At 40.3% G+C, this 144,179-nt stretch overlaps 1 protein-coding gene across 2 annotated transcripts; it reads left to right on the top strand.

Moving 5' to 3' along the window:
* The first annotated feature begins 47,751 nt into the window (after positions 1 to 47,751).
* On the top strand, positions 47,752 to 137,439 carry SLC24A4 (solute carrier family 24 member 4). Of its 2 annotated transcripts, XM_082762486.1 has the most exons (17): positions 47,752 to 47,991; positions 50,143 to 50,253; positions 101,155 to 101,231; positions 102,340 to 102,414; positions 104,465 to 104,549; positions 106,539 to 106,642; positions 107,425 to 107,499; positions 109,191 to 109,216; positions 109,679 to 109,732; positions 110,731 to 110,873; positions 115,755 to 115,924; positions 118,061 to 118,205; positions 128,257 to 128,423; positions 130,648 to 130,762; positions 132,863 to 132,975; positions 133,642 to 133,707; positions 135,430 to 137,439. In XM_082762486.1, the coding sequence occupies exons 1-17, from the start codon at positions 47,844 to 47,846 to the stop codon at positions 135,580 to 135,582; spliced, it is 1,827 nt and encodes a 608-aa protein (XP_082618612.1). In that variant the 5' UTR covers positions 47,752 to 47,843; the 3' UTR covers positions 135,583 to 137,439. The 2 variants fall into 2 exon arrangements, with proteins under 2 accessions (XP_082618612.1, XP_082618611.1); XM_082762485.1 differs by lacking the exon at positions 135,430 to 137,439 and having other exon boundaries at positions 133,642 to 134,162.
* The last annotated feature ends 6,740 nt before the right edge of the window (positions 137,440 to 144,179 follow it).

Below are 144,179 nucleotides of genomic sequence, written 5' to 3'. Positions count from 1 at the left end.
ACACATGACAATTGCCAATTGGTTTCACTCCATCCAAATATTTGCTCAGCAAAGTGGTAATATGAGTTCTCTGCAAAAGGTGTATCCTTGATATCAAAACCAATTTATGCTTAATTTGGCTCCGCTGTTGCCATATTTGGTTACTTCCAACATGCAGAAGGGCAAGAAAACATGCTGTAGAAGTGGAAGGGGTATGTGTGTCTGTTCCTTGGTTCTCACCTCTTCCTTGGCTGAGTAGGAAGGAGGCATGGTGGTCCCGAAACAGGGCTCTCCTCCTGTTTCCTCACTTGCTCTGTGACCTTAGGAGAGTCTCTTACCAATTTGTGCCTGTATGTGTAAACTGGGAATAGGTGCTTTATCTTCTTTATGCAAAATATTTTGAGATCTGTAGATGAAAAGTACACAAATTAATATTCTTACTGTTATGGCTTAAGATGGGGATTTCAAATGAGAAGAGCGAGGTTCTGTTCTTCCTCTGCCACCTGTGTTCATGACCTTGGATAACCACTTGTAGCAAAGGAGAAATAAGGGGTAAGACCTTCCTTGTTCTTGAGGGAATGACTCGAGGCCCTGCAGGCTTCCTGTAGGTCATCTGGGACAAGTTGACCTGTCCCTTCACAGTTATTCACCACGAAGGACCTGGGCTCTCCTCCCTGCTGCCTCCAGCAGGTGACTAGGACCTCACTTTCCTTATGAATGTGTGGAAACTCCATCGCTATTCCCTCCCTTGTGGCCTGGCTTTAACCTCTCTATATTTTCTTGTTACTCTGAAGGAGCTAGGATGTTCCCTGTACCTTCTTCCCATGCACTGGTATGGGTTTCCCAGGGCTGTTTTCACCCCTCTAAGTGCATGGCATCACTACTCCTTCCCCCTCTGTCTGTTCTAGACCTGGGTGATGGGAGCCATCCCAAGCCCCTCTGCCTCGCTGTGTCTCCTGTGCACCAGGGCTCTTTCTTCAGAAAACTTGCACTGCTGCAGATGAGTCCCTTGAGATTTTCCTGGAGCCTTTATCCCAACTCATTATGTACAAAAACCACCCTGAGCAGAAGAGGGACCTAGTATCCAGACAATTGCTGAAGCTGATTGCAACATCTGCTAGAGCCTCATTAGTACCTTAGCTTTTGGATGTAGTAGAAGGATAGATTTGCTAGCTTCATATGCTTCCAGCGAAAGCTGCTTTAGGCTTACACATGTAGCCAAGAACCTGAAGGAGGATATAACATGGCAGGCCTACGTGTTAAAGTTTTACATAATGTTTAATAAGAAAACCAGCTGTCATTTGCTTTCAGTCTGACTGGATCTTCAGCAGTTTCCAGTACTTATGGCAAACTTCTTTGCTGCTGGAGTTGCCAAAGGTGTTAAAACCTCATGCACAGCATAATGTTTGGGAATGTGTGATCTTCTGAAAAGTGTGCAGGAATTTCCAGCTTCCGCTCTTTCTTTTTAGATCCTGCTAATATAATCTACATAAATACGCAGACATGCACATTTTCACGCCTTAAGCTTCCTTCTACTTCTCTGTGTTAGCCTCCTCCTCTCCTCTTTAATAGATATTTTAAAAGAGTTTTAAGGCAACTCTTTGCCGTTGGCAGATTCTCATCAGCAGCCTCCACTCGATACAGTTTTATCTGCCTGATTGTTTTTTGTTTTTATTTTAAACTCTCTTCCACCTTGTTCCCTTCACTAGAAAAGGAGAGAAGAGGAAGGATGGCTACAGCTGTGTTCACAGCACAGGTCTCCCAGGGGACTTCTCTTGTGCTTGTGGAAATCAGTTCCTGGAATCTTTTTTTTTTTTTTTTTTTTTTTTTTTTTTTTTTTTTGCCATCACTGTCACCAAGTCCAGAAACTGGTCTATGAACTTGCTGACTCTGCTCCTGTGAGCTCTGGGTGATCTGATATTTATCACAGGGGCTCGCAGTCTCGCCTTTGAAATGTATCATACTGAAGAGCCGTCAAAATGTTTATCAGTAATAGCGGTAACTGAGAAGTGTGTAGTCTTGGGGCTACAACGGTAATTGCAATACTTCTGCTTTGCCAAGTCTGTCCCGAGTGTGTGTCCCCTCTGACATGTGAGCAATTGCTTTCAAACACACAGATTGTCAGATTTTTGTTGCTCTGATTTTTTCTTTACTATTTTTTTTTTCTGTTTTGCAGTGATGGGTGGTATGTCACAGCTCACAAGTCACAGGATGGCCTCTTGATTCTCACATGATAAAGTAAAGGAAATCACTTTTCGTGCCCCAAAGCCCTGCTGGTCTTTGCTTGCTAGGTAACTTTTTTTCAGTTGTGTTCTGAGTGGCTGTAAGGAGCTTTGTAGGCCATGTCGCAGCTGTGCCTCAACATCTTTAACTGGAACCTCAACACCCTGAATACTCTTTGATCTTTGCTGGTTATTTCCGTTTGACATGTTGCTGCTGTGAGTTGGGAACTGCTGAGTTTCATCCCACTGTCACTATTGACTGGATTTGATAACACTTTTCACTTTGATACAGCACCTTCCCAATGCTAAGCTAGGTAATTCTGCTAGTTGTGCAGAATTCAGTATATAAGAATTAAGTGAAAGCACATTCAAAGACAGTTATATTCTAAGTGGCAGAAAAGGATGCTTTTGTTTTCTCTCCACTCTTTGTTTTATTGCGGCTTTCTCCATCAAAAATGCAGATTTTGGAAAGTGAGGGTGATAAAATCTTGTGGAAACACTGGTCAGTGGTATGTTCTGGGATAAGCTTTACTTTTGGACCTTGTGTAATGAGCTCTGTGGGGAAGGTAGTACTAAATGTCACTGTTTTAGAGCTTTATCTTTCCTCAATATCTCTGTCTGGAGGGGACTCTCCACTATCATGAATCTAATTCATGCTGCTTGCAACAGGAACAGACGGCTACCCTGCATGTCTTTCAGCAGCAGCTCTGCTCCTGAGGGACAGGGCATGCCTTGTAGGATTGATCTTGCTTAAGTTTTTAAGACCCAGGTCACGAGCAACCTTTTTACCTCTCCCCTGGTGCCACTGAGAAAGCCATCACTTTTTCTCTCCCAGTTTGGTATCAGATGGAAGAGGCTTTACTAAAGAGAGAGCAAAGAAGGGCATGCCACTGGGGACCTGACCTCAGTCAGGATGTGATATTGTAGATGATGCTGAAAGAGAGCCTGACCACTTGAAATATCATGAGATCTGTGTGATGGTTCATAAGCGATCGGCTCATTCATCTGTGTGAAATGTAGGTAAAAAGGTCACGTTGCATTTGATTGTATCACTCTTCTACACACACAGTATAGTTTTCCAAACCACGTAAGTTGCTCTGATTAAGTTTTGTCATACGAATAATATTTAGCACCATTGGCGCTTTTTAACTTTCTGCATGTTTTAAACTACTGCAAATTTTGAAATCCTGTCTATTTCATGGAGTTTCACCATTTGAATCCTTGGTTAAAAAATAGATTTTCCTTATACTTACACTTTTGAGAGATGAAGCTGTGCCAGTATGCCTTCACAGATCCTGAAAAAGGTAATTACAGAAATGGAAGTTGCATGTATGCACCAGGAACCTGGGGAGCTGTGGTGTTTTTAGCTGCAAATAGATACACAGCCTAGGAAAGTTTAGTGTGGTGACCCTTGCTAACAAAGGCATGTAGCACATTTCGACCATAGTGAGTGCTTTTCTTTCCTTTCTCATTATAATTGCTATTTTCAGTATTATTTTTTGTCACATCTTCTCAGATGAAACCCCCACTTAGTTTCTTGCTGGTCTCTACTCTCCACAAGTTTATGTGACAATCTTAGTTGGAGAAAGAGAGGCTGCAGTGGAGATAACAGGACCAGAATGCTGCTGGGTAAGTGCCAACTTAGACACGGTGAGAATCTCTCTCCCTTTGTGAAAAATGCTAATTAAAAATAAAATTTATAAAGATTTCTTTTTTTGTTGTTGTTTGTTTCATTCTTCTGGATTTTGTTTTTATTTTTTTATTTATTTTATTCTTTTTTTTTTTTTTTTACTTTAGCCAAGTTTATCTAGATTTTGTCTTTCCAAGGAAAAAAAATATTTCAAAAGAGATGAGATTTACCCAGAGAAGTATTTGGCTGAAGCATACTGTCTAAAAAGTTTTGAAGGAAAAGTTATGGTCAGCTTCAGCCCTTATACTCATAAAGCAGCTGGTCTGAGCCCTAATATCGACTGGATGCAGACTGCAGCAAAAAGCCTTCTTCCAACATTTCTGAAGGCTGCTGGCCTTTCACACAGTATTTTTGTCTTGGTAGTTTCTAGTGTTCGGCAGCTTTGCACGTTACTGAAGCACCTCTCCTTTGCTGTACATCACTAGTGGCATGAGTGCTGTATCTGTAAAGGTAAGGAAACAATCTGCCTCGGAGGATGAAAACCCAAGGCCCAGACATCAGCTGAGGCTGAGTATTACTTGATGAAGGACTCTAGCATGCATTAATGTGGCCCACTACAGCTTTTGTGAATCTCAGAGTGTTGAAGTTCTGGTAAGTGTGAGAGCAGCCTCAGTGCTGCTCTGACTTGACCTGGCTCATGACTGCTCTCAGAAGCATGCTTACGCTGGTTAGATCTTCCCCAAGGGCCCTTCTGCAAGCATTTTTTCCCCGCAGGGCTTGTAACCCGGGCATTAACAGCGTTAAGAGTTTATCTCACTTCTCAACGTTACCTGGAGATTTTTCCATGCAGAGACAATGTGTACCTGCTTCTTGGCAGAGGTTTATGGCTTCCTTGTGTTGGTTGAGATGTGCACAGGTACTACTTTGAGAGTCAGGATCCAGTCTAGAGGATCTGGTAAGAGAGCCATGAGGCCAGCTTCTCTCTGTAGTAAGGAATTTATATTAATGTTTTTGTTTTCATCAAATATATGACTTAGAGTGAAAGGCCACACTTAGCTCATGGTCTCTAGAAACACAATCCAGTCTTTGTTAAGTTGTGAGGTCACTGGTGAGGAAGGTCTTGCATCGCTGATTTCAGACAAGGACAATTTCTGCAGCTGATCTTTGAATAGGTGAGCAGATCCTTTGCCAGGCACCCTACACCACATTTCTGAATATTCAGGAACAAATTTAGTAGCTTGATATTTTTCCTAGCAAATGATGAATTATTTATGATAATTAAAGCAACTGTTTTAGTCCTCTTCCCCCATCATCTTGTTCTAAATCATTTCATTAATCCATCACATCTGCTGAGAGCATTAAAAAGTGAAAAAGGAAAATCTAAAACTCCATTGCACCCAAAACTCTGTTCTACCTTGCTGATTGTTCCCTCAGCCATTAGCTGCTTGGTGCCCCATTTCAGCAGAGAGGGCCTCTGAAAAGATTTCTGTTGTTTTCCAGAAATCTTTCAGTAAGAACAACATCAAAAAGATGACAGGGAACATCCACATATATTATGCACTGTTAATAGCTGTACCCTCTGTTGGCCTTTTTAAAAGCGGCACCAGGTGAAGAAATCTGTGACGACCTGCAACAGAGCAACCTACTTAGCTCTGCTTTGAGGTAGGCCTGTTCTTAAGTAAAGGCCTGCTCAAAACTTTTTACAAACTCTATTCAGCAACTTCTTTTTTTATATCACAGAGAAAGCGTTGGGTTTTGCAAATGTTCTGCTTGCCCGCAATTGCTTTTCAGATTATGGAAAATGGGGCTGTGTGAGAAACTCTTTTGCTGTTCTCTGGTTGCTTTTCACGTTTTGTCTGGACAAAATGTGTTTCCTTTGTAGGACCATATGTGCCAGCACATTCATGTCTGGCATGTTCCTGGCTCTGCATCATTCAGCTAAGAACCATCTCAGAAAAACAACCTGAAAAAATCATTTTAGATGCAAAATCAACCCTTTAGTTCTAGATAAGTCCTTTTCCACTGTAGGTAACTAACCTAATAGAGGTTTTAGGTGGATATAACAAAGGTGGGCCTCATTCCTTCCTTTAACAGTAGAAGCCAGGAGTGGCAGAGCTTCTACCTTGTTTGACTCAGTTACATGTCTGAAGTGGGATGGGTTGAATTCAGGTTACTGCACCGTTAGTGCATCTATACCGGAGTTAAAAACAGCATCACAGAGCACAGGACCCACTTCATAAGCTGGAGGCTGCTCTTGTTATTCACAGTAGGGTTTGCAGCCTTATTTCCTGTCATCTCTCCAAGTTCCTTCTGAAAGCAGAACTAATGTCTTCCGGGCAAGCTTCTGCCTTGTGCTTATTGCCCTCTCCATGCTCTGTGGACTCCAGTGAACTGATTGCCCCATCTCCAACTGATGAAGATTTCCTATTACCCTAATTTTGCCGATAGGAAATTAAGGGAGGGAGAAATTAAGGGCAAAAATACCCGTGAGCTTTGGGGCTCTTTGGGTAGCAAGGTTATCTACACTTTTAGGGTTAGTCCATCTTTTGCTGATACACATGCAGTCTGTTTCAGGGAAAGTGTTTGAGTATGAGGCTCTGTGTCCAAATAGCTAAATAAAACAGCATTCAGTAGTGACCTTAAGCACTGGATAGTAATTATCCATATCACAATTCCTCCCTGCCATGGTTGGGCTATGCCAGCTGGCAGCCTGTGTGACTAAGGGAAGATGATTCCCCCGAGACCATCCATAGCAGGCAGGATGGAAGATGCTGCACAGCATCTGGCTCCCTCCTCAGCCCTCTGATGTGCTCCAGCAAGCCTTGCTTCCTCAAACTCTCCTTTATGCTCTTATACCATGCTGCATGGCACACATTTCACACACATTTGCTCTAAAATTATCGCTCTGCTGATGGGGTGTATTTAAATCCCACAGTTCCAGACATTTTGAATTAAACACTATTCCCTGTCCCAATAATGTAAAACCACAAAACATCGACTTGGCCCCAGAGGAGATGCAAGGCCAAGTCAGTGCAGTATGGATGTGATCCTCTCTAGGTCTCCCGGCCTCAGTCTTGGTCCTGCTACTGTTGAGCACTACGGATGTAGGCAGAGAGGGGGTTTGTAGCCAGGTACCTCTGATGGGAAGCGGCAGGTGATGGAGCTGCAGACTGGGTCTTGTGTCCGACCTGGAGTTGAGAGAGCTCCTGGTGGTTAGGACAAATGGGGAAGAGCCTCCTGGAGCACAGAGGCACTGGCAAAACGCTCTTCTTTGGGCCAAGAGAAAAGCAGTTTTGTGATTTAGGCTAGCAGATGGTGTAGCCAAGAGGTAACATCCCAAAGGGAAAGCTGGAGCAGCCATTGCCTGTTGGGATGAGATCTGCACTGCTGGTCCACGTCTGCAGTCTAACAAGAGTTGCGTGATTCATACGCTCTATTTTAGGTGTCTAAAAGATGTTTAGAGCTTAGTGAAGCAAAGCACATGCTACACAAAGTAGGTAGATAGCTACACTGAAATATACGGCTTTCCTCTTTGTGCCAAGCTTTCTGGGGAATGTTGACAGCCTGAGCCTGTTTTGACCTTTTTTTTTTTTTTTTTTTTAATTGTATTTGGTGCAAAAATTAAATGCAGCAGAAGTTATTTCTGATAATTATGTTTGATAATTTTCCTTCATGCAAGTCTGCAAGGCTTCTTCCTCACAGAAACAAGAGATGGGAAGTACTTACTGCTCTGTAAATTCAGTGGTTTGTGCTTCTCACAACTGCAGTTACACACTAGCAACAAGTTGCTACTGTTTTCTGTTGTTATTTTTGGAACCTAAACATAAATGGTGCAATACATGTAGAAGAGAAAAATTAGCCTACTACTTCAGATTTGCAATGTTTTGAAACCAGTTCCTGAAGCCAGTAGCTCATGTGCTGGGCCCTGGCAATACCAGCAGGAACCGGGTACGTGTGCCTGCCTGCCTTGTGGGGAGCTAGCAGCAAATCTCAGCTGACAGGTCTTGCAAATAAGCCAGGCACAACATCTGTACCTCACAACCTGTACCAGCCCCAGCGCGTCCATTTCATGTGACACACCAGAAGGCATAAATCTGACATTTTTAGTAGTAAGCCATTAGCCCTAGGCTCTAATATTTGAAAATAATGGAGACTCTTGTCAACTAATGAATGCAAATTTGGGCCCTGTCAGCAGATCACTGAATGCTAATTCTTTATTCATGGCTTTACCCCTGCAGTGCTGGGCAGCACTGAAGATCCATCTGTAACTGATTTAACCTTTGTGACTCCGTTTCCTTGTCTGCAAAATGGCACTGTGGGTGATAACATTTGCAGAGAAGATTGACTGATGGGAAGAACCAGATCACAGCTGGGGGAACGTGTGTTTGCCCACACAGTGGGCAACCCTTTTCTTGTTCTTGTTTTGTAATGGCCTGTTTGTCCTTTCTTTTACATTTCACACTGGGTTCCTCCAAAGGAAACTAAATGGGAAGGGCCATAAGAGACAGCCTTGTACTCATGTGTTGAGTATCATCTGTCAGCTGACTCTAAAAGGGTTTTCACTCAGCCCAGTGATAGGGTCAGCAAAACTCATCAGATGTGCCTTGCTCTCTTCATTGATGCAGCAGTTCATTCCCTCTGAATGTGGCCCATAATGTCAAAGCAAAAGCCATTGCCATTATTTTGCTTGTTTCATGAAATCTGAATGAGAATAATGTTTGTGACTTTCATTCAGAATCTGAATTCTGCTAGGTTCGCTCAACTGTTTCATCAGCATTGCTCAAATATTTTTGCAACTTCCTACTGAACCTCAAGACTATAATGAAACCTGAAACAGTAATTTATTTGCAAGCCTTCCACACAATTCAGAAAATTATCTCCTCTTCAGAAATGCATCCTTCAGGAGCACGGAAAGTAATAGCTTTCCATCTCACTTGCAAAGAAGAATTAAATTTCATTTTTAGTTAGAATTTTACATATTCACATCCCTCTTCTTAAGGGAACTCAATTTGCTAATAACTACAAAGCTTTTCAAGCCCCAGAAAGAAGGCAGAAAAGGCCGTAACAAGCAGACCTTTCCATAGGACATCATGGTTAGCTACATAACATAGACACTGCCCAGACTTTGTGCCTCACCTACAAGAACCCCCTACCCTGCTAGGCTAGCAAACAGCAGTGTCTGGCATTGTATATTGTTTGTATTTATACAAACGTCCACTAACAACTAAGCACTGCATCTACAGAACAATAGAGGGCCAAGACCCCGAGAGCAGCGAGGCAGAATTTTGGTGCCCAGCCCCAAGCCCAGCAGGAGTGGGGTGCGTCTCTCTTTCCTCTCCTTGCTAAGTTCATTCTTAACCTTGGAGGTTTCTGTTACTAAGGTGTTCTGCAGAAGCCTTTAAAAATTATTTTTGCTAGGGAAGGCTGTACTGGGGTGGAGTTAATTTTCTTCATGACAGCCCATACAGATTGCTCAGAGGATTGGTCTGGTGGTGTATTGGGTGTAAGTGGCAAGGGTTTTGTACTGTGGGGGCTTCAGAGGTGGCTCCATGAGCAGATGTCTGGGTTTCTGCCATGCTGGACACAAACTGTTCCAACTGGCTCCACACTGGGCCCACTGTATGACACAGGTGAGACCTCAGCCAAGCTGGTCACCAGTCTGTAAGAACTTATTTAAGAAGGGGCAGAAAATGCCACAGAAAGGGGTAGAGGACAAAAAGAATGAGAACCTGCAGAGGGGACACTAAGATGGCGTGGAGGTGCTTCTGGTGCCAAAGCAGATCTCAACAGATCTGGCAGGGGAAAAGTGGGAGAAAGAAAGAACAGCAGAGAGAAATCTCCAGGAGTGCTCTGGGTGAGGACAAGAGACTGGAGTGCAGCAGAGAAATTAAGATTGGGAGAGTGAGCAGAAAAGGTGCTAGCCTAATGTCTGCCTCCTTGTTTCTTACTACCTGAATCAGTAATTAAATATCTATTTTAATTGCCAACATATGAAGTTAATTTTTCCCAAGTCAAATTTATTTTGCCCATCACAGTGACTGATAAGTGATCCCCCGTCTTTATCTCATCCCATGATCTTTATTGTTCTTGGGTTTTTACTTCTGTTTTTCTCTCTTGATGTTCTCCCTCTTCCTTCTGGGGGATGAGGAGAGAGTTGAGTGAGCAGCTGGGTGGGAGTTTGACTGTTGGCCAAGGCTAACCCACCAGCGGCAGCATCCTTGGAGCACATCCAAAATACAACTACAGAACAGTTTTCTGCCAAAATTTCTCCTCTTGTGGCTGGAGTGTTTGCCTGTAGCATACACTCAGTGCCCTCCTCTGCTTAAACAGAACCAAATTCTTACCTCTCTGTATTGGCTGTCTGCTGCTTTGACTTTCTGCCTTGCCTTGGAGCAGGGATCAGGATCTGGGACATCCCCTCATCCACCTGTGCAATGAGTCTGCTCAGCAAGCCAAAGAGTTGTATTCCCTTTTTCTCTCATGGGCTGTTCAAGTGAGTCTTTGGTTCAAGGGCTAATAAGGCAGGGAAATTATTTGGCAAAAAAAGTATTCTGTTTTCTAGGGACTAGAATTTCCTCAAGTGTCTTTGGCATGTAGCAAAGCTACAGACCTCAAAGAGATCATGCGGGCTTGCATCACTGAGATCAAGTCCTCACTCCAAATCAGCCAAAAGTGGTGATATGAAATTGTCTAACCACTTAGAGGGATCTGTTTCTTTCTGGCCTTAAACAGCAAATCTCAGAAATGGGCTCACAGATGACATTTTAGACCAAACGTAACTGCATATTCTTCTTCACATTCCTTGTTGGCTAGGTTCAGACAGCTCTTTGCCTTGATTTGCCCATTTCCAGCAAAGTCAGCTCCACTTTCTACTGCTCAGTGGCATTATCTGGGGAGCCTCCAACACCCTACCCATGACTGTGAGGTCTGTCTGGTGCTGACTAATTGACTAATCTGTTCCCCTTTGGATTTAGCCCTTCAGTCCAAGTATCAAATTTGACTTCCTTGTGATTGACCCTAGGCTTAAAAGCAGGTCTCTAGAAAGATGAAACGTGCATGTGTTGTATCCTTTAACTTTGCATGTTACACTGGGACAGGTTGGAGACTGCAGCCTCTGAGTTAACCGATCTGAGACAAACTTTTGCAGAGACGTAACTGCATCTTCAGAGTTCCTTACAGGGTCTTTTTTCTGTACTAATCTCAACACAATCTTTTACAAAAGTCAGAAGTTTGTGTTCCTCTTAATCCTAACAAGACACTGCTATTCATGACGCATTTCAATACTCTGGTCGCTATCTGAACAATTGTCTCCTCATGGAGAAAGGCAGATCTTTCTTGTATGACCAGCAGTCCTGGAAAATAAAGCAGACAAGGTCCACTAATAAACTACTTTTGCCATAGCTAGACTAGGAAATACCTCTACTTAATTAGCTTGATGGATTATAAAATTTACTCAAAATCACCCATAGAGGTGCACTTGGGTTCACGAAAAGGCTCTGTGTGTGTGGAAGATTTAAACTGAATCAGTTCCTCCTGCAGAGAAAACAGATGTAGTTGTTTTCTTCTCTGGGCAAACAAACCTGGCTGTAGCCTTATGAGGATATAAATCACTGTGAAGACTTTCTGGGAAACTCAGCAGTGTAGGCTGATATGGTATCAGCTTTGTGTCTACTTGATCAGCTGTGAAGACAAGCCTGGTGAGGATGTGGTCTTGTGCAACCTGAGACTTTGTCTGTTATTTTTAGGGGGCTGATTTTTTGACTTCTTCATGTCTTCATTCCAAGTTCCTAAGTCGAGTTTAGTTGTTGACTGTAGACCATTAGTTGAAGTAGTAAGGGTCTGTTTTCTATGTGTTTCCTCTGAGTCATGGGGAATTGGACAATAAAGCAGCAAGCACTGGAAGAAATAACCAGAGTTTCAGCCTCATCAGATTAATTTTTGAAGTTGTCTTTTTAGAAGTTATCAAATATTCAGATACTAACAAAACCAATAAAATATATTTTAAACTATTGAGTTTTCTGTTCTTTCAACAGTAACAGCTCTCTGTACAGGTACAAACAAAGAGAGAGATTGGATGAAAACCAGTGCAAACAAGAAAATTAAATTTCAGCCACTGGTGATTGATCAGATGAGCATGAACAGTTGGTCCATCTCTGCTATTATTCTTTCTCAATAATAATACATCTGGCTGACATATTTGTTCTCAGGTTTTCTGTATGGCTTGAGTCCTGTCTCTGGGAATGTGCAGTGCTGAGCAATGCAGCTGATTATCATTTTTTATTTTTTTTTCTAATGAAAAAAAAGGACATCCTAAGCTGTCCTGATAGTGTATGTACATGTTCTGTTGTCCTCTTACCTGACTCTGATCAGGCTACGTAAGGATCAACAAATACACCTGTTCTCGGCCTTTGGCCCAAACCTGTGTTCTGCTCTCTTTAATTTGGATATTTGGGAGAAACACAAAATCTCTGTGACATTAACTTGGTGAGTACTTTTAAGTTGAATTATTTTGAAAGGCAGAAGTAGGCTGGAACTGAAACCTCATGACTGAAATGCTATTTTCCTGGGTTGCGCCTTGCCTAAGGGTAACTTGGACCCACTGCATTTTCAGCTGATACTCAGAGAGTCAGAATTACAGCTGTGTTTCAGAAACGCAGATCCAACATCACTGCTGGTAAGATTTCTCTTCTGTCTTCTTCATCTTGGTTGGTTGAGAACTTCTGTTATTGCCCTGCATATGTCAGATGATAATAAAAAAACATAATTCTCTGCCACATCCACATGAAGCATGTGGAGGATGTTTACTGCCCTTGGGCTGCAACAGTAATTATGTATCATATGGCAAAGAAAGAACCCTCTGGAGACAGGAATTTCCTCTAAAATATGAAGCCTCTGGCAATGCATGTCACCTTCTAACCATGTGCTAATCACATATGTATATATGAACTTCTGCCACATCCAAATTTTATTTGGATATTTAAAAGATTGTATTAAAGCTTGTTCTGATTTAAGTATTAGTTCTTAGATGTTATTTCTGGCAGTCAGTGCTACAATTCTCACCAAACAAGGAAATGTTTTTGACCCAAAGTACAGATGGGGAAACTGCGGCAAAGAGTTCCTGTGTGGCTGCCAGTGGGAGGACTTGGTACATAAGAGGCAGCAAAAGGCCATGCAGATGAATGGCTGTGCAGGAACTGTCTACCCAAGCAGAGCTAATAGGTTTTTACCTGAGGTGTGGGGGAATCGCTGGTGCTTATATGGCTTGCAAAAGAGGAAACCAGGAGCTCTTGTTCTCTGCTCTGTTGCTCTACCTTGTAAACACAGCTTGAGGACCTGGATAGTGCAGAGCCAGGGTGATTTAAATTCATTATTTAAATAGATACACCAACTATATTATTGAATATCAATGAACTGTTTGTGTATGAACTTCCATTTGAAACATTACCCGTAATCAAATACCAGGAGAAAAGGAACCTTTGTGTTTTCATTGAGCTCCATTGTTTCATTTTATCTCACAGTAACTAACAGTTTCCCCATCTTATTTCCTTTGTATTGAGCCTAAGATCAAAACAATAACTCTGTTATAAAAAAGCAATGAATTGTAATCAATTTAATAAACAGCAAAGGAAGTGCTTTGACTAAATGAGAAGCTTTTAGCCACATCTCTGGCTACTCGCCTGTGCATGCTGGCTCTGCTCTGTGCTGCATGTCTCAGCTCCCCTTGGTCTCTCTGCCCTGCTCCGTCCCTGGGCAGTGCAGGGCCTGTCTCACTGTTCTGCCAGTAACTGCTGCTTTTCCCACTCTAGGAGTGTCAGCAGCTTTAGTCTATTCAGCTCACACGAGAAAGGCCTAAATAAATACACCTTTGAGACTTTCCTGGAGCTGAGGGTAAACACCAGAAAAGCAGAGTTTTATTCACTCTTAATCTAAGCAGAACTTATCTAGTTCTTGGTACCCAGCATGGAACATTTCAGTTTATGACTTTTTTCACTTACCACTGCCTGCTCCAAAAGCAAGCAGTAAGTTGGTGCCTGTGCTCGGGCCATTTACTTCCTGGGGCTTTCACATACCAGGGCCACATTTCTGGAATTCCTCCTATAAAGCTCCAGTTATCTGCAAGCTTCTGATGTTAACTATGTAGCAGGCATCAAATTTTACTTTTTGCAGACCAGTTAGGACAATAGAATCAGAAAATCCTGAGCTGGAAGAGATCCGCAAGGATAATAGAATCCAACTTCTGGCTTTATGCAGGACCACCCAAAAAACAGACCCTATGTCTGAGAGTGTTGTTCAAATGCTTCTTGAACTCCAGCAGTCTCAGTGCCATGACCACTGACTGCCCTGAGCAGCCTGTCTGTCCTGGTTTCAGTTAGAACAGAATTAATTTTCTTCCTGGTAGCTGGTGGAATGCTGTGTTTTGGCTTAGGATAAGAAGAGTGCTGATAACACCCCGATGTTTTAGTTGTTGCAGAGCAGTGCTTATACCAAGCCAAGGACATCTCAGCCTTTTGCTCTGTCCTGCCAACAGGCAGGCTGGGGGTGCAGTAAGAGCTGGGAGGGGACAGACCCAGGACAGGTGACCCAAACTAGCCAAAGGGGTATTCCATACCATCTGACGTCATGCTAAACAATACATAGGGGTGGCTAGCCGGGGGGAGGGGGCCGGACTGCTCGGGGTTAGGCTGGGCATCGGTCAGCGGGTGGTGAGCAATTGCATTGTGCATCACTTGGTTGTACATATTATTATTATTTTCCTGTTATCACCATTGTATCATTCTTATTATTATTGTTATTATTATTTTGTTTTTATTATTTTCCTGTCTTATTAAACCGTCTTTATCTCAACTCACGGGCTTCACTTTCCATTTCTCTCCCCCGTCCCAGAGAGGGAGGGGGAAGGGTGAGCAAACGGCTGCATGGTGTTTAGCTGCCGGCCGGGTTAAACCACGACAGTCATTTTGGCGCCCAACGTGGGGCTTCTTCAGCACGACCCACCTCCTCCTCTGATGATATCCCAAAGTATTTGCCTTCTGGCCAGTCCATAATCACTTCCAATATTCCTGGGCGACTGGGGTTTCCTATTCGAGCCCGCTGAGTAATCAGTGCAACCCACTTGCTCCATGTAGCATCAGTTGCATGATGCGTAGAAGAGACCCTTCCCTTGAACATCCAGCCTAGTACCGGCAATCGGGGTGCTAGGAGGAGCTGCGCTTCAGTACCGACCACCTCCGAAGCAGATCGAACTCCTTCATATACTGCCAATATCTCCTTTTCAGTTGGAGTATAGCGGGCCTCAGATCCTCTGTATCCCCGACTCCAAAACCCCAGGGGCCGACCTCAAGTTTCCCCAGGTTCTTTCTGCCAGAGGCTCCAGGTGGGGCCGTTCTCCCCGGCTGCAGTGTAGAGCACATTCTTTACATCTGGTCCTGTTCGAACTGGCCCAAGGGCTACTGCATGGACTATTTCCTGCTTGATTTGTTCAAAGGCTTGTCGTTGTTCAGGGCCCCATTCAATCTCATTCTTCTTACGGGTTACTTGGTAGAGCGGGTTTACAATCAGACTGTAATTTGGGATGTGCAATCTCCAAAACCCCACAACACCTAGGAAAGTCTGTGTTTCTTTTTTGTTAGTTGGTGGAGACATAGCTGTTATTTTGTTGATCACATCCATTGGGATTTGACGACGTCCATCTTGCCATTTTATTCCTAAAAACTGGATCTCTCGTGCAGGTCCTTTGACTTTATTTTGTTTTATGGCGAAACCGGCTTTCAGAAGGATTTGGACTATTTTCTTTCTTTCGAAAACTTCCTCTATTGTGTCACCCCACACAATAATGTCATCGATGTACTGCAGGTGTTCAGGAGCTTTCCCCTGCTCTAACGCAGACTGGATCAGCCCATGGCAAATGGTAGGGCTGTGTTTCCACCCCTGGGGCAGCCGATTCCAAGTATATTGGACTCCCCTCCAAGTGAAGGCAAATTGTGGCCTGCACTCTGCTGCTAGAGGGATGGAGAAAAATGCATTAGCGATATCAATTGTGGCGTACCACTTGGCTGCCTTCGATTCAAGTTCGTACTGGAGTTCCAGCATGTCCGGCACTGCAGCACTCAGTGGTGGCGTCACTTCGTTCAGGCCACGATAGTCCACTGTTAGTCTCCACTTGCCATTAGACTTTCGCACTGGCCATATGGGACTATTGAAAGGTGAATGAGTCTTGCTGATCACTCCTTGGCTCTCCAATTGACGAATTAGCTTATGGATGGGAAACAGGGAGTCTCGGTTAGTGCGATATTGCCACCGGTGCACAGTTGTGGTAGCGATTGGCACTCGCTGTTCTTCGACCCTCAGCAACCCCACAACAGAGGGGTCCTCTGAGAGACCAGGCAAGGTAGATAATTGTTTAATGCCCTCTGTCTCTAAGGCAGCTATACCAAAAGCCCACCGGAACCCTTTTGGGTCCTTGCAATATCCTCTTCTAAGATAGTCTATGCCAAGGATACATGGAGCATCCGAGCCAGTCACAATGCGGTGCTTTTCCCACTCATTCCCAGTCAGACTCACTTCAGCCTCCAATACAGTCAACTGCTGAGATCCCCCTGTCACTCCACAAATACAGATGGGCTCTGGTCCTTTGTAGTTCGATGGCATTATAGTACATTGTGCACCGGTGTCTACTAAAGCCTTATACTTCTGTGTGTCTGACGTGCTAAACAATATATAGGGGTGGCTAGCCGGGGGGAGGGGGCCGGACTGCTCGGGGTTAGGCTGGGCATCGGTCAGCGGGTGGTGAGCAATTGCATTGTGCATCACTTGTTTGTACATATTATTATTACTTTCCTATTATCACCATTGTATCATTCTTATTATTATTGTTATTATTATTTTGTTATTATTATTTTCCTGTCTTATTAAACCGTCTTTATCTCAACTCACGGGCTTCACTTTCCATTTCTCTCCCCCGTCCCAGAGAGGGAGGGGGGAGGGTGAGCGAACGGCTGCGTGGTGTTTAGCTGCCGGCCGGGTTAAACCACGACACTGTCCCAGTGCCCAAGCACCCTCTGGGTGCAGAACCTTTCCCTAACCCCCAGCCTGACCCTCCCCTGTCTCAGCTCCATGCCGTTCCCTCAGGTCCTGTCACTGTCCCCAGAGAGCAGAGCTCAGCGCCTGCCCCTCCGCTCCCCTCGTGAGGGAGCTGCAGGCTGCCATGAGGCCTGCTCTGCTCGGGGCTGAACAAACCAAGGGACCTCAGCTGCTTCTCATAAGTCTTGCCCTTCAGACCTTTCACTATCTCAGTTGCCCTCCTTTGGACATACTCTCATAGTTTTACGTCCTTCTTATACAGTAGTGCCCAGAACTGCACACAGTGCTCAAGGCAAGGTCGCACCGGAGCAGAGCAGGACAATCCTTTCCCTTAACTGGCTAGCAATGCCAAGCTTGATGCACTCCAGGGTACTTTTGGCCCTTTTGGCTGCCGAGGCACAGTATTGACTCATATTTATTTTGCTGTTGACCAAAACACCCTAGATCCCTTTCCATGGGGCTGCTCTCCAGCCTCTCCTCCTCCAGTCTGTACGTATACCCAGGGCTGGCCTGTCCCAGGTGCAGAGTCTGACACTTGCTCTTGTTGAACTTCATATGGTATATGATTGCCCAGTCCTCTAATTTGTCAAGATCTTTTTGCAAGGCATCTCTACCCTTGAGGGAGTCAACAGCTCCTCCCAATTTAGTGCTATCCACAACCCTACTCAGTATGCATTCAAGTCCTGCATCCAAGTAATTTATGAACACATTAAAGAGAACTGGCCCTAAAATGGAGTCTTAGGGAACCACACTAGTTACTAGTAACTGGACAAGATATTGCTCTTGGGGAGGAGGCTGCTGTGAGCAAGGCAGACTGCAATTCACCAACTGCTGAAATTATGCTGCTGATTTGGAACGCCCAGTAGGCAATGACTGGCAATTGTGTCAGCATTGCCTTCAAGATAGGACACAGCCAGTGCTGACTGGTTCTGCCTATTCACTTCTAAAAGCTATTTCTGATAGGTACAAGGCTGCAAGGAGGACCAGCACAGAAAAAGAGGGAAGAATAAAATAAATATGCAAGACAAATGCTTAGCTGTACAGAAACTTCCCTTGGAATTGGTGGTGCTGTCTGGTTTCCTCCTCTTCCTTTACCTGCCCTCAGCTTTTGTTAGGGGAGCAGAAGGGATGTACTGTGTGTCCTGCCTGTGCTCTGTTCTTTCCATTCCCTGAGGCAGTTCACAGTGCTGGATATACAGGAAAGTAGGAAGATCAGTTAAGTCTCACTGTGGGCATTCTTTTGATATCCCATGGGCAAGAAGAACTGTGCCACGGAAGGACAGGCACACGGGCAGAGTGGAACCATATTGCTGAGGTTTTCCTCTCAGGTTGTTCAAAGAGATGTAGGTCTTCAGTTTTGGTGCAGGTGTCTTTAGCAGCAATTTATGGTTAGGGCAGGAAGGCAAAAAAGTAGGTAGAAGATGTATGAAACATCTCAGCCTCCTAAGAGGAAACACGTATGACCATTATGACCATTCTGTTGTGATACTGCTGTTTGCTGGGCTGAAGCTGCTTGTCCCAGAGGTCTGTGCTTTATGCAGAACACCTTCACAAAGCTACAGGTAGATGTGCTCTTTGCCATAGCCAATGCAAAATGCTGTACCAGTGTATATATCCTGGTTACACAGGTAAAAATATATGTTCAAATGATGAGCATTTTTATTTCACAGCTTCAGAATCCCTGACAGAAGGCTGCCCTCAAAATTTATTCAGGACTCAAATCTGACTATCTATGGACCTCAACACTGTTTTTAGCAGTGAGTAAATGTGATGTTTTTACCTTTCTGGGCAGCTAAACTCCACCACAACTGCTCTCTTACTCCCCCTCCTCAGAAGGAGGGGGGGGGAGCTCTTTTTATGAAGACGTCTGTCCTCCCAAACAACCACTAAATGCAGCGAGGCCCTGCTTCCCAGGAAGTGGCCGAACATCACTTGTTGCTGGGAAATAAAGAATAGATATATTTTTTTTCTCTGTGCTTCCAGGCAGCCTTTTTTTTTTTTTTTTTTTCCCTCTTCCTCTTCCCTTTAATTAAATTATCCTCATCTCAACCTGTGAGCCTTTTTTTTTTTTTTTTTCTTTCCAGCATACTTTCTTCTTCCCCTTTTCTTCTCAGCAGTTGTGGTGGAGCTTAGGTGCCCAGCAAGGTAAAACCACCATAGTAAAAAAAAAATAAAAAAGGAAAGGAACTTTTCAGTTTGGCCTCTTTTAAATTAGAACCATATTTATCAGGCCTCAGATATCTTTGGTATGAAAGCATGATTTTTACAGTTTTAAAATGATGAACTCTGACAAAAACATGGTAGAAAATGTCCTTATTACATATTCTCACACAATCTCAGGAGGACACTTGAGAATGATTATAATGATCTATGGAGCTTGTACTCAAAGGCAATAAATTATTTTGGTTCTTGAGCAGAGAGCAGCCAACATTGCATCCTCAAAGGAGGCCAAAGAAGTGTTTTAAATGCTGTCAGTGGTAGTTTTTAATCCACTCAGGACTTTGTTAGTGCTTGCATATTTTGTTAGATATCTAAATATTACAGTGATGAGCAGCAAGATAAAAACACAAAACAAGGTAGTAGTAATAGCTACTGCTGTAATAGATGTAGTTGGGTCAAGGACAGACTAAGTCCATTTACTAGAGGTAAATTGGTAGAGTTTACACTCACCTGGACTTATTTGATCTAACAGACTTCTGTGGTGAGCTGCCACTAAGGCTCTCAGAAAGTAACTGTAGAGGTAGAAGCCCCATCTGCTTTGTGTTACAAGTAGGCATTTCAGAAAAGCTTATTGTTATCTGCATATGTTTCCATTGCACAAACACGTCTCAGACGCACACAAGAAGCAAATGCCTTGTAAAGGGAGATTTTTTTCATTACATAGAAATCAGTTTTCAAAAAAGTATATAAATAACCAACAGAATATATTGAAGGGATAGGTAGTAATTATCCTATTCCTACCTCTTGGTTTTCATGCTGCAGTCTTCAAACCAGTTCTTAAATAAGAAGTATCTATTACCCCCAAGGTGAATTGGAAGTAGTCATGCTTTAAAGCTGCCTAATTACATATTTAACTGTGAGGCTGGAACCTTTCTGTCTCTTGAATGATAAACCTGCCTAAAGTACATATTGACACAAGATACAGTCTCTTAAGTAAATAAAAGACAGCTTAAACATTTTCACATTGGATATTTGCCATTGAGACCAGAATAACTCACAGGGGTCTCATGGAGAACGTAGCAATTGTATGGAAGGAGGAAAAACAGGAAATGAAAGCAGGAGACCCGAATGCAGAAAAAAGAAATATCTTTGTTCAAGGGCCTGATCTAGCTATGCTTAATGAAGGAAAGTGTCTTACCAATGCTTCTGAACTGAATTAAGCTTCGAGAATATTTGAGACGGATTTTGATACTGGTGTTACAGCTTTTAATCCAAAAGGTAGGCTGGTCTGACAAGGAAGTCAGTAACAGACTGCATGGGTTCAGCAAGGGGAAGCCATGCTTGAGCAACCCAATATGATTAAATGACTGACTTGGTAGGTGAGGACTGAGAGCAATAGGTCTTGCCCACCTTGATTTCAGTAAGGCTTTTGATACTGTCTCCCGAAAGACAAAGAGAAGCTGATGATGGGCTGGATGAGTAGACAGTGAGGCAGCTTGAAAAATGACTGAATAGCCAGGCCCAGAGGGCAGTGATGAGTGGAACAGCCTGGTTGGAGGCCAGTAACTAGAGGCGTACCCCAGGGGCCAGTAGTGGGTCCAATCCTATTCAGCATCTTCGTTAATGATGTGGATGATGGGGCAGAGTTTATCCTCAGCAAGTTTGTGGATGATGCAAAGCTGGAAGGAGTGGCTGATGCACCAGAGGGTCGTGCTGTCATCTGGTGGGCACAAACTGGAACACAGGAGATTCTGTCTGAACATCAGGAAACACATTTTTGCTGTGTGGGTGGTCAAGCAGTAGAACAAGTTGCCCAGAGAAGTTGTGGAGTCTCCATAAAGATATTTAGAGATATTCAAAAGCTGACTGGACACAGCCCTGAGCAGATGGCTCTAGATGACCCTCATTGAACATGTGGGTTGGACAAGAAGACCTCTAGAGATCCCTTCCAGCCTCAACCATTCTGTGATTCTGTGACCTTTTTCTGTAAGGTGACTGTGAAGGCAGAGAATGGGCTTATAACTTGATTCAAATTTAAAATAAAACATCTGTGCTGTAGCTAACTCAATGAGAACAATTTATTGGTGTATTTTTTTTCCCCAGATCAAATAGTTTGAAGTGGGTGCATTAAAGGAATGATATACCTGAGACCTTTGGGAGTGAAGCAGCCACCCACAGGAAGAAGAATGCCTAAAATTAGATGTGGCTGATGAACACAAGCATTTTTGTGTGCCAGATTACATGTTATGTAATCATGCTCATCCTTTGCCACCCACAACTTCCCCTGGAAGCACACCTTGGCTTGGGCAACATGAGAACAGCACTGGAGATCTTGCATCCTCCTTCTTCAAAAGGAAAATGTTTAAAGGAATTCAGCAAAGGGTGAATCTCAGCTGGAGCTTGGGGAGGTCCTATGATGCAAGGTACAGCAGGGTACTGTGAGGCAGTCTTAGAGAGGGCAGAGCTGTGCACAGGCACTGAGTAGTTCTTTACAATATTACAGCTCTTCCTGACATGGCACTTGGACTGTCCTCTTCAAAGCACACTCTCCATAATTATATTTTTCACTCCAAAGCTGCATGGAGCTTTGGTATAGGAGTATAATCAATAACCTCTGTCTTTTCTGATGTTTGCTATCAGCTGTGACATGCTGTGTAATATGAAAGCTGCAAGTGCCTGCATCATTTATACTTTAGCTTGGCACTGAATAATCTGATAAATGTCTTAACTTGTTCATTTGTCTTTAGTTTGTCTAAATGCTTCAATCTAGGCTGTGAATTATTTTACTTAGAGAGCATTCCTCCTTTATAAAACAGAGCACCCTGTATGTCTTCCCTCTTAAATGTCTTTACTATGAAATGGTCACAAACACTAAAGCAAATCAGCATGACATTGTGGAAATCATCAGGTGAATACTATTATTTCAAAGTTACTTTCAGATACTTTTCCTAACAGTATCAGGGATATATTTCTTGTATTTGACAATGCACATCTTGCTGATAAGTATCTTGCTGATACTACTAATGAACGCACCCCGCATGTAAGTGACAATCAAGGAACAAAGGTCTTGGGAATGATTAACAATAAAAGCTAAAGATAACTGTTGACTTCAGATCAACCTGACCTTTACCAGAATGCGTTTGGCTACAAAGACATGAAGTAACCCCTGTAATCCTTTAAGTGAGGTTACTTCAAACATAAAGAAGCCATAAAAATAGCACTTGAAATTTAAGAGGTTTACAGTGGCCAGCTCCCTAGACTAGGTGTTCTGAAGAAACATCAAAGAAAAATATCCATTACACATGAAACCTGCTTAGGCTCTGGAGGTCATTTAACACCTATAGCACAACTTTCAAGCTGTGGAAAATGCACTTCTCTTTGCTATCTTCTACACAACTGCTTACATCTCAGTTCCGTCTCTCCCTCCCCTTCAATAAAAACAAAAGATCTTATACAACATTTAGGCAACTTTTTCTGCCTTCCTTTCTCTCCTGGGTGCTGTTGCACTCCACTGTAAATATGATCACCGCTCTGCTTTTTCACTTGAACGTTCTGCTTTAACTATGTCAAATCCTAAAGCATGTTCTATTTTGGGAGCAACCTAGCTTTTGGCATGCTTATATATCCAGTCCTCAGCAACCCGAAAGTAGAGTGATGGGTAGTGTCCAAGGCTGCAAATCAGCTTAGCTTGGTTGCAGATAGATATGAGAGAAACACGTGTCTAAAACTGCTTGTAATTTTCTCTTGCCAGGACTTCTTAGAGAGGAAAAATGAAGATCTTAACATATCCCATTGAAAATCTCTCTCATACAGGGTATCTACATCTTCTAAATATACTGTTCTGTGGCTGTTGGTGTAAAAAGAACAGGAAGAACAATTTATACCTTACTGCAATACAGCAAATTGGATTGTGGCTGCTAAGTTCAAGTGAAAGCTTCTTGTATATGAAGAGCTTACAACTATTTGGTTGGCAGAATGCCATATGATCTTATAATTAGAAGGGGACTTCTAGACAGTGACAATTCCTACTTCTCTGCTGGTTGCATGTTTGCAGGTGCAGAATCACAGAGGTACTGAAATGAATAGTAAGGGATGAACAGTGAGGAAGGAAGGCAGGGTGCCTCTGCTCGCTTGTCAGTGCTGCCACTGGCTCCGCATGTGACAGTTTTGTTATGGTAATTTCCAGTCTTATTTATTACCTTGATGTCAAAAGGCTCAGGAATGATGGACTAGGGTCCTAGTGTGGTGGGCACTCTGCAAACACAGAACAAAAGGCAATTTCTGAACCCAACCCCAAGCTTGCCAACTAGTAGTAAAATAAGATCCATCAGGATGCAGACAGCTAAGTGGGAATACAGGATGTTCAGTGGAAATGTTATGCTTAGTATCAGAGGCAGGAGGCTCCGGCTACCAACAGCCTAGCTAGCTGGTAGCATTTTGGTGATATCATGACAAAAGAGAATTTAAGCATGTCTGTGGAACTTCATAGGGCTGCTATCTTATGTGAGGAATGAGATACAGAGAGAAAATGAGTATTTGGGTTCCAAATATGTAGTTCCTGACATGTGGTCTGGTTAGAGGCATGTGTTGATCCCACTCAGAATGGGTGGGATCAGGATGAGCTAGGACAGGGTGGGAGGCTGAAGAGCTGAGGGTGAAGAGATGAGAAAGAAAACACATTCCTGTAATGCTAGAAGAGGAGAAACTGAAGCATTAAGGCAGAAGCACAGGAAAATGATTTTCTCAGAGGATTTTGAAAGACAGGTAGCTAGCAGGGATACTGGTAAATGCAACCTGCCAGGCTGAGATGTAGCTGGGGCATGGGGACAGAAGATGAGACCCAGAGTGACAGGGGGAGGAGAATGGCAGTGTTATCCCAACCAAACAGGGAGGAAGGAGATGGGTTGGGAAAGACTAGCCCTGTTGATTTCAGGTTAGTGATCCCATATATTGGTAGGTACCAGAGAGAGAGAGTTGAATTTGCACACAGACAGGCCCAGGTGGGATAGACTAATTGATCTGTCAAATATCTACACACAGACAGCAAGTGAATTGCTTTGGCTAGTAACTGATGAGATTACCTGGGAGCAAGTGTTGAAGGACAGTAGACAGTTGAAGATGAAGCCCTGAGAAGGGGGCTCAGGTGTCTGCTGCTGCAGAGGATATGAAGGAAGAATAATTAAGGAGGGAAGAGGAGAATCAGGAATCACTGAAGCAAAGCTATGACGAAAAGTGTGGTCAGCAGAAGCAGGCAGGTTGCAGTGGAGAGGACTGTCTCAGAGTAGGTCCTAAGCTGTGCTTTGAGCCAGACAGTTGGACATCCCGTCCTGCCATATTTTTACCTCAGACACCCTCTCTTTCCTACCACACTAAGTTCTGCTGGACATGTTTTTAGCAGGAGCAGACATCAGGCGAGGCCTTTTGCAGGCAGAGAGGAGGGCCTGTCCCCAAGACCTGAGCTTGGCCAGCCACAGCAGGCAGCAGAAGTTTTGTGGCAGTGATCACAACAAAGGCCTTGCACTTTTCTACCAGCACCTGCTGGAAAGAGCCAGTGGAAGAAGAGAGGGAACAGAGACAGAGAATGCCCAAAACAGAGCTGCTTCCCAGCAAGTATGCCCACAGAAAGCAGCTGTTTTGACCCGGACCAAGGAGAAAGATGAGTGGGCAGAACTATTTGTGGAGAAGTGCTCCTGAAGTGCCACAGAAGGACAACATGGGTATGGACAGAGGCTGAAAGGACAGGTTTGGGACCTTCAGTTTTAGTCCGAGTCCTGCTCCTGGTGTGGCTAGTGAGTCCTTTACCCTCCCTGCCATGCAGCTACCTGTTTAAGGTAAATGCAGCAGTAACTGGATGGCATGAGGTTTAATTAATATATCTTCAGTGCTTAGAAATCTCTGCATGATTTCTCTGTTCTCAAAGTGCAAAATATTCTTCCCACTTTTCAGAATTTATTTTGGAAACTAGAGATTTTTTTTCCACTTCCAGGCTCCTGTTGTTGTTTCAGTTCAGGTAAAAAAAGAAAAAAAAGAAAAAAGAAAAAAAAGAAATAAAACTAGCTCCATGAATTTCAAGAAACTTTGCTAGTCTAAAGGAACAGTCTGAAGACCATGAGGTTGTGGGGGGATGAAGGTCTTTTCAATTTTCTTGCTGAAAGACACCTTAATCTAGGCAAACTTCTTACATGCATTAAGCCAATAGACTTTCAGTGGTTTCCCAGGTTACAGTTCATTAGTGTCTGTATCACAGAGAACCAGGAAGCACACTAAAATAAGGACACTGCAGATTTCATTGTTGCATGGTGCTAACAGAGAACTCGCTTCTTGCACAGGCGATTAGACAGGCCATGGTACTTCAAGTATTTTTAACTTGTGATCTGATGAGAGTTTTAGAAATAGGAGAGCTGACATAAAGGATCAGATGTAATTCCACAGTTTGGAGGATAAGGTGGTGCTCTTCCAAGCTGATGGCGTCTTAACAGCCCCTGTAATATAAATGATACCCACGGAGGGGGAGGATTAGTTTATTCAACACCCTGCTGGGTTTCTCTTTCTAGAGCCTGCATGCTGACAGGTTTTCTGACAACAGAAGGGATATCTTCAGGCCTTGGGGACCTCTGGAAAACTGGTACTGTGGACATCAATCGGGCTGAAACATCTACCAAAGTGTGGTCACAGAAAATAAATGCCCTTAGTGCTCTCACCAGCCCACCCCAAGAAAATACCTCATTCAGCTACACAGCAAACTTAATATGCCATTTGAAGGTCACAGGGAGATTGGGGAGATTTTCTGCATTCTTGTGCATTCAGAGGACTCAATCCTGAAAGGTGCTTCCAGAGGGAAGCCCACGGGGTCTGCACAGGGCTCCAGAGGTCTCAGTGGCCAACTTGCAGATGCAGTGATCCTGGCACACAGGCCATCTTCCAAGGACCAGGGCCACCAGTAATCAGTCTAGGTGGCCTCTCATCTGCTACAGTCGGTGCCTGTCATACTGCCTAGTGCTGCTTCCTGGCTCCCTGTGCTCTCCTCCCTGGGTGCATCTCACCAGCTGTCTTGTTCTAGCTCCCTGGGGCATGCAATCTCGATGGTCAGTGTTTAACAGTGTCCAGCATTGTGGGAGCCTGGCTGTCAGAAGGTGTTCCTGGGCTCCAGCACAATATAACCCTACAGCAGCAGCAGTAACACAAAGAGGCAGGAGGGGACAGTGCACATTTTGTGATTGACACAGTTGCAAAAGAACTACATAGTGAATATATACTAGGTAGCATGAGACTGACTTCAAAGACATTAACTATTTTAATAATATATTATTAAAAGCTACAGGGAAAAGGTGAGCTTGGAAAATGAAAACTGGTTTCCTCAACCCCTTTCCCAACTGCTCTGCAGAGGAGGAAAAAAGACCTTGGTAGAAACTAGAGTATGTTCCTTCCCCAGTTATTTTCCTGGCTTTGCTGATGGATAGCACAGCTCACTGAAGAGGTTATTGGTACATTCAAACATCAGTTACCTAAGCCTATTATTACTAGAATCTGTGGGCTAATTAATGCTTGCATCAGAAGTTAATGAAGGACAAGAATTCTTTACCGCTGATGGTCTCAGCGAAATGACTGTCTGGAACACATGAAAAAGCTATTGTCAGTGGCAAATTACCATTACAGACGGCTACATGAATATAAATCTCTCAGAGAAGGTGACATGCTCTTTATTTTGTGGGTTTTAATCTGATAGTGTCCTTTTGGTCCATGTGCAGCATCTCCCTGATCCACCCATGTGGCTCCTTGGTGGAACCCTGCACGGTCCAATGTCTCATCATCCTGCAGTTCACGGGGAGCCCTGCATGTTTATCTGCTACCCATGATGTCTTCCTTGTCTCTTCTCAGCCCGATTTTTCTGTCGTGACTCATATTATCTCTAAGCCAAATACCCAGATGTAATGCCAGCATTTTAGGCAACATTACTGTCGCTGTGTGTTCTCAGTACAGTCACTGCCTGCCGTAAGGATTTGTGCTGCACTCGTCTCTGAAGTAGCAGTGCTGCTGTGTACCCCAGGCACAAACTACTTCTCTTTCAAAGGCAGAAAAAAAGTCACCACAGGAGGAGCGACTAACTCTGGATGAATCTAGAAGAAGTAAAATGTCCATCAGCCATTAGCACAAACAAACCCTGCCTAAAGGTTGCTTGATTTGGTTCTGGGGGCTTGAATAACTCCTTGGGAGACTTGGGATTCTTACTTAGCAAAGGGAACTTGAAGGCATTTTCACATTCCATTTTTTCAGCTGCACTGAGAGTTCTTCAGCTGTCTCAGAGGATTTGATTTGATGTGTTTTAATTTCCACATAAATTGTTCTCTCATACACCTGCTTGTGGGCTGTCTTGGTGACTGAAAGGGACATCCTCACTTTGCTCCACAGCATGTCAGCCATGCTAGGTAGGCCTCAGAGAGGTAAGCCTCTCTGAGCAGACACAGGCCGTGTGCCCTCCACCTGTGCAAGGTACTTCTGTACAGGGTTGCTAACTTGGGCTTTCATCTGGGTGGTAGCTTCATCCCTCTGATGGATGCAGGCCAGCAGGTCCTTGGACATGGACTTGAAGGTACTTTAACTCCCCTCTGGTATATCAGGCTGGATAGGAGTGTGCTTTAGAGCACAAACGTTGCTTGAATTCAGGTAAACTAAGACTAACAGGATAGGGTAATATGAGGCTGGTCAACAGTACTAATATCTTCAGATGGGATTATATTTGCTACTCAGTTTAGAAGAAATGTGCCATAGAAGCTAGATGTCACCAAAAGCTACTGCATTTTTAATTCCTTTTGTCCTCTCTAGAACATTTAGGGAATTGTTATATAAAACAGAATTTATTTTCTTCCAATAAAAAAATGTAATTTTTGCTGAGTTCCACTTGACTGTTTGATGAAATGAATTTCAAAATGGGTTGTGACTACCTGCCTGGCTGGGTATGAGCTGTTTCTCATCCCATCACGCTGTGGTTCTTCTGAGATTGCTACAATTCTCATGGAAGTCCATAAATCCTGATTTTTACCATTAGATTTCAATTAGCTTAAAGTTGTATAAACCTATCAGGGTAAAGGGAGCTCCTTGTTCAATTCTGTTTGCTCATTCTGTTTTGAGTGCATTCCTCTGGTGAAAACTTCCTTGACTTCATAATGGCCATGGTGCATCTGTACCACTGTAGAGCAGTCCATTCTTGACGTGCATTTCACAACCAAGTATTTAGTCATCCTGATACAGACAGGATAAGTGACTTGTCCAGGATCATGCAGGAAATATGGAGCTGAGCAAGGTACTAATGTGTGGTTTTCAATAGGCACTGTTCCTTACTGGAGAAGCTGCTGAAAGATTATGCATAAGAGTTTAGGGAATCCTACTTTCAGGCAGGAGTAGATAAGTGGACAGAGCAATTGGAGAAAAGACTGGCCTCCTGCATGGGCTGGGATGTCTTTCTATCTAAATACTGAACAGCACAAAAGAAAAGAAGGAAAAAAAAATACATACATATATATATCAAAGAAACCTAATTATAAAAACTCTGTAGATTTTCTACCCCTGCAGGGCTGGACTTATGGGAGGACCAGTTTAGCAACACTGCTGTGTAGATAAAATGCAAATCAGAGCAAGATCAGCCACACCATAAGCTGAAATTGTTAAAACCTGTCACATGCTTTAACAGGAGCTTCAAACCAAGACAAACCGTATAAAATCCTAGTGATGCTTTAAAAACTGTTTCATCGTTCAAAAATGTCATAAATAAAAGGTTTCTTTTTGATAAAAGATCTGGAGAAACAATAGACCGGCATATCACAAAATAGTCAGCTCTTGGATTGTCACTTCTAAAAAGGTGAATGTGTCAGAAATGATAGGGACAAGATGAATGTGCTTGACTAAGGCTGTTCAGGGAGCTCACATTAACTTTACTAAGAGCCGTAGACATGTACACGTGAGCGCATTCATCTGCAAATGCAGAGCATATGTGGTGGAGAGACTGTGGTAATTGGTTTTCTCATGAAAAACAAGCAAAATACACTAATATTTGTGCAAATGCAAAGGCAAAAGGCAAAACAAACAGAATGTGAAAGAAAACATGAAGATATGATGGAGAGTGGAAAATGCTGGTGGAAAATGTCATGTGTATTGGGCCATATGCAGTAATTATGGAGCTTATAAATTAGTAAAATGAGAAACAAAAAAGCAGTGACTCCAAAGGTGAGATTATATATAAATATATATATTATATACTATAAATATTATATATGTGTGTAATATGATATATAACACCTGCAAATTATTTGATATGATATGATACAACACAATATGATGCAATACGATTCAATATGATGGAAAGTTAATAATTTGCAAACTCCCGACTGGCCTTAAATGCAGAGGCCAGGCAGTGATACACAAGCAAAAGCAGCGGAATTTCAAAAGAGAGTTAACAACTTCTTCAAGATCAAAAAGAGAAACCAGAATTATCACCTAGCAAAAATGATTCATGTAATGGAGAGAAGAACATAGGGAGATAGATTTTGGACCACAGAGAGGATGAGTAGCTTTTACATCAAAGCCAAATAAAAGCTGTCTATTGGGAATACTCAGAAAACCAATGTGAACTCAACAGAGAGCCATAGACATCAGGTTCCGTATTGCCAGCAGAATAAAATTCCCCGTGAAGTGATGAAGGGTATCTTGCAATAGTGTGTTTCCATGTTAGATTCACACATCTAAGGACTGGGAGCAATTCTGAGCCCGTCAGCATTGCCACTAGGAACAGAAAATGGCTCTGGTGAATGCACTGGAGCTGCAACTCTGCTCCTTTTTACAATAAAGGGAGTGGGACAGACAACTGTTGTCTTATCTAGAGCAGCCTTCTAGCATGGAAAGACAGCAACTGAAGATGAACTATGCAAATAATACAGATACCACCTTCTTCTGAGGTTCCATGAGACCAGCTGGCTGAATACAAGATCTTCACAAGTACAAACGAATCTCCATACCCAGGTCATTCTTTCAGAGAATATGTACAGTCACTACAAACACAAGGCAAAAACATGAAGATGGAAGATGGTGACATATTCATTCTCTTGAGATGTGAGCACCAGCTCTTAGACCTCTGCCAAACACAGATCCTGGAGGGAGCGCCCAGCCCAGGACTGCAGAGGCAGACCCAGTGCTGGGGGTTTCCTGCAGTTTCAGGGGACACGCACACTCTTGCCACAAGTAGCTGCTCTGGAAACTACATGGCAGCAAAGCATGAAGGAGCTACTGTTCTAAACTGAGAGGAAAATGCTCACTGTTGCTAAGGGAAGTCAGGGCTTAGTTAACTCTATTACTTTCATCACAGCTGATGCATATATATGGATATGGAATATGCCTCATGATACGCATTCATGGAATGATAGCTGTAAGAGTTTATTAAGTCCTTTCATATATAACCCCTTTCATAAACATAATCTTTATGTTTTGCTTTGCTATTTACATTCCAGTAGCTGCCATTCTTGACTACAGCAGGGGGACGTGTTCCTTCCCTGGCTTTAGAGGCTGGATGCTCTCAGCAGCACAGCACACAGCTCAGTGCCAGCTGATGTAGGCTTTACCTGGTCTCTTATGCTTGTGACATTGGGCTGTCCTTCTTCCTGAAGCCACTCTTGACTTATCTTCACAAAGACAGACAAAAATTCTTTTGCATTTTGTAACTATGCTACTTTTAGGTAACAATTTAGCTCTCTCTAGGCTAATGAAGTGCCATTTGGTGTAGTGGAAAGTCCGAAGCACCACTATCATGATAACTCTGAATATTTTTGGCTACTAGCCTTGGATTCTCACTCTGAGACAAAATGTACACACATCATAAATATAACTACAATGTAATGGCAACACTTGCCTTTTGCCTCCTTGATACTGAGGAGTTTGTGACTTAAAATAGTGATGTGCTTGCAGTATGGGTAGTATTAGACAGATGGTGTGCTGTTCTCACTTTGTAAGCGTACAGCCCGTATTTCCACAGACCTACGTAGACGAGCACATATCACCTGCTGCCTGGTAGTATGTGAACACAAAAGGTTAACTTGCTAGGTGTACCCTGGTAATTAGAGAATTGTCAAGTGTTTTCTGCACTGCTGGGCTCATTGGTTCATGTAGTTAATTTCCTAGGGTTTGTTACATATATTTTTATCTCTCTCTTTCTCTTTTTTTTTTTTTTTTTTCTTTTTTTTCTTCCATTTTATAATTCTTGCTGGAATGGAGAAATATAACAGAAACTGATGTGCATGTAAAAGAGACTTCCTGCTCCCTTTCTGTTTGTACGTGCAACTTGGAAATTCTCGTTCCCCTCATGCATTGTAGTTGCTGCGTTAATTAGCAGCGTAGCCTATAAACGAGGTCCAGTTTTCAGGGGAATTGTTACATTCCCTTTGAGGTTTCTGCTAACACAGAGACTTATCTCTTAAGTGTCCTAGTTGGTTCTTTGTTACTCTATTTCATATTAAGAAGACAGTCAATTTTGTAAGTCATTCTCAATGGTGGCTGCAGTGATATCACTGTTTGGTTTAAGCACCTTTTCCCATTTAACTTTATTAGGCATGTACAACTTTCCGTCCCAACTGTGTAAGCTGTGTAACAATTGTTTTGTTCCCTTTATTTGCAGCTGTGCTTGTCAAAATGTGATTTTTATTTCTTCATTTCTTCATTTTACTTTTATTAAACTTTTGCTCTCTTAGATAAAATATGTAACAAACATTAGAGAGGTATGTAGGGAAATCTACCGTATAAACAAGCAGTTTCTTGTTCTGCAGATATGGGAAAACTCTTTACTCAGGAAATTCCTCAGATATACAAACGGGAAGAAACTCTGCAGTTTCTCTCCACATGCATTCTATTGGTTTTGCTGGGGTTTCTCCAAAAGAAAAAAATATAATACCGGGTAATTACCCAGAAATGCATTGCCAGGGCTCCATAGAAAAGTTTCTTTAATTCCCACTTCTCTAAAACACTGTTGTTAGATAAGCCTCAGGAATGCTCAGAGCACTGAGAAAACATTGAGGCACATTACATTTGATTTTGTATGTTGCCCTATGTACAAATTTATCTAATCAGATGGTGATTTCAGAAGCCCGGATCCATCACAGGTGTTAGTATCAGCTGAGGTCTGCAGATTCTTTGCTTTCATCTTTCTCAGCTTGTGTGCAGCAATTTCCAAGTTGATCCAAAGCAGCTATTCTTCCTGGGGTAACTGTAAGGAAGAGTTGGATAATGATTATTGGGCAGAATTCATATATTACTCTTGTTCTTTTTGGCACTCTCTTCTCTTTTCTACAGCTTGTTATGTTGTAAGGAAAAGATTTGATTCCTATTAAGTCAGCAAAAAGAAATCCACTGATTTCTCCAGGAGCTAATACAGGTTCTGTGCCCTATTTTAGTCATGACCTCATCAGGGTCCTGATCACAGCATTTGGTGCACTGAGCAATAAAATAGTGTTCAAATGTAACTCGCTGAAAAAGTTGCTGAACGTATGAACGAATCCTCAGTCTTATGTTCTTTGATATTTTTATAATACAGGGCTGGGCATCATTTAAAGCTTCAATGTACTGCTGGCTAGTGCTGGCTAGTGAGAGCTTTTTGTGGTTGTGTGCAAGAGGTCATGTGTATGTGATGGTATGGACCAAAGGAAAATATCATCCACGTGAATGACTCAGAGTCTTGTGTATTCTGCAGCACACAGGTCTTGTTCTCTCTGCATCTTCTGCAGGAAAATATTTTAATTCCTACTAGAATTGCTACTGTGAGGCCACTTCTGGAGAAGCAGAACAACTGATAGAGATGAAGAGGCTGATGCCTCTGCCTTGAAGCTATTCTTTGTTTTCCTTTATTGTTGCACAGCCCGTCTAGTCCAACAAAGGTAAATAAGATGTTTGAAAAGGTAAATGGTTTCTTTATACCTTTGCTTTCATAATCATAAAGGTCTCCTATACGAACTACTGAACAAAGCCCTTGCCTGTGACTAGTTTAAAGATACCTGCTATTATCTCTAATCTCTGACAAGTGGGCCTGTGGGAAAGAGTGAAAGAGAGTGATTTATGTGGTACTTCTTAAAACTGAAGGGCACTCGCTGAGTTCATCCCAGGTTGCTTCCATCAGCCTCTGTGTAATTAACCCTCATTAATATCAGTGTGAGATTGAAATAGTCCTCCCTCCCAGTATTGTTATGGTAAATAGCATTTCAGATACTCTTAATTTGGGAGAAATGTTGGAAGCAATTAAGTTTCTTAGCACTACACTACAGCAGGAACTATGGGAGACATTGCATGAACACAGACGTGCATGACTGGTCAAAAATTAGTGTTTGCCTGGGGACTGACTGTGAATATAGATGCTCTCTGTGTGAGCAGCAGGAACAAGGAGCATAATCATATAGAGAGGATGAGAAAAATGAAGAAACAGCTTGCCAGAGGGCATGAAGAGGGACACAGGGAAAGACTTTGGGGGTGGAAGGCTGGCCTGGCAGGTGAGTCAGTTGTGTAAGGAACTGGCTGCTAGTGGCTTGGGGTTCTGATGTGATCAGTGGGACAAGATTTCACACAGTTCTGTAAGTAAATCTAAAAAGCCTCAAATGTAAATGAATGGCTGTATTCCTGAGCGTGTGGAAGAAAAACAACAACAACAAAAACCAATGTACAATAGGAATAGGTAAGCTTTGTATAAATTTTAATAAAAAACTTGGTAAAATCTTTATAGTAGATTTTCCTGTGCATCAGTAATCTACAATATTTGATACATCTGAAGTTAGCAGTGGATTTGGGTCCAGAATGAACTTCTGAAATGTTTGTGAATATGTGCATTTTGCTTTTTACTGGTCAAAACTTAATACACTAAATTCTTGAAGTCAAATGACATCAGTATAGCAGACAGCAGCAAGGTTTGGTAGGATCAGGATTCAAGAGACAAATGTATTTGAATGTGGTTTGTGTACTGAAATGGAAAGTTACTGAATTAAAATGTATAATTGCAAGGGTAATAAGATGAGAAAGGCAGCTTCCAGAAATAGAAAGATACACATATATATATTTAATTTTCCAACTTTCTCTCCCTAACTGCCATTGACAAACACATCCTTGAACAAACCCATGTTTTTTCTTTTGCTTAGAGGGCAAGGTCACAAAGACCCAAAATACATTCCTCTGCAATCCAGCCCCCACCCATCCTCTCCAAACCACAAAGGCAGGTGCTCAGTGATAATTTCTCAGTGTCTATTTCTCTTTTTCAGTTATGGTGAAAATGGCGTGACTAACCATGACAAAGTAAAATACAAGAATTACTTAGTTCCTAGTGTCAATGCTTTAGTGAGAAATAGATTTCACCACTCACGGCATCAGAAATACTAACCCAGTTTCTGATACAACAACCCTTGCTGCTACAGTGCTGTGTGAGGTTAGGCTGCTCAGCAGAAGTGCATATTCTTTAGCAGTCTGTTAAACTTCAGAGACTTTAAGACTTCAGCTTTCTTCTGAGAAGACATGCAGTGGAGGGGAAAATGCCCAGATCATTCAGGAAAACAGCCTTGCCAAAATTCTCTGAGGATATGCCCTCCTAGAGAAGGTGGCTGGAGCTTCCTAGAAAGAAGTACTGGACAAGTCTGTAACCTTCCGAGCCTGGGTTCCCTAATGTCCACTGAAGGCTACACTCTAAGCCATGTGCAAATTCAGACAAAATATGAATGCTTCTTTGATAGTGATTCCAGGTATTGGGTTTCTGTGGGGCAGGAGGGAACATCCTGGGCAGGGGGATAGTACCGGCCGCTGCTCCCAGGCTCGCACTGAATCACAAGGCTGCAGAGCTCACCCAGGTGGGTTTACACAGGCTTCATGAAAAGCATATAGTGGAGTTACCACTCCCCTATTTCTCAGTTCTGGATTTCCTTCTGTGCTGTTCTTCTGCATATTCCCCTGTAAAAAGTAATAATCTTGCATATAAATTTTAAAAGTAAAGAGTATGAGATAAACATATGTCTTCAGCAGCTCTTTAGCCTTTCTGTGCAACATTTTATCAATCTCAAAACCCAGAACTGTAATTATACACCTGGAGAAAACTCTAGCCATAGTTTCAAAAAGAAAGTACTTTTGCCTGTATGGATTTTTATTGTAAATCAGATCAATTATCATTTCATAAGCAAATATGCATGGTCCTTTATAATACTTCAGCACCCAGGAAAAAATGTATGAAGCCTCACTGGGAGAAACTCCCTGTTAACTGTACAGATCTTGAAGAAAAGACTAAGAAATTAGAAAAAAAGATCATGGAGAGGCTAGATATTTATATAACAGGTACCACGACTCATTAGCTGCTCTAAATTGCCAAAAACAAGCAACCCACAAAACCAAGAAACTACTGAAGGATCAAACTTCTCCAAGTTTCAGGATTGGACCTAATCTCCAGCTATCTGGGATTAGAAGAAGCCTTCCTGCTGAAATTCAACTTCTTCAGCCTTTTTTTGCAACCTCTGGTACTACTTGGTGCTCAAAACACATGCTGGACTGGCCAGATTTTGTATTATTTTCCGCCTGCAAAGCCTCTTCCCATCTTTAATAAATTACATTCTTCAGTCCTTTGCACGGATGGATGGCCATTAATACTCTTACTAAGCCTATACACACACATATATATGTACAGTGTGCAAATTACTTTCATTTTCAAAGATATTTACTTGTCAGATCTATAGAATGATCTATTGAGACTTGATAGTGTGTTCATGTTGTAAGTAGTTCGAGAGTGAATGAAACTGCTTCAGCCTCCAGAATAAATATTGCGTATGACCTAATATCAGATAGAAATTTGATTTCACTTCCTTAACATTCCTCAGGTAGCAAAACAGATAACGCTGAGAAGTTTAAAAAGACAGTAAAGCTAGAGCTAAAATATTTTATCTCCCTCTCCTCTAAGCCTGCTCCTCAATATGGTCTGAGACTGTAAAATGTTTAAATCACTAAATAGCACTAGATTGTTAGAAGCATGATGGCACCTTAGTATCCTTGAGTTCACCAGAAAGATCACAAGCATTAATACCAGCAATTTATTTTATCAAGGCAAAGAGAACAGATTTTCAGTGTTTTGGAATCTATAGTATTTCTTATTATGGCTGATTTCTTATTATGGCTTTTTATAGCAGCCTGTAAGTAAGAAAAATAGCAGCTAGGACTGCTAGGACACTTACCTGCTTTAAGCAAGCCTTTGAGCACTGGTGAGCACACCAATACATGATGCAACCCCTTCCACAAGGTTCAGAGCCAGGGCCACTGCATCAACAAACAGAAAACTGAGTCTGGATGAGGTGTAACTGTACTCACATTCGTTGGTTCAGATACCTGTTGAAACACGGGGAAAAAAAAAAAGGATCAGACCTTGTGCGTGATTATTATTCTGAGAGTGACTTAAAGTATTTTTCTTTTTCCTGGAGGACTAGCTTGCTCAGAGACTTGATGATGAGCTGAAAGCTCTTTCTTCTCTGAGGAATTGGTCCACGGTCCATCAGAGTCAGCAAGCAGCAACTCAGAAACACAAAGAAAAGCAGAAGGGTAGAGAGATTTTTCAGATAAGAGTTGAAATGGCTATTTGTTCATGAGGGGTACTTGACGTAAAAAGTAGTGACATATGTACTTACTAGCTTTCTGCCTGCCACAAGCAGTGCAGCAGTGCAAGCCCTGAAGGCTGGGGGCTGCTGCGTTCCCACCTCACGCAAGTGGGCACGACAGGACGTCTGCCCTGGCAGCCCCAGCACTTGGCAGGGACAGGCTGTGCTAGGCACAGAGCAGGAGGAGAGCAGGAGGCAGCCTCTCTCTGGAAGCTTCTGATCTGTTCTGGGGGACAGAAACAGCAAAAACAAAACTGTGCCCTTTCACTCAGGTTTCATGGCTAAGTCACTGCCAAACCTCAGCACATTTTAAGGCTGGTTAAATCTTCCAGAATACTTGCTTTTTTTTTTTTTTTTTTTTATAATTTATTAGAGCTTGGAAAGCTAAGGTAGAAAATGCAGTTCAGTTACACAATAGCTAGCTATGTAAAATTCACCACAATGATCTATTTTCAGCTTATCAACCATCTTGATAATTTAGGCAGGAATAGTATGATAGATTTCCAACAACAAGAAAAACAAATCGCTTAAAACACAGCCTGTCTCTTCCCTTCCTTTGTACAGTCAATGCCAAGAGCATAACTAATTCTCTGAGACTCCTTCATCAGTCACAAGGCTAAATGCAACTCAATACTTTCTTTTTTAAAGGATTGTGAAACGGACGGAAGATCAGTTTTCTCCAGATAAACATTTATTTATCCAGATAAACAGCTGTACTGTTATCCTTGTTCAAAGAGATTTGATATCCATTTCTTTGGGGGTAGAACTGCATGAATTATCTTTTATCACAAGCCATCGAGTGAATATGTTTTATGATGACCATCACAGCCTGTCTGATGCCCTGATGTTCTGCCAGCCTGTTATGAAGTGGCTCCTTTGCCATCTTCCACATGTTTCCCAGACAGCTGGGTGTGGGTAGGATCAGCTCCTCAGGATTTGCTGTGTTGGTATTGAGGCCCACCAAACCTCAGTAGACAAGCACCTCCATGCTCCCTCATAGTTTACTGATGTTGTGGGCTATGTGGGCATCTCACATAATGTCTCCCTCTGCCCAGCCATGCAGGAGGAGAGCACTTTCAGCAGTGCATGGTTAAGTCATGGCTTCAGGCTGGCAGGGTCTGGCTTGCCCTCTCCCCACAGGTCTTCCTGACATGCAGGGGTGGTTGTTCACCTGCAAAAAGCAGACTTAAGGCTCTGAAGGAGAAGCTCCACCAGTAATGCTTCCATCAACTTGTGAATCCATGTGCAGAAAAAAAGCAAACACCCCACCACATTGACCCAAGGAACAAGGCTCATGAGAAAAGGAAAGTCAGAAAAAATTTGGTTGGTTGCAGGTGTGACCCCTTGAGGAGGTGCTGGGACCCCCTTCCCAAGGAGGGCAGCAGTGGAGCAGATGCTGATGGTAAGCTGGCCACCCTGGGCACCAAGAGCAAAGTGCTCAGCACTCAGTTCAAGTCAGAGCTGTCAGTTTGCTAGAGATGTGTCCTGCTGCCAGTCAGAACAACCCTTTTTTTAATCATCAAGACAACTTCCAGCTCTTGGAAGAGTTTTAGACATCTCCCGGGACCCTTCCTTGCCACAAGTTAAAGTAAGACGGGCTTGAACATGGTCTGAATGGTCATGGAGAGCAACTAAATTTCAAGTCTCTGATGTTCTATTTCTGATGCTGTTCTGAACAGAACATTTTGTGTGGCATAGCTAAGCATATTGTTTCTGTGGTCAACTTGCCAATGTGTGAAGTGAATATGCTTTTTGTTACTTTATTTTTATTTTTATTTTTTTTTAACTTTTCTTGCTTAACATGTAATTGTAACATTGGATTTTCCTTTGTTACCTTCCCTACAGACAACACGTAGTTCGGTAAAGCTGCACAACCTCACCAGAGATGGCAGAGATTATTTTATGATGTGAGCACTGGCAAAGCCAGTTATTCCTTCCCATGCTCGAGAGAGGTGATTGTGGTACTTCAGGACATAGGGTGACAGACTGACAATGGCATGCTTTTATATTTACCTGCAGGGTTGATTTAATACCCACTTCAGAGCATTAGGCATTGTGGCTTTGTGTGTTCATTTGTATAATTGGAAGGGACATGCCATATCTAGCGGCACTTTTACTTCCATTAATGCTATCTTCTTTTTCCCATAGCCTGATTAAACTTTGCGAGCACCTCAAATCACAACTCAGCGATGCTCACAGCCCGCTGCTAGCAGTAGGATGGATTTGTTTGAGGAACCTAGCGTTGCTGACCCTTTACAATACCATTTCAGTTCCCTGACCTTGCTGATAAGAGGACTAGCACCGGTGGCCATCTCCAAGGAGCGGTGCTCTCTCCTATGCCAAAAAGGACCCAACGGACTTAAAATTCCGTACACGGCGACCTTGTTTCCCCGTCACAGGCAAAAAGGTTGCCTCTTGTCACTTGTAAGGAAGCAATAAGTAAAAGCACATGCTCAGCAGCAGCACAATTAATTATACATTTTTTAATTTCAAGTTCCCCCAAAGCACGTCTCTGGATGTAATGTTGGACGACTTTCCTTCATGTTCAGCTGCCTCCTCTCTCCGCTGTTTCTATGGTAACACCTCTGAAACATTGCTCCTTTCCGAGGAGGTGAACTGCAGAGTGGCTGGAATATCCGAGTGCTTAAATATTTAAGTGAAAACAACAAAAAAAGATGGTGGGGTGAGTCAGGCGTGACAGGTAGGTGACACCCACCATCGCTGCTATTAAAGCGGATGGGGGGGTAGCGCTCCTATGCTGTACTCCTACTACAAGCCGAAAAGAGCAGCCAGCGTGGAGGGGCTGGGCTCAGCATGGGCTGTCCTGGTGCTGAGCAGCAGCTGAGCACATTTACACCCAAGGCCAGCTGAAATAGCCTGCTGCTAGCCTTTTCAAGGAACTGGGAATGGCAAGGAAGTGAATTTGCAGGAGTGTCGTATTTGGATATATTTGCCAGTGATTAACATTTCTTGTTAAAATAAGTAATAATTACTAATTGTCTCAGTATTTGAGTGTGACGTCTGTTAACATGGAAATATTGCAAAAAGCAGTCCTGCCAATGCCTGAAAATACGCCAAAGTTTGCTCTGACCGTGACTTTTCATTGACTATAACAAACATCGTTTATCTGGGTTGGAGGAGGCTGTGCTGCAGATGTTGCAACTTTGTAAGCTCAGAGGGGACTCTCGTGGAGGACGTTCTTCCCGAAGTGCTACAGCCACATCTGTCTCTCCCCTGCTACACTGACCCTTTTCAAATTCGCAGTGTAAGACGGTCTTCAAAGTGGACGTAGTGTTGCTCGTGTCCCCGTTTCAGCTTGTTTCACTCGTGCTTCCGATCTACTTTGATTGAGGTTCCTTTGTCTGGTGCCCCAGAGGGCTGTGCCTAATGCATTTGCTCAGAACCTTCTCCCCTCTCTTGTTGTACCACAGCTCTTCCTTCCTTCCTTCCCTTAAATGCCTCCTTAGACAAACACCTTTCACATCACCAGCCTTCTGAACCAGCCTTCTCTGTTCTCCCCTCTCCTGTCTGATCGTAATGGGGAGCAAATTAACCCTCCTTTCTTGTCCCTTCCACAGAAGACAACATGAAGCAGCAATGAAATAAATGACCTGAATTCCTCATACAAAACACTCCATTGAACACTGTAGCTGCTCACTTGATTCCTCTGATTGCCATTCCCTCCAGACTATCGTTTTACATGATTTTATACACTGAATTTGTCTTCCCAGGGCAAGGTTGTTTTCTTCCTACTCATCTATAAGGGAGCATGATTTCTACTAGCTTTATAGAAATAAATGGCAATAATATTCTCCCCCTTCTGACTGACAGCTACATTTCCTCTTAGCTTTAAAATAATAGATTTTCAATAGAATAAATTTTCCTTTTTGAAAATCTGTGGTCAGATGTGGGGGAAAATTCCCAGCACTCTCTGAGCTCTGCTCACTAACAGTTAAAAAAAGATGCCAGCCAAAGTAGGAGGTGTAAATTTTCTTAATGTTATTCACCATCATTTTATTTTAAAAGCTTTGATAGGCAGTCAAACAGCAGTTTCAGTATCAAAATGGAAATTAAGTTTCAGAGCAAGCCCACTCAACATTAGGGAGAGTTGCTATTGCCTCAGCAAAAGGGAGTGAACAGGCTGACCCATCAGGGTTCCTCCAAGCATATGTTCCCCAAGCCTCCAAACACAGGCAGTTCTCACCTTTTCAATATTGTGGTTTCAAGGACATCAGTTGCCAGGACATACATTCAGCACTTGCTTTTATAGAGTTAGAAGTCTGCATTTATTTATTTTACTGAGGATGCATGCCTACTTTTCTTTCCTTAATGATTTTGATGTACCAGTCTAATGAGGGAAAGGAGCTGCCCTGTTGAATCTTTCTCAGCTTCCCCAACAGGACTGGCACCAAACCTCTTCAGCCTCCAGGCTTTCAAGCACTGACATCAACTGAGGCTTTTTTGTGTGAGAATTCTCCACAGCTTCCTCCTGTGTATTCATAAGATCAGAGCAGTCTGTGGTTTGGGCTAAAAACACATAGCTGATTTTTTTTTTCTCACTGCCATGAATCAATTTTTGCTTAGTTAATGACCCTTCTCATTCTGAGGGACTAGCAAAGGGGTTGGAAACAGATCCCAGCGGGTATGAAAGCTGCCGAAAAGCAGGGTGTGGGAAGGTGTTTCCTCAGTATTTGTTTTGAATTTCACTGTATTTCGCAAGCATAGAAAAGAAATCCAGAAAGGAAACAAAAGGGGAAAGTTTTATGGAAGTGAATTTCATTTGTTTTATATGGGAGAGGAACCCAATTACGAAGAGCAAATAAAGGTGTTGTACAGTGATGGAAGAGAGTGCTGCAGCCAGCCCGCAGAGTTTGACCAGCCAGAATCACTCACGTTCAGCATGATGCCACCTAACTAGATTCCTCACAGTTACCGTCAGGCACGCTCAGATTTCCTCAGGCCTCTGGGAATAAGGTTTAGAGTCAATAATAGGCTCTAACCCACGTGTAGATTTAAGGGGAGACTTGAAGAAGAGCAAGTGCTGTTTACAGAGAGTGGAACAAATGAAAAGATTTACACAGTGCCTAGAAGGTCAAGAGGTGAGGCCCAAGGTCATGTGGAGCAAACAGGTAAAAAGAGTCAGGGAAGCAGTGAAATAGGCAGAAGAGAAAGTGACTCTGAGGGCAAAGAGGAACAGAAAATTGCTGGCAAAATGTAAAGCCAGTAAAATCAGCTGAAGCTTGGATTTAGTGGAGGTAAGCAAGCCTGAGAAACTGAGAAAGACAGAAATGGTGTGTGTGCAGGGGAGGATATGCTGTGTAACAGAGTCCCTGTAATGTAACCCCCAGTTTGATATGGCTTTATGCATGCGCATGAGTTCTCCAAATCTGGCAAGCGTTTAAGCAGATGCCTATATCCCTGAGAAATCCAGTGGGCGTTAAATGTAGATGCTGTGATGAATTTGGAGGGCTCGGATGGTATGAATTTAAGGAGAAAAATACTGTTTTTTTTTTTTTTTTTTTTTTTTTCCAACAAACCCTGCTTTTAAGCCAGATATTGATCAAAACCTTATGGGCAGAAGAGCAACAGATTGAGTCCTACCAATATGCAAATGTCCCTCATTCTCCTGCATGTAAATGCTAGGATCTGCCTTTTCCCGGGGTGTGGTGTGGCTGGCAGCAGATATCCTCACCCTGCTCATGTGCCCAGCCTCTATTGCTACACCTCTTGGCATCTTTGACAAGTTCAGTGTTGGATCTGAGGAGGCAAGCAGAGAAACAAAAATCTTTTCTACTTGTGAGACATTTTGGTGGGTTTAGAGGTATGAATAGAGCCAACACACGTAAATTAAATGTGTTAACAGCATATGTGGGACATCAAGAGTCAAGTGATCTTATTCTGTTGTAGCTTAAAGTAGATCACACTAAGAGCCTAGATCTGGCTGGTACATTTTATTCTTCTTGTATAGCAAGATTATATGTAGCCACAGGTCTCCTTCCTGGGCTTGTTTGAGGTTGTCTGTGGCAAGTAGGGTACGAGGAACTCTTGCTCATCTCACCCCTGCATGCTGTGGGAGAATCCCTTTACTGCCACTGAAACTCCCAGGTAAGGCCTGGGTAAGAATATGTCAGCTAGCTGAGTGCTGAGCGTGGGGTGTAGCCGCTGATGCTCATCAGAAATAGAAAGCAGCATTACCCGGGATTATTAAAGAAATCAGCAGTAGGAAGACTCCAAGTTATAAAATGACAAGGGAGGATTCGGGTGAGCTAGAGGAAGATGTGGTTCCTTATTACGATGTGAGACTGACTTCTTTGTAGCTTTTAAATTCCGGTTCAAGATTAAGTGATGTATAAGTGGAAGTAAAACAAAGGCCCAAGTAAAACTACAGAAATAACTCTGTATTAAGAAAAACTTCTGCTTTTGAAGCCTGCAAAAGTACAACATGGTAACACAGTGGGAACTGCGCACTGGAACAGGAAAATGGATGGGAGAGAACAATCTGAGAATGAGTAGAGAGATGTTGAGGATGTTAGCACAGGGATGAGTCCGCTGATGGGTACCACAGTTGGAGTCCCTGTCTAAATCCAGAAATGGCCCCAGCTCAGGACTTACCCATTGCAGAGACTCCCAACATTGGATCTGCTTTGAAACCTTTAGGTACGGTTCTCCAAAGCACCTTTCACCAGTGCTTAAGGAGCTAACTGGATATTCCTGCTTGATGTATGATGGCCTGAGTTAAAGTTCAACATTTAAATATGGATGTGCTAATGTTCACTTTTGTTTTGTCAAGTCATACTAGTGTGTGTTCCTTTTCTGAGGACCAGGTCCTAAACAAACACAGGATTGCTGCCTTTTTGGCAGGAGGGTGATTACTGACAGCACCAAGCTAAGGTGTTCTCAGTGTGTCCCTTGTATGAAACACCTCAAACAAACAGCACGAGCAGGACCAGTCTTCTCTCTCACCAACTCCCTTTCCTCTCAGCTTCATTTTTATGGCTTTCAGGAGATTTTCTGCCTGTTTTTGTGGGAATTATGTTGGCTTTTCTTTGATACCATCTCTTGACCTTGGGAATACTGGGATGATACTGGGATTTTGGCTGTATCGGTTGGAAAACTGGCCTTGCCCAGGCTCCTAGGGCTGGCCGGGTGCCACTCATAAATGATCACCTTGCAGTCCCCAGAGCTTCTCAGCTGGTGCAGTCTCAGCTTTTCTGTGCTGCAACAGTCTTCATGGCAAACTAATAGCATCTCAGTTTCCAGCTACCCTGCTGTGCTGCTGCTGCTTTTCCTACTCCTTTTAGGGGGTGCCATAGAGAATTCATCCAAGCGTTATACTTCTCCTTTGACTCTCAGCAGCATCAATATTTTCTCCTTAGATGAGCTGATTTCATGGATCTCCTGTGAGACACTTCCCTAATTCAAAGCCTTTTGGCTGTTACTCAGTTCGTGATACTAATTGTGCTTGAGATGAAAAACAAGCAAATTTGGCAGTGATAGCTGAAGCTAGCATTAGTCGGTGCTGTTAGCGAGATATTTTAGTGTGGGACATATATGAAAGTTAAATTATCACAATGGTAAGCGCAATGACAAGAAAGACAGTTCCTTGTGTCTGGCTTTAAGCAGATAAATGCTATTTAATATTTTCTACCTCTGTACTTTGTTTTGATTATATTTCCCAAATACCTCTAATTTCCAACATGTGATTATTTCAGGAGTATTCCTAGATCTGGTCTGGAAAATATTTTATTCCGATTATAATGGAGACAGTGAGCATCTGGAATATCACCAAACCACTCACTGGAAAGGCATCACTCAGAAAACCATGGGGGGCATCCTACTCTTTTTTTTTTTTTTTTTTTTTTTTTTTTTTTAATAGCATTAATGGAAAGATCCCACTGAATTTATAGACAATTGTTCTTGTGGCAGTAAGAGATAATGATAATTTAAGATTTAAAAAATTAATATAAATGAATGTAATGACACCTTATACACAAAACATTTTCTTTTTTGCCTCTGACATTATCACCATTCATTTGTATGTAACATGAATGTCTCAAATCAGAATAAAGCATTGGGATATCATTCCAGTAATGACCTCCATGTGCTCCAACAGACTCTCAAGGTTTGGGTCCTGCCAGCTGATGGGGGAGAGGTAACTGGATCTGAACTCTGTAGCACACGTCTATCAGACATCCTGTGCAAAGAGTTACCTGATACATTCCAGAGCAAACACCAAAATAAAAGTAATTTGGAAATTCTCTTCTTAAAGTTTAGCATTCAAGAGCAATTTTGAGGCTGCCCTGTGATCACCAGACTGATTAAAAATGCTAATCAGAAGCCTGTATGATTAGGAGATTAGTACAGTCTGAACTTTGATCTGCCTCATTTGTGTACAGAGAGAGAAGACAAAGACACACACACACACACACACAAAATTGTTTTGAGAACTGCTTTCATAGGTAGCAGGATTCCCAAAAGTCTCTTCTCCGTCTCTCTCTCTCTCTCTGTTTCTTGCTTTCAGTTCCTCACAGGGATAGCCCCAGGGTTCCTGTAGTCATTAGCTCTTACCTCCAAAACAGACAACTTTTTAACAGCCAGAAAAGTAAAAACAGCCTATGTCCAAAAAGGCAATATTATACTTGCATTCCTGTAACTGACCATGTGCTTTGATTTGACCCATGTGATTTTCATAGGACCCGATAGAATTGATGAAAATCCCTCACATGCGAAACTTAGGACCTCTAACAATATTTCAACACCATGCTCTTTGGGTCAACAAGCTATAGACAGAAATATGGAATATCTGGGTGTCACAGCCTCGCCTCCAGACCTAAATTTACATCAATTCCAAGCAAACTTATCACTGTGTGTCTTAATGTCAGTAACTCTTCAGATTGGGAATGTTGTGGCTTTGATATGGAGCAAAAGGAAATGTTCTCAGTATAAAGAGCAAGTAAGAGAAAAAAATTGTTGAGCATAAAAATCACAGGCAACCTCAGTGAGCTGTGTGAAGAGATGCAACAACCAGGACAGCCTCTCCAAAGCCCATGGCCCTGATCTGCCTTATCAGTGAAGCAGATAATAAGCTTCTGACATGTGGATACTGAAAAAACAATGATCCTCAGCAATGCCTTCCAGTGTCACCACCTTTTTATTGCTAGATATAATCCTTGTGCAGAAGACTACATGCTTGTCAGCACCTCGACTCTTATTAACCACCAAGTAAGTGGATGGCAGCCTGATGTGCACATTGCCATTTCAGGTAGAAGGGGAGGCTTTAGTACTAGAAAAGAGGTGATAAAAAGCCACACAAAGAACTACCTCTCAGGCATTATGGCATGCAGTGGCATCTAACCATGCAGTGGCATCTCTACTGACATGGCTCACCAAAAACTTCAGTGGAGCCTAGAGGGTTCTGATGAAAAAACTCTATTACAAATAATGGTCCTGAGATAGAAATCTTCAGTTGCAGACAAGGTAACCTAATTGAGAATAGCCTTTTAGGTGTTAAAGGGCCCTTATTCAGATCCCCATGGCTCTGCTGCCTAATTAGACTGTAGGTTCCTCTGGTCAGGGGTGGCTTTCATTATTCCGAGTTCAACTGTGAGATTTCCTATGTGGGCATAGAGAGAAATAACAGGACACAAGCCGACTTGTAATCTTCTCTACTGCCTTCCTCATAGCAGTGTGCTGTTACTTCTGCTCTCTCAGCAGCTGTAAAGGGAATGAAAGACAAGGAGACCGCGGCATGTCTTCGTGCCACTCTTCTAACACGCACTTGTCTTCCTCCTTCAAGGTAAATCCCTAAGTCAAAGGCCCATCAGAGCCTTGGTGCCCTTTCAGCCTGGACAGTTAAGGCTCCGATTTCTGTACCTGTGTGCACACAGGCAAGCAACAAGGCTTAGAAACTGCTGCTCTTTGATTGTCCTGCTTGAGCAATCCCTTTGCGTTGAGACAACCGGGCAGCCTTCTGCAGGACTCTGGAGCAACTTCACATCAGGTCTGCACCACAGCACCCTCAGCACTCTGTGACTGCTTCTCTGGGGCAGAAATAACTCATAAAGAGAAACAAACAAACACATTAGCAGGAGGAAGGGGAAGCGCAGAGGATTAGTGATATCCTGTGTGTCAAGGTTGGCTGTTGTAGGGTGTTTTTATTATTTTTGATTAGAACTGCATTAGAAATAACGCCAGACACGAAACGAAGCACTGAGGGAGATCCAGGAAGAAAATTGCGTGAGATCCAGGGGAAGCTCGTGAAATGCCGTGCGCTGTAAAGCAGAGGCCGCACGGGGAAGCCCGGACGGGTTCCCGGTGGAGTGCCCAGGGTGGACACCCACAGCTGTTCTGGGTGCCCTGAGGGGTGCAGAACCTGCGCTGCTCCCAGAAAGCCTCTGAGACGTTCTCGTTGGATAACGGGGACCGCTGAATTAAGGAAAATACCGAATTTTAGCCCCCCCCCCCAAAAAAAAAAAAAATAAACCCTGCTTCGGGACAGCCTGAGACCGACCTCCGCTCCGCACAGGGCTCGTTCTGCCGGCCGCCCAGGTCAGTCGGACACGGCGGGGCCGCGGGCACTGCTGCTCGCAGTCCCCCAAAGTCCCGCTCCGCCGCAGGGGGCAGGATTAATTAATTTGGCCGCTTAATTACCCCCCCGGGGACGCGCGTTGCCATGGGCGCCCGGGCAGCACCCGGAAAGTTGCCGGGGAGAGGCGGGGAGGAGAGGGGCGGGCGGGAGCTGAGGGGCCGGCTGCCCGCTGCCCGCTCCGCTCGTTTTCCGAGGGCAGCAGGGGAGAAACTTCCGAGCCGTCCGGGCGGGCAGGGGCCGCCTGGATGCCGCCTCCCCCCGGCGCCGGCAGCGGGGCGGCCGCCGCTCCGCTCCCTCCTCCCCCGGCGGCCGCGGGGCGCGGGGCTCGGCCCGGCCCCTGAGGGCGCCGCCTCGCCGCCGCCTCCCGCCTCAGCCGCCGCCGCCGCCGCCCGCCCTCCCTTCGCCACCTGCCGCTCCCTGCCTCGCCGAGGCGCCGGGCAGCGGCTTCTCCCCATCGCCGCCGCCCGCCATGGAGCCGCCCGCGGGCCGCCGGCAGCCCTGAGCCCCGCTCTGCCCCGCCGGCCCCGCGCCGCCCGCCCCGAGCCCGCATGGAGCCGCCGCTCGCCCCGCCGAAGACGGCGCTGCCCGTGCTGAGGAAAGTTCGCAGGAGGCGGGAGATGCTGCTGCAGCAGCTGGGCTTCATCTGCGCCATCCTCTTCTTCGCCTGGTGCATGTCCAGCCTGCTCTCCAGGCTGGGTGAGTGGCCCGGCAGCGGGCACCGGAGGCTCCGCGCAGGGCAGGGGGCGGCGGGGTCGGGAGTTTGCGGCCGGGGGTGCCCCGGCTGCCTCCGGAGGGAGCCTGGGGCTGATATTGGGGTCTGGGGGGGGTTTGGGGCGGCTCTGCATGGATCCCGGTCCTCCCCGGTCGCTCCTGGTCCCGCCGGCCGTGGCCACCTCGCCCCGCTGACCCCGAGCCCCCAGCAGCCGCGGCTGCCGCCTCTCCATCGCCTCTCTCCCACCCACCCCAAACCGCAGCGTGGGTTTGACCAGAAATTTGGTGTTTTAGGCAAGGAGCGGAGCCGACCTCGTGTTTTACAGAGTCCGTTGCACCTGCTGTGCGAGTGCCATGTCGGTGAAGCGATGCATTTGTCATCTGCATCGCTCCCGCTCGTGGGCTTTTGGTTTTGTTTTTCCACCTGCTGGCACGGTTTGGGCTATAAACCAGCTACTTCGGGCCCTTTTCCTGCAGCGTGCTTTGCATCCCCCAGCTGTGAAGCCTGAGGTTGCTGGGACACCTCTTGTGTCCTTAGGTAGGACCGCCAGCCTTCCTTGAGGGTTTAATCAAAATCAAATGAAGCCCAGAGCCCATCTCTGCGTTTCATACAACCATTAGGATGGGCCACCTGCTTAAATCACAGTTGAAGGTAAATTGTGACCTTTAGGAAAAAAAAATCTAGTGGAACTTCTCATATTTTGTAATGCTCTTACCCTTAAATTATTACCTGTTTGAGATGTATCTGGGATGGCAACGAGCCATCCATACAAGAATTTAATGCCTTAAACTATATTAGCATATAGCTTATCTTAAAACTTTCAGCATTTTTTAATTGAGGTTTCAGAATATACTCCTGCTTTATTTAGAACGGTTTGTCATACATGTGATTTTTTTTTCCCCCTCGCAGTGGTGATATATTTTTGTAAATATACTGGTTTGTGAAGGCAGCGAGCTGGGTTATGGTTATGTTTAGATGGTTTGAGGTTTTTGTTCCAGATAAAGGTTTTCCAGACCTTTTTTGGGCTTGGGTGAAAAATGTCATGACTAATGAAAGTTTTTAATCTCTGTGGTTATCAGCTAAATCCCTGATAACCTAATTTTTGATGGTATGCTGCATCAGGCAGTTTTTTTCTTTTCAGCCGGCTAATTTACAGTATATTGTATCCATAAACACTGACCATCTGTTCTTCATGTTCCTTAGAACTGTGACAGCAGACTATTTTAGCAAATACTCTAGCCAAACTAACTTTCCCAAGCTAGATTTTTTTGTAACAGTCACTGTAGCAAACCACAAGCATTCCATGCTGACTGAGCATAAGTTGTAAGATCAGGCATGGAAGATTTCTTGTTATTAGAATATGTTCATTTGAAATAGCTCAGGTTGAAATGGAAGTGATTTAATTAAAGAAATTTGTTCTTCCTATGATTATTATAATTGTATGCCCCGCGTTATCACAAGTGCTCCTCATGCACTGTATTCAGTAAGTGCTACTGAGACTGCTTCAGGAATATGAGTTTAGGCAAAAGCTCCCCTGACTTTTGAAGATGTTTCTCTTTCTTAAGACCTGTGGGGCTTCACAGTGCTGTTATTTTTCATCTTCCTCAACAAATTATGCAGGGATTGATGTTATCATGTACACCCAACACTGAAAAGACTGGCCCGTTAATTCAGATTAAGGCAAAATACAACTGCAACTTGTGAATATGCATTTTTATGTTTTAGAAGTCAGTGATGTAATATATGCAAGTGCAGATGACTAAGATTATTGCTCATGTCAGCATAGCTGGCCTGGTTTCATCTGTAGGATCTGTGAATGTTGAGTTTCAAGGGTACAGGTTTCAGCATTTGCTTGCTGCAGAATTATTTTTGGGTTGTGGGTCACAGACAGGTACTCTGATAGCCAGAACATGCCGATGGCTCTGATACCACACCTTCACAGGCCCTTTTACCCTCTGTAGCTAGGAGCACCTGGCATACACATGTAGGCATGTGCCGCTGTGGCACCTTCATTTTGTCACGTTCACCTTCTGATGGTCTGTCCATGGTCCTGGCCAGCCGGGCATACAGTCCAGTTAAAGTGATAAAGGAAAAGACTGGTGACAGCAGACATAACCTCTTTGTATTTAATATAGGCCAAGAATCAGCTGTTGCAGACAGACATGTATTGTCAGAGACATGGAGGAATAGAAGATTGATGGCATCACCTAATGGGACACATGAAGGAAAGAACTGTACAGAGCCAGGTAAGATGGGAAAACTTTATGACGTCTTGTAAGCTCTTGAGATGTATTGTGCGAGGCGGTCATGATGAAGCTGCAGGAAACAAAAGCGGAAACTTTAAAAAAATAATAATAAAAGCGGGAAACTTTAAAAAAATAATAAAAGCAGAACTATTCTATGTAGAGAGATTTTGTGTGTGTGTGTGCGTGCAATATAATATGATGAGTTTATCTATCAAAAGTAAGAGTCAGTATTCAGATGTATGTATGTTTTGGGGTTGTTCTCAGACTTGTGTTGACAATCTGATTTCTCAAGTTTTGTTTCTTTTGGTTATTACTCCTCTCTAGCTGATGCTGTGTATATTGCAATGGTAATGAGAGAAGCACTCTTCTTGATACTATAGGTAGTGAAACATACAGTGTTTGAGATACCACCTGAGCACAGTAATTTGTACTCATTACCTCTGTGAATTTAATCATGCTTTGCTAGTTTAGTGATAAGCTCTGTATTCAGAGTAGGAGTTCATATTTTGTGTAGGGGTATGAGGCAAGTAATATGGAAACCCTGAAACCCATTTTACTTCAAGTTATCTATTCCGGCCAGGGGATAATAATTGATTGAGAGCAGGGATAGATGACGCATTTTAATACCAATGTTAGTCCACAACACTTTCATCTTCCCATCTGTCTTTCCAGTGTATATTTCCTTTCTCTCTCTCCTTGCTTCTCTGTGGTTTGTGGTGTGTGGGAGATGAGACATTTTGCCAATGGCACTAGCCAAATTAATTTAAAGTTCAGATTTTTTTTTTCTTTTGCAATATGACTCTTTGATCAACTAGGGGATGACAGTAGAGTCTGTACCTTCTTGCAAATAGTGACAGCATGAGTTCTGGGATCCTATCAGTCCCAGGCATTGAGGAGTCTGGAGCAGCATTCCCTTCTCTCAGTTACATGTTTGTTATAATACTGAGGCAGCTATCGTATAGAGTCAGGGTTACTGCTGTGCTTATGCATTTTCTGAGAGGAATGGAAGAACATTGCGGAAAGTATGGGCATCCAAAAGCTTTAGCTCTATTGTCTTGATGTCCAAGGGCTTCTCTGTACTTCTGTTAAGAATTTGGTGAGTTAGTTTACTGATGTTTGCATCTGTAACCTTATGACATTGTTGGTATATCTGTCAAAGTTGTTCACAGATGAGAAAGAAGAGATACAAGACACTTTGGAAAGATGCAATTATTCTTGAATATTCAGTTGTTCTCTGCTATTGATGAATAGCCAGTTAATTCTATTCTTTCCCATTCCTATTACGTTTTCCTCTGCGTATGTGGATGTATCAATGTGATCATGTGTGGACACATACTTGGCGGCACACTCAAACCCAAGCCAACAAAGACCACAAAGTTATTGAAGTTGGATCAGAGAGATGACCCTCAAAGTTTTTGATGGGGATTTCCACTTGGGATGAATGAGAACTTATTTACAACGAAATGATGAAACTGTTAAGGGAAAACGTGTTTATTGCATAAATTGCAATACTGTGAGCAGTGCTGACTTCTCCAGATGTTTGAAACAAATCATAGGATCATAGAATGGCTTGAGTTGAAGGAACCTTAAAGATCATCTAGTTCCATCCCACCTGCTGCGGGCATGCCGCATCCTATGGTTCAGCTCCCTCTGGTCCTTAAAAACTCTAAGGTCAGTTTAAGAATAACTGGGTTAAATAAATCCAACTGGATCATTTGATTTGCTTTATGAAATTCAGGTAGCTGAGGTGCACTTTTCAACCACAAGAGCTGGACACATGGAAGCTGGGAGGCCCAAATATGCTTCAGACTTCTCATGTTTTTAGAAAACTATAATGAGACTTGTGTTAAATTTACAGTTTCTATTCACAGTGTTGGAATATGTCTTTCTTTTTAATAAGTGTTTCTCCAGTTAGAACACAGATTTACAGATCAGACATGTCACAGTTTTACAATTGTGGCATTTTTAGTCACTTCCTGTTATTCTGTAGCTACGTACAGCTTATCTCTCTGGATCTTCTGCAGCTGAAGGGGGGATTGTTGCAAGAGTGGCTAGATGTAAGATAGCTACAAATAAGGGGAACATCTGAAAATATCTGAAACTGATGCTTGTTGGACAAGAATGGGTTTGTAAGAACCCATGTTTGTTATTGCTCAGTAGTAACTTCTGCAGATTTTTTTTTTTTTTGGTTCCTATCTGGTAGCTGGAGATAGAGATTTGCAGTGGATGAGAAGAAGGTACAACGACCTAAAACCTATCAAAAAGGAACAAGTAGAATAGCTCTTCTCCATGATAATGCAGCTTGTGTAATCCTGTGACTACATTTGGGGAAAGTAGTCACAGGTTAAGTGACTTGGCGAAGAGACCAAGTGAAGTGAAAGGCCAAGAGGCTTGATTGAGATCACGTGGAAAATCGGTGAGAAAATGTGGGTTTTCAGTTGGGACAAGCAAACTTTCATTCATCCCAGAAAACCACCCTTCTAAATTTAATGAAAATCTCAGGAATGTGTTTAACATTTTAAATGTCTGGTTGTTTATTTTTTATTATTATTATTTTTATTTTTTTCCATCTTAAGAACATATAGTTATTAGGCATATTTGTTATATGAATATGGTGCTCTGTATGGGCTCCCTTATAGGAAGTACTTATTCTTACCCAAGCCATTTTTGTATCTGCTTTAAGCACTAGGGGCTCTACAGATGCATGTGTGTGTGTGTGGTACATAGCAGTTTCCTTGTGTTAGGTGGATGTTCCTCTATATGTGTTTAGGATACAAGAACTTCATACCTCGGGGAACGCAAGTTCTTGCTGAGAGCCTGTTAATCCTTTGTGTCATTGCAGTGCTGTTGCTGCGCTCCCTTTTTATTAGCTTCCCACACAAGTCTGCAGCTTCACTTCTCTTTTCCCAAAGGCTTTCAACAAAGTTAATTTATTTACCACTTCATCCCCTTTTCTTGCTTACATGCAAATAAAAAAAATCCCCAGTTGTCAGAAGTTGCAGCTATAGAAGTTTATAAGACCATGAAAGCCTTTCAGTTCATGACAGTGGTAAGAAATGCTCATCCTTGGTTGAATACATCTTGGGGGAAAAAAACTCCATAAGCCTGTGGTAGTAATGTTAGAAGCCCTTGGAAACTGCTGTCTGCTAGAAGCTCAGATGGCCTACGCTGTATGAGATTGTCTCATTTACAGGAGTAGATGATTTTGTGTTGTGTTCTTCTGGAAATGTTATTAATACTTCTGAGGCTATTGTATCACAATTAAAAAAAAAAACAAAAAAAAAACAACAACCTTTGAAGTCTTTGCAATGTTGCTCTAAATAAGAACTCCAGTGCTCTGACAAAGGAAAGGAAAAAATGTATTTGTGTGTGTGTCTTTGTTTGTAAAGAAGGAAGGAGGATGGGGAGAAGGTAGCAATTTATTTGTTAGCAAAATAGAACTAGAGGGGAAAGGTTTGTCTGACATTAGAAGGCTAGAGGGACTGATATTCGTGAATATCTTAAAGGGTGCTACACACTTTTTCTGATGGTAACTGTTCTGCAGTCCTAGGCAGCTAAAGATCCTACTGATCCAATAAAGGCAATGACAGAACTGTAGCTTGGCTGCAGGAAGGAGATGGAGCACTCGTGAACACCAAGCCAACCCCAGTTTTCATCCGGACTAGGACCAAAGCTAGTGTGCTATACAGCAATTTTCCATTAAAGATTCTGGCCTGAAACTCCCTGTTGGAAGCTCCTCTGCCATGAAGGGTACAGCTGGTGGTGGCCAGTGCCAGGACAGTGGGCACAAACTGGAAGGCAAAAGGCTCTGACCCTGACCCTTCAGCTGACCACTTAAAGTGATCAGAAAGGGAGAGTCGTCATTAGTGTCTTCACAGATCTCGTTAGTTTGCAACCAATTTTCTTGCCTTACCCAAGCTCCTGGTTCCATCTGCCATCAGCTCACTAGCTTGCGGTGCCATCTGCCCAGCGAGTCAGATTTCTAGCTTCCCTGCTCCTGTGGCTCGCCTCTCGTTTCACGATGTTCCCATGATCTCCGTGTCTTCCAGAACTCTGAGTAATGCTTCGAGAGCTCACCCCGTGAGCAGGGGTGACCAGGCGCTGCGGTGTTTGGAGCCACGTGGCTGTGCTGGATCATGCTAGGCTAGTAACAACTGGTCTGGGCTCCTTTCCATTGTGAATGTTTTCAAGTCATCTCTGTATACATCACAGAGAATACTTTAATGACTTGCTGTGATTTAGAAATTTCTGTTAGTCTTCTGACATTTGTCAGTGGGCTGCCTTGAAACTGGAAGAGTCTGTGGGCTTTCCTATCCAGAGGTTTGTCAGCCACGGACAGTTCATGAGCTGCATTGATTTTAAGCAACCGGGGATTTGGTTCCAGCGTGCTCCTCCTATTGTTATCGGTGGGTAATGATGAATTGTGGGCTGGGGGAAAGGCAGAGGTTAGCATTTCATTCTGAGTCATGCTGCCTTTTTACTTTAGAATTAAAAGGCACATTGTAGCAATGCTTTCTGTTCCTGCAGTGAGAGAAAAAGAATTAGTCCTCTACAACGAAATAAAGTGTGTTTCCCAGCAGCATGTGTGTAACTTGAGTTCAGAGTCAGGATCAAAAGTCATTAAGTCTGTGTATATTTTACACTGCTAGTTATTCAAACCTCGGGGACTCATGTAGAATGTGATGCATTGTAGAGAAACTCCAGAAGTCTCTACGTACCGTAGAGAATACAAGAGCCTGTTACTTTTTCTGCAAAAATCAATGATGGTGTTCTCGCTGACTAGAGGAGACAAGACTGACTCTTCCAAGTAATTTTCCAAAATGACAGAAAAAGCTACTTTGTGTACAGTCATAGTCAAGACACTATAGGAAGCATTGTTTTCCCTAATTTTTTTTTTTTTTTTTTAATAAAAAGTAGTGCTTAGTTAGATGCATCATTCTCAATGTGTGGGATTTACGTCATTTTTTTCTTAATCCTTATAGACTCCTTAGTGTGTAAGATCATAAACTCTGTGTTAAGTGTTGATCTAAACATACTTTTATTGCTGGTGGAATATGTCATTTTGTGCTATGTATTTTTTTAAACAATGTGAAATGTATATTTATTTTAAACAATTTGCTCATGATCTTCACTAGATCAAAATTCTATTTCTTAAGAGAGATAAGTGCCTTAGACCCTCATTTTAAGGTAGTATTACTAATAATTTCACTGTAACCCCTTGTTTCACGAGCAGTCTAAATTGGTAAGCTCAACGTGACCTGAAGGTTCTTTCATTCTGCATTCACACAGTGCCTAGCACAGCAAGACTACGTCTGACTAAGGTAATACAGACAATAACTGTGTTATTTGCAAATATTCCTCCCCAACCTTTCATAATCAGTCAGACTTTTTCTCTGTCCTGATGCATAGAAAATGTGCAGCTGTTGTGGTATGACAGATTCACTGATAGTGCATACATTTTGACTTAAAATATTTCTTTATTCACACATCTTATGTGAATAAAGAAAGAACAGGAAATTTATCAGCCTTAAATATTCTAGTCTTGTGTTGGTCTAAAAGAAAATGAAAATGAGGAAAGGTTTTTTTTTTTTTTAAAATCTTATTTTCTCATATGAATATGGTATTCAGATATATAGGTGCAATGTCCAGCAAATGTGTATGTACACGTGCACAGATGCATGTATTTATGCAGTGGAAGACTTACTAACCAGCTGGCATGTCACTTATTTCTGTAGCCAATTGTCGTATGCTTGTAAGGTTTCTTTGCTTTGTTTTTGTTTTGATTTAAAAAAAAAAAAAAGTTGCTAGACTCACTCTTGTCCCTGTAGATGCTGAGCAGTAAACTTTATTGATCGTGATCTCATTTGGATGGTTCCTGTTTGCAGGGGGAGATAGATGTGTGATGATTTGAAACCGTTTTAAGTGGATGTGTTGAGGGCAAATGACAAACGTGTAATGGCAAGTTTTCCATGTGTGGCTCCCAGCGTCTCCTGTTCAGAATTCACACCTACATTTAGGTTGAACTTCTCACACTCTTTGCCTGTCTTACTGATGTGAGCATTTGAAGGGCTGACAGGTGGATGTCATTTAAGTTAATTAGGATTTTAATTTTTTTTTTGTGAACCAGGTTAGGAAATATGCTTTGTTTGAAGCTGAAATTTCAAAAATAGCCAACCTTCTCTCTGAGCTGTTCATTTTATAGCAGTGTATTAATACTGACATCCAAAAGAGTTGAAAGGAATGAGACAAACATCTCTCTGTGCTTGGCTTAACCTGCCTGTGGCATCCCCTGGAGAGCTGAGAACAGAAAGCGAACTCCAGGGTAATTTATCCATTTCCCCAGGTCTAGGCGCCAAATTTGCAGGAAGTAGTTTACCACACAGTAAATAAGTGTCTGACTAAATGCCAGTTAGAGATGTAGAAAACAAGAACAAATGAAGCAAAATGAAATACGATTTAATTTATTACTGTATATTCTTAAACCCAATTAAGACATTACTTCCTATAATCTTTATTTCACTTGATTTAAACTTATTTACAGTTGGTTTTGCTCCAGTTAAAACACACTGGATTATAGTTTTTACAAGGTGTGTCTTTGCTCTGAAACATAGAAGTAGGCTTGAAGTGAAGATGGTATTTGAGTAGAAGGTTGGATTAATCTGACCTCTGATAGGTCCCTTCCAGCCTCTATTTTCCTCTGATGTGGTACATTAACCAAATGAGCTACGTTTCACTTGGAACATATTTGAAATCCTGAATTGGAGATGTCAAAGTTAACAAGACTGGTGCAACCAGGTCTTCATGGTGTTGCTGACTATCCCACCCTTATAGTGGGACTATGCGCGTGAATCTGGATTCAATTCTCACTTGTATGACCGTGCAGACAGACCTTTCTATGTGGAAATCTGCTCCATTTTCCACCCACAGAAAATCTTGCTGTTGGCATAAAAGGCATGTTTAAATTTACCCATCCTCATCTATGGCAATTTCCTTTTCACTCCTTACTTTTCACCTTACTGTCTCTGATGTCTTGCCACATACTGCAGCTGAGACAGAAAGAGCTCCTCTTGTACTTTATATCAAGCACAACTGTCACCACACCTTGCTCTAGTCTTGGAGGAGACAGGGTGGAAAGGCATTGCAAATCAATCTGTGTGAGCATTAATCCATACCCTGGGGGCTGGTCTAGGACAGTGTCTTTACGAGACACTGGATTATTTGATGTTAAAACACTGGCTTTATTACTTGCTAGTGTAATTTAATTGGCTGGAGAGAAAGAAAAGAGAATGTTTTTCATGGGAAGTTGTAAGTGGACACTAGCCATGCTTAGATGGCAGTGCTTTGTAGCCAATTTTAGGCTAGCTGACAAGTCCCATTGCAACAACTTGCTTGAATTGCTTGTAATTTTGGCAGACTTAAAGCATTTGAAGCTGATACAGTGAGTGTTTGCTTCACATGGATTGCTAGTTTAATAGGAAATGTAAAAGACAAGTGTGAGTGCTTTTGTGTGGCCAGCTTGATAAATTTTAAACAGCCTTTAAACTGTATGAAAAGCAACCAAACAAGCAACCCCATTTTCTTCCCTTCAAAGAGCCACTTGTTATGTCACTGATGCATACATAATTGTAGACTAAAACTCAAAATTACCAGCTTTGAATTTCTTCTGAGTCACTTTTGAGGCCATCTGAAGTTTCTGAAGCATCTACCTTTGAGTCTGCGTTTAGTCCCGTGAGTTGTAGAACACCATGGAGAGCAAAGATGCTGTCTCTGTGCTTTCAGCATCTCTTGGTCCATAGCTTGGACCACACCACGTGGAGGATTCAGGTGAAACTGGACAAGAACAGAACTGGGCTGTGGGGAATTAGTTTGTAGAAAGGAACTGCAGGTAGAAAACAGTCACCAGAAGTTTCAAGAAGGACAGAGAAACTTGGGCTTGAGTTGAAACTTGAGTTGAGTGTTAGGAAAACTAAGGTTATCCACAGCTGGGGACTGGAGTTGGAGGATAGGTGAAAGGGATGCAAAATCAAGAGTGGAAGGAGGCTGAATTTGGATAATGAAATCTGGGAGAATCCTGGCAATAGCAGGGCAAGGAGGCTGGCCCTGGGAACTAGTAAGTGGAGATAGTGATAAAAAGGGTAAGAGAAATAAAAGTGCAGTGAGAAGTTTGGTTTAGGCTGGGCAAGGCGTCCAGAATGAAAAGCAACAGGAGGCTCTAAAAAGAGATGGAGTTACAGAAGGGCTATGCTTTAGCCTTGTGTTTGGCACATAAAACTGGAAACATTCACAGTTTATATCTATCTATCTATCTATATATATTAATGGTTTGGGCATGCATTTTCAGAGCCTGTACTAGTGGGAGCACCTAGGTACAAAGCGATGTAGAAGGCTCCACCCAAACCAGACCTTCCTGAGCCTCAGTTCTGAACCTCAGCATTTGTTTCAAGGGCCAAAATGACTGATTAAAAAATATACTTAGGCACAGTGCACAATTTCATTACAGTAAATTTTAAACTTTGTTCTGCTAATATTTTTGACAAGGACCCTCATTAACTGAATTATTTTATCAGAAGTTACAGAATTTTCTTATACATTTCTGTCACCATATCCATTACTAGATGTGGTTATCCACCTTAGCAGGCTGAAAATATTCCATGAACCTGCTGACAATTAAACTGGCATCACTCCTGTTATGCAGCAAGGCAAACCCCTCAGGCAATAAAGAGTGATGGTTTCCTTTATTCTTTAAAGTTGACAGACATTGAAGACATTATAGCAGAAAACATATTAGCCTTAGAAAGTGTGAGTCAAATTCATTCCTGCTGGGACTCTGCTGATAAGGTGAAGTACAGCAGAGCAGACACTTCAGGTAGGATGCAGTCTATGTGTCTATCTGCTTGCTCAATTGTTTCCTTTTTTACCACATTAAGTTAATGGTTTAACGTTAATGACAGGTGCTGGATTAACGACTTTAAGAGAGTGACATTCTCTACCCGTGCAGGGAGCGGTGGCCATCGTGCCTCCATCGTTCCTGCCAACACAAAAGATTTAGACTTTGCCTGTTCAGTTTCCACCCATGCTTGCTTTTTAGGCTATTCTCAGAGCTTGCTGACACCTGATGACTTTTTTTTTCCTTGCATATGATGCAGTCACTTGTTCAGTGGGTTGAGGGTAACGTGACTGGATCCATTGTGCGGAGGGATTTGAACCTTCGAATAGCGAGATGTAAAGATTCGCAGATGGTGGGAAATTTCTCAACTTTGGGAATGGTGAAGTTAAAATGGATGAAACTATGTTTAGAAGCTCAAAGAGGCTGAAATGGGAAAAAATAGATTTATTTTTTTTTCATTTATTGTGAATCAGCATGTGCTTTGAATTTTGAGTTTCTAGCCCAAAATACAGAGAGAGGCATTGTTCGTTAAGGCATCTGGGAGCATATCTGCACTGCTGTACGCTGCCTTAACTCCACTGTGTCGCTGCAGCCATGGCAGCTACAGCAGAAGAGGTTCTGCCCTGCAGATCCTGCTGGACGGTGAGATACTGTTTCTGGGTCAGTTCTCTGAACATAATTATTCTCTGGTGAGAATCATTTGTTTAAACACTTTCCATGCCTTCGTAAGGGTTGCATTCCTAGCCTGCTTGTGTTGCACTTCTAAATCTGTTGGCAGGATCTTCGGTTTCTGTTGTAGCCTAAAATTGTAAGGCTTTTTCTCGCCTTAGGCTTTTCACAAGCCTTCCCCTTCCCTGTTGCTGCCAGCCTTCCTCTACTTCCTTTACCTGCACTCAAACACTGAGATGAATTTCCAGTATCCGTTTGTCTTTTCTTACTGTCCTGGTGCTGCAAAGTATCAGTATGTGAAAGAATCTGTCTGGAAGGCTATAATTCTTTCCTTTTTTGAATCCCTGTTAACGAGCCATGAGTATCATGGTGCTCTCAGGAGATCAGCCTGCCAGGAATGGCTACACTTGGAACAAGCCAGAGCTGGTGTAGGAATTAGTCCTATTTTAGCCATATGCAGAGTTTACGGTGGAGGAAGAAGAGGAAGGTCACTTTAGAGCTATAGTGTTGTCTGTATAATATAAAATGAACACCCCTGTTGCTTGCAGGCTGGAAAGAAAGGAGGTTCAGCAATGTGAGCAAACCTGTGCTTGATTCAAAGGGTTTTGAATATTTCATTTTTGAATTTGACTTGGGGAGCTTTGTATTGACTGGAGCTGACTTCTGAGGGTGGATCAAGAACAGGTAAAAGTAATTCAGATTTGAAGTGAGTTAGTTGTTTTTGTGTTTGTTTTGTTTTGTTTTAATTCTGATGTGTTTACTGTGGTTACTTGGTCTACCAGGGTTGATTAGTGTGACAGCACCTGATAGGAGAGTTCTTACTTGGAAAGACTATCTGGGATCATCTCCAGAACTGCTTTAATCTGTGGATATTCAGGGCAACTAAGTTTAGTAAGTACTGCTTAGGTAATTAAAGGTTGGAGTCGGGCTGCTTTCTCTGCAAGACAACAGACTGGTAAAGGGAAGTTAGTCAACTCGATTTACTGTTACCTGCTGCACGGGGCACAGTCTGTTCCCACCCAACTCCAAGGTTGCTTTTCTAATCAGCTAAGGGGGGTTGATGGTAAAAATACCATTGTTCTTCATGTACTCTTGGAGACTGCACAGCAAGCACAGTTTGCTGTTGAAAGATGTATTTATAACTGCTTTTGAAACAATGCAATCTTGACTTTAAAAAGTTTGCTTTTAAAAATTGCAGACTGGCTAAAGAATAATTAGGTCTCTGCTAAACATCTACTTGTGAAATTCTCGTTACTTACCACCTGCTGCACGAGGTGGTACCTATAGATGATTGTAGAAGACCTATTTGTACATGCAGGAGAGAAGTTACATTGAAAAAACAACAGTTGCTGTGATTATACAAGCTCTTCTGGGTCTTAAAAAGTGCTGTGTTTCTACAAGCTCAGTGGCTTTTGAAATTGTTTACATTTTGTGGACATCATTAAATTATTTATAGAATCTTTTGATATTGTTGAACACTTTCAAAATTCAATGTTTTGTCTTCCATTCCTGGCCCTGCAGGGTTGAATGCTACCTAAATGCCACTGGCAGCACTGGTCTTCTGGGATGAGATTGCGGATGGGATGGGAGTAGTGATGCATGCGTTATGTGCTTCTTAAGGAAAAATTGAGCCTCTTCACAACTAGAATCCTGCCCTTCCATCCAGTAACTGCTTCCAAGTGTTCTGGTCCTACCACGTTGCTGACTCCGGATCAGACTGTTAGAGCTGAGCACTGCTGAGCAGCTCTGAGGGGGAGAGATTGCATCTCTGCCAGATACTCCTCACCTGGGACCCAGCTGTGATCTGTGGGTCAGTTCCAGCCTTCTTCAAAGGGTTTTCAGCTGTGGAGACTAACTGAGCACTTCTGAGGGCTTGTGGAAGAGGTGAGGACCTCCTACATCCAAAGCACAGGGTGGAAAATGGCTGTTTGACAGCCTTAGCTCTGTGCCTCTCTGAGCTACGGAGCTTAGCCTTGTGGCATCTCACTGTGCTCAGGCTGTGGTAGGGGATGATATCCCATGATTCTGGAGGGTCTACAGTCTACAGACCTGACCTCAAACCAACGTCTTACTCCTTGTTACAAAAAATAGATTCTTATCTTTTTTTTTTTTTTTTTTTTTTTAATAGAAAGCTAGCTTCCATCCCTGTAGTAAATGAAGATGTTTTTCTGCTTGCCTCATTTGTCTTATTTACTGCTGAAGACCAGATTCAGGTTTTCAGCATGGCAAGAGGACCAGGAAATCCTCAGTTCCAGCTGTGGCTGCAGCAGTGACTGCTCTTTGTGATTCTGCCTATATTCCTTCACTCCTCAAAGCAAATTTTTTTTTCCTTCCCAGGGAGCAAAAAATTAATTGAATTCCAGTTGGGAAGCTAGATCCCTTTATCCCTTTTACAAATATTATCCAGTTAGCTTGGGCTCTGAACATGAAAAGTATCTTCATAATACTAAGCCTTTCTCTTCAGAGAGAATGAAGATGATCCTGGATTCCCCAATGGCAGATTGACACCTACTTAGGTGCCATGTTATAGTGTCTGATTTAGAGTGAATCTAAACATGGTGTAGCTTGTCAGGGAAACATTTATCTCTTTCCCTCAAATTATTCAGATCATTGCTCTGATATATATATATATATATATATATATATATATATATATTTATCCTAAAAATGTAATTTTACAAGCAGAAAAAGGAGGAAAGGTATCTTTAGTATGGGAAAAACAAATGGATTGCATGTTTTAGAATAGTGCATCAAATTAGGTATTTACAGGATTAAAAAAATCAAAGTTTTACAGTCATTATGTTTACAATGAGTGCATTTATATCTGGTAGTAATACATTTGTATGTTAAAGACACAGTAGTCATTCTTTTATAAGGGTAATTACTAAAAATTGATCTTTCTCTTCTTAATGTAAACGGCATAGCAAACCCTTCCGTGACTTGCTATTTTAGTTGCAGAGTGACTTTATGCACTTAATCTTGGAGAGGCAACTTGGATCGTATTATTTAACAGCCATGGATGAAAGCCTCTTGCAATTATGAGATTAACCGGAGTTACACCATGTTTTGATTCCCCATGTGAATATGTGTGTGTTTTGATGGGATGTGTCTGACTCCCCCCCTCTTTTTTTTTTTTTTCCTTCTGTTTGCTTTAGAAAAGGACTCCGTTAGCTGAAAGACTTTCTTAGAATCTAAAAGGCTTAAATTCCACGTGTGCTCCTTCAGAGGCTGCTGTGAGTGCCAGGCAGCTTTACCACTGCAAAGTAACAGAAGCCAAGAATAGGAATTTGACTTTGCTGGCTCATGAGCTGCGTGGTCTATGTTTTATGAGAAAATGCTTCAGATCATTTGATTTTCTTTGAAACAAACTTGGGAAAGGGGTGTGCTCCCTCTCTCTTCTGGGAAAAAGTTGACTCACCAATACATAAAGATTGAAACACAAAAATAAAATTGCGAGAAAAATCATACTGGTGTGTGACATATACAGTGAAGATAAAAATCTTTAAAACTTCTGCCCTCCTTTTTTTTTTTTTTTTTTTTTTTTTTTTCCCCAGGCTTGCCAAAAGTTAATGCTAACTGTGAAATAGTTCTGCCTTTATAAAGCATAATGCATCATTTTATTTGTTTCTGTCGAAATCACTGAACTTTATGATCTAAAATAATTTTTTTATAGGGAAAATATCTGTTGATTCCAATGCTTGAAAATAGGGACAGGCTGGCTTTTGTAACACCAGCACAGCTAGTGTTTCTGCTGTTGTGTAACAGCTATTGATGTGACACTAGAATTTAAACTTTAGAAAAAGCTGATTAGTGTAAACCTCCCACGTAGTGTTGAGGACAGGCTGGAGTGACATCGCTGCTAAAGTGAAATGACCCTCACATACATGATTGCACTTCAGCATTACAGAAATAGTCCTATCTCTCAAAGTTAATCTTCTAAATGTATGTCTGGATTTAGAGATTTATGTTTATTTACTTTTGGTGTTTGGATTAATTTTTCATTTGATTGATTGGCATCTTTTTTTTTGTCCACATTTTGGAAACTGAGACCATGGGGTGGACTTCTGCAGTGGTAGCAATAGGACACAGCAATATAGCAGTTCCTGAAGATCTGTTTTTGTCCCAGGATGAAGTTGTCAAGAACTGGAAGTTTGTTAGGCTATCCAAGACTGAAATGAATTCACTGTAGTTTGAAGGACAGATTTTAAAGTATACTTGTGGTGGATTCATGATTTCACTTGGCTGACTTGAGCAAACATTTTGATTCAATACCACATTTATACACAAGTCAAAAAGCTGAATGTAATTAAACTGAAGTCAAAGTTGTTGGTCCTTTCTTGGACTGGGACATTTCCACTGCTTTGAGTATTGGTCAGTAAAAATCATTCAAGTTTCAGCCAGTGTTCAGGTGAAATAGGGTATCAAAGAATTGTGCAGGAATCAAGGATTTTGAGTTTTGTTGTTGTTGCTGTTGTTTTCTTTTAAAATAATTCAGTAGTGTGGCCCTGCTGGCTCTTTCTATGCTGTTAACATCAGTAGGAGTTCTGCATGTCCTAATGCAGCAAAGTGATCTGCTTCATCTAGCAGGAGCTAGGGTCTCTCTGCTGGTGTTTAAGGGCAGACGCATGAAAGAAACGTGCATCAGAATACATGTCAGTGCTTTAAACGGGTTTTTAGGGATCCTCATTAACTCCTCGCTCTAGCCCAATGTGATGGAGCATGGTGCCATTTGAGTTTCACTCTGTACAGACACAAGTCAGGCTAGTGGCAGTAAAAGCATGGTAAAAATGGCAAGAACTGCCTTGACTGAGTCAACCGAGTCAATATCCATCTAACTCCTCACAGTGAAGCTGAACATACAGTCACAAGACAGCCCTGAGTGAAAGTAAGTGGTGACTCAAGTTGTCAATAGCTTGAAACCAGTGTGACTACTGCTAGTAATATTATCTAGAAGTTTGAGGGGAAATGTGTGTATTTACCACATGTATCACTGTTTTATCAGTAGTGTATATTAGGTGCCCCTAACTGTCCTGACATTATTTTTTGACATTTTTTTTGTCCTGACATTATTAAGAACTGTTACCTAAACTGGGGGGGTGGGGGGGGAGGGTTTTTATGTTTTTCTGTCTCCTATATTTACATGATCTGTATAGCTAGTGTGTGAGCTGACCATCTAATGACCTTTAGAAATGCAGCCTTTGGAGAGATGAAGAGGGATTTGTTAGCTGACAGATTTGTGCTAGCAAGCCCCAGGTTATTTACGGAAGTCTGGAATTTTGTGCTCTTGGATTTAAAGAATACTGTGTAATTCAGATCAAAGGCAAAGCATTAAAATCTTAATTCCACTGAGAGAAATACCCTTTTTTTTTGGCGTTCTCAGGGACATTATTCTTAATTCATGTTAGCAGTGCACCTTACAAATGAGAGAGAGGAAAAAAAGTTTCCTCTTAATTTTGGAGTAATTTCTTGTGTAACCATTTTTCTTTTTTTCTTTCACAGCAGGACTGCCTAGTAGCCTGCAAAGCTTATTCATCATTATAAATAGTGAATCCCTGTTCTGACATTAGATAATAATGAAAAAAAAAATCCCAGTTTGCAGTCAGGTGTGTGATTTCCTCAATCACAGTTTGCAGCCAGGTGTCATTTCCCCTACTAATTACATAGCAAACACATGGGCATGCTCAGTTTTATAGATAAGCACTGAAATATCCCTGTGTCATCAAAAGGCTTAGAGAGGGGGTAGATAAGTGGGAGGAAGGAGGGGAGCGAAGGGAAAAGACATCTCAAAACTATTTTTGCTGCTTTTTGAGAAGAGCGCTTAAATCAGTACAGACAGAAGATGCTAAACTGAGTTTCTGTGGACTTTTACAACCAGTTTAAAATTCATGTGTTGTACTTCGCAGAAACATCACAGTGAAACTAATTTGGCTGGTGGAAAGCAAAGTAGCCATGGCTTGATTTGTTTCCCTCTCAGAGAGGGAGATTATGAAAATGAATTACTTGCAGGCAATCTTCTTGTGCTACCTTTTGCATAGAAGTACCCTGAATCATGGTAGATGACTTTGGGTGGTAAAATAGAAACTGTAAATCTCTGTGCTTGAGGCTCTTTGCTGTCCCTGGCCTGTGGAAAAGTGCCAGAAAATGGTAGCAAGTGTTGCATGTGGTCCAAAAGCACAGTGTGCCCACCCCCCACATTAAATTGTTGACCTATTTCTGTGCATCCAAAGTTATGGAACTGACATCGGCATCTTAATAAAATCAAATATTATCATAGTGTGGTTTATAACCCTAACAACAGACATTATTTCTTTGTTAGTGAAGTAACTGTATGTATTATTAAAAATAAATTTATTCCATTTTCATTAAAATCAATAAGGAAAATTCCCTTGAACAGAAGAGAGAAAATGGGGTGCAAAGGGGAATTTACCTGAATACTTAAAAATATAGACAGATGCTCAGTGAAATCTTTGGTTCTCTGGACCTTAGGTGGAGTTAGATGACTTTGGCAATCTCACTAAGTGAATCCTTATGTACCTGGACATCTTGACACTTAGGAGAGAAGCTACAAAAAACTTTCTGCCATGTTTTTGAAAAACTGTCTCTTCTTTCAGGAATGCTGTAGGCCTTTAAACCCAAATGATGCTTGCAGCACTCCCTGAGAAGTTGGTGAGGGCTTCTGAACACAAAAGGCTTGTTATTTTGACACCTACCTCAGGTAGGTCGGGATGAGTTGTCCTCACCACAGAATCTCTCACACTAAACACAAGGAGGTACTGAGGAGGGGGAGAGAAAAAAAGTCTCTGACTGTAAGAGTAATCGTGTTTAAAAATTAGCAGCTCTGGTGGAGCAGGTTGGTAACCGTAGAGCTGTTTTGTCTTGCTAGCAACACTTCTCCACTCATTTTGGACTGGCTTAATAGTAAATGTGCAAAGATGCAAAACTGTTCTGTTGTATGCAACATTAGGTCTGTAGCTGGGATAGTTACAGTCCGTACCCTTTGTTGTAGGGAGAGGTGGTACTGTTTGGACAAGTGTCTGGTGAGATGAGAGCTCCAGTCCGGGAATTGAGGGATCTAAGTTTAGCTTTTTTAATTAAAATGGCCACAGTAACTACGGCTTATGCTGAACTCAGCCTTACTGAGATGTGTAAGAAGTACTTCGAGCATACCTAATGGATTTAGCCTCTCTAGGGCCTTTGGCAGATTTTAATACCGTTTCTCCCTGCTAGTGGAGGGTGGCGTTGCCCAGGCAGAAGCTAGCTGCTGCTTTCCCCCAGGTGAAATTGCCCAGGGAACCTGCAAGGTAAACAGGGAGGTGCTGAATTCCTGCTGTCTCCAGGGATGGGTAACTACTGGTGGAGACTCGCTGGATCCCTTCTTGAGACTTAGTTGCTCAAATTCTGTATTATTCCAGACTTAACCCTAAACTTTGTTGTTCTGATCTAACTCAGTGTCACAGGCCTCACTCATGGAGTTGGACTAAAAATACTCTTTTGTCTCAAAAAAATGTAATGAAGTTGCATGCATTAGACTGAAATGTTGTGCTAAAGTAATTGAAGCTACAGAATGCCATCAGAAAGACAGCCGTAACGACAAAATACAAGGCACTAGGCAATTTTATATAGCTAAAATACATGTTAAATTGTTTCTCAAATTGAACATTTCATTTGAATTAACTCCTCCTTGAAAATATTTAAGGATAAAATTACATACCCTTCAAATGATATACCAAATATTCTGCTACAGATATCAGGTCTACAAATTTAAAATAATATTCACTCATTCAAAAACAGCGATAACTGATTTTTTTTTTTATAATCATCATATATTTGTCTTTTCTGACAGTACTGAGTACTCATCATTTAAAGTTTAGTTTCCTATAATATAGATCATGTTGGTTGTTTATGATGCAAGTAACTCCCATGTAACACTAACCACATGAAGTCCAGACTGAGCCATGCAGACTATGTTTACTCTCGGTGGAGATTGGCATTCCAAATACTTTGAGCACTGATGGTTGGGTGAATCTGGTGCATCTCCCTTTTCTAAGACAAGCTTCCTTCACAGTTGGAAAAGAGAAATTCTATCCCCAGGGACAATTCTAAGTACATCTTGGTAAAGGCCCAGCTAACATGGTAGAAACACGGCAAACTTCTTCCTTCATTTATTGCGTTGTATTTCTTTAAATTTTGCCCATGACTTTCAATTTTGTTTTGTCTTAAGCTTTTGTGAATTGCTTTTGTTAAGAGACCTTCCTACTACCAATATGATGGAAGAAGTTGTGTATGCGTGACTTTGAGGGGAATTTATTTGTCTCATTTGTGTTGCTGCAGGCATACGTCTCTGTCTTATAAAACAAGTGACAATGGGTTGTTTGGTGTAACTGGACCTTTCCATTATTCATTTCTTGTTGATTACATGTATCAAAGAAATTTAGAAAGTCAAAATTAGGATACTGTGTTTACTTTTACCATTTGTGTGGGGGGAATGTGGTTTCAAAATGCCAGCTGATTCTTTCTCTTGGGGTCTGGCTCTGATACTGGACACACTGAGTGTTTGGGGACTTTTGCCCTCTCCTTGCTCTTCCAGGACTTGCAATTACTCACTAAATGCTGCTGTGGAGTGCTCCAAATTTCCTTTTCCTACCAAGTAGGCATTGCTGACTCTCACTGAGTGGCCAAACTCTCACTAGTTGGTGGCCAAACTAGTCAGGCAGTTCCCTCAGTGAGGTGGCCGAGCCGCTGCGCTGCATGTTGCTCAGTGCCCCAGGCAGCAGCTCAGTGCCCTGCTCGAGACTGAAACCTGTGCTGTAGGATTCGGTTCTTCAGGAGTCCAAGTCTACAGAGCCCAGGATTTGTCCTTAGACATTGTATCCCAAATCATCTTACTGGTTATCTTCCACTGCGTACCGCTTGGGCTTTTTTTTTTAGTGATTTCCTTGTTCATCTATCAAGTGTGCACACAAGGTCCATCAGTAGTAGCATTCTGTATTTTGTTCATCCATATTTTTAAATTCTGGGTTTGGATACTTTCCGGTATCTATATTCTCACCATACATTATCACTGGTTGCTGTGTGAAACATCATTTAAAAAGTGCCTTGACTGTAGGCTTTCTGCCTGTCGCGCTGCTTACTGGTCTCACATGCAGTCTGTAACAGCTGAGTAACAGATGTAGCCATTAGACTGCATAATTTTGGGGCAGTGCTTTTTCTACCCAGAGAACATAAACTGTGATAAACTCAAGGCTCTTTTCGTAGCATGTACCTCTTTTTAACTAGAGAACTTGAACTGAGAGTATTTTTCATGGCAGTCGTAAGGAAATTGTACCACAGAGAGATTGATGGGACACCGTTTGGGCATCTCTCCCTCTGCACTTCCAGCCCCCTCTAGTGTTCACTTATATCTTAGCCCTGTTCTGCGGAATGTCTATAACCTTCCAGTCCCATATTTGAACACCAACCTGGTTCCGTTCTCCCAGTAGTATAATAATATTTCTGAAGTTGTATGTTATGATTGAGTGTAGTTGACCAGAAAGCAAAAATTACATCTTTTCTGTAAGCATGTGTGTTTGAAAAATCAAAGGAGAAATATTTTGTTCATTTTCTTTTCTCTAGTCCTACCATATTGCGTGCTCTCTCCTCATTGTGAAAAGCAGCAAGTCCACCTCACAGCAGTCACATGGGTGCAGTGTAACACAGGAAATAGAAAATTGGCTGACCATGTAAACTGATAAAAATAAATGAAAACATGCAGCATGTGAGTAGAGACACTCAAAGAAAAAAAAAAAGAAAAAAAAAAAAAAAAAAAAAGGAAGTATGAATTTTGAATCATAAGAGACAGGCCTGCAAGAGCAAGTCATGTTACTGTGGCATAATAACCAAAACCAAACAAACAAAAACCAAAACAACTGAAATAACCCTAGGGCTAAAAAACCCTATTGAGAGATGTACGGTGTGTGTCATGTGCTTTCTCTTTGATGCACAAATGTGTGGTGAGTGACCGAAGCAGGAGCAGAACACACGGTTGTGTTTTGTGTAATGTGAACACTTTGAGTAGTGCTTCCAGTGTTTGAGTACGGGGGAGCAACAGAGGTTATCTCAACTGAATGCTAACAGAACCTGTATAACTGTATCCATCTGTGTGTTTGTTTGCTCTACGTAGTCAAGCAAAATTGCTATTAAATGTTTAGAAGGTTGTATTTTTGTCACTTTTTTTTTTTTTTTCTGTCCCTCTGCTCTACTAAGGCAGACTGCTGCCTCAGTAACTATAAGTCCAACAGCACAAGCTTCCAAGTGACAAATTACTATTAGTATGTTTTTGCAACCTCATTAAATGATCTAAAATAGCTTAATTATGTAATTCTACATCTGTGGATGTTTTTAAGGAAATATTTTAAATTTATCTGCCAGCCTGATCCCATGCAATACATAATCAAATTATGGTCCTAATTCAGGAGAGCATTTAATTGCATTGCTAATGGGCTCTGCTGAAGTCAGAAACTTTGTGTTCTTTAACTCAAAGAAAAAAAAATTAACTTCTGATTTTGAACTGATGTCATTGTGAAGAAGGGATACCCTTTTGCAAACTGTAAAACAATGCTGTTGAAAAGAAATATTGCTTTTACAAGCAGGAATAATTTTTAATTATTACCTGTTCCATGCATGCTTTGGAGTACACTCAACATTGACAGAGAGCAGTGCCTTGAACCTTAAGGAATGAGCAGCATGTCACCGCTTCATTTCTTTTGTTCTAAATTTACAACCGGAGTCAGAGGTTCTGCTTGCATGAACCACTGATCTCATCCCAACTGTTTTCTCCTCACCTGGACACTCCACAAATAAGGTAGTATCTGCAGAACTGGTCAGCAGGCATTGCTCCAGCCTGAAAGCTCAGCATGTTATGTTGTGTTAAAGTACCATTTCCACATAGGTGGCCTGCAATGTTCTATTCTCATGTGTGAGCACTTCATTTATGAGATCTAATAAAATGAGTAATATTAAGTAATTTGTTCTCACAACACCTCTCCTCTCCCCAGAGGCAGAGTGCTATTATTGGATGTGTTTTGCAAGTAGACCTGACATCCAGAGAGCACAGGAGCAAACTTAAGTATATAAAGGACTTGAGGCCATGCAGAAATTGAAACAAGAAAGGTTCAAGTGGGATATAAGGCAAAGAATTTTTGCCAGGAGGAAAGCCAGGCATTGAACCAAGTTGTCCAGAGAGGTTGTGCAGTTTCCACCCTCGGAAATATCTCAAGATGTAAGTGCATGAGCACTGAGCAATCTGGTCTGATTTCAGAACTTACCCTGCTTTGAGCAGGAGCTTGGACTGAAGACTGCATAAGGTCCCTTCCAGCCTGAATTTTCCCATGATCATGTAATCCACAAAGCCCAATAAGAGAGAAAAATGCCAAAATGTATAGCAGAGTTCTGGCATGAACAAGTAATGAGTATTGTCTGTGCTAAGTTCAGTATCCACATTATTTGCAAATCTGAGGTTTCCCTGCAGGAGTGTTACGGAGCATATCATTCCACTGAGGTTAGCCCAAAATAGGGAACACATGGCCATTTTCTCTCAAAACGATGGCTAAGGGAGATAGCAGTCCTTGTAGTCTGTGTAGCAGTGCAGGAGTGAGAGCCTTGCTTGGGGAATGCATTATGAACATTGTGAAACAATCCTTGTTTCCATCACAGCTCTGGTGGATTCACAGCAACCTTTCCCAGGACCTAGAATCATGCCCTAATGACAAGAGGGATGTAGGTTAGTGATGGGACCCTGAAGGTCAGTTTGATGGTTGGACTTGATCTTGAAGGTCTTTTCTAACCTAGGTGATTCTGTGATTGTTGAGTAGTGTGTCATTGAGTGCAGTCCACTCTTCTGGCTAAAATTGTATGACTGCAGTCAAGAAAGCAGTACCGGTGTGCCTAAGGGTAAAAGTGGGTAAAAGATTAATTTTTACTTAGCACAATGTCGAGTTCACTACTGCTTCTCTTTCCTGGAACAGGATAGATTAATCTCTGATAAAGAAAGATAGCAAGCAAGTGGGGCACCTTACTCTGTAGACTCTTGATTCAACCAGCAAGTTGTGATGGGGAAGGCAGAAAGGGAATTAGTTTTACTTACCCTAGGTACTGTCACTGCCACCTCCTCTTCAACATCTGTGTCCAGAACAGAGACAGGCTACAGAACTTGGGAAAGACGGTGCTTACTTCGCTAGTCCACCTGTGACAACACTATTCCTGCTTCTAGGGCTGGTACTTGGTACGTTGGTACGGTGATGGCTGGTGTCATACAGCCTAAGCATCTCCTCAGCTGTGGGCTTAAAGAACTGAACCTTCATCTAGATCAGAAGCTCTTAATCTAGATCTGTTTTTATGGCTGAAATTAAAGTTTACCATCTATGTTTTCTATATTTTAAGCAATGCAGAAATAATTCCTTGTTCTTCATGGGTTGTTTGAGTACAGAATGAGGAATCACTAACTTCTTCCCTCAACTTTTTTTTTTTTTTTTTTTTAAGTGTCCTCAAAACATTCCTCTGGGCAAAACCAGAAGCATTTTTTTTTGCCAAGACATTATTTTTGTAGGTGTATAACTTTTTAACACATCTCTTAAATTCCTACGATATTAACAGTAATAGGAATTACACCTACCCAAAACATATGTGATACAAAATGAGCAAACAAACAAACAAACAAACAAAAAACAACATTTGGATCTACTAAAAAAGTAAAGAAAATAGTTGAAAGAGCACACACCTTTTTCTTATTATGGAACTACCACAGGTATTTTTTCTGTTTTTCACATTGATTTTTCTATTAAGCAAAAGTACTAAACAAGTATTTGTCAGAAACTGAGTCATCTGTGAACACATGCTAAAAGAGACAAGATTGCAAAGTACATTTTGATCTAAAAAGCATTGTAATTGTGAACCATCAGAAGCTTTCCCAAACATCTCTTGAAACAGCATACCTACTGTACTTAGTTGTGAACTAAGCAAGATAATACCTGCTGTTTGTTGCTACTAGAGATTACTAGATGTGCTCTCTTATGGTGTTAAAGCGTCTAGCTGAAATTTTGTTCCCAACATAATAATTTTCAGCTGCAAGCAGAATAAGGGGGGTATTTTGTTTATGAAAGGGAAAAAAAAAAAGAGGATAAAAATATTCTCTATTCTATGATGAAGCACCGAATATTAAACAACAACGAATTTGTAGATATATAAGAGGCAAGAGGATGATTTGCTTGAGGACACTGTTGCTATTTTGAAAATGAGCTTAGGAATGATGTTGGTCTGGGAGTTGTCTACTAGGAAATTGTCTTTTGATTCTTGATACTGGCCTTCTCTGCTCATCAAAACTGCCTTAGGGCCTAATTCAAAAAAGCTTAGAGATATTATTTGAGTTAGTTTCCTTCTATTGATTCAGCTCAACATGCTCCATAGGTTTTTGCTTTGGACATTTTGCTTTAGATTGGGAAAGAAAATGTGTTTCAGAGAGTCATCTGGAAGATAGTATAATTTCAATTCTATATCTGAGAACCACTTTTATTGACCAGATTACATGTAAAGTGTTGGCTCTTCTGTTGCAGTAGTCAAGGATTTCTCCATCTAAGCAGGATTTTCTAATTATTTATATCTAAATATTTAAATATATTTAATATATATTAAATTTAATATAAATTAAATTTAAATATAATATTAATTATATAAATACTATTAAATTTAAATATATTTAATATATAGTTTATATTCAAATATATTCAATATATATAATGCTTATATATATTAAATATTTATATCTAAATATACATGGTTTCCTGACAAACTTTCCTCAGCATCCAACATACCAAAGTCAACCAAAGAAATAAGGGTGAGAGACAGAACTCTTCCTGCTGCTCCCATGTTTGGGTGTTACAATTACATACAGTGCCTCCAGCATTAGATGGCATCTGTCTGCTGTTGTTTGTCACGCTTATCAGAAAGAACGTGGAGTTCGTTATCAAGACGAAAAGCAATTAGGCCATAAGATCTTTTTGAATCATCTTTTGTAGTAATTTTAGTCATTATGTCATCCAGTTCTCGCCTAGACACAGGAATTAAAGACAATTCCTGTACATCCAACTGAAGAGACCGGAAAGAGTATCAGGACAAGAGGAGTGAAGAGCAGAATCTCTGCACCTGTCCTCTGTTAAATACACTCCTTTGCAGGGCCTTCTCACAACATGTAAATAACGTGTGTTTTTTTTTTTTTATTTTGAAGTACTGTTGATTCCAGGTTTCTTTGAAAGTCATTTGCCCCTGCTGTCATCCTCTGGGCTCCCTCAGCAGTCTGTCATGGGTATTCTTTTTTCTCTGTACTCTCATCTCACGGAGATGGCAGTGACTCTCACATCTTTCTTTTGAGTTGTCCTCCGACTGTCACCAAAACCTAGCAGCTCCTAACCTGTCTCTTCTCCAACTGTATTGGAAACTTTCCTTTTGTTAGCATGCTGTCAGCTGTTGTGAAATTTCAGGACAGACACAGCCTAAAGCTTCATGGTTCGTAGCCAAACACATTTTCTTTTTTAACATGATTATTAGGTAACAATAAGGAGCATGTGCACACACACTACCAAACGTGTGTTAGAAAGGTCTGTTCCTCAGCAAATCTATGGTTCATCTTTTTCTCACTCTCTTTTTCATCCGAAATGTAGTTACTAATGCTGAGCTGCAGAATCCAACCATTCCCCTTTTATCTCTGAATTTTATTCTTCCTTCATTCCCAACATGCATTACCCCTGTGCTGCTCCTGGGTCCAATACTGTTAATGCATGCAGCTTCATTATTGCTATTTTCGGGTATGGTAAACAACTGAAATCTGTAAACACAACAGTGACCTTTCATGTGCATGTTTTTGATTTGTATGTATATTAGTAATAGTATGAATAAATGCTAATCCAGATACATTTTTTTCTCTCTTGACACTGAAATCCTCATATTTGAAACAGTCTTGTTCTTCTGGATATGAAGAAGGCTACTAATGACATTTACCATAGCCTTTGGCTTCATTTTCCTTATAGAAATTATTCATATGTATGTGTTTGATGGCAGAACTTGACCTTTTTTTTAAAAAAAAAAAAAAAATCTTTTAAAATGTGCTATTATCACGCTAGCCTGAGATGACTCTCAGTATACATAGGGGCTTTTTGGATTCAGCTGTTTTCTTCATTATTCATGATATGAATTCACAGCAGTATTAAACTGTTTTGCATTCCTGACACCTGGGTAGTGCAGCTGGGGTCCAACACCTTGCCATCAGCCAGACAGGATCATATGGTAAGCACCGGCCCTTCATTTCAAGGGAAACTGCAAGCCACAGGCTGTTCCCAGCCTTAGTCATTGTAGCCGTTCCGTCGTGGTTAACCTCTGTGTCTGAATGGTGAAACCCATAGGCAGTTGTACATCCCAGGAAAGGTTTTCAGGGTATTCTGAAAAGATGTGGTGAGGGATGTTGCTTTCACTAACTAGGCTGCAGCAGGTGCTTAGCTCTGGTAGAGTACCAAGCAGTGGCATCAGTCTTGCTCTTTTTGGAACAGCTTGAGATTGATTTGTGATTTAACAGCACTGATGTGGGCACGTACACCTAATAATTTCCCTTGTGAAATAATGAAGAAAAATGCAGGTAAAGTTACATGCTTCGTATACAAAACCTGGTAAACTGCTCTTTTACCAAAATAAGAAGTGGGTTAATTTTTTTTTTACATTTGATAATTGCTTTATGTTTACACAATGGTGTCAAAGTACATTTCTGGGTCTAAGATATTCTAGCATAATAGAAACATCAGTAAAACAAGTGTAATGTTTATGTCTATAATATATAGATATACTGCCAGTGGCCCCCCAAAACCCCTGTCAGGAACAGAACCTGCTTTTTGTAAATAGTTATGGAGATAAACCCATGTCTGCTTCTGTGACTCAGGAGCACCTGTCCCTCTCTAAAACACCCCATCATCCTTTTTCTTGTTACAGAACAGATTGCCTCAATTCCCATATGCTTATCAGCAATGCAAAATAATTTGTTTATTAAATAAGTTTTTGGAAGTCTTGCTGGTTTGTATCTCATCGGGTCTTAAAGAGTAATGATGCAGAACTGTGCCCAGGCATATGAGATCCTTACATCCTATAAGCTAGTGTAACTACTGTAGTTTTTGAAAAACTACCACTTTCATCCCTCAGGAAATGGAAATTGCAAGGAGGTCTATGATAATTTCAAACTAAAAAGCAAATAAATGTTTAACAGTGAGTGTAATCCAACTTCAAGAAAGATTTCTTAGAAACATAATGTCTTGTCTTTAAACCAAGAGTGGATTAATAAAGCAAGGATTATATGGGGTTTCCTGGCATAGCACAACCTGCAGTCAGTTAAGTAGGCAAATAAAATACGTGATCAGAAAGGTCCTTTCTAGCTTCAAAATGTGTAAATCTATTAAAACTGATTGGAAAAGAGGAAAAAGCACTTGCTGTGACAGAAATTTATGCTAGGATTTCACCTCTCTAATTTTTGCATGTTTTTGAGGACTTGAACTGGTAGGAAATACTAAGAGGACAGTGTTGTGTTTCTGAATCCAGCATTGGGAGAGCACTGAAAAAATAGTCCCTTATCGTTAAGAGATAACAATTGCTTTTTGGAAGAGCACTAGCTACCATTTAGAAATTGGGTGGTAAAAAAATCTTGTCCAGTGTGTGAAAGTTACTGCTGCTTGATTTGATTTTAAACTTTTTGATTTGGTTCTTAGGAAATGGGAAAACATGCTGAAATGAACTTGAAGAGTAGCTGAGAAACTGAGCACCCTCCCCCTTCATGTTTGGGGACTACAGATGTTAAGATTCTTGAACATATGAGCAGTTGTATCTGAGTTTTTTTTGCTTAATCATTTCATCCTTCCTGAAGCAGGATCGCCCACAACTGAGGAAGGGGATTCTAATAATAGACTAAACGATTTTCACTTTCTCCTTTATAACATCAGAAAAAAAAAATAGTAATGGGTAAGCGGGAAGGCGTATTGCCAAGATCCCTCCATGCTAGGAGTTACCTGGGTGTTTCATATGGCCCAGCTTACACAAATAGGCAAAGCATTTCACTGCAGCTGGTTGGACACCTACATACATTCAGCAATTCCAAGGTCAGTTGAACTTTTCTAACCCTGTTTTTGCACCTATTTGGTGTTATTAGGTAAATGTTTAGATTCTGCTGGTATTTAAGTAGAATGGGGGCCTTCATTTGAACCACTTTTCTGGCAGTTTGTACTACGTTTTGTATAAAATCATCCTTATCTGACTTTTGTGGTAACTTGGAAGGTATGTTTGATAAACTGTTATGCATGGAAGTTTGGATTTTGACTATTGATTATATGGCTTGAATAATAAAATACATTATTCATTAGTATGAGTCCAAAAGTACTTGATCTTTTCTCTCTTTTTTCTTTCTTCGCTTTGTATTTGGATGAATCACGTGTGACACACCAAAAGAGAAATTAGAAATTTCCAAGGCAAATTGGTTCTTACAGCAGAGGTGAAAGGTGCTTGTCAGCTTACTTTATCAAAAGCATAGATCTAATTAGTTTTTCAGGCTAGTGACAAGAGGTTACAGGTATTTTGCTCACTTAATTTTCTTGCAGAGGGAGTAGTTTCTTTGAAAAGGATTTTCAAAATTGCCTGATATTGTTTTACTTAATTTAATTGCTGGCAGATGATGATGTTCTGGCAACGCATACTTTCAACCTTGAAGAAAAGAAATTGAAAAAATAGGCATAGACTGGTCCTAAGGGAAACTTTAATGACTTATCTACACATGAAATGAAAACTGAAGGGGATAAAACACACAGTAAAATGAATTTTCAATCACCACTTGAGCACTCTGTATGTTTGTGACTAACAGTCATGCTTTTTTTGCCATTGAAAAGGAACCCTCGGAGTTTCAGAAGAACCTGGCAGGTGGTGCCTTTTGGGGAGCAGATCTTCACAGTTAAGAACAGAACAGAGGAATTTTACTGGTTTCTTTAGGCTCTTTCAGCTTGAGTGGCAGCATTAATTCTCAGTCTGTTTTTAGGGGGTTATCTTACCAGACAATGGGTGGCTTGTGTGCACAGGCATTTTGCATATGGACTCGGAACTTGTGCAAGTGACGTGGCTTTACAGATTCTGTTTCTAATGGGATGACAATTACAAAAATATCTATTTTAAAATTGCCAAAAGTGTCTGGCAGAATTTGAGAGGTAATTAGAAACTTAGCAAGCCTGTGATTGTAAATAAAAGCCTGCCTGCAAGTTGCTTGACCTTTAACCAAACTTGTGACAATGACATAGCAATAATTTAGATAATATTATTATTTAGTGCTTTAGAAAGCAGTTGTGTTGATCCTTTAGTGTTAGTTTCACCTTTTCTTTTGTACACATCTATAGTGCGATATGACAGTGTGTAGTGGGATGTGCCAGCTTTCTTGTGAAAGTTGAATTGTGATTGGTTTTCAAGAATGATTTTCTCATTATAGGATGGGGACAGCGGACTACTGTGAACATGGTCTTGCAGAATATATAGACACTAGCCTCTGGCAAGATTAAATAAGAGTACTAAGTTCTAAATTTCAGCAGTTTTGTATGACTACACAGATGCTAGCTTGTACTCTACCTAGCCAGAGATGCAACCCCTACCAGTAGCCTGGGACAAAAAATAAAAATACGAGCACTGTAACATCTGCATGTTAAAAAGAATTGGTGTAGCTGAATGCATCAACATGTATTTTGTCTCTGGCTGATGGAGCGAAAGCTGTGGGGGCAGATTTTCTGGTTCAGGATAAGGTTGCCTTCTCGGCTGCAAGTGCACATTGCCAGCTTGTGAGCCACTTCTGCATCAAATCTTGAGAAATCTGATTATATGTGAATTATGTCTTCAAAAATCAACAATTTAAAATGAACTAGCAAATGAAAAGCACCAAAAGCATGTTGCAGTGATGAATTCCGCACTGGCTGACAGGTAAATTAGGTGAGCTGGTAGGTTTTGTCCACTTGAAATTTGTATCCATGGCAAGCCACACCAGGTGGTGCTGTTATACATGAGCTTTGTAATTCTTATTCCTAGCAAGTTAATGCTTTCTTGGGAGGATAAGCTGTGTATTGGTACTTTTATTTTTTATTCAAAATTCTCTTAAAAGGGAATAGTACAAGTGGTAAGGGACTCACCTGGAGCCTTGATCATATTTTAGAGATGATTCTTGAAGCCTAGTTATTCTGCTGAGATTTGTACAGGAATAGATTTCTTAACATTCAGTTTGACTACCTCATTTTGGAAGCAATATATTTGGTTCAAATACATGTTTAAACGTGGTGTACACCAGCTATTAATAGAAATTATTTCTATTAATATTATTCTCATCTTCTAAGCACCTAGATTGTGCTGGAAGGTCTGCCTTTGGCCTTGCATCAGATAGGGGACAGAGATGTTAGAAAAGAGTGCATTGGATACAGCCAGGTAATAGTAATCACACCTTTTATGACTGGAAAACTTTTTATCTTTCCAGGATTCTATTTATTTTATCTTCATCTCCTTTCTCTATTCTTCTTCATCACTGTCTTTTCAAACGTTATATACTTTATTTTTCCTTTCTTCATCTTTTGAGGAAGAAATGGATCAATAGAAATTTTGAAGTCTCTTTGATTTTTAAATACAATACTTGAAGCTGAACTTGAAGCCTGTCAATATGGCAGCTTTTCAGCTAGAGAGAATTATTCTGTTTTACATAAAGTTTGCAATTGGATTCCAAGTTAATTGGCATGTTAGAAATGTTTAAGTTGAGTATTTTACTCAAAAACACTCAAAGTACAGTCTTAATGGATTTTTTTTTGTTAGATCCACTGATTGTAGTATCTCGTATTATACTTCATATGGAAACTACAGAATTTCAGACATTTTCCCCCTGGTATCATGGAATCTGAACTGTCTAGCTGAGATTTTCAGTTGATTAAGGGATTTGGGCACAGTATTTCAAGAAAATCAAGACAGGACTAAATCCTCCAGTCATCTGTGAAAAAAGTTCCATCTTCATTCTGTTGCTACTAGGTATTCCTCCTCTATTCTGTGGGTTTGTGAGACCAAGAAGGATGCTTCTGGCCTCTTAATTGCTTCCTGTTATTGTATGGGGTAACAGCTGTTGATCTCAGTTCCTGTTGTGACCAGAGTTGCCTTAAAATAATTGGTTTGGAGAACTTTTAAAAGATGTGAATAGAAGGAGAAGGGAGAATTATTATTTACAGCTCCATTGTAATACAGGGGGGAACTGTATATTGAGAAGGCTAAGAAAAATGTATAGGAAAATGTTATTTACCCTTGCTCTGGTCAACAATCCCTTAAAACAAACAGGCCCCAGAAAAAAACAAACAAACAAACAAAACAAAACAAAACAAAAAACAAAAAAGAAAAACAAACAAACAAAAAAAAACAAACAGCAAAGTCTTAATTATTTTCTTCTAGCAATGCTTCATAAGTAGTTTAAACTTTGTTCTAGTTCAATAAATGAAAAGGGACTTGGGACATTGTTCCCTCTTGTATTTTTCTTATTTCTGGGGCTCCATAAGTTTATAAGGTTACAAATGGAATACCTAGAAATGTTTTTATTGCAACTGAAAAAAAAAACTCGCTTTCCCAGACCTTGAGAAAGTATAGCAAATACTTGCTTAGTATAGTGTATGTTTATGTTTATCCTTGTTTGAGAGGACATATTTATCCGTGCTGTGAGGTACTTCCCTTCGTTAGGGCTGGAAACAAAATGTAAGAAAGTGACTGAGATGCAGTAAGGTCCTGCAGGTACTGGACCTGAGACAGGAAGGCTGTGGATTAGAAGTGAAATTTGCAAATTTGAAAACCTGAAATCTGAAAACTGAAAGCATATTTGGTGCACAGAGAGTGAGAGGCTGCTATAAGCATGGGTGGCAAGAATGAAATGTGAAGCTGAGAGATGGAGAAGTGACAGCAAACGATCAGGTTGGTTAATTACTCAAGTAGGCATCTATGACCATGATGTGCAGTCCTGGTTTCGGACAGCTATTGAGTAAATTGCCTGGGTATAACTTTGAAAGTAATATTTGAAATTCTTCCCTTCTTACTTTGATATGCAAGTACATGTTCTTAAGGATGGCTGTTCATTACAGCAATGTCTTCTAATATGTCTCCACTATCTCCATGTATTTCTTGCTGTGTATTTCAGTAAAACCTAAAGAGTGCACATAATTTTAGATCGAATTCAATGTGATCTCAGATGATTGAATTCTTTTTCTATGTTTCCCATCTTCAGGAGAGGAGCACAGTTTATAGGGTTGAGGCGGGGGGAAGGAAGATGTGTTATTGGGTTGAGTAAGTGGGAGTTCACTTGTACGACTTGGTAGCACAGGTGTTTCATACCTCAGCTAACGTGGTATCTTTCCTGATTATGCAATTCAGGGAAGTCAACCTAGAAGAGGATGCTTCCAGTCATTCAGCTCCATTTGTTACTCAGTGCAGTCAGTTTGCTTCAACTTCACCTGATAAAAAGCAGTATTGGTTTTGGTTCTGTAAAAAAAATAGGTTTTGGTCCTGCAGCTCAATGATTCTTTTTGCTAGTGGAAAGGCAGATGCTAATAGGATCAAATAAAGTGTCAGAGTTTGTGGGATTCAACACTTCAAAGCATGAAATGCAGCATTGTCTAATATTGTTTTCTCTAAAACCACAATGGCTTTTTGTTCCTCTGCTCAGCATGTGCTCACATTACAGTGTATTTATTTCCTTTGTTGAATTTCTATTTAAGAAAAAGGCAAAATGTTGAGAGCATTATGTTTGGTATCACTGAAGTCTGAAACATTTCCAGCAGAATCACCAATAAAATACTCATGCCTAAGCGTAAATACAGACACATATCAAAAGCAGAAAAACACAGCTAGCTTATGCCTGTGTGATATTGTTAGCTAAGCTTTTACAGATTGAAGTAATACCAAGTCCAGCTAACAAATATCTAAATGATCCAGGCCTCCTACATCTCGTCAGATGTCTTGAAATTGTATTCTTTATTCTTACTGGTATGTTTGTCTGGTAGCAGGGAAAGTATTTTTTTTTTTTTTGTCTTTTTGACAATATCACGATTTAAAAAAAAAATCAGCTTGCCATGTAATGTAGATACTATTATTTAATGAATATTTCATTGCAAAACCCCTTGGAACCCAGTCATTGGAAGAGGCAAAATGGTGAGGAGGGAAACATATGATCTGGAGTGGTTTATTCAAGGTCACGTGTCAGGCTAGTGCCAGAGTTGAAAATAGAATAGTAGTCCAACTGTTATAGTTTATTAATTAATGCTGTTCAAATGTCAGCCAAAAAGTAAATTAGATTTTGGCTGAGAAAAGATTCTTAAATCTAAAGAAAAATGATGTCAAATTGGGCCACAATGTGCAGTGATTTTTTAAGGGGAAAGCTACCATGAAAATAATTGGGATTAGGTAAATACTCCTGGGTTTATTTTACTGTGTTTTAGAATTCAGTATTGCAAATTATCAAAGAATTGCAGATCACCTGCCCTCAACTACCAGTTGTACTTGACTGAAGGCTCTTTCTACATTACTTATTTTTGTGGGTTCTTTGCTGAGAATTACAGCTGGGCCATTTCAGTCAAAACATTCTGAACACCTGGGGCTCCCATAGCTTCACTCCTAAGGATTTACAGGGGCCAGCTGCCATTTGTTCACGTGCCCATCTTTTTAGGCAGATCACTGGGACAGGCTGTGATCTGTCTGTATGCTTCCTCTCTACCTCTGTTTCTTGCCTGCTCTTGTCTTCCTTTTTATTTTGGCATAATTCAACTTTCTTCCTTCTGTTGCCTTCTCTCCTTTATAACATCTTCAGCTCTGCTCTGATGTGTTCTTAACTTTTCTGATGGTAACTTCCAAATATGTTTATCTCTGCCTCCTATTCACACATTTTTCTCTTCTCAGATTGTGAACCTTCAGACATTTCTTCCTGGATGTCCTCAAGTCTCGTTAGCACATCCCTCTATGTTTAGTCAAAATGGTACATCATTTTTTCTCTCAGTAGTTATTCCCTACTGTGCATGTTTTGTGTAATTTCACACTCATTTTATTTTCTGTGCTTCTGTCTGTATGCGCTATACTTATTTCAGTCATCTTTCTTAGCTGTCTTCACAAAAAGTCTTTGATTTCTTCCCTGTTCCATGCTATTTTTTCCTTGAGACTCTTTACTGCCATAGCTCCTTCTTTAGCAGTAATCTCTTCGTTTTTATGTAATGTAATCAATGATTTCTTGTTGTTTTAATGATATTAACTATTATACTTAGTTATATTATTATGTGCATACCTTATACAACTAGTGTATATGCAATAATTAGTTTTAAGAATGCTGTGGAAATAATGCTCTAGTTCAACTTCTCCTAACAGGGCTTTCCATAATGAAGGGATGACTTTTGTTGTACCCTGATTTACAACTCTACCTCATTGGATTTGAACTGGGAGAAAGTGCTTGCAAATTAGGCTATAACTTCAATTATTTTTAACGTTTACATGCCAATTATCTCACTTTCATGTCTCTGGGATGTCAGTGTGGTAGCATTTAAAAGCTTACTGGAAGTACAGCTGGCATTTAGGCCAAATACATGTAAAATGACTTGTTGGAATTTGTTCATAGAATCAGAGAACGGGTTGGTTGGAAGGGACCATAAAGATCACCTAGTTTCAGGCCCCTGCCATGGGCAGGGACACCTCCCACCACCAGGTTGCCCAGAGCCCCATCCAGCCTGGCCTTGAGCACCTCCAGGGATGGGGCAGCCACAGCTTCTTTGGGCAGCCTGTGCTAGTGCCTTACCTCCCTCTGAGTAAAGAATTTCTTCCTATTATCTAAATCTGCCCTCTTTTAGTTTAAAGCCGTTCCTCCTTGTCTTATCACCGCACCCCCTGACAAAGAGTCCCTCCCCAGCTTTCCTATAGGCCCCCTTCAGGTACTGGAAGGCCTATATAAGGTCTTCCTGGAGTCTTCTCTTCAGGCTGAGCAACCCCACTTCCCTCAGCCTGTCTTCACAGGGTGCTGCTGCGCCTTGATCGTTTTTGTGGAACAGTCCCTTGTTGTAGTCTGTGTTGCTTGACCCAGAGCTATGCCAAGTTGCGGGAGCTGTAGCACCAGCTCCTCATTTGTGTTATTGGGCAGACAAGTGGAACTTTCTTCTTGTCAGATTTGTTATTAAGGGAAAATTAATTATTTGATTGCATTCATTTTCTTTCATGAAAGGTGTTTGGTGGAAAGCATGACTTGGTGAAGTGTGTGTGCATGTGTATATTTTTTCTGTGGCTATTAACATTATTCTGTATCCTGTATCTGCATTATGCTGGTGTCATTACTTGTAACGCTGCTTTTTCACTGAAGGTGAATATTCTGATGCTTTTATGTGGCTGCAATTATTGGCAGAAAAATCCTCAACTCATCTTGTGATTGTTCCTGTCAGTTATTCGCGGGTGCATAATTCCCTCCTTAAATGTTGTGTGAACAATTACCGCCCCCTCCCCAGCTTCTTACAGCGGTTGCGGCCACCTCCTCAGCCTGCTGGCACAGCTGTGCCACCCTGCTTTCCTCGGAAGCAGCTCCAGCCTTTGGTTTCCAAACAGATTTCCTCCCACTTGATGTGGTGGCAGAGCAGCCCTATGCACAGTTTACACCATCAATCCTCTTTGGCTGCAGCCATTTCTGTCAGTTCTATACATTACTGAGACTTGTTAAAGTCTGCAGTTACTCTGCATGTGTCAGAATCTGTCATTTCCTTACATTTTCACCACTTGCAGCTCAATCTTAAGTGTAATGTGCCTCGTCCAAAAACTAAGGCAGGCTTTTGCTGTGAAACACCGTTTATGTCTTAGAGTCCTCTGATGAGCTCCTGTATTCCAAATATTTCCAAAAATAACTGAATTTATTTCAGTCTAACAGTCACATTCCTAACTACTGCAGCCCTCCGTGATTGAGTAAGAGGGGTATGGCTTGGCCTGGCATGTTATCGGTGCGTGTTGTTGCAGAATTCTGGAATGCTTGGCCATAACCATTGCTTCTTTAAGGGTTTATGTTCAGACTGCTTTCTACGAGGAATTTATTTTAGGTGTGGCAGCTCTTTTGGCATCATATTTTAAGAGACTGCATAAGTAATTCAGATCACGTCTGTCCAGGGGGATTACTTCTGGTTCACCCTACAGTTAAGGGGAACATAGTGATGACAACACCCAGATTACAAAACAGAACAAGGAGCCTGCTCTGACAATGAAGTCCAGGTACTTCTCCCCACCAGCTGTGTAGAAAGCAGTACCTGGTGCTTCTCACCATTGCCTGCTAGCTCAGCTTTATTTTGCCTGTGCTGTTTTCAGAGTAGCCCCATGAACTGGACTTCTGCTAACCTTGCTTGTTTGAATCCAATAGGAAAGGGCACCAGTGCCACTGATTTTAGATAAAGGCTAAATGTCAACATGTGTTACTCAGTGCATAGGGCTTTGTTTTGCTTACCACTGGTAGTTCCTTGTGATTCTTCGGTGTAAATACTGCTGTAGTCTAGTACTAGAGTGTGATTTTGCTGTTTTGTTACAGCTTGAATCGTCTTCAGTGAAATAATCTGCAAAGATATATTTTTTGTCCTTTTTAAAAAATAAGGTAATTTTGAGCTTCGTCAGAGCACTTAATAGGTACCTGACTCCAAATAATAGAAGAGTCTAATTGAAACAGGACTGGTATTGCAGCAAAAACTTCTGTAACTATTGGTGTGGATTTGGGCTGATGAACTTACAGAGGCACACAACTTGTGGCCTGTTACAGAATCTGGGTCTCTGATTTGTGCCTTGTAGGTGTTAAGAAATGCAATGAAAAAAAAAATGTTTCTGTTTTTGTTGAGATGTACCATGCACACAATTTTTTTTCTACTTTGGGATCTTTTGTCTAATTCTAAACTCATAGCTAAGAACAATGTTGTACGCTTTATGTTTGCACTAGTTATGTCTCTGAACCTTTGTAATTACAGAAAAATTTGTGGGCTAGAATCTTAAGCTGATGTAAATCAGTAAAGTTCCATTAATTTTAGTGGAGTTATACTTCTTGTTTTCATTATTAGCCCTTCAGCAAAAATATGGTTAAGAGACGAGAGTTAAAGAAAAGAGAGATTGAACTGAAATGAGTTTTACTGGAATTTGTTATGTCTGCCAAGTACAAATATGATAAAATCCCTATGTTGACAAAAAAATAAAAAAATCCATACAATTATTTTGCTCACTGAACCATTTAAGCTGTTGATTCATCTGCAGACCCATTTCAAAATCTCCCAACTGTTAAATTTAGGGAAAAAAAAAAGCTGAACTGAAAAAAACGAGCTGTTACTTGGTCATCTGCCCACTTTGTATTAAACCAAAATGTATGCAGTAAAAACAGGGAGAGGCTTGTCTAGTGGATGGAACAACTGCTGGAAATCAAACTGGTATGTATCATCCCAATTTTGGCATTAACCATCCCATGCGGTTGGGAAAATCATTTAGCTTGTGTCTTCACTGCAAAATTAACTTGAACAATCTATCTCAGATTAGTTTAGCATAGATGTGAGTGATTACACTGGAAAATAACTCAAGAACTTCACACTATGATTGAATGACTACAGAGAGGTTGCGTTAGTGGCCGATGAGAAGTGCTCTGACTAGTGCTTTCTGACAGCTTGACTTGAAGCACTGCCATGCTCAAGTAACGGATTGTTAAAGGTATAATCTATTATTAAGCAAGAGAAGTTTACCAGGTCTTACTGTTTTACAAACCAGGTGCATTCTGTGTGCAGTACCTGATGATTACAAGGTAGCAGAAGAAAGATTTTCCCAGAACAAGAGAATAGGAAAATGGAAAGAAGCAAAATTGAAAATTCACCTGGTAACGTCCCTCAGTGTTTGTAACTGGCTTGCAAATTCTTCAGCCCAAGTAAATTAAAATACTTTGGTCAGCCAGGTTGCTGCATTCCTCAGCTACATGCATCTAGGCTGTTAAAAGAATGTATTAATAGAACAGAACAGTTCTGGTGGAAGGGACCTTCAGAGATCATCTGGACAACTGCCTGACCACTTCAGGGCTAACCAAAAATTAAAGCACATTACTGAGGGTATAGTTCAAGTGCATCTTGTACACTGGTCATACACAGACAGTTTGAGAACTTTACTTGTGTTTAGTCTTCCCTCTGACTGGGAAAAAGATTGGTGTTACGTGACGCAGCGGCACTAAGTTAACTTAATAGATTTAGTAATCCAACATGGGCATATAAATAACTTTTGAAGTGCTAGCTCTGGCTACCTAGGCAGGTCGGGTGTGATCAGATCACCTGTTTGAAGCCAGGACTCCTGCTCTGCTTTCATTCCATCAGCTGAACACAGGTGGTGTTTGTGGTGAAGCTCTTCTCCGAGTACTCTCTTTGCTAGTCCATATTTCTTATTTTGTGACCGTGCTGGTCTTTCACATTCCTGCTCTTGCAGCATTTTTCTATCAGATTTCTTACTAGGATTCTGGCTCTGTTTTCTGGCACAGAAGCAGAAATACCAGCCACCACCTCAATTCTACTTGGCAGCCTTTTTTTTTTTTTTTTTTTTTTTTTTTTTTGCCTAACAGTTTGAGGCAAACATAAATATATATATGAAGACAGAACATATATATAGTCTATGTGTTTCTAATATATATTAAGAGGTGGGTTTTCCTCTTGAATTCAATCTAAACAAGTGGTAGGAGAGCAAAAACAGTTTGGGAACCACCTGATGCGATGTAACGAAGATGATATGTCTGTATTTTAAGAAAGAAGAGCGGTGCAGCATAGTTCCTATCTGGGCAGGTGTGAAAGCATTCTGTACATTTTGCAGCTGGTTTTATCTCACTTGGTTGTACTGCACTGCGAGGCACTGTAAAGTGAGATCAGGGTAACACTGGAATGCAGCCTCATTCACAGCAAGCTAAAAAAAGATCCCTTGAATGAGCTATTTCTAATAGACATGGATTTTGCTGGGCACATTTGGTTGTAATTCTTCTTGAGAATATTTTAGATGGTACTCCTAGGGATTTTTTAATTTGCTCTGTATGGTCCTAGAAAGTGCTTTATAATATGTCTGTCTTAAATACCTGCTGCTGTTTGGTGTGATTAGGCGAATGCTTTGTTTTCTTATTTCTTCTCTTGTCAAGAATTTAGTGCATATATTTAACTATTTTTTCCTTCCTTAACTTTCACACAGTGTTTCTTTTCCTTCCATGTTCTGAGACTGCATAATTCCCTGTCTTCATTTATATAGTTATCGTGGTGATATTTATAGACATGATTGTTTCCCACGGGTGTCTTCTTTCTCAGACTCCAGATAAATGTACCTTTCTTGCTTCTCAGCACCAGACAATGTAGTTCAGTGCCTGTGGAGCCAAGTGCAAATGTGCATTGGATGCAAATCCGTTTCTGAGGCCCTGATTTGAGATTTTCTGTTACCCCTTAGTCTGCATGCATGCAATATAGGAAACCAGTGTAGCCCTTTCTGGAGAGGATTCTAGATACCACTTCCATCAGTTTGCCACTCAGCCAATTAAGTCTGGAAATAAATGAGAATCTGCTGGTACTCTTTAAATTTGTTGCAGTTCTCATGGCTGCTCTGGCTTGAGAAGCACTGTTCTTTGACGCGATTTCAGACAGTGTACATGTATGCAGGGTCGTGACAGTGTGATGCTTGTTTTTAGAAAGCAATACTCCAAGCCCACACCTAGAGTATTTCTGCAGTAATGGAGGAATTCCTGAGCTAGCTTTAAGTGAGCTAGCTGTGGTACACCACTGGTACAGCAGAAGCTCCAGCTGCAACCTAGGTATGTTGGGCTTAGACCACGTGCACTGAAAGTTGTGCTACTGTAGCACCCTCATTGTTAGTAGCTGATCAGGCTAGATTAAACTATTGATGTGTTTTATTAAACTGTTCATTCTTCTGTGCTTCAGTCCTGAAGTCTAAAAAAACCCTTGTGCTAATCTATGCCGTGACATCACTAAATCAATTTACATTTTGTTCTATCCCTACTTTTGCTTTAGTTAATATCACATACTGTTGAAGCCTTTGTCATTGTACTCGGTTTAGCATATACGTTGCTCAGAGTAAAGATTATGTCTTTCCTTTATGTGAGTTGGTATGAGCTTCATGGCAAGATTCATTTACAGATACCAGTTAAACACAGAATAGGATTTCATGTGGACAAAGACTGCACGAGAAGGACTATAAATTGAGGTTGTGGAATTACTGTAGTTTATCTTTTTACCTTCCAACGGTGCTCTCTCCTGCTATATGCCTCTATTCTGGATTTTTATTCTGGAATAATGACTATTCATTTAGAAAAAAAATATCTTTCCCTCCAACAAATCTTACTACTGCTTAATATGCTCATATCTCCAAATCTGTTAAGAAGCTGTTTTTTACTTAACAGATTCCATATCGAATAGTATCTCATTAAAAGCAAGGTTTCTGCCCTATGTGGTAGAAGCTGGGACTGAGAAGTGATCGTTCCTGAACTCCTCCAGCAGCAATTACAGCTCCTGATCATATTTCTAGAGCAAGCAGGAAATGCCCCCAGAAATATTGCCTGGGGGGGAAAAAAAAAAAAAAAAGCACAGGACTGGGGAAATCTGCCATTTGAAAAATGATTTATCTAGCAAATGAATCATGACATAGAAGCTGGCCAGTCAATTCTTGGTTGCCTTAGGTGGGATTGCTTGTGTGGAAAAGGTGAGTAGGTTTCAGCCTATGGTAAAAGAAACATGTTGGCATCATTTTACATCATCGGGCTTCTGACGATGTAAACCACATGCTGACACACACATGTCTGTGACTGCTGAGCTGAAGCATATGAACAGGGGAGTAATGCTGCTAATCCTGCAGGTTCAGGAGGCGTAAACCTGGCCCTGCAAAACAATTATGTGTGCTTAAAAGGAAAACAAAATGTCCATGGCACTTTTGTTTCATTTGTCTTCTAGGATTAATTCTTTTAGATTTTTTGGGCTTGGGCCCTTTTCTGCAAACACAAAGGCTAGAAGCAGATCTTTTGTTTTAAATGAAAGCCGAGGTTCTTACATAACTAACTGCCTGATTCCAGGGCTTTGGCTTGAGGAAATGTAAAAAAAGCAAATATCATATGGTTTACAATAAAGTAATGAGAATTGGCTACACCGCATGAGCATGGCTCAGAGGGAGAAACTGTTGTGCTTCTGTTTGTCTGTATGAAAATGAGATTTTCAAATCACCAAGGGGTACTTGGAAAAAAAAAATCCTAAACGTTTGACTCCAAAGCCTGAATTCTTCATAAATTCTGGGTTTTCTAATACTGCTTTTTTTTTTTTTTTTTTTTTTTTGAGAGAGAGAGAGGTTATGATGTGCAACTTGAAACAATTTTACAGAATTCTGCTTCCTTCCAAAATAAAAGCAAAATTCAAAGAATTAATCAGCTGACCTCAGCTTGTGGTATTAACAGCCTGCTTTTTGTAAGAGCTGGGCGCAGGGTCCACAGTGAGTGAGTTCTTTGAAAATGTTGGCTTGTCTGTGCTGAACCTTTTTGGGAATCTGGCTCCAGGAAGGTCACCTAATGAACAACCTTAGAGGGGTTTCCTTTGCCTTATTATTGTGTCTTTGTGTTTCCCCTGTTCCTTCTTGATTGAGGGAGCTTTTTGGATAAAGCACATGAAAATGCACAGTTGGAAACAATCCTGAATTGTCAGGGAGTGGAATAAATGTTTCAAGAGGTCTTTTTACTTCTGCCTCCTAGCATTTTCCTTCCATAACCAGAAGGGGGAAAAACACATTAAAAAACCCTGCTTAGTATAGAAACTTGAATATAGAAACATTATCCATGCCTGACCTTATTTTATACCCTTCTCTGTTTGGTCTCTGTAGGCCTGACTTTTTAAGTCTTCTGTTCCTCTATTACCTCTTGCCTGTTTGTTTCTAGAAAACCAGTCTATTGAACTTAATATCCACTTGGTAGAAGACATCAGCTATATCTTTTGTGCTATTTCAACTTGTAGAGCAACACAATTTTCCTGGATGGCTAAAATTCCTGGTTGGATTGGATGTCAGAAGAAGAAGAAGGAAAAAAAAAAAAAAAAAAAAAACAACAAACAAACACATATATTTTAAATGTTTTATTTCATTTTCTTTTCCATGCATTTGGGGAAAAAGAATGGTGTGTGCCAATACAGCTGCTTTTAAATGAACCATGCTGCAGCTTTTACTGAAGTAGAAGGGATTCAAAAGCCTGTTATTATGCATTAACTGTGCCGAAGGCACAATAACACAGTTTCATTTAAAGTGCACTTCTATTCTGAAAGATAGCTCTGGCAAAAAGACCTCTTGGGGTTGCTTATTTCTTCCTTTTTAGTGTTTTCTGTATGCAATCTGTTCACTTGTCAAGCAACCGGGGAGCTTTTTAGCTACCAGCAGGTCAAACTTATTCTGTGGTCTGCCTGTGATCAAGTCAAATTTTGCCAGTTTGGATGGGGCTGTCACCTCTGCCGTGGATGTGTCAGGCAGGGAATAGCCTCACGTCGGTGATGTATACCATAATATTCTGTGTTAGTTGAGGTGTCTCTCCAGTAGGTATGAGGAGGTAGTAACACCCTATCTTAGTCACCAAAGAAAGCTAGGAAAATAGAATTTTGTTGAACAGAGAAATATGTTTATAGTGAATGTGCAAGTAGAAATGTTCATTGAACAGCATCAATGGTATTTTCTAAGGAAAACTGTTAATTCCTTGTACTCCAGGTATGTCTGTTCATACAAATAATCATCTTTCATATTCAATCTAACACTGTTATCAAGCTTTTCTTTTTGACTTTGAAGGGCAGTTTTAATCCCATTGTTACAAGGTGTCACTGGAATAACAATACAGCCCAGAGTTAAAATGGATGACATGCCAAACGAAACTCTCCAGATCTTTAAAGAGAAAGGAGGCTTCAGCCTTGGGCCAGATTCCCCCTAACTGATCCATCTTACTTGCATACTGCAGCAGCCCAGAAGAGAGGTTCTTTCAGCTATGAAACTCTGCTGTGTAGAGAAATCTGTCGAAGACAACTTCTGTGGTGGCTGTTTCTTGCACGCTTGCTCAAAGAGTTGTTTTGGGAGCAAGGCAGGAGGCAGTGGTCTGCTCTGACTGTCAGGCTGTCCTCCAGGCAGAGTAAAACAATAAAGATAAAGGCAGCTGCAGTGTATATTCAGTGAGAAAACCAGGGAGTTACAGCCCACCTTCTGCAAAAACCTCATTCTTTTGTGCCAAATGGAGTGTTGTTTCAAAGGGGCTTACTAGTCCGCAGTGTCTTAAATTTGTTATACTTTCTGTAATCTTTTAAGTAAGTGCCACAGCGTGCCTGGTTGATTTTCAAAGCCCTCTGGCATTGAAGCCAGACTATCATTTTCCGTGGTTTTACAGCTTACTAATAGATTTTTACTGAAGTCCTCGCAGACGTTGCTGACATTGCAGACACCGCAGCCTATCCTTGGCAGCAGACTTCTGGCTTTGTTGCACAGAGGTAGCAGACGAGGTTTGTAAATGGATAGGCTGAACAGTGCTTTCTGTAACAAGAATAAATGCTTTCCATCCTTTAGTTCTGGAAGATATTTTAAAGTCTGAGTAGGAAGAAAAAAAAAAAAAAAAAAAAATGAGACCTCTTTGAACTTGAGGTTATGTTACAAACAGCTCATAGAAAGCAAGTGATGTTTGATCCTCCAGTCTGCTTCCAGCTGTAAGGTTTGCCTGTGAAAAACATAGGAATGATTTTTTTTTTTCTTTTGGAATGCCAGGCCTTTTAATAACTGGTTGCCTCCCATATGAACTGTCCTTTCATATGGGAATCACAGTACAGATAGTTAATCCACTCATCAACACTTTTCCAAAACATTTTTTCAAATCAGGTGTTGATCTTGCCAGGGATCTACCTTTCTGTGTGGATTAAGGACACAGACAAGCGGAGTCCAGAACTCTGCATAGCCAGATGGCTTCCCCCTCAGATAAAAAAGCCCATCGGCCAGAGAAACCATCAACTTTCAGGAAACAAAAAATAAGGGAAAAGTGTATGAGAGAGGGGAGGTGGAAGGTGTAAAGTTCAAAGTGAGAAGCCAGAGGGATTAAATCCGAAGTAGAAAACAGTTTCTGTTAATGGCTGATCTCTGTAGTTAATGAACAGAACAATCATCGGGTAGTCCCTTTAAGGCTTTTTACATTATTCCACAGTGGTTATTCAGTCCTGAATGGATTATAAACCAAATTTTTCTCCCCTAAGATGGAAACTGATGTATCTGCTGAAACACCACTAGTGCTGGACCCTGCTACTGTCTGAACCGCTGTGGCATCTTTGGCTCAGAGTACTGTTAACATAGCTCAGGCAGGATGAAGTAGTAATTTTATCACACACACACATACACAGGAAAAAAAAAAAAAAAAAAAAGTTGAAAAAAGGCTGTAATATCCTGGCTTAAGAACATGAGGTGTACAATAAAAGGGACAACAAAGGGGTAATTGATAGAGGTTTGGTGTCCTGGGATGGTGTTTTGAAGAATACATGCATGCTTTGGGGAAAAACCATTACTGTGGTCGTAGCAGATGTTTGCTGAGTTCAGAAATTCTGTGATTAGTCACTGAGACCAACAGCTTATTTCACAGAAGCACAAGCTAGCTGTGAAACTGAGGCAAGTTTAAGGCACGACACTACACTGAACTCAAATCTTTTAATGTAACGTGTTAGACTGCACCAAAACCAGGTGTGGGTAAGTTCCCCTTTGTTCTGCACTGATTTGGAAATGTTCATGTTATTAGTTCATTTGAGTGGACTTCACTGAGATTACGAATTGTGGAAGATACTTTCCAGGAAGGTCCCAGATGTCTTCTGTGGGACTGCTACTTTGCAGTAGTAAGGTTGAGATGCGGCTGTGTGAAGGCAACAGGCCAACGCTACCCATAAGAGAAAATAAAGTGAGATAACTAACTGTTCCCAGAAAGGAAGGGAAACTAATCTTGAAGTAAATGATCTCTAGTTCTTTAAAGGCAGCTTCCAGAGGGCATATTGTCTGGAAGCCAGGGGAAAAATAATGCTGATCGCAGACCTTGGGGACCTTTTCGAATTACCTTGAGGACATTAAAAACATTAACGCAAGGCTCAGTGTACATGAAATGATACACTCCTATGTGCTGATGCATCCTCATGTTACAGTACTTGTGCATCCATGTGTCATCCCTGACTCCTGTGTGTCATCGCTGTCTCCCCAGCAATTTTCTTTTTGTTGGCAGATAATTGTTAATGGTTTTATTTTTTTTGATCCTTTGACGTTGCCTTAATGAGTGCAAATACTTTCCTTTTTTTTTTATAAAAGAGAGAATAAATTAAATACAAGTCCAGGCGAGGTATTAATGTTATTTTTTATTATAGCTAATCCATTCTTGTGTGGAAATTTTCCAGTTTCATACTGATGGAAGGAGAGCTTTGAAGGATATTTCATTAATGCACCATCCTATTACAATACATACATTAAATGGATTTAATAGTTTAGAGTTGAGTCAGTTATTTGCTTCATAAGCTGCCACTTACCATCCCACAGATAATCCTATTTGGCAGGTCTCTTTTAGTTGACCAAGGCAAATTGAATTACTATACTACAAAGATAAAAATTTGCTCATAATTTCTACTGTTTGCGAGGTGAGAGCTATGGAGGAGGATTCTGACTGTGCCTCCTGCCATCTGGTACTTTGCCTGGAAATAGAAAGCTTGATCTTTGGCTTCGCACAGCATTACACTGATTATGCACAAATGTCTCTCACAAAAGTTAGGAGGTGTTTCATCTCCTTTTGCAGCTCATAGGCTTTGTTGCTGTTCAGGTGGTATCATCTGGGAAAACAGTGTGCTGAAGAGTTATCTCTAAAGGAGTTTCCTTGCAGATTTGTTACAGGCAAATGAGCACATTGCTTTGAGTTGTCCCTTCCTAAATTGCTCTAACTCTGGTGCCTAGATTAGTATCCAGCAGAATCTGAGCTGATTTGAGGGAAAATCCACATCCCATCCTGCTACAGAAAACTGGAAACAGCTGTTAATGTGAGTGGGAGCTTAAAGCTCAGTAAATCGTGCTTTTTTATTTTATTTTTAAATTTTATTTATTTATTTTTATTAGGATTATTAGTGAATTGTGGTGGGTTTTGTTTTCTTTTAGTTTTGCTCGTTTTAAGACCTTTATGTTACTAGCTCTCATGTAGAAAATGCCTTGCTGAGTATACTGTCTTCTCCCCTGACACTTCAGAGCTAGCAGCATGTTAGCGAGTGGAGTTAGAAAGGGTTATTTTAAAATTTGAGTTGTATGTAATGTTTTTCATGAATTTAGTTTTCAAATAATTCTGAAAAAAAAAAAAGTTTTCAGGTACTGTGGCACATTTATGATTTTCTAATGACTATTAAAATTTCCTCTACGATTTTAGGGAAGTAGTGTTAAAATGGAGGACTTTACGTGACACATTTTGTATGTAAGTACACTAGTTTCTGTGTGATATTATGATCTTCAGGTTGACTCCGTTTCAACCGTTTCAACTGTTAACACTAATGCATAAATAAAACAAGTCAGTACTTTCCTATGAGCATAAGGGTCCCTGCACAGAGTACAGAGTTACAAATTAGTGTAAGTTACAGTTCCGAGGTGGCTGTCACAAGTTCACCTCTTGGTGTACAATCTGCTGGCACGTTGGCAGCAGCTAACGATGCATCACCTGCATGAGAGGTACCCACAGAAGCTCCTATCTGCACGCAGTGAGGAGCTGGTGTGCCGCAGCTGAGGCACAAATCCACGTGCTGGAGTGCAACACCAGGCCTTAGGAAGATGCGGCTCTGCAGTGTAAAAAGGGAATTGCACAGAAATAGAAATACACTAAGTGTGGAGTTGGCTAAAGCTGCTTGCAGTGCTTACACAAATGGCATGAAATTGGAAGATTCAAGCTGGCTTGTGAATGTGATTATAGAGAGAGTTTAAGTGAAAATGCTTAATTCTGCCTCCTGTCCATTCTTCCTCCCTTACATCTCTGCCCCGGGTGAGTCCAATGGTGGACACCCCTGGTAGATAGGGGTACATAGCACAGCTCCTAAATTTAACGTGTCCTGAAGTGTGCCCCAGGACGTGAGTACCAAGATGCAGGCATTAAAAGCAGAAGTGAATTTCTGTGTATGTCATTTGCCTAACCCCCTTCCTTGCAGAGGCAGAGTGGAGCCGGCTGCATGCGTATTGTCAAGGAGCTACAGCTCCCTTCTCCCTGGGAGGAGAAATTAAGGGGGTGTGACAGGCTTGAACGCTTAGCAGGTATTAAGAGGCAGCATGTTCCTTGCCTCTGCAAGTAAACCAAGAGCTGATAAGGTGAAGAAATCACGTGTTGAGGCAGGTTATAAAACCACCGCTCCACGTGGCTGCTGAGATGTTCTGTCGGGCTTAGGAGATTTTGAAGTTTGACTTTGCTGGCAGGCTGCCTCGCGCAGTGTGCACAGGGCATGTGGGAGCAAGGCGCCGATGGCCCCAGCAGAAAGCTGCTAACAGCCTGAGCACGGGCAGGTGTCCCTGGCGTGCCCGGGTCATCCCTGGCTGCTGCAGGCCACATCTGCACCCCAGAGCCATGCAGGCAGCTCATGCCCTGCAGCTGCTGCTGTGTTTGGCTCTAGGCGTGCTGTTTGCATGCCTTGGCCAAACATTTGCTTCTTAGCCGCAGGCAGCTCAGCCAGAGCTTTATAGCAAAGGTGAGGCATCCTTGCTGTCGGGGCATAATCAGGGATTTTTTAATGTTTCATCACTCAGAGAAAAAGGTGGCAGTGTCACCAGTGTCATGCTGGTGGCTGGGTAAGCTTTCTTTGTTTCCCCACGCGTGTGGGGAGAGGGAGCAAGGTGCAGACTGATCTCAGTTCCAAGATAGATCTGGCTTTCTTGGCGCCCTCCCTTCCCCCTCAATAAATCTGTGCGTGATAAGATGAGCTGCAGGAGTCATGGGTTCGCAGCAGTAGCAGCAGGATAAATATTTCTGTATTTCTAGCTGATTTGAAGATGATTGGTGTATGTTCTCCTCCTTTTTTTGGCAAAGGTTAGCCCCATTAGATGTACCGCTCTTCATTTCAGCTCCTCGTCCCATCTGTTCTGTCTCTTTTCAGTGGAAGCCGAGGAGACGCGGCTCCCACTCGGGCTGCCTGATAGCTCCGTCTCCCATCAACGAGAAAATATCTTGGTGTGTAGTGGAGCAGTGCCCTCCTGCACAGACACGTCAGGTCACACCGTGTGGGCAGACCGGGCTCTCGCAGGCTGTGACAGTGGCACATCCCCAGGGACGGCCTGTGGGGATGAGAAAGCACCGCTGCCCAGGTATCAGGGTGAGGAACCAGATGAACCCAAACAGACTCTGCCTGAGCAGCTAGGTTATCAGAGCAGTAGGTAGGAAAAATAAATCCATGTTTAAAATCTTAAAAGTTCGATAACAGTCAGTAAATAAAGGAAAATACATGTAGGTAGGGGATACAGAATTTAGAGATGACCATCACACTAAATTTATGATTGTCTGGGTAATACTGGGTAATAAAAACATAAAGCAAATACTTTTGCTGAAAAACTCCAGAGTTTGCCTTGAAACTCACTGGCAGGTGGCCTTTTCATTAGAGAGGGAATCTTATTCACCAAAGCCCAGATTCTTGCTTCATTTCCCTGACTTCCAAAGATGGTGTGGTGTCTGTATACGGGCACCATGGTATTACATCAGTTCTGTTAAGAGAGGAGCATTGCCTTTGAGAAAAGCGGTCTTTGGGTTAGTTGAGGTAAAAATACCTCTTTGAGGCAAAGAGATATTTATTCCAAGTAGTCATTTATTAGAAATACAACGGCGCCTTACTGTGTACAAAGCAAACTGGTTTGCAGTGCAGCTGGTTTGCTTTTGCTTGGCGATCAGAAGTCTGGGCTCATTCCTCTCATCTGGTTCTTACTTCCAGTAGCAGTAAGGGGAACCGTGCTTCTGGCACCAGGCACTCGTGATGGTGGGTGCAAAGATGTACCCCATGTTAGTGTTATGTTAGTATTGCTAGACACTCAGGTCTGCTTTTTTTTTTTTTTTGAGGGGGGGGAACTGTATTTTTTTTATTTTTTGTGGATGCCCCATCCCTGGAGGTGTTCAAGGCCAGGCTGGATGGGGCTTTGGGCAGCCTGGTCTGGTGGGAGGTGTCCCTGCCCATGGTGGGGGGTTGGGACTGGATGGTCTGTGAGGTCCCTTCCCACCCAAACCATTCTGTGATTTTGATTGACGATTTTCTCCCAAAGAAGAAGACTCCTTAATGCTTTTTTAGTTAATTATAATTTTAGTTAACATGAATTGTTAATAGCTGGATATTTATTTAAAACCACATGCTCAGGGCGCTGATTAATTATTCCCATACTTTATTTCATGTGGTGGGGAATAATTCCTGTGAGAAATTTTGCTTTTGGCAGCTAGTGTAGCCGACAGGAAGTGCTTAAATTTGATGATATTCCAATATTACCCCAAAAGGATATTCCTCCCTCACTGCCATTTTTTACTATATGAATTTTAGTATATTGCATGTAACTATAATTGTACAGTATATATTTAGAGTACTGTGGATATACATAGTAATATTGTAATAAGTGATATAGAATATTAATATATTGCTGTAGGGAACCTGGTTGGCTGTTACATGTCTATAAGGTTCTTTTGGCATCTTAAAATGTTTATCTGTAGATAGAAGCATTGCAGATCGCTGTGTCTTGGCCAACAGTTTGTGGATTTTCCTGCACTGCCTTCCAGTAACAGTAAGAACGTCCACTCTAACTGCAGGGTCTCAAAACTACAGTGCAACCAGTTTTCTCCCAGTTACTTTTATATTTCCACTATCATTTCCCTTGTTTTAGGGTACATGATGAAAAACCTACATGATAGGAAGATGGTTTATTCATATATTTTTATTTTAGAAATACTTGAATTTGTTTGGATTGGTGGGCAAATGTCTTTTATTTGTAGCGTGGCTTGCCTTTGTAGAGCAATTCTGTTTTGTGAGGCCACAAATCTCTTCAGAGTGCAGATAACAGGGCATGATGACTGGAGATCTCTAGCAACGCAGACCCACTTTCTTGGAACTGCTGCTAAATACTGATGTGCTGATTATCTTTAGGCATGGAAGTACTCTGTGTACTCTTGAACAGCATTGTGTTATCCAAGGAATGATTGAGTATTCTTGTGCTATTGTGCTGATGCGTTTGTGTGTTTATATCCACTGTTCCTTTCATTTTTCCTGATTACAGAAGGAGGACCAAGAATAGAAGATTGACCTATGATTTGGAGTATCAGAAGTATTTAAACAAAATTTATTATAAATATACATTTATAACAAATGTATACATATACATTTTTTCCTCTGAGATTTAAAAGAAAAGATGAACCTTTATCTTGGGAAAGCTCTGTTCATCCTATTAAGTGTTGATATTAGTTCCAGTTGGAATACAACAGTAAGAGCAGGTCTTATTGAAAAGCCAACTGAAAATCCGTAAAGGAATTGTAGTCAGTCATCATTGTTGAACTTTTATTTTATGCTAAATACTTTACAGACTGTTAGTAGTTTTAAACAAAACTGTAGCAGTTTTCAAATAATAGGATGGAGTATTTAGAGAGGTTTTGTAAAATGACAAATTTGACTTTTGGAAGGAAGGTGACATTTATGTATATAAGAACTTAAACATTGCCTGCTGCCAAAATGTCCATTCAAAAATAATATATTTGTGGTAGTGGACACTAAGCAAAACCAGATTAAATCTTTACCTTGGCATGCAGGCACTGTTCAAGTCTTTCTCAACCCAGGCACATGCAACCTGTACAGATGAGAAGGGCCATTTCTATATTTATATAAAGCTTAAAGACTGAGGAAGTGAAAAGTAATTCAGGTCTGAAACTAGAGGATCTTCTCACTGCAGCTAAGAAATATAAGTGTGTTTGGTGATTACAGGTAACTCAAATTTAAGACACTCAAAAGAAGTTTAGACACTCAAAAGAAGTTTAGCCTTCAGAGGGTCACAGTGCTCTGAATTTGCATTTCCTGCAAATTCAGCTGTTTTATAGTTCTTGAAATTCAGTATCTAAAAACATCACCCAAATTTTTGTGATTTTTTTATTTTAATTTTTATGTTAGTGGTTACTGTTTGCAAGATTGTATCAAGCAATTGAGAAAATAAGCCAACTGAAATTGAAAATGGATCCACATTAAATAATATATTGTACTTTTCTCAAGCTTATCTTTAAGCTCACAGACTTGAGTATGGGGAAGATGATCATACGTCACCTCTGTTTCCTTCGCCAAGTTTCAGTATGTTATGCTAAGTTCTTAAGAACCTTCTGAAGCTCACCTTGTTGTCAATCTCTGCAATACAGCTCCTTGGTGAAAGTAACACGTAGTTCTGAATAATAATTTAATGACTTCAATGCATTTTGATTTCAGTGGCTGAAATAATTTTCACCCTTAAACATCTCAGACTCCTGCCTGAGTCACTATAGATCTCTATTCCTGTCTGTCTTGTCATCCTGGAAGTTCTTATCTCATATCTTTCTTCAGCTCTTTGATTTATTTGTTGTCTTTGTCTCCAACATCTGGAACCTATTTTTTGTTCTGTTGCCTCTGTGTGTAACACAAATTCTTTAACTGAGCTCCACGGATCTTCACTGTCACCCAGAATCAATCCCCAGTTGTCTTTGCACATTCCTATGGTCCACCTACCATTTCTGTTTCGTCCCTTCCTTTGCCAGATATAGATACTAGACTTTATGAGAAAACACTTGAAATCACTTTTAATCTTTGTGAAACAGTTTGTTGTTTGAACTGTGGAGCTGCATAAAGGTTTGTATTAAGAAACTGGTGGAGAGTTACAATCATTGCACAATATTTCAGGGCAAGGCACACTTAAAACCAAGAATGTTATTTCTGGATGGGTTTTTGTGCCTGTGGTGATCACTTCGGAAGTGTATTAAGAGGAGACACAGTAAAAACAAGGCAAAGAATATGAAACTCTTAGTACATGGGAGGTTGGTTTAAGTGGTTGGAATGATAGTACTCAGTGACACCTGAGTATCACTTCTCTGTTTCTAATAGAGAGCAGAAAAGAGATTCTGAGGTGGCAGGCTGCAATGTACTAAACTGAAAGATACATTCATGTTTGGTCATATATTTCTACAGATGTTATTCTTCAGTCTTATAGTCATTTATAGATGCTGTAAAATATGTATGTTTCTGTTTCAGCCATTAATGAATTTCCTGAAGATGTATTTACAAATAAAGAACGGCAGCAAGGAGGGGTTCTGCTTCACATCATTGCTGTAAGTTTTCTTCTACTGTGCTTAATTTTTGTTTTTCTTGTATTTTTTTATTTTTTAAGATGTCAGTCATCTTAGTGCCCTTACTAAATAGACATCTGTATTAAGCAATCTAATAATTTGATTTCATTCTTCTGGTATGTCTATATGGTACAAATGCTCAAAAGGAAATATTTATTTAAGAAAATGATGCGGGTCTGAATTTTCAGTGTCTGCACATTCATCCTCTTGGAGATAAAATCCTGGGCCCATGGATCACAGAGGGATTTCTTCCACTGACTTCTATTTGTTTGCATTTCATCTTACATAAACAGAGTTTTGAATTCCTTTGTTGATGACATCATCCACGATATGGAAGATTCTTGATTCTCCTTCTTTTCTATTGTGCCTCTATGCAAAAGATGCAATTGTAATATAAAACAAACAAACAAACAACAACAAAAAAAAAACCACCACCAAACTGAATAATATAGAAAAAGTCATGTGGAGGTTTATATTTTATTACAGAAAAAGCAAAACAAATAAGGCCTGCAGGGTCCAGCTTTCCTTTCCAAGCTCAGGAAAAAAGAAGCTGTTTTTGATGGGTAACAGAAGGATTAGGCCTACTATGTAAACAAGAAACATAAATCCATGTAGGACAGTGGGAGAATCATGTGTATGCATGAAATCAGGGTCAATACTGAGAGGTGTGGTGCAATGAGCCATGGTCACTTACTTCCAGGTGTGATTATTTCTTTTGTGTTGCTAATCAACAAGGTGTTGCTTTCTCTTCAATTATTGGTCCAATAATCAATTGAAAATATTAGGGAGGAGTACGTAACTTGGTAAAGCCCTTACTGGTACTTTGCTGTCTGTGAATTCTTTTGAGGCACCCTGTTCTTACAAACTGTGGTATGTCATATTCTAGGGTCTGGAAACCATTCTCGTCCTACATGTAACCCTGGTACAAGAATCTGCTTTTATGCTGTAATTTGATCAGCAGAGATACTTTTATTTGGAATAGGATAGAAAATGAAGCTATATATTCTTGCTAGTCTGAATAAATATAGCATTGTCTTATTTTTATGTAGAGGAAGTATCTGAAATATTTCCTGAATTTATTTTCTTACAGGCTCTGTACATGTTTTATGCTTTGGCTATAGTATGTGATGACTTCTTTGTTCCATCCTTAGAGAAAATTTGTGAGGTATGTTAACAGACTTTATTCCTCTTTTGAAAATTCACTTAGAGAACATCAGAGAACTAAACATCTTGTGCCTCCATTGTTTGGAGTTCCTTCCTCTGATTTTTTTGGCCTCAGTGCTTTTCAAATGATTTGGGCTTTCCAACAAAAATCTAACCTGCGGTCTGGGCATATTGGTCCCCCAATTTGCCACATTTGAAGAGAAAAATCGAGAGATTTAAGATGATCAGCTGGCAAAATCCATTCTTAAATACCTGAAGCATGTAGATAGGATGGATATGACATATGGATGAATTGAGTTTATTGCTGTACTCCTAGTTTTGAAATTTACTTGTGAAAAAAATCATGCATAGACAAATTAATGTGTTGGCTGTGCAATTTTAATTGCACATCTGCCACTGTATCAGCATGGGAAAAGTGCTTATGTGTCCTAGGATGAAGTGGAGAAAAGAGAGAAAGGATAGAATGCATAAGAAATGCATATATTGGTTTGATATAGAATGAGAATACGTATTTTTATGTCCAAAAATTTAGTAAATGTCTTTACATAATTGTTGAGAATATGTTGTAAAATCACGTGTAGGTTTCTAATTAAGGGAGATGATCAGAGAGGGTAGAGTTTGTACTTGGCAAGAAAACGTTATGTTAAGTAAGGCTTTGGTGAACTACTACAAAATGCATACAAAATACAAAACCAGATTTTGTTTCCATTTTGATGGCAAAGTGGAAGACTCATCTCCTTCACTTTTAAACAAGTGCATATGACCATTTTCTGAAAAACTCCTGTAGCTAGCAAGGGAAGTCTATTTTCGTATGGATAAATGCACTGAATTCCAGTTAATGTTACTTGGAGCCATGTACTTCTACTTATCAATAGAGGGACAGATGGAAGAATAAAGGAGGCAAGAAGTACCAGCAAAACGTTCAATAAGGATCTTTCCCTTTTCAGATGTTCTTGTCTTCAGCACGTACCTTATACACTATATTTAAGTTGTACCAGTTGAATTGTACCAATTAAGTTGTAATTGATCTCTCTAAAAAATCATTGCCTCTTTTCTCATATTCTGCTGAATACTGAGACAGCTAAGAATTCAGATAGTTAGCATGCTTATGTTTGAGCTCCTTCAGCAGTATGACTGGTTAAAGATCACATGGTAGAGTAAGAGCTTGTGTTTCTGTTTTTTCAGGTTCTGTAGGATGCCATTTTTATCAGCTTAAAATGTTGCATACTGACTGAGAAATCCACGATTTCTGTACTTGTCCTTATGTCACTAACCACTTCTCTGTCCTTGGAAGAGAGGTGAGGTACTAACAATGAGCCTGGAGACTCTCAAAACAAAAAGCTTCTCCGTGAAACCTTCTTTATAGTTCAAGGGAAAGATCCTCTGTATGAAATTGATGCAGCTCACTTGTGGAGTTAAATGTTTCTACTGGTCTTAGAAGCCTGAAGGATCTATATCCTATTAGAGCTTAAGAGAAGACACTGTCATAAAAATAGATCTAACTGCTGTGCGCAGGCCTCTCTGTGTCTAATTGGACTAATTTTGTGTGTGTCAGTGGACTCACTTTTGATTAACACAGTCGTAAGTGAAGACAGAATTAGGCCTGCTGTTAATAAGATTCATTCACAGAGATTATATTTTTCTCTTGTCAATTTTGAAATTATAGAGACCCCAGGAATTGGCCTTAATTCTTGAATGATTGTGTTTAAAGTATCAAAAGTGAATTCATGAATGCAATTTGAGTTTGCAATCTTTCTGAGTCTGCAGAAATGCTTTTCTCTAATCAGCTACAACTAAGCCACAATCAGATAATGGGTTATTTATAAGTACGTAGTATTTTCTGATACCTCGCTGGCTTAGGGTAAAAACATTTTACTTGTCCAAAGTCTATTTGCCTTCCCAAGAGGCAGTGTCTGTTTCTGTATCGCAGTGACTGATCAATCTTTAATAGCACTGTGGCCAAAAATGATGGGCTTCTATCTTTGCAGCTACAGAACTGTGCAATACAGGCAAAGTACCAATTGCTTACATAACCAAAACTTCTCTTCCAGAAACTACATTTGAGTGAAGATGTTGCTGGAGCCACATTCATGGCTGCAGGGAGCTCCACGCCAGAACTGTTTGCATCTGTTATAGGTATGGAGACCACACACTAGTTTTCATGAGATCTGTTAAAAAAAATCGGAAGCAGATCAAGAAGAGGTATCCAAAAGTAATACTATTCTTCTGTCAATTTATAATCAGCAATTGCAGCTGTCAGCTAGTCTGTGGTTCATGGTATAATTAACTACTCAAAATATCTCATGAAACTGTGAATCTCCTCTCAAAACACAGGGAGGAATGGCTGATTCTGAGCATAGGAAGTAAAAAAAGAGATTTATTGCAGTCCCCTGAGAGAGAATTTGAGGTATTTGATGCCTCTTTTGCTTCTTTCTTCACAAATAAAGAGAATTAATTTTAGCAAGGAAGTAGGAGAACAAAGAACAGTGAAAAAGAACAAATTAATGTACAGATAAGTCAGATCTGTTAAGTCGGAAGGACATGATGTTCTGTGTACATTACTTACGGATTTTTTCAAGTAATCTCTGTACTATTAAGGATTATTTTTATAGAAAGGAGGTCTAGATGGCAAAAACAGTACCTATTAAGAGAAAGAAGGGCATTGGATTACACTGGTAGGGAAGGAGGAAAGCAGCAAATATGATACATCTGTTTTTAGTAAAGCTTTAGTATTTTTCTGCTACTATAGTGACTGACATTCTTACACACTTTAGGGGAATACAGTCTAAAGGAGTGCACTATATTATGTCTAAATTATTAAAAAGCGGTTGTCAAATATTAGTAATTAAAAGCTAGATTTAAAGCTGGAGATGGATCTCAAGACATACTAAAAATGTCATAAATAACTTATTTTTATGAATAACTGGAGTGAAATGATGGGAACTAGATGGAAGGCAAAAACAGGATGAAGAAAGATTGTGATCAATTTGAAATCAACAAAATGAAGTTTAATATCAGCAAATGAGAAGCATAAAAGAAAGGGAAGTGAATATATATGTAAGGGGAATAATAACTGGTTGGAGAGCTATATATCTAACAGCGCCTTGATGTATTGCAATAGAAGCAGGTGTTGAGGAATAGTTGATGGTGGGATGTTGCAAATAACAACTGATTATATGTTGGGCCCAATTTAAAAGCCTAAGTGTTATAAATTATCCTGCTTTGCTCAGTTCTGCTAGACAGCACTTGGGATATTGCATCCAGTCTTGTTACTGTGCTTCAAGAGAGTTGCAGACAAATCAGAAAAAGTGCAGAGATGAGGAAAAAATGGTAAGATGTTCAGAAATTATTATATTGAAGTAAATCTTGAAAAAAAGGTGAGCGTAAGTCTTTAAGCCTCTCTTCAGTGAAAGATTTAAAGTACAAGTAAGATACAGTTTCTAGTGCATTCAAGTTATCTTCTGTCCTGTCACAATGCTGAAGATTACTCTAGGTAATCCATGGAGATCTCTTCCAACCCTTAATTTTTGTCATTCTCATATAATTATGTTACCAATAGGTATTTGAGGGATTGATGTGTTCAGTACTAAAGGAAATGTGAATGTTGGTACTAGAACACATTAAGTTTGAATCCTCATTGCCCATTGAAGTCAGAAGGCACACATGACTACACACAGATAGCTATCCATTTTTTTAGGAAAGAATCTATTATTACCATGAGACGTTCCGAGAAGATGCTAAATATTGAATGCCTGAGAGAAAGGTTTCTGTGCTTTGTTATACTGTGTGAAATGAATTTCATGCTCCTGATGTGATTGAAAATGTTTTTCACTCATTTGGATTATTACACCAGTAACAGCCAACCTGTGAAATGCAGGACTTAGTGTAGAGCTACCTAGCTAAGAAAATTATTTAATTTTAATAAGTATATATGTGTAGAGATGTTCAGCCAAAAATGGGGAGCTGCTAGCTAGACTAAAACTACAAAATATTCTATGAAGAACTGAGCATTTATTATAAAGCTTGTTTTCTAAAAATTCCAAATGATCTGTTATTCTTGGGTAGCACGTGTTCTGAATAATTGCCTGTGGCCTAAAAAGAATGCTTATTTTGCTCATTCTGCAGGTGTATTTATCACTCATGGAGATGTAGGAGTAGGGACCATTGTTGGTTCAGCAGTTTTCAACATCCTCTGCATTGTTGGTGTCTGTGGACTGTTTGCAGGACAGGTTAGTAAAATGTGTATGTTTGTGGAGTTCAGTTGCTTATATTTTAGGTGTTTGCATGATCAAATATTTAAAACATATTTAACATATTTAAAAAAAAATAAAGAAAAAGAGAACCATTAATTTCAACAAACAAACAACCAATAAGCTGGCATGGGGAGAAATGTCAATTTTGGAAAGAATTTACGTATACCGTGCAAATAGCAAATGTTTCTACAAAGTTCAGCTGAAGTTTCATCACTCTGAACATGTAGTATACAGAGGAACCTGATTCCTTTTCATACAAGACCATGTCCACAATGAGCTGATCAGTTGCCTCTGTTAATCCTTCCTGGTACTGATTGTGATCAAAGAATCTGGGACTCAGGCATTAGGTTTAGTCTATCTACCCAACAGACTGTTAGACTGTGTATCAATTCTGTTCTGTATGAAGTCCGATATGTCCACAGCTGGAATGAAGTGGGAACCATTGTTTTGCTGTACTACAATGAATTGTACTTCAGAGTTGAAATTATGGCAAACTAAAATATTATTAGTAAAAGAAAAAACAAACAAACAAAAATTTATTAGTGGAAGTTTCTATATGATTTTTGTCAGTGGTGGTTATCATAGATCCATTGTTTAACAAACTCCTATTAGCATAAAACTACTACTTGTTCCAAAATTGTTAGTTGTAATTCTGCTCACAAATTCTGCTCACATACCTAAGTGATTTCAAGGTGGAAACCTCTGTTTTGTCTTTAGAATCACTTAATTCTGTTGTCTAAAGCTGTGATATTTTTCAGGTGGTTTGTCTCACCCAGTGGGCTGTGTTCCGGGACTCTGTGTACTACACGTTATCTGTCATTGTACTTATTGTTGTAAGTAGTTTTCTTACCAATTAGACTGTTTCATTGCTTGAATTTTTGGAGACCAATCTGCCAAGCACGCTAGTAAACAATTTTTTCCCAGCTAGTTTTAGTGGCATCCAGAAGTGAGTGCTAAGCTCTACAATGTGATACAAATATGAAACCTTCATACAGCCCCACAGAATACATGCCCACCACATCTGTCAGTGTCCATTCATGTTGTACCTACAGCCTGTAAAGTTCTGCAGACTAGTAGGCTCTTGTTACATGGTGCAGTTAGCACTCTCTTCTGACTGAGGGGACCGCTAGTGGAGATAAAAAAAAAAAATAATAATTTAAGCTGCACCTCTATTTTAAATAGACAACGCGGCTACACCTTGCTTCTACAGTAGTTTTATTTTACAAGTTCAGGGTAATTTTTTCTAAATAGAGCAATGTGAGGTATCACTTTGTTTATCTACAACAGTGTAGTAGATCCTGAATATATGCTTTTATAGTGTCCGGTAGCAGGGAAGGGAAGAAAGTCTGATTTGTAATAAGTATAGATCACTAGCAGTCCAATCAGTTACAGGAGCTACACAGCATCATAAAAGCATAGAATGGTTTGGGTTAGAAAGGACCTTTAAAGATCATCTAATCCAACCTCTTTGCCATGGGCAGGGACACCTTCCTCTAGACCAGGTTGCTCAAAGCCCCATCCAGCCCGGCCTTGAACACCTCCAGGGATGGGGCACCCACAGCTTCTCTGGGCAGCCTGTGCCAGCGCCTCAACACCCTCAAAGTAAAGAATTTATTTATATCTAATCTAGATCTACCCTCTTCTGGGTTAAAGTCATTACCCCTTCTTCTGTGTGCCCTTGAAAAAAGTCTTTCTTAGAAGCCCTCTAACTACTGAAAGGTTGCAAAAAGGTTTCCCAGAAGCCTTCTCTTCTCCAGGTTAAACATCCACACTCCCTCAGCCTTTCTTTGTAGAAGAGATGTTGCAGCCCTCTGATAATCCTTCTAGCTGTCCTCTGGACCCACTCTAACAGGTCCATGTCCCTCATGTGGCCCCAGAGCTGAACACAGCATGATCATGTCAGCTGCACCACTCAGCTTGTTGTCATTCACAGTCTTCTTGAGGGTGCACTCAATCCTGCTGTCTATGTCATTAATAAAGCTATTAAACAGTACAGACCCCGGGGAACACTGCTCATCACTGATGTCCACCTGGACATTGAGTCGTTGATTGCAACTCTCTGGATGCAGCCATCCAACCAATTCCTTATTTACCAAATAGTCATCCCTTCACACCCATATCCCTGCAATTTAGAGACAAGAAGTACATAGGGTGGAGTAAAATGTGTGTAACCACTTGGTCTAAAAGCAGAAGTGAAATGTCTTCCTCTTTTGCTAAAACTAACTGTTAAAAGGACTCAGAGCCATGTTTCTTCAAAATACATGATTTCACTATCATTTGCAAGTGCACAGAATGCATGTCTTTCTCACACTCACACTTTTAGTAAATAATATTTGTAACAATCACTGAAAAGATACAAGTTTGGTGCTTTGGAGCTGTGAAAGTTTTGGTTAGAAAGGGTCCGAGGGGGAAAACTCCAGTAGCTTCTGTGTAGACATGACTGATATTTATTAAATAAATTTAAATGCTTTTCAAGATAGATCAGAGACGTACATTTATGTTTCCTGTTTTTTTCTTCTTCTAGTTCATATATGATGAGAAAATAGAATGGTAAGTTGTATAAGCCATTCCTTAGAGTGCCATATTCACCATGAGACTGATCAGTTAAGAGTTGCAGTGTACCTAGATTTCATTCATGCACCGTGTAGCACATCTGGATTTGACACCTAGGAAGTCCAAAGTATTTTCTTTGGTTATATCTTTTATGATGATCAGGAGAAACTAAGAACATTTTAAAACTTGGAAACATTAACTAAGTAAACAGGCTATACATAAGACTCAACACGTGCAGGGAGTATAACCAAAGTTCTTCTGTTCTTATCCTAGTTGTTAACGTTTAGGGAGGTACTAGGTGTCCTAGAGAACAGTACGAGGTGGGATCCTAGTGGAAGATGCCTGAATTGTACTAGATATTTAATGCACATTCCTACATAAAACTTATGAAGGATACAGCTGTTTGAGTGGCCTTTAACACTTTTTTTTTTCCTTTTTTTTTTTTTTTGTCTCTCTGAGGTGGGAAAGCCTTATACTCATCATTATGTATTCATTCTACATACTTATCATGAAGTAAGTGCTTTTCTGTTCCATGTTCCCTTTAAGTGTTGATTGACCATCATTCTTTTGGTGTGTTTTTATCCTTGGCCCTTGACGATGCAACTAGTCATGTTTCTGTTTATGATTCCCTGCATTTTCATGCTTTATCGGTTTTTTTCCAAGTATGTGCTCAGCCAACAGCAAATATTTTCATGCATCCTTTTCATAGTGCACTGAGGTGAAGTAGCTTGTAGAAGCAGTTGAGAGGAAGTGTCATTATACAAAGATTATTGAAAAAGTCCACAGGATTGTAAGTGCACAGCATGTCAGCAGTTACACATATGCTGTAACCTTTGGAGAACAAAGGCAGACAGATAGAAAGCTAAGCATGCACTGATCTTCAAACTATTTCATACAAGATTGTGTATGACATCCTTCTTGTGTACTGTCACAGCCTCTTACAGGAGAGTCAGAGATCTGACTGCTACTGCAAGGATCTGTGAGTCTACCTTTAACTGGAAGTTGCTGAGACTTCTCCCTTGGTGTCCTGCCCTGACAAGCCACCCTTTTTGGGTGGCTACCTCAGGTCTTAGCAGAGTTCATTGACAGCACTCTACAACCCCATCCTAGTGCTGAAATTCTTTAGGTTATGGTCAACACTCCCAGAAACACTCAAGTGCCTGCCATGGGGAACACTGTACTGAGAGAGACAGTGAGGTGAACTGAGAGCTGGTGCAGGAGGAAAGAGCCCATTGTACACTGAATGTCCTGACTCTGAAAACCACAACTCCAGTGTTCTGCCTTCACTGAATCTGCTCTTGTCATTTCACATTCTCATGAGAGAGGCACAGCTCTTGCTTTGCTATTATCCTGCCAATGAATTGGATAGTCCTTTCTCTTAGCTTCATATTAGTTGTCAGAGAACACGCATCTACGCTTTGCTGCTTGCCTGCATAAGTTGTTCTCAGACACTCAAAGTTTGATGAGGAAATGAAACAATACAGCCTTTTCAGACCGTTTTCCACTTTCAGGTACAATGTGAGGATGCAAAATTTCTTCACGCTCAAAAGCAAGAATGTTGGAAATGGTGACACGGTCAACAATGAGCTGGAAGATGGTAATAAATATTATGCCTCTAGTTGTGATGACCCATCCATTCCATTACTATGCAAAGGTAAGGCTGAGCAGACAGGACTTGGAAAAAGAATAGTTCACAGGATATCCTTTTTATTTCTCTTTAATGCTGATTAAAACAGTGTTATGACTCAATCTTACATACAAATATTTATTGGATTAACTTGAAAATTCAGTCAGATCACCAGTTGAAAAAAAAAATCAAAATGTTATTTTGTGAGGATTGGAGATTCTGAACACAAGCTGCTTTGCACATGGCCAGTTTTGTTTCCTTTTTCTCTCCTGTTCAGTGATGAGCATACAACACTATGAAAGAAATATTTATTTATTTATATATTGCCAGGAAGAAGGTTATTTTCTCTGAAAAAAACAAACAAACAAAACTAGTTTTGGACTAAGAGCTGAGGCTTGGGTCTTGATGGAAAGACATGCACAGATCAGTGGGCAAGAGGGATTACATGTTGAGTTCAGATCTTCAGGAGACTGGTTTTGACATGACCAAATAGTTCTGCATACATTGCCAAGCACATATGTAAAATTGAGAAATGCAGGTTCTTTGCATTCTGTGTCTTTATCATAAAGGGGAAGAAGATAATACCTATCTTTGGGTACTGAAGGTAAGGAAACATACCTGGGTTGTTTTTTTTTTGTTTTTGTAACTTTGTTTTTATCATTGTCTTTACCCCTTCTCTATTCCTTTCCCTCTTTTCTCTGTAGAGCAAAATCATTGCTACATTAAAAGCTCAAACCATATAATTCAGTGAGCTGTTGAGCTACTTTTAATGAGTGAGGTCTCCTTGCTGTATTCTTTGCAAACATCTCACATTCTAGGAGACTGAACTCAGCAGAAATGTAGACAACATTTGGAAAGGTCTTCATTTAATAAAAAGTAGTGGCAAACAGGAATTTATAGCATATGCAGAGAATCCTGCTCTTTCCTGCTTTTAGTGTTTAGATGGGGTTTAGTGTTTCAAGGCAGGTAGTATCAAAGATTTATACAATGACAGCACAAATACTCTGGTCTCAGTTATGGTGTTTAGACAATAGTTTAATATTGATTTAAAAATACTTCTCAAAGCATAATTAAGTTAAGATGTCTTCGAAATATTTTGATCTCATTTTACAATGAATTTTTGTGCACATTGACTGTGACGTAATGGAGTTGGATATGGAGATATGGTCATACAAGGTTTAGAAGATATGTGCTAGGGAATTTGTTACTGATGTATTCCAGTGGGGACACAGGAAAAAGGTGATCCAGCAACAGAATACAGATATTAATGATTTTTACTTTTGAGGTGTTTGTTGGGTTCTGATGTCTTTAAAGTTGACTTAAGTCATACACTTTTAAGATTCATTCCCTACAGCCACTCTGTGGTAAAGGTATGATAACACAGACCGCTTGCCTGTCCACCTATTTCCTTTCTAGGAAATGTGAAGGTTATTTACTGCTTGTGAAGAACATGTAGAACTTCTAGGATAAACAGCAAGAAAGCTAATGAAAGCCTGGGCTCATGAGAATGATTTTTCTATTAGTTGCTGTTCACACCAAATTTCTTCTTTAATTTTCTTACAAGATGCACTGAGACTGCAGTTCAATCTGATTCCTTTTGCCTTCTCCAGTACCCATTACACAAATATACGCTGCATTGGAGGGACCATTGTTTGCAGTGTGAGAGTGTAGATATTATCACAGGTAAAGAGTGGAGGACATGAACAAGAGGCTAAGGAGATTATGGGGTTGGAGTAGGTTGTCAGAGAGGAAGACGGCAGTGTTAGCCTAGCTGCTCTGTAGATGGGCGCATTATGTGTCAAGAAGCTGTTCTGGAAAACCATCACATGGCTCCCTGTTCTCTCTCTCCTGTTGGATGAAAATCTGCCATGTGATGTGTGCTACATCAGTGACCCGCTGTTAGTTGACACCTGGCTGGCTTCACAAGCTGAGCTGCATTTTCTTCAGCAGCAGCTTTCAGAAACAGCAGCAGTGCTAGTAACTGGGAGAGAACAACTAGAGCTGTCCTCTGCCTTCTGTCCAACCAGTGGTTAGCAAGTTTCAGGATCCACTGAAAAACCTCCCTTGGCTTCACCAAGGTGTAGGTCTAACCATAATGATTTTCCACTGTGGTGAAATCTGATTACTTCCCCTCAGAAAACAGCTTCTTTGGGAGAGGAACATTTGTTCTACCAAAGATTTTTTTCTGTTGCTCGATGTGCACATAAAAGGGGAGTTCACAGTATATACTATATAGCTCTCTTCTATGCTTGTAAGTTTTATTACTTTCCATAGCTTCCAGTAGTACATTATAAAAGCTCCCACTACTGGAGTTTTGCAGAGAAAAGGGAGAGCTTTTCACCATTTTCAAGGACCAGTTCTACACACATGGGTTAAAGCAAAGTTTTAGTACTTTTTGAATAATAATTCATTATAAAATGCAAACATGTGGCTTGGGTTTTACTATATTGACCCAAATTTCCACCAGGTGGCATGGTTTGATGTCTGCCTAAAAAGAGAAACTTGGAAAAATGTGAGTTTCTGAACAGTGTGATGTGGATACCTGATCAGGAGTCAGCTAAAGTCAGCAAGAAGCTTTCTGTTGACTTTGACAGGGCTGTTGGTGATGACCCTCTGTGGTGAGGTGGAAGTTTAGATACTCTATTAAAAGGAAAAGCTGTTCTCAGAAGATATTTGTCTAAGGTATATCACAAAGGAGAAGTGAAAAGGCTTTTCACTGTCACACATTTGTAAAGATGTGGGGTTTTTGCAATTTTTAGATGGAGCCCGTTTGTTTTGTATGGGGCCAAGATATGTATATTTATGGGCATATGGAGTGAGACTGAAGAGCTGTTAAGAAAATATATGAGCAATTTGCTGCAGAAACTCAAAACAGCTGCAGTTAGTCATATATATATATATATATATATATATATATACAGTGATATATTTTACATCATTGCTGAGGTTTTATCAAAGCTGAGTATGTTTTGTTACTGTCTCCTTATTGCTTTAAGAAGCAGTTCCAGAGTAACTGCAATGCTTTCATGCTTTTTTCACAATGCTTTAAGATAAAGAAACACTGTGCAGACTTGACTGAAGAAACTCACTTGAGAGCAATTAATCTGATGATACTGTTTAAAACATGTCTGACCTTTTCTCCTTACCAGGATTGCTGTCAGACATTGCTTTTTCTTTGTCTAACTACATACAGCAAATGCTAAGCTACTGTGCTTCGGTCATCTTTGTCAGGCCTGGTTTCCAGGTAGCTTGCCTGGCTATATATAGTCCTTCACAGGAAAAGCTGCTATGCACTAGCTGTAAAGTCATTGGAATGGCTGGGCTTCTCATTTGTATGATCAGTTGCAGTACTCAGCAAGGTTAATTTGTTTTAAATGTCAGAAGGGGGTGGATAATTGCTCCTTTATGTTTGCATTACCAAATGCAAAATGACTACTAGTTCTGTTCTCCGTCAGAGATTTAGCTGCAAGGCGAGACTACACAGTGCCTTCTTGGAGGACACATTTCCTTGTGGAACCAAAGATCTCTTTATGATTCCTCAGGTGACACCAGCGTACTCATTGAAAACTCCTTTTAGTGAAACAAAGCAAGACAGTCAAATGCAAGAGAGTAAAAGATGTAGCCATTTACATCTTCATTTAGATTATTTAGAGGCTTGCTGGGTTTTTCTTGTTGAATAATGATGGAAGGATACTTTTTTTTAACTTCAAATATGTCAGAAGATGCTTTGAGACAGCAAAACCTTTATTGCATGATGTGATTTACATGCCTGCATGGATCCAGTCTTCTTCCTGAAAAACAAAAATATTTCATCACTGTAACAATGTGAACAATAACAATGTAGATCTGTGTGTTTAGAATAGGTCCATTTTAATTTCTTTGTTTGAGTTGAATGTTTCCTTAGATTTCCTTTGCTTCCTGGCTGGAATCATGCACTAATAATTATCTTTCACTTCTACCTCCTAAATTCTCTTCCTCTTCTTAATGTAAGTAACAATATAAAAGGGGAGTGGGAGGGTGAAGCTAAGCTAAGCAAAGCAGTAAAAAAAGTCAGCAAAGAATTTTTTTTTCTTAACATATTGTTACTTGTAAAAAATATTTATTGCAGTCATATACATATCTTCTGCCCTGCTTTCTAACACCACATGGGTATGTCTCCTGTCTGCTGAGCCTTGCTCTACGTGCTACATGTAGTCTGTAGCATTTGTGAGAATATTGGTTTGTTGTTAAGCTTTCAAAGTCCTTGCCAGTACTTGTGTTGATTCCCAATATAATTTTGTCTCTCTGTTTGTGTTCTTACATCATAGAACAAAGCTCTTAATCTCGGTACAATCGTTTATATTAACAAAGACGTATTTAAGACATTATTTTTGTTCTGGACAATTGCTGTTTATCATCATTTCAAGTCTCGTCATGTTAAAGATACTGATAATATTATGTGAATTCCTTTCCAAAAGGAGCGAGTACAACATTAGGGACTCCTGAATGTGCATCAGTAGCTATTAATCACCCTAATCCAGTAGGATAGCTTTATAGATTTCGGGAGTGCAGTCTATGTTTTCACAGTGCATGTGCTTCTGGAGAAGGCTTACAAAGCTGTAGTGGGACTTAAGCACAGAAAACTGGTACTACAAAAGGAGTAGCTGGGTAAAAGCTATTCCCACCAATCTGAGAGTGGGTTGGTGGCTGCCTTAGTCGAATGAAACCCCCTTTCAGCATGTGGTCTAAATGAGGTGCTCCTCCAATGAACAGGTTTACCAGGCTGCAGAAATATTGCAGGAAAGTCATTGGATTTGCATTCAGGCATTCAGATTAGTGTTACCCTCTGCCTGGGCCTGAAAACAATGAATCTGGGTGACAGGAAGCATGGATCTTACTACAGCTAACTCTGTCCATTGTGATCATTAGTGAAGGGGATGCAGCAGTATGGCAAAAACAGTGTTGTGATGGTGGATGAGATCATCTGCTCCAGTCCCCCCAAATACCGGTTCCCTGAAGCTGGGTTACGGATTATGATTACAAATAAGTTTGGACCACGCACCAGAATGCGGATGGCAAGCCGACTCATCATTAATGAGGTAGGTTCATTATGAAAACAGTAAATGACTATGAAGCAGAGTGGGTCATGCTCATTCTGGAATTCAGATTCTGCACTGTTTCTAGAGATGGGCCAGTAGCCACGTCACAGCAGATGTGAAGATGGGTTCCCAACTGGTGGTACTGCTTGTCTTAATAGGAGGGAAGTCACTGAGAGGGACTCCCTTCTCTCCCTGCCAGAAGATATTTGTTTCAATGTGTGTGTGTATGTGTGCACATTCAGAATTTATCTGCAGCAGAAGAGTTGTTTTTGGCCATTATGAAAGTGGTCAAGCTAAGAAAAGGTAATGGACATGCTAACCAACAAGTGGTAAGAACTGCTTAGCACTATGTAGAGCTTAGGGATATGGTTTAGTGGAGGGCTGTTAGCGTTAGGTTGGAGGTTGGACTCGATGACCTTGAGGTCTCTTCCAACCTAGAAATTCTGTGATTCTGTGATTCTGTGATGTCCCATCACATCAGGATGTGATCACATCAGATATTTGCCTGCCTTTGTAGTCTTCGTAGTTGTCAGCTCAAAATTAAAATGGACCAAAATCTTTTCATGAGGGGAATTTGCTTTGAAAGGTTTCAGTTAACTCTTAATTAATATACTGTCACCACTATGTATTGCTAGTTTCATACCTTGCAGCTGAACTGACAGGATTGGCCAAGTGACACTGTTCGCAGCTTGCATGAAATACTTTGGATGAAATTTTTAGTCCTGCCAACCCTGGCTTCTTTGAAGGCACGATTTTATCCTTTGCTGCCTACAACATCAAATATGGGAGGTTTTTACTCTGGCAAATAAATTAATTTCAGTAATTTAGGAAATACAAGCTTTAGCAAATTCCTAGAATCTGAACATCATAACACAGTTCATGTGTCTCCCCAGCATTATGAACACCCCACCAAAGGAATGCAGCACTCTAGTATATTTGTAACAAAAGCTCAATTTAAGAGTAAAACAGTGAAATATTTTTAGGTAGTCAGCTTGTTGGTGTACAGTCAACAGCAGGGGAAGGTCAGATAGGGCACACAACAGCAGCTGTCTCTGTTAAAATTATCTTTTTAAAGTAATTCATTGGTCAGAAAAAAAAATATATTTCTTAATGGCTATGTGCCTAGAGAGCTGATACTTGCTTGCTGTTCAATATCTGCAAAAGGTGTTCTCTATACCAGGATATTTTGGATCTATATTCTTATGTATTCTCACTACCAAGGTGTTTCAAAGTATTCAGATACAGTTTTCTCTATTTTTAATTACTGCGTGTTAATACTGGTTTCAGATTTTTTTTTATTATTTATTTATATATATTTTTTTTTGGATGTTGTGTGGTTGCTTTATTTTTCAAGACAATTGAGAGGACTTCATAGAAGTTGCAAAAAATTGTCATTAAAATAACGGCACTTATCAATCCTGCATTATCTCACCTAACAAACTAAATTCTTTTTATTTTCTGCAACAGTGTGAAGTTACTGTTACATCTCACATTCTCCAGTGTAGTAACTGGTATATATAACAACATTTAAAACCTATCATTGCAATTGTACTACATATTGTGAATGTAACAGTTCTAAACATGTCTGTATGGGCAATATACAAGCTTTGTGAGAGCTTATATACTTGGACTAGGACAACAACAATTAATCTTTCTTTCTGAACTAGTACAGTAGGAGCTTTACATTTACCTCAAGGAATGGGGATGGGAAGGAGGCAGAAGACTTTGACCTGACTAGGAGAGATCTCAGACAATGAGTCATTCATAAGCCATCTTTAGTAGTGCAGAAATATCTTGTTACCACTAGATTATGGTGCTGTCACTGGTATGAGTGGGAATTGCTGAGTGAGAAGTGCTTCAGAATAAGCATGTTCATTAAAACATAGTGTGTAAGAACAGATACCGCAGCTTTGTCAATCATGGTTTGAAATGCTCATGCCGCTAATTTTGAGTTGCATGGTTAACACTGACATAAAGACAGAAAGGCCACAGATGGTTTTGTTTGTTGCTGAAAGAGGAAGGCAACACAAGAGAAGCATCACGACTCACATGACTGGGGCTGGACAGAAAGCATAACCCAGGGTTAAGAAAGTCAAGAATAAAACTTACGGCAGTTTTGTCTTTTACACTGTGCAGCGTCAGCGGTTAATCCAATCTGCCAATGGCTCAGGCAAACCACTTCAGAATGGGAGACATGAAAATATTGAAAATGGGAACATCCCTGTGGTGAACCAAGAGGAGGAAAGTGAACAGGACAATCTGTCTCCATTTTCATTGCCAGGTGAGTTTTATTTTCCAGATGTTTAGAGCAAAGAAACAGAAGAGAATTAAAAGGCCAAACACTGGGTTATGGGAGTAGACAACATATGCAGGCAGAAGAGGAGGAAAGGGTTTGGTTTGTCTGTCTGGAGGCTGGATTTGATGACAGTAAAACAGGACCATAAGCTACATGATTAAAAGGAGATCTCAGGAAAGTGTTTCCCAACCATCATGCATCATGTGGTAGAAGTGCTGGTTTGCCAGAGGTAAAAAGAACACATGTAAGGCAGGTGTATATTCAAAAACTTGTCACGCCGACCTGACAGGCATTGCACTGCTAGTAATTTTGAATTGAACGGTTAATACTGGTCTACTGGAGATTACTGGAACAGAAGCAACTAGGTATATAAATGTATAATAACCTGACATTATAACTTGAATGTACGGGAGGTTTGGACAAAGAGAAAGAAAGATTTAAGGGGAGAAATAGTGTTTACTGTTTTTTTAAGTTGATTAAAATTCTTAGATCAGCATTATCTAATAATACCTTCTGAAATTTTTTGGAAACTCTCTGGTGTGAAGGGCTATATATAACCAGTTTCACTGTGTTGGAGACCACATTGTACATTACAGGTTGACTCTCCCTCAGCTGTTTTGGAGATTAGACAGCAGAGATTAGATAACCTATCACAGGTATGTAGTCACTAGTATTCCCTTACACACTTACTGTTTAACCCCAATATTACTTGGCATAAATTATTATCTGATGCAGAGAAGAAGGAAGAATTTTCTACATCTTACATGATTCTAATTTCTTAGAGGTTCTATTTGCTTGACTTACCATCATTTTGGAAGAGATGTTTGTGAGAGAACATTGAAGCATGCTATGCAGAGATTGGATAAAACCATGTTTTAATGTGTTACTGGACTATGTGCTCTTACAGGAGCTTCTTACAGACAGCAGTTACAGGCTTTCATCGGGGATGAAGAGTGGAAACAAACTGATTCATAAGAAAGGCCCATTAGATGCGTTTCTGATAATAACAGCGTGAAAAAACTATTAATATTCTATGGCGAAATAAGTGGTTCCATATCTTAATAAATCAGATGTTTAATAGACCAAATGCTTTGAACTAAGAAGGGAGTTATGAGTTCTGTCATTGACCTTTTTTAATGGAGTTTTCCTGTATTTTTTAGAGAGTCTTTCACGATAATTGAGATGTAACAGGCCAAAGTGGAACCATTGTTGATACAGTTCACACTGGAATGGAACGAAAGTTCAGCATGAACTCAAACAGTTTGTGTAAAAGTGATAAAGTGATTATTTAAAATATTCATCATTATTTTCAGGTTTTGTTACTCCACTGTTTTCTGGAGATAATTTTCTATTGGTTGGATCATCATTCCTCAATTGTTATGCTGTATTTCAGTGCCTGGTAAAATTATGGAGAACTGTGTGCAGTTTTGGTTGCCACAATATAAAGACATAAAACTATCAGAGCTTGTGCAAAGGAGGGCAGGGTGAAAGGTCTGGAGGGCAAGACGTAAGAGGAGAGGCTGAGGTCCTTTGGGGCACTATTGTATAAGAAGGACATAAAACTATGAGAGTATGTCCAAAGGAGGGCAACTGAGATGGTGAAAGGTCTGAAGGGCAAGACTTATGAGAAGCAGCTGAGGTCCCTGGGTTTGTTCAGCCCCGAGCAGAGCAGGCTGAGGGGAGGCCTCATGGCGGCCTGCAGCTCCCTCACAAGGGGAGCAGAAGGGCAGGCGCTGAGCTCTGCTCTCTGGGGACAGCGACAGGACCCGAGGGAACGGCATGGAGCTGGGACAGGGGAGGGTCAGGCTGGGGATTAGGAAAAGGTTCTGCATCAAGAAAGTGGTTGGGCACTCAGACTCCCCAGTAACAGGCCGGCTGAAGTTCAAGAAGCATTTGGACAACGCTCTGAGAAATGTAGTTTAATTTTTAGGTATTCCTATGTGGAGCCAGGAGTTGGACTTGATGATCCTTGTGGGTCCCTTCCAACTCAGGATATTCTATGATTGTATTCTGATAGAGAAATCTTCTAATTTTCCTTTCAAAAGTACATTTGTAATAACCTTGTGGAAAATGTAAAGAAACAGCATTATTCTTTGTTGCTTAAGTACTGTGGCACAATGAGTAGCCTAAAAAAATCCTGACATTTGAAACTGGCTTTAGAGAAAATTTTCCCAGAATCCCCTCTATTTTTCTTTTGATATATTTTCAGGCCAGGAATAAGGCACATATATTTTCTAAAGATCAGAACTTCATGTATTCTTTCAATACATAAATAGCTCTATGAAGAATAAGCACTGAAAGGACTTTCTGCATCAACTGCTTGCAGTGTGATAAGTAGAAAATTCACTTTTTTTAAGAACTGCAAGAGAAGTGGCTATGAATTGGCCCAACCCCCCTTTTTTTTGTTCACTTCTTTAGTCACCTTTTTTAGCTTAGTTTGGATTTTGACTTTCTTTCTTCAAATTGTATGTTCTATATGCTTTTGAAAGAACAAGTGTTGTTTTTTTTAATGTTTGTTTTGTTTTTATTTTGTTTTGTTTTCTGAAACAGAAATACACATAGATGAAATTTAAAGCATTGCATCATCTTGAAGTAATGCCCTGTTATCATTTGCTATCTGTAAGATTTGCTTATTATTCTCCTTTACACCCTGTGGTGTTGCTTAGTAATAAAAGTAGGACTTTAGCATACAGAAATAGAGAAAAAGAATAGCACATGAAAACAGACCTAACTAGTCTCTTGCCTAGATTCCATATGTCAAACATCCAGAGATATTCACCCCCAGGGTGTGGCTCAGGCCTGTCTTGGAACAGGAGGAAATACATAGTTTTTATGGAAACTACATATGTTATCATGCAAACCAGCCTTTGCCTTTGGTTTCTATGTGGGAAGAAATGTTCTCTTTAAAAGAGGAATTCCTTTCTTGACCTAACTGTAAGGCCATGAGTAATTATCTTCCAAGACAAAGGTTGATTTGATGCTCTACTGTTCTATTACTCTACAGTTGTTTGGAAACAGGTCTTAAACTCCAGGGGAAAAAAACGAAAAAAGGATAAGAATAAAGCAGGATGAAACAGAGCAAACATATGTTGACAACAAAATGATGTATAAAAGCCCTTGCATAGCTCAGTAGTGTTTTAGAGCCCAGACTCAGAAAAACATTTCTGTGCAGCTCTTAATGGATGCTTAAATCCCATTCATTGTCACATGTTCAAGATCCTTTAAAATACTCGGTGTTGTCAGCTCCTGCTGGTTTCACAGAAATGAAGAATTCCTTCTCTTATAGGATTGGACCATGGATGCTTTATGTAAGACATGATGGTGTTAGCTAAAATAGGAATATTAATTCCTGGAGCTAAAATAAGATAGCAATAAAGGAGATTAGCAATCCTGCACATTTTGATATGGGCCCAAAATACACAGACAACATGTAGGAGAGAAGCAAAAATTAACAGCATCTACTAAAAATGTAGAAAATGGTCCAACCAAATGTTCATCTACCCCAATATTCCAAATGCAACCATGACTTTATGAAGAAGTCTTGGAAAGAATGGGACAGGACAAGTTTGTGATATTACCCTGAAACACATTCTGCCCTTCAGCTATTTTCAGCTCAAGGAATTTCCTGGACTGGGTGTGATTTTTGAGCATTAAAAAATCCCTAGTGTATTTCTTCTTCGTTAATTTGCCTAGTTCTCTTTGCAAACATTAACACCCACAACATCCTTTGGCAAGGAGTTTACAGCCTCCTTTTACTAGCATTGAACCTGGCTCCTACTTGCTTCATTGGATGTCTTCTTTTATTGGAAAAGACAGTGAACAAAATAAATTCTGTGCAACTCACTGACACTTGGGATGCTGTGGACCTGTATGATATCCCCCATGAAATTATGTCTTTGAGGCTAAGCTAGAGCCAGAAAGCAGTTCCAGGTGGAAATTTCTCTAGTTTATATCACTGCAAACACTGATGCAGAGAATTCTCTGCAACATCCCTGTCTTCCCTCAGTGCTCCTTTGTTCACCAGTGGGTCCAGCACACTTCCAGCTCCTAACGTATTTGAAGTAAGATTTACTGAATTTTTTATTCTTCTTTGTAGTTGTTTCCCAGACTGTTTTTCTCTCCTGTGTTATGTGCTTTTGCCTAAATTCAGAAACATGACTGACTTAGGAAGGAACTAGTTCCCATAGTTTCTTGCATAAGAGAGAAGTTTTTCCAAGAAGATATTTGAGAGCAGGACTTCACTGCTATATTCTGAAACACTTTTTTTTGCAAAAGCTTCCTCTTGCCCACTGGCTGTGTAGTGGTACATCTACCACAGAATTTATTTCACAAGTGTGTTTCTGGGGCAGATCTCGCAGTTTTTTGCATGTACTGCAATTTGATTTGCATCATATTCTTGGAGCTCACGAACCAAACTTCTTTTGTAGAAAACTAAACTGGAAAGTGTGTTCCAGGGGAGCAACTAATGTGTTCTATGTATGAGGAGGATATGCAGGAGAAATTAGCAGAAAAAGAGGCACAGATTTAATTTAGTAACTCTATTACGTTTGCTCATCACTTCACTCTGAAAGAGTGAAAAATAACTTGAGAAAGTCTATAAATCTTATTTCTCCCTTAAAAATATTGATAAAGTAGGCAGCAAGGTTAAAACATGAAAATAAATCCTGCCAAAATCTGAAGTCAAACAAAGTATAGTGAGCACACTGCTCAATTACTTTTCATTGCTGTTCTGTATTGTCCTGTGTAAAGCTATAGGAACTCTGAGAGTAAAGCTTGTTTCTGCAGATGGTGCAAATTCTTTTTTTCAGGACCAGTTCCCAGTGTACCAAAAATGTGTTTTGAAGAGAAAATTATTGGCATAAATCTGGGTATGCAAAGTGTGGTAAAGGCACAGGCTCAGAATAGAAATCTGGGTTGTTTTGGGCAGATCTCATGGTCTGGAATTTGGAACTTGTATTCTGGAAAATGAAACTTCCGAGAAGAGTGTTAGTATTTTGGAAAATAGTCTGTTTTGGAGGAGAAGTAAAACCTCGGTATTTTTCACAGGAAAAAAAAAAAAAAAAAAGAAAAAAAAAAAAAAAAAAAAAGTTTCCAAAGCTCTGTTGCAGAAGAAAGAATTGACATAAGACTGTTTGTTTTAATATGTCAGCTGTCCACTTGGAGGGCTGACAAAGGTCGGGCTTTCTTGGACACCTTTCTATCCACTGTGCAGGCTGGCTCCAGCATGTTAATACAGAGAGTCTCACTTCCACGCTGCCTAGGGAAACTTGCAGAGCTGAAATCAATAAGGATTTTCCAAGAAGGCGGAGGGGCAGCTTCTGTGTCAATTTGCCTGACAGTGAATTAAAAAACATTTTCTTAGAAATTTTTGATTTCCCTACAAAGGCATTTTTCAGTGGAAAATAATTATGATGGAAAATTCACAGTGGATCCAGTTTATTATATCTCTTTTGGTTGCTCCTATGTTAAGTCCCATACTCAGACAAAAAGATATATTCCTCTATCGTGTTTTGGATACAGCACATGCTCAGGAATGAATTAAGCTTTCAGGTTGGCTAATTTACATATACTAATTTTTTCTAGTCACTCTCAATGCTGATGAGCCACAGCACTTTCTAGCAGAAATGTGCTTGCTTTCTGATTTATTACAAAGCTCCCAATGTGGAGGTGTGTATATTGCAGCTGCACATTTTCAGGTCAAGATTTGAATTAATATTGCTAATGATACGTGGATGTAAATTTAATCTTTGTAAATATAAAGCCTAATTAGGACCCAGGGGATGGGTGATTTAAAAATCACTTTTCATTGGGAAAAAAAAAAAGTCTTCATTTTTTGCTAATGAAAAATAGTAGAGAAATGTAAAAAGATAAACATTAAAAAAAAAAGTAATTTTTAAATTAGGAAGTAGAGCACTGAAAAATTCTACAGCAATAAACATCCTAGGCCAGCTGGAAGTGCCTTGTTTTTATTGTAATTTTACTGTTGTCAAAAGCCAAAACAACAAACAAACAAACAAAATCAACAACAATTAAAAAAAAAAATCAGAAAAACAGAAATCAGCAGCAAACTCCAGGAAACCTTCCTCATTTTGCAGATAGATTAAATTAGAGAAAACCTTTCCTGTTTCCAGCTTACTTTAAATTAGGAATGTATAGAATTTCATAACAATAAAGTTAGGAAAAATCCTATATGCCTGTTAGACTCATGCTTTTCAGGGAAATGGTACCATTTTTTAGAGCATTCATCTAATAAATTGTGTACAGAAGACTCCCTTTTCACATTGAAAGGTGTAGACATGTTCTGAAGTAGCTAATATGTGGAGTGAAGGTCTGTGCTTGATTGCTGCCCTTTTAAAGGGAAGGCTAAGTGAAAAAGCTGTCAAATTTAAGTGATTTAAATGTTTTAAAGTAACTTGGATCTGCTCCTGGCAGCATAGTTGCATTTGGAAGTTCTGTTTGAGGCTAGCTCTCGCTTGGTCCCGTGGGCTAAATGTTCATTATTATTTGGACCATTTTAGGTGTGTGCCTCTGGTTCAGCTATAGACAAATGGGATTTCATTGGTGTGATCCAAGGCAGTTCTGCATCGCAAACAAAACTCCAATAAATGGGGAGAGTCAGGAGACAGAAGTCATTGTACCTTCAAGGGTACAATCCTGATCTGAATGAAAACACGAGGGTAGTTTCAGGCTTTTGCTCAAAGTTCACCTCTACTCAGTGTGAAGATTGCAAATAGGATAATATTTTTCCTACAAAAGGCAATTTCAGTAGTGCCTTAAGGAAATATTCCTTTCCCCTCAGTGCTACAAGGTGTGCTGTTAACTTCTTTCACCAGTACGCTGTGTATATGCAAAAGCGATTATTGTGATCAACACTGGAAAGAAGGGCCCAAAATGTACTGACATTTACCAAAGGGCTCTTTGTGGTAGGGCTGCCCTTTATTATATGTTTTCAGAAACATTGTAATCAAGCTCTTCTATAATGATGTGTTCTGTAATAAAGCAGAAATATTCTCTCATTATAGTCGGGGTGGGGGCTCAGCAAACAACATATGCCTTTCCTCAGCGCTATGAGCTGCTGGAGGAGCCTTCAGGCCCACAGCTCACAGGAGTGCCATTAAAACAACTGAGCTCACATCTTGTAATGGGACTGTTTGTGTATTTATACAGAGCAGCAATGTATTGAATAATAGCCTTAATGAGGAGGATAATTTTCTTCCTAAGCAACAATCACAAAACAATTTGTCACTAACTAAAAGCCTAACACAATTTCACAAATTGATTGCTAAATCACTTTAATAATTATTTCAGAGTGGGCAGTCAAAAACAAAGAGCAGCACAAAAGTAGTTTCAAAAGAGCGAAAGAAAATGAAATCTTCATGCTGGATGTTGTTTATGTATTCATTTCAGCCAGGTGAAGTGAATGGAAGGCATCAAGTTCATGAGGAAATGTAGTTTGGAGGTTGCTGCTAAACTTATTAAATTCTTACTAAACTACCATGTCACAGCATAAGAGTAAATTTCAGCATTGGGTGCCACACAGGTTCCATGACCCAGCATAGTAGGAGGTGAAAAAATGTTCTTGGGCAGAACCAAGGCCAGCTCCATTTAAAGCTTTATCTGAAGGCTTTTAAAAGCTGGCAAGCCCTGGCACAAAAGAGAAGCCAGTGTTAGGTGTGTCAGGTAGGCTACTTTGTTCATGATAGTTCAGAACTACTGCAGGCCAACTGCCAATGGCCAGTCTCCTCTGTTAACCCAACAAAATTATCATTTCTGTTCCCTGAAGTCTGACACACATCCATGCAATCTGAACAAAGATACAGGACAGGCAAGTAATTCTCCACCAACATTTCTGTTTTCCTGGGTCTGAGCAAGAATAGCAATGCCAGTGGTAAGGCACTGTGAATTCTTGAAGTTAAGTGTTTTTTAGGTAATTAAGGACATTAGGCAGGATCTCTGACACAATACATATTCTCCAACAGAGGCTGAGAAAATCTGTTGATTCCCAATTTGTTCTGCAGGCAATTTTGTTTCTCTTATCTGTATTATCGAAAAGACAAATGGGCTAAATCTCCTGTGTGTAGCACCTCTGAAGTCAGTCAGATTAAACCAGCATCAGATCAGAATCAGATCCATATTTTTTTCCTGTCAAACTGTCGCCCACTCACCCTGCATTTGGAATTAACTGGGGAATTACCAGCCTGGGCCATGCTGACTTGTTTGACTATGAACCAGGCTTAGCAACATGGGTAGACAAAGAGTACAAATTAACCAGCAGGAGTCTTTTAATGATCCAAACCAAAACAAATAAAACAGAAGGAGGTATGAAATACCGTAGGATATTTACAGTCTCATTAACAGAGTTAGTGAGATGTGAGGTAACAAGTGCCATTTCTTTTTCTGGACAGAACAGAACGATTACTGTTTTTAAAACCTGTATAGCAGTATATGTAAGCAAAAGGAAAAAGGACTTTCCTGTAAAATCTGTGTTATGCTTCCAATGTCATGTACATATTTAGAAGCAGAATTGATGAAGGAGACTTTAGTAGTTTTATGTGTTGGAAGTCCCACAGCCACAAGCTAAAAAGGAGTAAAGAGCCAAGCTTAGTCTAAAATTTCCTGGTGGGCTGATGGCATCCTAGAATTTACAAGAAATTCTCAAGTTAAGGAGCTGATTCATACCTTAGCCCTAGAATACATACCTAAGTAAAATGAAGACCTGCATTTGCAGTTTAATTCAACTATTACAGAGTTTCATAAATTACAAAGATGTTATTATTTTTAAAAGGTTTAACTTTTGATTTCTTTATATCTGGTGTACATTGCTCCAGAGGACAGATTTAATTCTAACTGAATCCATTGACAAAAACTTGCATTGAAAAATCCTTAATTCCAAAGTTTTTGCAGAAAGAAAATTCCTGGTGAAGCTGATGGGAGTTTTCTTAGCTGCCCTTTATAATTGAATTAACTTCACTGAAAGATGTATCTGATAATTTCCTTCAGTGTGATTACCCGTTATATTAAAAATGGCATATTTTATCAGATCATATACATATCACTGTCAGTTTATGACGGAAATCCTTACTAGCAAAATTCTAAATCTATGTAGGGAAAACCCAAACAAAAACCTAAAAACCTCTGTGCAGTTGTCTGTGCTACTTGGTTTTATCCTGATTAACAAATTTGTTATCCTACTTGCAGGATACCTTATGAAAGGTAAGTAAGTGCCACAGAGATTTATGACCCAATTGTAAAGTAATTCTCTTATTTGTATTGAGAATTACATGCACATTTACAATAATACACATTTTTTAACAAATAAGAAGGCATGTACTTGTCTTCATCAGTAGTGACATATGTCTGGTATTGCTCACCTGTTGATTTCAGGGATCTGTACGAGGGAAGTCATTGTCTCCAGTCTTATTTTACAGAGGATAAAAGAGATTAGCCCAAGGCGTGCAGTTGGAGGGAGTAATGAGTATAGGTCTCCTAAGTCCTAGTTTGAATTTCTTGCCCAAGTGTCCACAGTTGGGTATGTGAAATAAGTTTATCGTGTTCACAGGTTGGATCTGTGATTCTGTTTTCTTTGAAATTATTTTCTGTTGCTGCACAGAAGTTGCAGGTCATTTTAACTACAAGGATTTCCATCTTCCTTTTAAAAAGTCAGGTTTCTTGATTGTTTGTTTTTATTTGTGCCTTTGAATTAATAGTAATGGAGGTATTTGAAAGAGCAACAAATTGGACCATTAATTTTGGTTTTATAAGTAGCCATAGTTTAAAATCCTTATAAACCCTTCTTGGATTTACATATACTTAGGGAGTCTTAGCATTAAGATTCTGGATGTGCATGCAAGGGCAGAATTTGATTGAGATTGCAAACAGAGAGCAAGCATAGATGAAAGATACGCTGGAAAATGAGCTGACATGCACGGCTGTAACCAGCTTTCAGAGATCTCGTCATCTGCTGTATTCAAAGAAATGTGAGCCTGGGATAGTGATGAAAAAAATAAACTGGTTCTCTCCTTTCTTTGTCCTGCAGATGGAAAAATGAACAAAATTAAATGGATTTTGACGTGGCCATTGATATTCTTGCTTTTTTGCACCATTCCAAACTGCAGCAAACCGCGCTGGGAGAGTTGGTTTATGTTCACATTTGTCTTATCCACTCTCTGGATTGCCTTGTTCTCCTACTTCATGGTGTGGATGGTAAGCATGTGTGGCAAGGCATACTGTACTGGGTGAAATGTGCATCACAAAACAGATTGTAGATCTATTGTATATTTGTTAAAGGCATATAGTCATAGTGTAGTCTCTTCAGTTTACACTCTTTATTATTATAATATTAGCTTTATTCTACTCTTTTCTGCACAAATGTTTGGGCCTTTACTATGTAGGGCCCAACATGGTGCATGAAGGTGCCAGCTCAATTTTCAAAACAATGTGGGCATCCGCATCCTACTAATGAAGGGGAATCTAAATGGTAGCATTCAATTCACAGCAGACCTCCTGAGACACCTTCAGAAATTTGGCTGTAGGCTCTGATATTGAAACATCCTGAAAAGGCAGATGGATGGAAAAAATTGAAGTGCTGTAAAACACCTCAAGTAGAGTGGAATAACACAAGAAAGTTTTTCTTAGTGAAAAGTATTATGTTTGCGTGTATGCTTCCATTTGCCCTAGATCTGTGAGAAGTTGTATATCAGCTGTAGATCTGTAAATTGTGACCAAGGAGCACACTTACTTGGAGATTTGAATAGCTTCCTTTTTTTTCTTTCTTTTCCTCTTTCACATTCTTAAGTTTACATTTGCAGTCAGAGAAGAGACATGAATAAGAAAGCTCCTCAAAGTAGTTTCTGTGATGGAAACAAAAATCACCGTAATTCTGAAGTATAGAAAATTACCTTTTTCTATTCTAAAAGATGCAAACCCAAGAAGTTGCATATACCTATTGCTAGAAGATAGGTAGGATGTGCTGCCAAAGAATTCATATACTCATTTTTCCTTTTAAAGGAAAATATAGTGAAGAAACAGCCAGGTTGCTTCGTGCTGAGACTATGCATACATGTATGTCTTATACATATACATACTCATAGCCATATATATATATATATATATATATATACTCTCATAGGCATGTATATGGAAGACTTTTTGTTCATGAGCTCCTTACCTGCAAAATATTTTTGGACAGAAAACATCTCTGCCTTCTCCAAATGTGTCAGACATTTGCAGACTACTTTACATTTATGCTTCCTCTCACGGAAGATTCCGTGTTTTCTATATATGTGATGCACAATGTTTTGCATTATAAAGTAATCCCCCACTCTCTTAATGCTGAGAAATCCATATGCCAGCCACTCATTCTGCTTGGTATAATGGTGCCAAAGCCACACATTCATTTCGTACCATATGTCCTTTGTCAGACCATGCTCTGTACCTTGGTTCCATTTGCAGAAGTCCCTTTCACAAACGAGACATACACACCAAGGCTCCAACACCTCTTATTTTAAGACACACACAGACCTTAATAATCTGTTACCACTTGCAACAGAATGATGCCTACTCTTCTGAGCTACAGCTTGCCCCCGATAATGTGAATGTTTGTTCATGGGTTCCTAAAGAATACCTTTTCCTTGGCAAAGGGTCCAGTCTTCCTCATGTAAGAGACTGGCAAAATACTTCAAGAAAACAACACAGAGACTTAAAGGCTTTCACCCTTAGCAGTCTGTGCAAGGAAGCAGCTGCCTGTTCCTGCTTCAGTCCCCTCGCTATCACAAGGCTATTCCCTTTGCATGCTTGGCTGCCTGTTCAGCCTTTTTTCCTGACTCTTTTTCAGTCTTCTTTGGATGTTCCAGCTAAATACTATTCCCTGTTCTCTCCCAGGAGTTCTGCTACAAGTTTCAGCCCTCCCCTAAGCACTTATAAAGCTGCATCTGGATTCTCAGGGGATAGTATAGCCAGACGCGCTCACTTTGGGATTACATCAGGAGTCATTCAAGAAAGTGTTTCCTTCTTCATGTGTTGGAATATAATAAGTTCTTCGTATTTCTGGCCCTATATCACAATATAAATTGACTACAGTCCTCATGAGAAAAGAACCAATAAGTATCTTGCCATTTTGGGAATAAAGTAAAAACAAAACCATGTCTCTGCTTTTCCTTAAAAAATCAGTATGTCCTATTCAAATTACAGAAAATGGTGCTTATTTTTTGCTCATGAAATGTTGAAGAGTATGACCGAAGTACTTTTCCTTTTTACAAGGTTGATTTTAGACTGGTTATTCCACAGTTACTTCATTTGCAGAACTGGATTTGAGTCTAATTCTGCTAGGGTCCACATCAGAAATCAAAGTTAAGGGTCTGCCACAACTGTATTGGATTGAGGAGACTTTCCAAATATGAGAGGTTAACCTACTTTCCTCATTGTTCAGGTGACCGTGATTGGATACACGCTCGGGATACCAGATGTGATCATGGGCATTACTTTCCTAGCTGCAGGAACAAGCGTCCCAGACTGCATGGCCAGCCTAATAGTAGCAAGACAAGGTAGTGTGCCTGCGGGAGCATTCCTGCAATGTTACATACTTGCTCTATGATTTGCTACCTCCATACAAACATATCCTCAATGCAATTTTATTCTTATTTAGTTATTTATTCTCACTGTTTCAGGGCCCAGATTAAAAAAAATTGCTTTAAGTATGGTGAACTAAGAAGTCATCCCTGTCCTGTTATCTTTTGCTTATTGAGACTGGGCATGGCCTAGCATTCTTGAAGGTCACTCAAAACTCAGATATCCTATGCATGGTGTGTATCAGTCTGGGTAAAAAGATACAAGCCAGACAAAACTGGAATAACAGCTATTAAAAAAAACTGCATAGAAGAATATGTGCTAACGAGCACTAGCCCATGTAAAACTTGTACTGATTTTTAGAAGACCTCCTCTACCCAGGGAAGTGAAGTGGTTAAGATGATCTGGCAGAAGTGATGTTGCTCCAAGCATACTTCTCATCCAAATGCAGACCTCTTTCCCTTTGGGATGTATGAATAGTGGCACTGGAACAGCTTTTAGATAAATGTTAGCTATGTTTTCACCAGCTTTCCGATTGAAATTTTAAAATGTTTTCTCATGTATTGTTAACATTTAAGTTTTTTTCCTTTTTTTTTTTTTTTTTTTTTTTTGAAAAATGTCTGTAGACACATTCCCTCCTGTTGTTGAAAAACATTAAACATGAAATGATCCCCTTGTACTACAGGAGGATAAGAACAGCTCCTAACTGTATTCTTTTCCACCATTTGTATCTCCATAGTCTGTTTTTTCCCAGATAATGAGATCTCCAGAACACATCGCTGGGCAAATATCAAGAGTTCTGAAGTGATAAATTAAGTACCCCAAAGTCCCACATTTGTAGTTTGAGATAGAAATAATGCTCTTAAATGCCACTTGATTAAAAAGAATGATCTATTTAAATTATTTCATTCTTGAGTTTCTATTACCTGTTTTGTGCAGGAAAATCTCACAAAAGCAGAACAAAAGTATTCAGGATTCTTATGGAACAACCTTTCTACTAAATTAGCTTTCCATATGTAGTATTAAATGAACAGCTTTTTGAAAGAACAGAAGGAAAACATTACATTTTTTAATTAACAGAGTGCTGCTTTAAATCAGTTCTTTAGTATTAGGCAAAAGTACTGAAAGAATTATTTCCTCTGAAAGTGAAGCTAAGCAGTAGCTTGGGAAAAAGCAGCCCCTCTTGTTCAAAGACAGTGTTTTTGCACTACTTGGAATCCAGGAAGATGGTTACAAGACAGATTGTAGACAAATATCTAAAGAGTAGAGAGGGACACTGCCATAATACGGATTGAAAGCACAACCTTTCTATGAGCATCTCCCTTCAAGCAGAGACTGTACTTGTGATTCGGCAGTGTCTGTCTGTGCTCTCTGTACTCTAAGTATTTGTAGGATGTGTCCCATTTATGTCAGAGTTCCTCTTCCTTCCTGGTGTGTGTTTTGCAGAAAGGAGTTAATAGTTAAGCCAGTGCCTTGGGGAAATTAGACAGAGAAGAGTTCTGCCTTCCTCACGTTTATTGATACTGGTGCAGTATGAAATGGCAGCCAGTGATAGGCATTAGGACTGGATTATGAGTAATGCCTAGGGACTTCATCACCATTCACTCTTTTTTTATTTTTATTGATTGTTCCCACTTGATTGTTCCTAAAGTGAAGTCGATGCTGATTAAGCCCATACCCCACAGAAGGGCTTAATATCTTTGACTCCCATCTGGTTGAGTTCTTTTCTGGACCAATTTTCATCATTTATGTGAGCTGCGTGTCCACAGACTAAATCCAGTAGACAATCTCCAGTTTCCCTGTGGCTGCAGCCTGTCTAGAACACAACAGCATCAGCTTCATTTTTGAACTGGCATTGAACACATAGGCTGAATGGATACCATGCACTCAGTAAAGCTTGCCAAGCCACAAAGACGATGCAGTTGGAGCAAGCAGTTATGGAAATGATCTCCCTACCTCACTCTGGCCAGTCCAAGAGGGCTTGGATCAATGGCAATCATTCCCCTTTAATTTCCTCTAGAACGTGAAATATTGATCCTATCCTTTGTTTTTACCTGAAGGTTGTTTTTCCTTTGCAGGCCTTGGTGACATGGCAGTATCCAATACAATAGGAAGCAACGTCTTTGACATTCTGGTGGGCCTTGGTGTTCCATGGGGTTTGCAGACCATGGCGATTGATTGTGGATCAACTGTATGTATCCTGGACATTTTTGTAATGTGTTCTTTTTCTCCATTAAAAACCAAACAAACAACCATATCCTTAAAAGATAGCATGTAAATAACCAACTAATGAAACAGCAAATGCTGAGCATGTATTGTTTTCTGAATAAGGTGTTATTTCTTTGCCAAGGAACCAGAAGTTACATAAACAATTTTCTTTCCACAAGCTGTAATTAATTCACAGTTTGCCAACTTGAGTACATTATATTCTATAGCAAAAAACAGGGCCATGTATGTCTGTTCATGGCACAGTCATTTTCTCTCTGCAATCTCAAGCACATCTGCCTTCCTGTACCTTAGTATTCTTGTAAGGCAAGAATAATGATATACCTCCATCATGAGGATCTCTTAACATAAAATCCATTAAAAATACTGATTTTATTTACTCATTTATGTATTTCTATGGAGGAGGGATTTCTTACACATTTATTTTAAATCCTGAACCCTCCCACTCTCCGTTATGATAAATCTGTCACAGGTTTGTATAGTTTAAAATGTGTAAGTCAGTCACTATTCAAGGCAGAAGGTGGACTACCATAAACCAATAAATTGATTTCTGATCTCTAAAACACAATTATTGTATTCTGAATGTTTTTAAGGTATCTTTTTTTTTTTTTTTTTGGTCTAATTCCCACAGGTTAAGATAAACAGTAAAGGACTGGTCTATTCAGTTGCACTTTTGCTAGGATCAGTGGCACTGACTGTAAGTATACGTGTTTCCAAATGTTACTCTTCAGAGTATTCTGATTGCAAAATAATCATTAACTATTTACTTTACATAATCTGGAAGGAAAATTTTAAAGTACTTATTATCCCCAAAGTATCAATTTTTATGTGCCATTCTTATAACAGTACCATGAGTAGAAGAGCTTCCATTGTCCTGTGTGAGGACTAAAATCTGACATTTGGGGCAGAAGAGATGACAGATGTATGTAGGTTCCCATTGATTTCAGTGCCAGTGTTGAAATTATGTGATCCAATAATACTCCTTTGCTCCTGTGTCCAGCTGCATACCCCAGACCTGCCTACGTTATGCTAGGGCAAGTCCCAGGTATATTTCATCCCTCTTTTTATCCCTCCATCTCTGATTTTCAAACCAGCCTAGACTAATGAAGTGTTGTAGCCAAAACCCGTCATGAAGACAAGTCTGTGAGGACTGTGAACTTCAGAACTCTGAATAGGCATGCTAAATGTCACTCAGTTACCCTTAGAACACAAGGCATGTTAAGGTGAAACAATAGTTCTGTTTCAAAAGTTGATTTTGCTGGTACTTAGGGTTCTCTGATCCTGCTGACTCCCAGGGAGCCATCTGTGGAAAGAATCAAATCCCAAAGGTATAAAAATACCCATTTATACTAACATCTTACACTGGCTGCCTATGGAGGCTCTTGCAGAGGAGGGGATCATCACGGGATTTTCTACACTGTTGCATGGCTAGGTCTTAGAAAACTCCACATCACCTGTGCACAACTTAAGTGGTGGAATGACTGTTCACTTTGCCACTAACTTCCTAGTGCATCTAATAACGTAAGTGGTGGGAGCCTGTTCTTTTCTTTTCCTATCTCCAGTTCCATCATACTGCACGGCGCCTGTGAAACAACAAAGATGTTTTTTAGACACTTGTATATGACGTTGCTGCATGCTTACTGGTAACCAGCACTTTGGAAAATATGGGAGGATTATGCAGATGTGTTCCTATGCTAGCTGCTCAGGGTTTTATGAAAAGACTCTTTTCAGCCATATCATTTGAGTTCAAAGCATCTATTGTTGTCTCATTTGTTCTGCTGGATACCCTGATTCCCCCAGATCTTCCCACATAAAAACTCTTTGGAGAGTAATTGTTCAGAAGCACTCAACACCACTGAAAATAGGAGCCTTCATGCGGATTTCATTGCTTTGCTTCTTGTAACTTGTAACTCCCCTTAGTTCTGGAGCTGAGTAAAATATCAAAGAAAGCAGTTCTTCTGAAGCTGTTGAAAGAATGAACATTAGGTGCTGGTGATCTACTGTAGGATCTGTAGGGGAGCACTTCGGGGAGAGGCATATTCAGGGCATTTCTTTAGTTCATAGCCAGTCAATGCTGCCTGACTAGAATATGTCCCACATACTGAAACTGAGCACCTAGGGTCCTGTTTCTCTGCTCCATGAAGAACTTCTGAAGTGACCTTAAAGCAGGTTAATTTAATGTTTTGTAAAGGGATCTTCAGACAAAAGAAAGCCCAGAGTTTGAGTCATTGGACTGGGTTTTTACATTCTTTTTCTTGATCAGAAAAACATATGTTGCCTTTTTATTCTGTAAAATACCAAGAATATATTTTTATCTTAGTTCAGAATCTCTAATTCAAAAGGCTCTCATTTTTAGCTTATAATTGTCTCCAAAAGTCTCCTTTGTGGCTTAATTAACTAACACTTTGTTTGCTTGCAGGTGTTTGGAATCCATGTAAATAAGTGGAAACTTGACAGGAAATTAGGCATCTACGTGTTGTTTCTTTATGCTGTTTTCCTGTGTTTCTCTATATTGATAGAGTTTAATGTCTTCACCTTTGTCAACCTCCCTATGTGCCGAGAAGAACTTTAAACTACAATAAGGAGAGAGACTGCAATTCTTCTGATTACATGTGCTGTAAATGACAGGAGACATTTCACATTTCTACCTTCTTTCCATCAGTAATTTGAGTGTCATTCCTGCTTCTTCAGCTACCAAGCACTTTTACCTGTGTGGAAGGAAAGCATACCTTTCTTGTAACGTGCTAGCTCAAGGCAACCAAAGCATTTTCCTTCTCTGGATATTGCTGCTCAGTCATAAAGCTGTGTGGATCTTACGCAGAACTCTCAAATGTCCCCATGTATGGGACTTTCTGTTGTGATTTTCATTCTCCTTTTGCAGACAATCAAACACCACCTCCAAGGTTAACAAGAAGACTGGAGAAAGTCTTTATAGTTCTTTAGGTTTTGACACTTACTTTCCGTGGAAGGAAAAGAGGCAAGCTCAGAACTTTTCTTGGCTTAGTCAAAATGTCTCAACTACTGGACCAGAAAGTCCAAGGCACATATCATGGCATGCACTGTTGAGGACATCATTTCCCCTTTCAAGTGCTCTGCTTATAGAGGAACTGCAAGGACAGTTTTGATGGCAGTGTTGCATATTTATCATTCTTTTCAATGAAGATGAACAATGCGGCAGAGAAAGAAGAGGAAATGGTTGTATGTTGTATCACTTCTGATGATGCACACTAAAAGTTTGACTATCTGCATATCGAAGAAGAGAATTACATGCAGAAATTTATACTTGAAAAATAATGTTTTACCATTAATAAGGAATGCTGTATATATTAGTATAAACTAACATTTGTGGAATATTACATCATGAGAAATATTTTGCATTGGCCCTCGTATGCCCATTTTGTAAATTTAGAAGAATCTAAACAAATAAAATACAACTGGGTGCTCAGTAACTAACAGTTATTGTTATCAGCTGAGAAAAGTATCTGAACATAATCCAGGCTTTCTGACAACAAAACCCACCCTGGTTATGATTTGATTTGTTTGATGGGGGAAAGAAGCTTATTTTATCAGTCAAGAAGCTGGTGTATTCTCTACTCTTTATTTATTCCCAGAAGCTTAATGAAGGTGGGTGTCTGACACTGAGCAGTGCAGATAAGAAACAGGTAGACAAAAGCAAATCTGTCAAGAGAATGTGGTCTTTGATTTGATTGTATGCAAGTTTTGAGGCATGATATACTTCTTCTTAACCCCCAGTAGAAGCCAGGTTTTGATATCCTATCCACCAGCATAAATCTGATATAGGGAACTACTCTGGATGTAAATGACAGCAGGATCTGGCCCAGAGTATTAAAAATAATGGGTAACATTCTATATTGTAGTAATCATAAGACTGCAAATCACCGAAACAGTGTGCATATTTTGCATTGCTACTTCAAAATATTTTAAAGCTGTATACGAATGAAAGATCACACAGTTTCTAAAGAAGCACATTTAACTTTATACATAGATTTTTTTTAATTTTTTAATGTTTATAAACCAAATCTGCCAACTAAAAGCTGATGCATTTTTAAATATATTAATATATTTTGCACTTAAGACTACATATAAAAATTCCCATTACTATGTCAATGAGAACATACTAAAGAACCTTAATAAATAAGCACTAAATCAAAAAAGTTACTTATCTTGGCATATCTGACAAATAATTCTGTTCAACCAGCTCACATGTAGGACACTGTTTACACCAGGCAATGTGTTTACAATTAAGGCTATTTAAAATTTATTTTGATACAAATAAAGGAGTGTATTCCGCTGTTAAACATTTTTTAGGAATTGAGTCTTTTCAATGTAATGCTAAGGAAAAAATAGCAACGTCTTCATTATTTGCTGTACGCTCCATGACAAACGTCAGTATTAGCACCTATTTAGGGTTTTTCACTTTAATAAGGTAGTTAGGTAGTTAAACTACCAGTCCTAAAGATGGCAACAAATACAGCATTACTAAAATGCTTTATTGAATAGGCAAGCATGACAGTAAACACATTTGTCCTCAAGTATGCAGATGACCCTGTTTCCTGGCATTCAAGACATTTTTGCTGTGCTGTAGCAGCAAAGCTGAAGAGGTGGAATTCAGTCTGTGAGTTCGTGGTGGAATTCATCTTTGAGTCTTCTGTTGCAGAATGTCTGTGAAGGAGCATCTCTCTTTACTCTTACTCTCTTCCCTCCTCTTTCAGGAGCACAGTTTGGTGCTGATACTCCTGTATGATATGAGATGTATGTAGATATGAGGCTGAAAGGAGCAGAGGTAGAGGCATGGCTTGGAGAACTAGTTGCCTCCAAGTAAACGTCTGCTGTTCTGTGCACAGTTCAGGCAGCTCAGGTGTATTTACGCTAAGGAAGAGTGGTTCCAAAGCCTAGTTTTGAATGCCGACTTATCAGCTGAGTTGATACTAATGAGGACATCAACATTTATAGTTCCAGATCCAGCAAATTGTACTGTACTACATATTTCTGATTCAGGTAACTTTAAAAAACTAGGGGCACCCATTTGTTCCCTAGCAGCTGATCCCCAGCTCAAATATGCATGAAATTGTGTTTGCTAATGCCATGAATCATTGAGACATCATTTGGAATTATTTTGCCTAAATTGAATATCACCTGCTCCAAAAATTGAGAGTGTTCTGTTGTAGGAAGAGACGGTCTTGGAGGGTAATAGTGACCTTAAATCACATGGCTGGTCCTGGCATTTTATACTCCTACGTAAAACACAGACCAACTTCAGGACTATTTCTATGGATTGTAATGCTGCATTTCCTGAGGCAGTCTCGTATGCATCTTGTGTTATGAGACAGGTGTCATGCCATGCTTGTCATTACAAATGACTTTAGTAGAATTCTCCTCTGACATAACGATGTGACCAGGGATATATTGTTTGCCAAAGAGATATTAGATGCTGTATCAGGGCCTTGATGACACATGATCGTATGAAGCAGTTAGAGTCTCTATATAGTCATTACCAATATGCTAAAATGAATAAAGATGGTAATTATAGGCCGAACCATGCAGATAAACTAAATAGCCTGAGAAAGATCTGTTGGACAGGTTGTTGTATGTCAGATACCCACTTCAGAATGTGTCAGTAATTCAGGAGAATATTGCTGAGTAATAGCAGAATAGTGCCTTTCACATGTACAGAAAACAATTTGCTTGTGTGGTCAGGAAACCACTACAAATTTTGCCCTTTCCCAATCAAGATAAGGGGTGATTTGCACTTGGCTCTCTGAAGTTACTGCAACTCTACATTGCGTCTGTTCAGGTTGTGTCTGCAAGATTTTGTAGCCATATTGTTTTACTATCCACTGTAAAAGTTAGCTGGCTGAGTTTGGCACGTGTGCCACAGTGGTGTGTAAGTTAATATTCAGTTCAAGAGTGAAGAGAAAGATGGTGGTTGTGAGAGGAAAGCTGTTACTGTGATCTGAAAATCGCCAGCGTACTAACACTGAAAAGTAATACAGAACAGAAAAAGATATCCCTTATCCAGCAAAGCTTAACTTCAGTAGGATTGATTCCATGCTTAAAGCTAAACACATATCCAAGTGCCTTGCTGGATCGTTTCCTAAGATGACAGCTGAGCATGGTTTCTGGGGTTTCTATCACATCCAGATCTTTTCATATGTTGCTGGTTTCATAGTCTACAATTTTAATTTTTCCCTCAAGTTAAAAGCTTTGGCCGGAATCTATGGACCTCTGCTCTGCTGATACCACTTTATATTCCCACTCATGTAAATAAGAGGAGAACAGGTTCCTTGTCTCAAAGGTTTCAGAGCTGTCCTGGTGTACGAACAGGACCATAACTGAAGTACAGCTGGCCAAGCAGAGCTCCCAGCAGCTCTTTTCTGCTGCAGTTCCATTGGAGTAGTACAGTCCCACAGAGATGATCCATCAAGTTCAGCAGTGTCTGATCCCATACAGACCATAACACTCACACTGCATTATAAAGTTGCGTGATCAAAGTTCAGCTGCTGCTACTCTGAGTCCCACTGAAAGTATTGCCTGAATTAAAATTTCAGGCTTGGGATCTACATGCCTAAATCTAATTCTAAGAAGCTACAGCTATGGTTTCTCAATGACTACTGATGATCTAAGGGCTGCTCTCTGGGCTTGAGTCCAGCCTAGCAGAACACCTGAAGTCTTCCCAGCAGGTACAGCAGAGTCAACCATCCTTCTCCTGGCTCAGTCACTGGCGTGCCAATGTTATTTTATTTTATTTTGATATGTTTGCTGCAGCTGTGACTAATGCATAATTAGTTTCTGGTTTTACATTATATTTGTAAACATTCTGTCAACATGTAAACAAACGGAAAAGGTCTTTCCTACTCCGATACTTATACAGCAGTTATAGAGAAGGCTCTATTCTTTGATTTCCTTTGTGACTGTGCTTTAATTACACACACTTGTTTTTATTATGTTTGCTCTAGTTGCACAAATCCCTCATGAGTTTGGGTGTCTTCCATTTTTGGATCTCTTGCAATTGTAATGTCATTTATTTGTGTACTGCTGTTAGATTTATTTATTTTTTTTTTTTGTAGAGTGCTTTAAGCTGTATAAATACTGCCTGATTATTCATGCTAAGGAAAGATCAGACCTAATGTAATATGAAACAGACACTAAAGTAACACTGATAGCCAGGTGAAACCAAAGAATCTTGCAGATTGAAATGCAACACCTTTGGACATAATGTTCTGTCATTGCAAGTCTCAGATCCTTCAGTTACTTGTGTTTAAGCACTCAGAAGAAAAGTTCTGCAGTTCACCCACTTACTACACATTTGTCTTTATATTTCTTTGAATCTGAACTCTAGACTTTTCAGTCTGTTGGGTGGTAAGATTTATATGATGGTTACACGGGTAAATGACAGCATTTAGTCCCAGCAATTCTGTACTAAGCCCCTTATTTCCACTTATTACTTTCTTGAACTATTTTGAAAACTGTATGCAAGCGATCAATGTTCCGCTGAAAAGAAGAATGTCGTTCAACTGATAGGTGCATTCGAGTTTCTGACCTGATGTGCACAAGTTTAAAAACCTCTTTCGAATAACTTGAGCATGCATTTTCTTACATTTCCCTTGTGCGGTGTCCTCATATTTTCTCCACAGAGAAAGCTGTGAGATCCTCTACATCCCTGTCCCCAAATTAGAGATACATGTAGGTCCTTCTCCATAGGCTGACCTGTATAATGATGGTGACAGTTTGTACATCCCGTGTTCTACTTGCTATCATACTTCTGCCATACAGTACATTGTCTGAAAGAAATGAAAGAGCATAGGAACCTAATAACAGTTGAATATTTTCTTACGAGAATTACTGAATTTAATTCCATTTCTTTCTTACTTGCACAAAGAATGTATGTGATTGTTGCTGTCTTATCACTGAGATGATCTTGGTAAACTTGAAAAACAAATACAATGGTAGGTTTATAGCAACAGGGAAGTGTGACAAAATCTAAAGGTTATCAGAATATATCAAAACCAGACAGGTAAAGTCTCTGGAAAGCCTAATACCAACTGTGATGCTTCTTTTCAGCGGGTTTTGCAGCAAGATTATTGCCTTCACTCATATCCCAGTTGGTTATGCAAAGAACACTTGTTGGTCTGCTTCTCCAGCAGCATCACTGTTCCAAATGGCTGAAACTGCAGCAAAGTTACGACCACATTCTGGCCTTCTTGTTCTTGGAAAGGGTGCCAGCGCTCATTCACGTCCTGGTAGTTGGCACAAATTTTTATCAGTGGAACTGAGAGTAGAATTTGGCTCCCGCTATCTCCTCCATTGCAAGAAAGTATTTGAAATCATTTATGATCACTAAAATAACTTCTGAACCTTTTAAACTTCCCTGTGTTTCATACTTGCAGGCATTTGCAGTGCACCCTTAGGAGGTTCAGTACCTCTTAAAATATTATTACAACTTTCTAGAACTGCTTACTTTGAAAACAGAAAGGGATGAGTTTGTAAACTGTAAATAACACAAATCTATTTATCATGTTATTTATTTTTTCAATGACTGTGACCTTATGCACTGTGAATGCTCTGTGATATGGGGTCCTTTGTACAGATAAATATGTCATGAAATCCAAATGGATTTAATGTGATAATTTGTTACAAAATGTTGGCATGATAACTGATTATTTTTGTTGTGAAAATTTAAAAAAATAGTTACCTAAACATTTATAAAAAATTCTAGCAGTCAGTATTGTAATGCACTATATTATCAACGTATGTACACTATCAATAAATTATATAAGAACAACGTGAGTGTTTGCAGTATTCTTCTCAGATGCTGAGAACATATGAAGCATTCTCATATATATTGTTGAAAATCTAAAATTTCAGGACCCAGCTAGAATATGTGCCTGCACTTTCTTGGTGAAATTTGGTCTCTGCTGAACTGAATGACAGAAGGCTCACACATTTTCGTCTGTTCAAGGGAGTATCACCTGGATCAAGCTAATTTTGGGGTAAGTTAAGTTTATCAATTTGATTCACAGTGATTCTGAAATGCATGATTTACTCTTTTGGGACAAGATATGTTCATCAAGAATGTTTCAAGAAACATTTAGACAATGTTCTCAGATGTATGGTCTGATTTTTGTGTGCTCCTGTGTGGAGCCAGGGCTTGGACTCGATAGTCGTTTTGGGTCCATTTTAACTCAGGATATTCTGTGATTCTATGAGCTGTCTATCTCAGGGTTTCAGATGTCTTCTGCTATAGGTATGTAGTCTTTAAATGCAGTTCTCTGAAAAAAAGGAACAAGGAATTACCTTGCTCATGTGCTAGTTTATCCACAATTTCATTAGACGAGAGTCCTCCCATTAATGCTCCTAGCCAGTTTACTGCGAGGAGATAAAGTGTGACCTTATTTTTCTTAACCACAGTGCACGCTTTTGGAATCCCTGTTGCTGTATAAACCTGTGATTAGCCACTGTGTTTCTGTACATCAACAGAAGAGCCCTTGTGAAGTGGAGAAGAGCAATACCAGGCATTCTTTGACTTTTGCACAAGGGTTCATTCTTTGGTATATGCTAGGCTAAGTGTTTCTAGGCTTCGGAAAGGAAAAGATTCCTTCTTCCATACAGAACTAACTTCTGAAAATCGAAATCTGAATATAGAAAGTACCCATTCTTCTAATCCCCCACACATTTGACCTCATGACCCATCGTGATCTGTTATGTAATAGGCTCTATGAAAGGCACATGATGTATGGGTTGGTGATACAACAGGCATGACAGTTCCTACAGGAATATACCATATTATTGGTGCAGTCGCGTCCTACTGTGTGGAAGCAGAACTGCTGTATAATCTGTGAATGTGCTGAAAGCACTTGATTACAACCAAAGTGCACATTGCACTTATGGGCTTCCATCATCAAACATTTTTAAACCTTCCCAACTCAGCTGCATAAAAATAATAATAATAAAAAAGAAAAGGGCTGCAAAATGGTGTGGTTTAAGATGGATAGGGTGAATCAGTCCTAGAAAAGCCAAGAATACCCCCTCTGCCCCTAGCACACACTGAAATTGCAGTAATTTTTAGGCTGAAAATTAGCTTCATAAGTACATTGCATCTAAATATCCCAAATTATTGAAAAATTCAATTCTTTCTCTAAAACATACTTGGCTTGGATGAATTACAGAGAAGTGGCATTTTGCAGTGTCTGAACATAACTTTGTCAATTAGCTTTTGTGTAATTCTATACTGAATACAGCGTCAGGCTCCAAACCTGCCTGATCTCTGGCTTAAGAAAAACACTCAGCAAAGCTCCCACAAAATCTCTTACATAAAAACTTGTCTTCATTTTCATATTTTGAATATTCTACAGAAATGATTAACTGCATTGCAAAGATACTAAATATTTTACAGAGGAAAAAAAAAAAAAAAAAAAAAAAAAAAACAAGAGAGAGAGAGAGAGACTTTGAAAATAACTTTTGCCCAATATCTTTAACACAAATAATTTCAAAACTTTAAAATTCTGAAAGCGTACATTCTTTAAACTGCAAGTTGTGTGAAAGATTTCACAAGAAACAAAAAAAAAAAAAAAGAGCTCCCAAATTGAGTGAAACTGAAAACTGGTATTCTGCTGGAAGAAACTTAGTTCTTTTCCATCATGCAGCCTTCCAGTCAGGCTTTTGGACTTTCTAAACGAAACCCTTCCAAAAGCTAGAAGATACATCTTCTAATGCCAACAGGTTTGGTTGAAAAACCCTTTAGAAAAGTTCATCTTGAGATGCACAGGTGCATCTTGATGATGGTGGTGGTCCCTCGCACTCCCCCTAGCTCAGTGCCAGCAGAACTGGCTCTGTGCTGTACATGTAGTTGCCCTCAGACTGATACGCTGACAGCTGCCTGGCATTTCCATTTCCAGTGTGGGCTGCATGGCACAGCCTGCTTACTGGACAATATCTTCGAAAGCTGAGAAATCCCTTCTGAAGATAAAAGGAGCAAAAAGGTCTCCCTCTCTGTTCCATGAATTACTTTTCTCCGCCTCTGCTGCATATTTCTGCTGTATTCTTTTCCATTATGCATTCTCCCAGCATCCAGTATTTCCTGAATGGCAGAGCTGCCAAACAGGAGTGCTACCAGCCCCATCTGACAGCACATCTGTCAGTCCCCAGCCT

This window comes from Aythya marila (assembly GCF_965140915.1).
Source record: "Aythya marila genome assembly, chromosome: 5".
Lineage (NCBI taxonomy): Eukaryota > Metazoa > Chordata > Aves > Anseriformes > Anatidae > Aythya > Aythya marila.
The sequence above is the reverse complement of the archived record's forward strand: the minus strand, read 5'-3'. Positions and strand labels throughout refer to the sequence as shown.

Excerpts from the sequence above, each read along its gene's own strand:
- SLC24A4 (XM_082762485.1), top strand. The coding sequence starts at position 47,844 with ATGGAGCCGCCGCTCGCCCCGCCGAAGACGGCGCTGCCCGTGCTGAGG. Across the intron at positions 110,874-115,754 it reads CATTCCATTACTATGCAAAG|TGAAGGGGATGCAGCAGTAT; the intron begins GTAAGGCTGAGC and ends TGTGATCATTAG. Across the intron at positions 132,976-133,641 it reads CGATTGATTGTGGATCAACT|GTTAAGATAAACAGTAAAGG; the intron begins GTATGTATCCTG and ends TAATTCCCACAG.